Below are 144,179 nucleotides of genomic sequence, written 5' to 3' on the forward strand. Positions count from 1 at the left end.
TTCGCCTGTTTCATACATCTTGCTCACCAGATGGTAGAGTTTCGTCAGGACTGGCTCTCCCAAGGCTGTCAGTAGTTCTAATGGAATGTTGTCTACTCCCGGGGCTTGTTTCAACTCAGGTCTTTCAGTGCTCTGTCAGACTCTTCACGCAGTATTATATTTCCCATTTCATCTTCATCTACATCCTCTTCCATTTCCATAATATTGTCCTCAAGTATATCGCCCTTGTGTAGACCCTCTATATATTCATTCCACCTTTCTGCTTTCCCTTCTTTGCTTAGAACTGGGTTTCCATCCGAGCTTTTGATATTCATACAAGTGGTTCTCTTTTCTCCAAAGGTCTCTTTAATTTTACTGTAGGCTGTATCTATCTTACCCCTAGTGAGATAAGCCTCTACATCCTTACATCTGACCTCTAGCCATCCCTGCTTAGCCATTTTGCACTTCCTGTCAATCTCATTTTTCAGACGCTTGTATTCCTTTTTGCCTGCTTCATTTACTGCATTTTTATAGTTTCTCCTTCCATCAATTAAATTCACTATTTCTTCTGTCACCCAAGGATTTCTACTAGCCCTCGTCTTTTTACCTACTTGATCCTCTGCTGCCTTCACTACTTCATCTCCCAAAGCTACCCATTCTCCTCCTACTGTATTCCTTTCCCCCATTCCAGTCAATTGTTCCCTTATGCTCTCCCTGTAACTATGTACAACCTCTGGTTTAGTCAGTTTATCCAGGTCCCATCTCCTTAAAATCCCACCTTTTTGCAGTTTCTTCAATTTTAATCTACAGGTCATAACCAATAGATTGTGGTCAGAATCCACATCTGCCCCTGGAAATGTCTTACAGTTTAAAACCTGGTTCTAAATCTGTCTTACCATTATATAATCTATCTGAAACCTGTCAGTATCTCCAGGCTTCTTCCATGTATACAACCTTCTTTCATGATTCTTGAAGCAAGTGTTAGCTATGATCAAGTTGTGCTCTGTGCAAAATTCTACCAGGCGGCTTCCTCTTATTTCTTACCCCCAATCCATATTCACCTACTACGTTTCCTTCTCTCCCTTGTCCTACTGCCGAATTCCAGTCACCCACAACTATTAAATTTTCGTCTCCCTTCACAATCTGAATAATTTCTTTTATTTCATCATACATTTCTTCAATTTCTTAGTCATCTGCAGAGCTAGTTGGCATATAAACTTGTACTACTGTAGTAGGTGTGGGCTTCGTATCTATCTTGGCCACAATAATGCGTTCACTATGCTGTTTGTAGTAGCTTACCCGCCTTCCTATTCATTATTACACCTACTCCTGCATTACCCCTATTTGATTTTGTGTTTATAACCCTGCAGTCACCTGACCAGAAGACTTATTCCTCCTTCCACCGAACTTCACTAATTCCCTCTGTATCTAACTTTAACCTATCCATTTCCCTTTTTAAATTTTCTAACCTACCTGTCTGATTAAGGGATCTGACATTCCACGCTCCGATCCGTAGAACGCCAGTTTTCTTTCTCCTGATAGCGATATCCTCTTGAGTAGTCCCCGCCCAGAGATCCAAATAGGGGACTATTTTACCTCCGGAATATTTTACCCAAGAGGACACCATCATCATTTAACCATACAGTAAAGCTGCATGCCCTCGGGAAAAATTACGGCTGTAGTTTCCCCTTGCTTTCAGCCATTCGCAGTACCAGCACAGCAAGGCCGTTTTGGTTAGTGTTGGAAGGCCAGATCAGTCAGTCATCCAGACTGTTGCCCTTGCAACTACTGAAAAAGCTGCTGCCCCTCTTCAGGAACTACATGTTTGTCTGGCCTCTCAACAGATACCCCTCTGTTGTGGTTGCACCTATGGCAAGGTCCATGGTTCATGGGGGGGCTGTACTCCCTAGATACAAGTTATCCTTGCAACATATTCTTCATTCCAATAATCCTCCTCGTAACCCTTTGCACCCAGCCCTTCTACCCCACAGTATCCCCTTCATTTGTTGTGTCGTACACTCCTCTGGTGGTCGTCCTCATGTGCAGCACGACTTCACCAGATGCGATGCCTGCATGTCACATACCTGTCCGCACACCTGCTTCTTCTACCTCCCACTTTCTTATCTTTTACATCCGCTGCCTCCCCTCAAGCCATCAGCCACCCTTCCCCAGCTCTCTCCTCCCTTTACCTACTCCACTCTACTACCCTTCAACCCTGTCTACCTGCCAAACTGCAGTCGCAGCATTTTGTGGTCAGCTGGCACAATGTAGCTACCAAGGGGTGTGTGTGTGTGTGTGTGTGTGTGTGTGTGTGTGTGTGTGTGTGTGTGTGTTGGGGGGGGGGGGGGGGGGGTGTCACATTAGTTCTAATTTGTTCAAAAGCTTTCAGTCTTTTACTCAACACTTCTAACATCTCATGAGTTGTTACCTTTACTCCTAAATTATTTACAAAAGTAAAACATGGTTACTCCAGAATAATTTTTATTATTTATTTCACATTTACAATACTTATTTACAATATAACAAATATGCTAAGTCAAATTGCTAGAGAGTTTACTTTAGTAACAGTTTTTTTTAGACATAATAATGAACATTACCACTTGGAATCTTACTCTGAACAGAATATACAAGCATTTAGAACAATTATACACAGTAGTAGTTTTGTAGAGTATTCATCATTCATCTGGCGTCGAAAACAACTACTGTTCTTGTTAAGGAAATTACTCTTCTGTTTACCACATTAATTCAAGTAAATTAATTTTTCAAATTGTAATAAAATCATGCTATGTTACTCAAGCCATGTTTGCAGAAATTTTAACAAATTTTAATTAGTTACCTTTCCTGGTCTTACACTTTTACAGATTTATCAAGTAATTTTTTTCTTTGTCAGAATACTGATTTACAAACTGATGTTCTTGACAGCCTTTCAATGAAATATCCATTTATTAAGTGGTAATGATAAGGGGCAGTCAAATGAAAACCCAACAATGGCCACAATAGGACCATGGAAAGGTCCCATTTAAAAATCATCACCACACACATAAAGACAATTATCTTACTCAGAGATGAGCTGTTTTGTAGAACACTGTTGGCCGCTGATGGATTTATACCACACCCACTCTTATACTTACCCATCCGACAAACCAACATCCGCACACTAGTCGGCAAAGAGAACGGGAGAGGGAGAGTGCCCTTTGTAGATCCATGACCAACAGCACACAGTAACCTCAGTTTTCATGACAATGGCTATTATTTGTACTAAGAGAATCCAATTGTATGACAATCAGTATCTTATTAACATTCAATCACATAACCATATAAAACTAAAATTTGCTCATAGTATTATAAGAGTTCTTTTTAAAAATCAGGTTAACAATAATGCAATAAGAAGTCAGAAAAATGTGGATCAATGGTCACCGATCAGAAACTATGATTAAACATGAGTGAGCACACAATGAATTGTTAGTGTTTGAGTTTTAGGGCACAAAATCAATTAAGGTCATATCGCCCATGTAAGAACCTTAGAACACTGATATGAAAAAGGAGTTAAAAATGCCTACACGTTAAGCCTAATCAAAGGGAGGAGAAAGAGCTAGGAACAAGGACTTCCTCTTGGAGATAGGTCCGTAAAATATGCTGTAGAGACAACAGAGGTGCCGAACTGAAGATAAAATGTCCTTAGCCATATTGCTAAAACGAATAAAAAATAAAACATGGGTGATAGCCTGGGTGTCGTTCACTAAAACGGCAAACATACATTAGAATGTGAGTAGTTAAAAAAAGGGCATTGTGTCAGGAAACGGTGAACTGTCAAAGGTTAATGACAAGTGGTGGGGGATCGCCACTTAACAAATGGCAATGGCGAAAACCACAATGCCCAATACTCAGATGATCTCCTTGCGGCGAGAGGAGGTCGGCCAAGCTGCTGGGAGAGGTTTAATTCCCACGAGATTGTTCCCATGAAGGGAAGACCAGTGGTGATACAAAAATGACACCACCTGGTGACAAATGGCAACATTGGAAGGAATGGAAGAATTAGCACGCAGAGGTAAGACTAGTGCAGCCTTTGCAGCAGCACCATTAGCCTTGTTTCCTGTCAGATTGACATGATCAGTAACCCACATAAACATCACAATGGCTCCCTCAAGAATGAGCAAATGGAAGCTTTCTGAGAGCCACACAGAGGCTCTGAAGTGCACAGAGTCTAAGCAGATGACAACTGAAAAAACTCGTGTCACCGGATATCTGCATGGCCTAATACAGGGCGAAGACCTCTGCTGTAAATACTGAGCAGCATTCTGGAATCAGATACTGAAAATCGTCAGTGCCAATGATGAACACAAACCCAAGACCATGGTCAGCCTGAGAGCCATCAGTGTACACAAAGGTACTATCATTAAGTTCTGTGCAAAGGTCGTGAAACTGAAGGCGATAGATTGAGCCTGAAGTGGTGTTCTTATGAAGTGATTGAAGGACAAGGTGAACACGAGCCACCACATTAAGCCAAGGAGATGAAGCGTTCACACCCATCGGGAAAGTGGCAGGTAGAACTCCAGGAGGTAACAGGGAAGAGGGACAGGCCCCATACTGGAGATCAAAGGAGTCATCAAAGAAGGAGGCACAGGATGACTGGCCATGCATGGCAGACAAAAAACACACGTATCTGCTGAGGAGAAAGTCATGGTGGTAGGACAGTGGTAGTTTGGCAGCTCCTGCATACATACAGACTCTCAACTGGGCTAGTGTAACAGGTGCCAGCAGCCAAACGGATGCCACAATAATGGATAGTATTATGACAGCATAAAAGGGACAGACATGCAGATGCATAAATGAAACATCCACAGTATAGTGTCAAACAGGCAAGGGGCTGGTACAAACGGAGGAGAGTGGTTCGATCTGCTTCCCAGGAAGTACCACAGAGGACACACAGGCCAATGAGGGACTGTATACAGTGGGCTGCCACGTAGGACATGTGAGAGGATGAAGAAGGTTTCCTATTGAGCTTGAGATCCAGGAATTTTGTAGTTTCAACGAACAGAAGAGCAACTGGCCCAAGATGTGACGACTGGAAGAAACAAATTGCACCACCAGAAATTCAAACAAACAGTTTTGTTAGTGGAAAAAACGAAAGCCACTGTCAATGCTCAATGAGTAAAGGCGATCGAGACATCGCTGAAGACACCATTCAATGAGACAAGTCCATGGAGAACTGCAACAGATGGCAATATAGTCAACAAAAAGGGAGCTGCATATGCCCGGCAGAAGACAGACCATTATAGGGTTAATGACAATAGCAAAGAGGACAACACTCAGGATGGAACACTGAGGCATACCGTTTTCCGGGATAAAGGTGTCCGATGAGACAGAACTCTCATGTATCTTGAAACTCAATCTTTTAAAAATTCCTGAGGGAAATGGGGCATGCAGCCCACGTTTAGGGAGCACGGATGATACCAGTCCTCCAGCAGGTGTCTTAGGCTTTCTCCAAATCAAAAAACATGGCTGCAGTTTGGGATTTCCACAGAAAAAAGTTCATGACATGGTGGACAAAGTGACGACGTCATCAACTGCAGAACTACGTGCTCGAAATCCACACTGTACAGTGGTTAGTAAATTTGCGAGACTCTAGCCACCATACCACCTGGGCATGAATCATATATTCCAACACCTTGCAAACACAGCTGGTGAGAGAAATGGGGTAGTAGCTAGACGCAAACTGTTTCTCCTTACCGAGCTTAGGTATGGGTATTACAGTGGCTTCACACCAGCACCAGGGAAACTTGCCCTCTGCCCAGATGCAATTGTACATACGAAGCAGAAAGTGCTTGCCCGCAAGAGAAAGTTGCTGCAACATCTGAATGTGAACATTATCTGGCGCTGGGGCAAAGGATCGGGATGAGGTGAGGGCATGATCTAGCTCCCTCATAGTAAAGGCAACACTGTAGCACACTCAATTCTGAGAAGAGAAAGATATCGCCCGAGCTTCCAAGAGTGCATGCAACTGTTTATGATGAATGCAGTTTGTCACTGTAGGATGATGGTTGTAAACTGAGAGCATGGAGAGAACGGACCACACCACTCAAGAAGATGGGCAAGCTGGGTAGTACAGAAAAATAGGTCCAAATTGGAGTGTGAGAAGTGAGGAAAAAAAATGTGGACTGCAACAGCTTGCAGCTGGGTGTTCAGTGAGATGGTTTGACTATGAATGTAACGTCGGATGAGCAGAATGACTGCCCCACGAGGTGGAATACTGTCCTCAGGGGGAAGGTCAAAGCATACCAGAAAAAAATGTAGGAGGTCAAAGCGGTTGCAATGATGTAAATTTGCGGGTCGGCTGGGTGAGGGTATCACATGGCGACACTGTTGAAGAGGACTGCCGAGTCAGTGAAGGAGAACAACATGTGATTTTGTTTGATTCTTCGGAGCCTTTCTGGTTGGCAGAGGAAGACTAAGATGTTTGTTGACTGGAGGGACGTAAAAAGTATTCACAGGAGAATTTGTTCCATCCTTTCTGGCTTGCTGGTTGTGTAGCAGGTGATTTCGTCACCAGAGGCAAAGATGTGGTGGCTTGTTACACATCTGGAGGAGGAGACTGAGATGCTACTGTGACACTGGTGATTTTACAACCATGGTGCTGAATTTGAGGCTGCTGTAGCAAGAGCAGTACTGTAAGTGCCAGATGGTAAAACACAGGACTTTCAACTACCCTAAAACTTGCAAGCGAAAGGGTAAGGCACTTTTTCCTTCACCCAGATCTCCTGGACAGCTCACTCATCAATATACATGTCACACTCTCAGAATGACGCTACATGGTTGCCACTGCAACTGATACAGTGGGGAGAAGGATACGGGCAATTGCCCTCGTGAGCATCCCTACTACAAGCAACACATCTGGCCGTGTTCTGAAGGGGCATTCAAAGGTGGCTGTAACGTTGACAATGGTAGCAGTGCATCAGGTTTGGAATGTATGACTGGAGCATGACGACTTCATAGCTTGCTTTGATCATTGAAGGAAAAATCTATCCTATCAAATTTGAGAAAGACTGTACTTGTAGGTACTAAGATTGCATCAACCTTTTTCATTTCCCAATGGACTGCAGTGATGGCCTGATCAGAGAAGAAAGTTTGGATTTCTCCCTCGGTCAGACCATCGAGCAGACTAGTGTAAACAACACCTTGAAGAATTCAGTGTTCGATGGGCATGACCACAAACAGGATAACCATGGAGGAGAGAAGCTGCAAGCAGCTGTTGGGCTCGAAAATCACAATTCGTCTCTAAAAGCAAAGTGCCATTACGTAAACTAGAGCAGGATTTCACAGGGCAGGCAATTGCAGTGTCTTTGTGACTTATCAATGGGATAATTGTAGCAAAGGACTGACCATCTCCAGTACGTGATACCATGAGGAACTGAGGTGCAACTGGGAGAGTCTTAGAATCTTTAACCTCATTCTGTTTACATTTAGTAGATGTTGACTGAGATTGTGATTGGCTTATTGGAAGAAAATCCCCATGATTACCTGCATCTCTGGTTGTGTGATTCTTCAAATTAGAAACGTGGTCATTCAGTGTACCGGAAACCAACACACACTGATCGGTATTTGAACACCAATAGTTTCCACCACCCTGTACACAAGAAAGCTGTCCTGAACATGTTGGTTCATTGAGCCAAGATTATCTCTGACAACGACCACCTACAGTCTGAATTGCAGCACTTAAAACGTGTTTTCGGGGAAAATGGATACATCAAAAGAGACATTGCAAACGCTTTCGAGGGCCGCTGATGAAAGACACCTGGTGAATCAGTAGAAGAGGCCAAACGGACTGTATTCCTGCCATACTGTGGAGCAAATAGCATTAAGTTAGGATGTTTGCTGTAGAAACATGGGCCAAGACCAGTGTTACGGCCCGCCCCCAAGATACGAGATATGTTGCGCCCTGTTAAAGACTACATAGCTCTTCGTGTGTCCGGTGTACCCTGTAAATGTGGCAGCATGTATATTGGACAAACAATTCACACAGTTGCGGAGTGGTGTACTGAGCACAAGCGCTATATAAAACAAAGGGAGCTTGACAAGTCGGCCACAGCGGAGCATTACCTAGAAAACGGACATAAAATACAGTTCGAAAATACAAAGGTGTTGGTTCATGCATCTACATATTGCGACTCTGTTGTAAAGGCAGCAGCCGAGATTCATTTTGAATACTGTTAGGCGTACTCGTTGACAAGCTGCAGATCAGATAAGCCTATAGGATATGGTCCCATTCTCTATGATGCCCAAAAGGCCTCTGGTGGGACAGGACAACTGCAAACTGCTCATTCTACCATGGCTCATACATTCTCAAAGCAGATGAGATGTGTTGAATATGTAGGCCATTCCATACAATTGATTGCATGCTCCACTAGGAAGCCATTAATAAGATTGTGCCAATGGGGGTATGCATTAATGTCCATTAACATCAATCCCACTCCAATATTTTCACCAAGTGGATCAACAATTTGTGCAAGGATGTCAACCAGATTCTTCACACCAGTCATTCTCAATGTATTGACACAAATGTCCTATGGCAATAAATGATTCCACCCCAAAACATGACAACCGCCTTGATAAATATGGCTCAATACAAGAATATCAGTACTGTCAGTGTGGAAAGTGAAATGGGTCACATCAGGAAAATGTGTTTCGTCCCATTGTTGATTAGTCCACAAAGAGTGGTTTCGTGCCCAAGTGACACGAGCCCCTCTCTGATTCAGATTTACAGGAGCAGCCTTGAGAGGTTTCCTGGCACATAATCACTGTGCATGGAGTCTATTTTGTATTGTTTGTGTTGACACCTGCACTCCTGTAGCTGCTTGGAATTGCCACCACAGATCTGTAGTACTGAGTTGAAGGTTTCTGTTTGCTGTTATACACAGAAATCAGTCCTGCCATTTTTCTGCCACAGCCATTTCTGTGATGATCATCAACTGATCTCATTGCTAGAAACTTCTTTCATATTCTGGAGATATCACTTTGACTCACAGTGATATTCACTGTGATGGGCCACCTGTCTTGTTTTCTGCTCCATTATAGTGTAACTATGCGGATCCCGTGATTGTGCTTTATTGTTGTCTGAACCATCCTGAAGCAATGCAACTCATGTAATGAGACTGCATTATTTACAGGTGACACAGTTGACATAGACTGCAGATACTGTCCCTCACAGTAGAAACATGGACTGTTTCCACTAGAGTTACATAACAAACAAATCAATTAATTAAATTTCATAGATAAAATATCTGCACAAGCATAAAAGAAGGTTGTAATTAGGCAAATTTCCAGAGCCAGTGATTCCTCCTTCAGGAAGGTCTGAAGGGGAAGGATGAGGGGTGAAGGAGAAGGACTGAAGAGATCTAGCTAGGAAACGGGGTAGTATTTCGGGAAAGTCACCCAGAACGGCTGGGCTGGGGAGACTTACAGTACGGAATGTGAAGGGAGACTGATTTTTGGGGACTACATCAGATGAGATTTGAAAACCTGAGAGTTTAAAGGTAGAAGACAGGGTAGTATGCAGGACAGAGATTACTGTTTACACATCATGCACGAGTTAATAAGAGTGAAACACTAAGTGCATTGTACATAACAGAGGTGGGAGGGGGCAGTCAAAAATAGAAAAGTAAGACAACCAAAGAAGTAGAAAACTAAAACGGGGTGAAGAAAAGAGTAGTTAATGTGAAGAAATGCTGAGACGGAAGAAATTAACATAAATTAAGGCCAGGTGAGCTGCGAGAACCAAGGATATGTTGTAGTGCTAGTTCCTCGCTGTGAAGTTCTGACAAACTGGTGTCTGGGGGAAGAATCCAGATAATAATATGTGCAAACGTGTGATGAGTCACAAACAATTAACTGTCAGATTTCACATCATACATAGTATGCGTGAGAAAAACCATTATGAGTGATGGAATGGTAAGAAAGTGGGTGAGAGCATTTAAAGATGGCCGCACAAATGTGCATGATGAACAGCACAGTGGGCATCCTTCGGTCGTTAATGAAAGTTTGGTGCAGGAAGTAGACAATAAGGTGAGAGAAAACAGACGCTTTACGATTTCCTCCTTGCGGGATGACTTTCCTAATGTTTCTCGTAGCGTTTGGTATGGCATTGTGACCGAGCGCTTTCAGTCCATGGAAGTTAAGCAAGGGCATTGTTTTGCTGCAAGACAATGCCTGTCCGCATGTGGCGAATCAGACCAAAGATCTCATCACATCTTTTCGATGGGAAACTCTAAATCCTCCTCCGTACAGCCCCGATCTTGCGCCCAGTGACTACCATCTGTTCCTGCACTTGAAGAAACACTTGGGCGATCAGCGTCTTCAAGACAATGACAAAGTCAAAACAGTGGTGATGCAATGTTTAACAAGTCACGCGGCAGACTTCAATGAGGAAGGTATTCAAAAACTGGTGCAACGTTATGACATGTGCCTCAATATTGATGGAAATTGTGTAGAAAAAAAGATTAAGGTACAGGCTTTCATGTGAAAATAAAGATATCTTAGCACGACTTTTTTTTTTAATTTCAAAACGGCACTTACTTAAAAAACATTCCTCATTTTGAGCAAGAGAAAGCACTAGACTATTCCTAAATCTGTAATCGTGTAGCACATTCCTGATCAGACTGCAGCTACAAATGAAGTGAAAATGTCTACTTGTGATGTGAACGCAGCATTTCTATAAAGTGATCTGCATGAAGAGATCTACATTAATCAACCTGATGGATTGAACGAAGATACAAACAGTATGAGATAACAGAGTGTACATTATTAAGAAGTATGATGCATGCATGTCTCAAGAAACATTGCATAATACTTCTTACTAACAAAGGCACTGTTGAAACTTCTGGAAAGGCACTGTTATTTCATATTTATTCACCAATACCAGGGCCTCGACTCACTGAAAATGTCCTTCCGGGACAGGAATATAAGTAACGTGTTAGTGCAAGTGTTGACACATGGACTACAACATGTGGAAGTTTGAGTGTGGCTGTGATAAGTGCTCGGGTGACCAAAGCAGTTAGGGTGACCACTTGGGACAAGTGGGCAATCCGGGTTCAAGCTCCATTCTGCCACAAATCTTTACTGTCATTCCAATATACAGCCGAAGGTAGTTCATACTCACAATTGCGAATACATTTCCTGAAACAAATAGTTTTTATATGGCATAAAACAAGCTCCCCAATGAAATGGAATTAGAAATTCTCAAATTATCTGAAGAAATTAGTATTCGTTAACACTGACTATCACTGCATCTACTATAATGAAGGCACAACCATCATTACTGTATACCATTGTTGTTCATTATAGGCCTGTTTTTGGAAGGAGGACAAACAGCATTACCGAAGTTCTGAACAAGCTGAATCAAAAGTTTGAAATAACATTTGGCAGGATAGTTCAAAATCAAATGTCATATCTTGGGGTGGAAATTAGAACAAGTTCACAGGGAATATTTGTAAACCCATCTATGTGTACAAAGAAAATCTTAAGAACGATGAAAATCTTGTTAATGATGAACCAATGGAAAGGACTGAACCCTACTGAGATGTTATATGAGCCTATTACACCTTGCAACAATATCTGTTCCAGATATTGGTTTTGCTATTAACTACTTAAGCAGATTTAGTAGTAAACTAGAGGGGGGACATTTTTCAATACATAAAAGGAACTATGAAGTATGTTATTTTCATTGATGGAGGCTTAACACAACTTGCTTGTGCTGATCCAAATTACGGATGTGATATCTCAACTACATGCTCTATGGTGGCGTTCTTATCATGCAAGGAGGACCCATTGTCTGGTACACTCTAAAGCAAACACTTGTGGCAAATTCAAAGCAAGAAAGACAACATAGTGTATGATCGTAGTATAATATGAAATACCAAGGAGCCACCAGCACCAGCCACAGGGGCCCAAAAAAAAATCTGAGGATGACTTTAACATAAGCCAAAAATATAATAAAGAAATATTACTACAAACTCAACTGTTGTTTTTAAACAAAGAATACCAATCTGCTATGTCTTCGATCGCCAATGTATGTTGGCTATGAAACCCTGGACAAGAACTTGGAATTTCAGGTTTGAATCAACTGACAGAACTCTGTGTTGACAATCAAGATGCCATGTTCATGAAGGAAAAAAAGAGGCTTTTTACATACTGAAATTCCACAACAGTTCATTCTACATTGTACAGTTTATTGTAAAGATCTTTTCGAAGTTCTGGAATGCAATATTGACAGTCACAATTGTATAATCATGCGAAAATGTCAAGAGAGTCCAGGCAACATCGCAAGTTTACTAGAAAGCTGGAGTGAACAATGAAACCAACCTGTCAGCAATCTGACCACTGTCCTTTCAACTTTTGCTCTTACAGCAGCTTATTAATTTTGAGTTGTACACGCAAAGCATCAGCACTTAGTTACCAAAGATATCTGTGAAAACCAGATAAATATATCCTTTATCCAGAATGTCTATACATTCTCGAGCCCTCCTCCGTTAGTGTGAGAAATTCAAAACAATCCTTTGTCAACAGGAATGTGACCCAATGTTCAGTTCCATTCTTCCATAGTCACATTTTCTATGAACACAACATTTGCATAATTTGGAAAATTACGCTGAAGTTTAGGCTTGATTTTTGAAACATTGCTGACAGCCAACTGATGAAGTATAGTCGGTCACGGCATAATTACGAAAATACCATATCAACTTGAATTTTGTTTCCCCAAATCTTGTTGTGGTCACTAGTCCAAAGGCTGCTTTGACACAACTCTCCACGCTTGTTTATCCAGTGCAATATTCTCCACCTCTGCAGAACTACTACAAGCTATATCCATTTGAACCTGCTTACTGCAGTGAGGCCACTGAGTCTCCTAACAAATTTTACCTCCACTTTATGTTCAAACTGATGATACCATTATATCTCAATATGCGCCATATTAACAGAGTCTTTCTTTTACTCACATTGTGCTATTAATTTTTCTCCTCAATTTGATTCAGTATCAGCTCATTAGCTATCTGATCTACATTTCACTTCTGTACAAGCCTTCACTCTGACAAATAAGTTCAGAAAAGACCTTCTAACATTTAAATTTAGATCCATATTTAACATTAACAAATTTCTATCTTTCAGAATCACTTTTCTTGCTATACATAACTTTATCTTATATTCTTTCAACATTAGCCATTGTCAGTTACTTTACTGCCCAAATAACAAAAGTCTTCCACTATTTACATGTCCAATTTCCTAACCCAATTCCTTCAGTATAACCTGATTAAATTAGACTACATTCAATTTCCCTCATTTTGCTTCTGTAAACTCTCGTACAACTGACCGCTCTCTTTGCATTCCTTCTGTAGTAAAATGGCTTACCTTTACTCCAATTAAAATAACTTCAGCGAGTCGAGTGGCAGAGGCCATCCGTTCTTAGTTCTTTGTTTGTCGAGCGCCTGTATTGTGGATACAGGCAGATCCTTGTCCAGCATGACAAAGCAAACTGACTTTTAGTAAAGGGGATGATAATTTAAGCAAGTCTACAAAAAATATTAGATGTGTTTCTGCCAGTAAAACAGATCACCTACTGGTGCTAGAAAAAAAATGAAAAACAGAAGTCAACCGGTTCATAATTTTATGCTGTTCCATCAGAATGTTCATCTCTGGGCAATAAATCAATAGAATTGGAAATAATGCTTTCAAATAAATTCAATAATGCTTCTGCACTACATCTGTATGAGCACTGGTTAATAGATGATATATCACAAACAGTGAACATGAAATATGAATTGGCAGGTTACACTTGTAGAAAGCAACTTCAATGTGGTGTAAACTGCATCTTTGTCAGAAAAGAAATAGCTTAAAAAAATACGGAACAATTAAAGACACTAAATAGTGAAAAGGATTTTGAAACATCATCCTTAGAATTACCATCACACGAAACAACTGTAGATTGCCATTTACAAATCTCCTGATGGAGACAAACTTTCTTCGACACATGGAAAAAAAACATTAATTCAAACTGTAAAAAAATAAACAAATACTCCTCATATGCGATGATTTCAATATAGATTTTAGCAGATCCCATGAAATTAGAACAGAACTATTGAATCGCTTAGTTTCTTATAACTTTAAAATCACAATACATTCCACAATAGCAGAAACTTGCTCTAAAAATCCACACTAGACCAAATAATTATTAACTTTAATCAACAACTTTACAAAGCAGAAAAAAACTGGACTTGGAGACCGCTATGGACAAACCAGAAGCTACAACACCGTATGTGATAAGGGTCACAAACTGACAGCACATACGAGACCAATTCTTAACAATGATCAGAGTATAGAGAGAGAGAGAGAGAGAGAGAGAGAGAGAGAGAGAGAGAGAGAGAGAGAGAGAGAGAGAATCATGGAAGAAAATTTATGGGAAATACACCTGACAAATTCAATATCTTTATGGATACAATTAAATATCATTTTGATGTAGCACTTCCACTTAAAATTAAGAGGTCAAAACTCACTCACACAAATTGATCTCTACAGGTATCAAAAAATCATGCCCAGAGAAACAATTTCCTCTACAGAGTTACAAAAACATGTCACACAACACCAGAATTTGATAAGTGTTATAACTATAAAATAATTCTTAAGAAAGTAATAAAAATTGCCAGAATACTGGAAAATGACAGATACGTAAGAAATGCATCCAATAAAATTAAAGCTGTTTGGAATATTGTATATAAAGAAACAGAAAGTAACAAAACAAAAACTAATAATATTCAGTTGAATGAGAATCTGCACACTATCTGCAAACCAAAGGAGGTAGCTAATACATTTAACTGTAATTTTGTACATGTAGCAGAAAAGCTTATCAAACAAAAGGTCACCCATAAATGTCCCACACAAATAACATCAAAAGCAGAACATGCAGAAAACAATATTTCTCATACCAACTAATACACAAGAAACACAGCAAAAAATTTAAGCTTCTAAAATAAAAACATTCATCAGGATCTGTACATAGCTACGACACAAGACAAACAAATGAGTACATGAGCAACAGATAAACACAGCACTATTACAGAAAGCCATGCTCCAACCCTGGCATCAAATTGTGCAATGCACTACACCAATCCACGAAAATAATAATGGCCTTAAACAAGTTCAAATCAATTGTGAAGGATTACTTGGTCGAACACTGCTTCTATACCGTCAGGGAATACCCAGAAAAACAAAACTGCCTCACCGATTAGCCTAAGACTTTTTATAAAATGTGTAGAGTAAGAAAATATTATATAATTTTATCTTTTGTTGAAACGACGTCAGGAAAAAAACAAAGAATGTGTATTGTAATTAACGAATGGTCCAACATCTTTTGCACACTGTACAGTTCTAGATTCTCAGGGCCAATAAATAAAACTTTCTTAAAAAAAACTGAAGCCTTCTATACTGCCCGGCAACATTCCATTTCTTGTTTATCCGACGCGACATTTCCCGTAGTTCAGCATGAAATAACATTGACTGTTTTATACGTTCATAACACGTCAAATCAAATTCATTTTGTTTGGGACGACTGAGGCAATACATAGTATGGGAAAAATGTAGGTTCAAAAGGATACATCTTTTTGTTCTCTTCTTGTACATAATTCTGTAGCCACATTCTCGACATCGGATTGGGTCGCGTGCTCTTATTTCATTTTCATGATGACATTCTGCAATTACAAAAGTAACAGTTTCAATGGAATGTTCAAAAGCCGAACATCACTCAAATTTCATGACAGAAATCTTACCCCCACATGTGTATACCATCGGGATTTTAACTTGTTCCTTTGGCTGGTCCATGGCCACCTACACACAATAATGTCAGAAATATCGATCCCAATAACCCTACTCACTGACTTGCACAATGCACAGTGATACTCACACACAAACTTTCTCATGTGGTTTCAACACTACAAAATGTTCAGCTGTTCAGTACAACGGCCCGACTTCCTGCGTCTGGTACCAACAATCACAGAACATAGAACAACCGCGTTCTACAAGAACGGACTTTCACTAGTTACTGCTCAGTCACTTGAAAAATACCTTTATGGCCTTCGAAAAATTTAGCCACAATAAAATTAGATCAGCTGTTCACGTACTAAACATTATTAGTTATGCAGGTAAAATTAAGTATTGGCAGCCATGTACACTTGAGGCACATTCAAAGATTTTATAGAAAAACAATGTGATTGGCTGTTGGAATCGTTATCATAGGGCTGGAAATTCAAATCAAATCCTATACAAAAGCTTGCTTGTTCAGTGTGTTTTGTGTTGCTGTTGACCAGCTTTATCTTGACCCACACCGGATAAATGATAGAGTATTGCATTAGTGGGAATGGTAAGTACAACTAGAAACTATTCGCACTGAAAGTCTTTTCACAATTTTAATATTTATATAGTTGGCATGCGGGGGCGGATTGAGACATTTTTTAAACGTCGGAGGAAAATCACAATTTTCCGGGTGTTCGAAAACTTTTCGGATTTCTTAACTGATGTTAAATGCATCTTGATTATAATTTTATGTCTCAAGGACTTCCGATAACGCTATGTGAGCATTTTGCTCGCAGACTGTTTACCACTGTTTTGGAACCGTTTATTTCGCTTTATGATTTTTACTTTGTGAATATTATTGAAAAGACTAAGAATACTGACATGCATCCAAAATACATTTACCTGAGTGGAATTATGCAATAAGTTCTCGAGTGACAGTTGGGACCGTTGCCGTTAACTGTCAAACTTTGTGGGATCTTCGTTTAGAAACGGTTTTACGCAGTGTGTTTTGCCTGCAGTGTTTTACTGAGGGTATAATGAAAGGTTTTTAATGTACCGTTAAACATTTTTTTTACATATATTTGCTAATATTGCTTGCCATCAGCAGCATCTAAAATATAACGTGCCATATCATTTGCCAATGGCTCATACGTATGTTGATACATTTTGTGAGATGCAAGATATTTTTTGTTTGTATTCATTTCTTGGCAGATTTTATATCTGTAGTGATTACTTTATAGGTAGCATGTTTAACTGCTTGGGGGAAACTTTAAAAGTAAAGGACATTAAAAGGTGAAATGCGTAATTTGGACAATGTTGATACATGGCAATACATGAAATTGTGGATGACAAATGCTGCATCTTGTGTTCGAATATCTTGGGAATGTGTAAACTTTTACCTTCCAACCCACCCTTGACCAACAGACAAGTTAGGCACTAAAACCTTTATAAAAAATAATGTTGACACTAATAATATAAAGCTTCCATTACTCAGCAACACTTCAATGATCAGCTGACATTAAAGTGGACCTGTGAAAATAATTGGTGTTAATGAGTGCTTCGAAAGGAGCATAGAGGTTACTTAGTGCGGGTTTGTGTAAACTGGCGGGGGAGCGGGAGGGTGCCAGGAGGAGGTGGCTGTGGCTTGTTTGAGAGGGCATAGGAAGTGTGTCTGCATAGCTTTAGATGGAAAGAGGCACGTAAGAAAATCTGGAAACATTTTGCTATAAGAGTATTTTTTTCTGTTTGTTATAGGGAGAGGAGAATTCTGTCGAGTAACAAATGTTGTTGGTAGTGATGTGATTCAGAGAAGTGTTTGTCCTGCATTGTTCATATCTACCTATGAGAGAAAATACAACACATTGTGTAACTGTTACGTGTGAAGCACAGAAGATGGCTGAAGTCTACTATCACAGCTTTGTAAAACAGTTTCTAACTTTGCAGTGAAATAAACGGTGGCTTTATTTATGTTAATAAAATTACCACATCCAGTACAGTCTTGGTATTTGAGATATTGAGACAGGTATAGGGCATTTCTCCAGCACAGAAGGACTGTTTATAATATTGGAAAATATTTTACCTACAACAAATTTCTGAAAATATTAATGTGCAATGTATCCTCATATTGTTTAGTGGATTTGTGGAACAACTGTCTCTGCAAAATTAGATACTGGACAAAGTGGTACTGTGTTAGAGAAATTTGACCTTCAGAATTGGTGTTCAACTCCTTGTATAATCGCCCAGATTTAAGTTTTCCACGATTGCCTTAAATCACTTCAGGCTGTTGTTGTGGGTGTTTCTTGTAAATAGGCCACTGCCTACTTCCATCCAGCCAGGGATCAGCTTGCTGTGGTAAAGGATTTCACATTTGCATCTACATACATACTCCACAAATCAACAGTTTTGTGCGTGGCAGAGGGTGCCTTGTACCACTCCTAGTCATTTCCATTCCTAATCATCTTGTGGTGCAGTTTTTCTTTCCTGTTCCACTCGCAAATAGAGCAATGAAAATATGACTGACTATGTGCCGCCGAATGAGCCCCAATCTCTCTAATCTTATCTTCACAGTCCTTTTGTGAAACTGTACATTGGCAACAGTAGAATCATTACAGTCAGCCTCAAATGCCAGTTCTCTAAACTTTCTCAGCAATGTTCCTCGAAAAGAATTTCACTTTCCCTCTGGTGATTCCTATTAGAGTTCACAAAGTATCACCATAATACTTCTGTGTTGTCCAGACCTGATGGTAACAAAACTAGCAGCCTGCCTCTGCATTGCTTTGATGTCTTCCTTCAGTCAGACATAGTGCGGATCCCAAACACTCGAACAATACTCAATAATGGGTTGCACTAGTGCCCTATAAGCAGTCTCCTTTCAGATGAGCCACACATTCAAAAAAATTCTCCCAATAAATGGAAATCAATCATTCGCCTTCCCTACCATAACCCTTCCATGCTCATTCCATTCCACATTGCTTTGAAATGTTATGCCCATATATTTAAATGATGTGGCTGTGTCAAACTGCACACTTCTAATGCTGTACATTACAGGTTTGTTTCTCTTACTCGTTTGCATTGACTTAAATTTTTCTACATTTAGATATAGCTGCAATTTATCATACCAAAGAAATTTAGCCTAAGTCATCTTGTGTCCTACAATCACTCAACAATACCTTCCCATGCACCACAGCATCAGCATACATTGTAGACCGCTGCTTATCCTGTCTGCCAGATCGTTTATATAGCTAGTGAAAATAAACAGCTAAAATATATAGATGCACAGAATATATAAATATGCTTAATGTATGGTTAATGATGATGGCGTCCTCTTGGGTAAAATATTCCGGAGATATTTGGATCTCCGGGCAGGGACTACTCAAGAGGATATCATTATCAGGAGAAAGAAAACTGGCGTTCTATGGATCGGAGCGTGGAATGTCAGATCCCTTAATCAGACAGGTAGGTTAGAAAATTTAAAAAGAGAAATGGATAGGTTAAAGTTAGATATAGTGGGAATTAGTGAAGTTCGGTGGCAGGAGGAACAAGACTACTGGTGAGGCGAATACAGGATTATAAATACAAAGTCAAATAGGGGTAATGCAGGAGTAAGTGTAATAATGAATAGGAAAATAGGAAGGCGGGTAAGCTACTACAAACAGCATAGTGAACGCATTATTGTGGCCAAGATAGACACGAAGCCCACGCCTACTACAGTAGTACAAGTTTATATGCCAACTAGCTCTGCAGATGAAGAAACTGAAGAAATGTATGACGAAATAAAAGAAATTATCCAGATAGTGAAGGGAGACAGAAATTTAAAAGTCATGGGTGACTGGAATTCGGTAGTAGGACAAGGGAGAGAAGGAAACGTAGTAGGTGACTATAGATTGGGGCTAAGAAATGAAAGAGGAAGCCGCCTGGTAGAATTTTGCACAGAGCACAACTTAATCAAGAATCATAAAAGAAGGTTGTATACATGGAAGAAGCCTGGAGATACTGACAGATTTCAGATAGATTATATAATGGTAAGACAGAGATTTAGGAACCAGGTTTTAAATTGTAAGACATTTCCAGGGGCAGATGTGGATTCTGACCACAATCTATTGGTTACGACCTGTAGATTAAAATTGAAGAAACTGCAAACAGGTGGGAATTTAAGGAAATGGGACATGGATAAACTGACTAAACCAGAATTTGTATAGAGTTTCAGGGAGAGCATGAGGGAACAACTGTCACAAATAGGGGAAAGAAATACAGTAGAAGAAGAATGGGTAGCTTTGAGGGATGAAGTAGTGAAGGCAGCAGAGGATCAAGTAGGTAAAAAGACGAGGGCTAGTTGAAATCCTTGGGTAACAGAAGAAATATAGAATTTAATTGATGAAAGGAGAAAATATAAAAATGCAGTAAATGAAGCAGGCAAAAAGGAATACAAGCGTCTGAAAAATGAGGTTGACAGGAAGTGCAAAATGGCTAAGCAGGGATGGCTAGAGGACAAATGTAAGGATGTAGAGGCTTATCTCACTAGGAGTAAGATAGATGCTGCGTATTTAGACCTTTGGAGAAAAGAGCTCAGATGGAAACCCAGTTCTAAGCAAAGAAGGGAAAGCAGAAAGGAGGAAGGAGTATATAGAGGGTCTATACAAGGGTGATGTACTTGAGGACAATATTATGGAAATGGAAGAGGATGTAGATGAAGATGAAATGGGAAATACGATACTGCGTGAAGAGTTTGACAGAGAACTGAAAGACCTGAGCCAAAACAAGGCCCCGGGAGTAGACAACATTCCATTAGAACTACTGACGACCTTTGGAGAGCCAGTCCTGACGAGACTCTACCATCTGGTGAGCAAGATGTATGAGACAGGTGAAATACCCTCAGACATTCAAGAATAATGTAATAATTCCAATCCCAAAGAAAGCAGGTGTTGACAGATGTGAAAATTACCGAACTATCAGCTTAATAAGTCACAGCTGCAGAATACTAACACGAATTCTTTACAGACAAATGGAAAAACTAGTAGAAGCCGACCTTGGGAAGATCAGTTTGGATTCCGTAGAAATATTGGAACACGTGAGGCAATACTGACCCTACGACTTATCTTAGAAGCTAGATTTAGGAAAGGCAAACCTACCTTTCTAGCATTTGTAGACTTAGAGAAAGCTTTTGACAATGTTGACTGGAATACTCTCTTTCAAATTCTGAAGGTGGCGGGGGTAAAATATAGGGAGTGAAAGGCTATTTGCAATTTGTATAGAAACGAAATGGCAGTTATAAGAGTCGAGGGGCATGAAAGGGAAGCAGTGGTTGGGAAGGGAGGAGACAGGGTTGTAGTCTCTCCCCGATGTTATTCAATCTGTATATTGAGCGAGCAGTGAAGGAAACAAAAGAAAAATTCGGAGTAGGTATTAAAATCCATGAAGAAGAAATAAAAACGTTGAGGTTCGCCGATGACATTGTAATTCTGTCAGAGTCAGCAAAGGACTTGGAAGAGCAGTTGAACGGAATGGACAGTGTCTTAAAAGGAGGGTATAAGATGAACATCAACAAAAGCAAAACGAGGATAATGGAATGTAGTGGAATTAAGTCAGGTGATGCTGAGGGAATTAGATTAGGAAATGAGGCACTAAAAGAAGGTGTGTGTGTGTGTGTGTGTGTGTGTGTGTGTGTGTGTGTGTGTGTGTGTGTGTGTGAGAGAGAGAGAGAGAGAGAGAGAGAGAGAGAGAGAGATCGAATTGGAGGGGATATAAAATGTAGACTGCCAATGGAAAGGAAAGTGTTTCTTCTGAAGAAGAGAAATTTGTTAACCTCGAGCATAGATTTAAGTGTCAGGAAGTCATTTCTGAAAGTATTTGTATGGAGTGTAGCCATGTATGGAAGTGAAACATGGACGATAAATAGTTCAGACAAGAAGAGATTAGAAGCTTTCGAAATGTGGTGCTACAGAAGAATGCTGAAGATTAGATGGGTAGATCACATAACTAATGAGGAGGTGTTGAATAGGATTGGGGAGAAGAGTTTGTGGCACTACTTGAATAGGAGAAGGGATCGTTTGGTAGGACATGTTCTGAGGCATCAAGGGATCACCAATTTAGTATTGGAGGGCAGCATGGAGGGTAAATAGTAGAGGGAGACCAATAGATGAATACACCAAGCAGATTCAGAAGGATGTAGGTTGCAGTAGGTGCTGGGAGATGGAGAAGCTTGCACAGGATAGAGTAGCATGGAGAGCTGCATCAAACCAGTCTCAGGACTGAAGACGATGATAACAACAACAACAATAACAATGTGGAGAGCACAGATGATCAGCTTTGGTCTTGTTGAAGGAACTGTCCTTGAATTTGACTGAAGTAAACATAAACATCACTAATGGGGTAGATGCTAGGCCTGCTCGGACTGGCTGACTGCTGCCTGCAAGGCAGTAGGACTAAGTGATCTCTGATTGTGGAAAATGTTATGAACATGCTGCCAATCCCTCCAGCCATTATTGCCAGTAGATGAATTCTGATGACGCCACTGCTTCTTGATTCAATCAGCTCGTCCTTTGGCCTCACAAAGGTTGAGTGGACCCTGTACCAGACCTTCCTATTTCAGGGAAAAAAAAAAAAAAATCTGATGAGGTATCTGGCATTGAATCTGGGTCCTTCCACACCATAGGCAGTGACTAACAATTTGGGTAACGAGGCGGAAAACATAAATTTGGGTGGCCGGACAGAGCAGGCTTCACCTCCTGAATATGGAGTCTTTGTCTTAACAACTGCACTGATATATTCAGTGGGTCCTAATTGTGCACTGTTCTTTGGTATATGTGCAGTTTTACTCATTGCTGCACACATCAAGGACTCCTGCTGGTGACACCAGAACCATAAATTTGCTGCTTTATACCTTGCACTAACTCCAGTTCACATAGAAAACTGGCTCCAGTCCATTCTGAAAACAAACTCCTGGTGTTAAACTCGCCACTCTTCCTTCATGTCCTCCACTCAGTCCTCCTGAAAATCTGAGTCAACATTACCCCAAGATGGTGAGATGTTGAACTCTGGAGAATGAGAAGATACCACTTGTGAGAAGGTGTTGCTATTATCTTTCATTATTATCCAATATTCAGAATCCTTTAAGTAATCTTTGATGTGTGGAATGCACTGCTTATAAAGCAGGTTTTAACTGCCTTTTTAAACAGATGTGTTTTAATAATCTTGTTCACTTTCTGTGGCAGTTTAACATAAAATGTTATTCCAGATGGAAAATACTGTTTAGAGATTTGTTTTTCTACGATAAATTTAAGTCCAAACTTGCTATTGTTCCATGGTTGCATACACAAATATTAATGAAATACTAACAAGGGAAACTCCCCATCGCACACCCTCAGATTTAGTTATAAGTTGGCACGGTGGATAGGCCTTGAAAAACTGAACACAGATCAATCGAGAAAACAGGAAGAATTTGTGTGGATCTATGAAAAAAATAAGCAAAGTATACAAACTGAGTAGTCCATACGCAAGATACGCAACATCAAGGGCAGTACAAGCTTAAGAGCGCCATGGTTCAGTGGTTAGCGTGAGAAACTGCGGAATGTGAGGTCCTTGGTTCAATTCATACCTTGAGTGAAAACTTTAAAGTAATTCATTTAATTTATGATTATCACATCCACAAGAAAACCAAACTCGGGTAAGGTAGAAGAATCTTTTTACCCATTCGCTAAGTGTACAAGTTAGGTGGGTCGACAACATATTCCTGTCCTGTGACGCACATGCCGTCACCAGTGTCGTATAGAATATATCAGACGTGTTTTCCTGTGGAGGAATCGGTTGACCTATGACCTTGCGATCAAATGTTTTCGGTTCCCATTGGAGAGGCACGTCCTTCAGTCTACTAATCGCACGGTTTTGCGGTGCACTCGCAAATCACAGACACTAAACTTATTACAGGGAACAGAGACGTCAATGAATGAACGAACGGACAGATCATAACTTTGCGAAAATAAAGAAAGTAAATGAACGACCGGACAGATTGTAACTTTGCGCAAAATAAAGAAAGTAAAATTTTTAATCGAAGGAAGGCTTGAACCAAGGACCTCTCGTTCCGTAGCTGCTCGCGCTAACCACGGAACCACAGCGCTCCTGAGCTCACATTATCTTTGATGTTGCCTATCGTCGCATGGACTACTCAGTTTGTATATTTTGCTTATTTTTTTCATAGTTCCACACAACTTCTTCCTGTTTTCTCGATTGATCTGTGTTTAGTTTTTCAAGGCCTATCCACTGTGCCAACTTATAACTAAATCTGAGGGGGATACGATGGGGAGGTTCCGTTATTAGTAACAGGTCGGTTGGTGTGTACTCACTTGGTGCAGGAAGAATACCCAGTTTTTTAAAATAATTAACTACAATGCAATCTTGACTACTACTGGTATGTATTATTCTTGTGGTCTTTCACTGCAGTTCAAAAATTGTCTCCATGATTTGTGCCTTGATTCTCAGAAAAGAAGCCCGTAGCTAAGAAATTAGTGTACACGAGGGGGTGTTCTTTCACGTGTTACATTTAATTTACTACATACTGTCCAATAGTAAACATCAGAGAGTTTACTTTGCTTTCTTTAATAGATATTCTAACGTTTTATTAGTAACTACGGTGTTGATGTCACCAGCAAAGGGAACTTTTCGTCCATGTCTTACACTGTCTGGGAAATGATTGATATATAGGGTCTCTCCCCTAAGAGTTGTTGGTCACATTTGCTCTGGCGTTTTGGTAGATATTTCCGATTTTGTTTTTGCATTGTGTAGCTGGTGTCAGCCCAGATAAACAGTACTCATCATGTCTTTCATGCAATGGCCACTGTTGATGGAAAGTGTCAGTTCATCTCCCATTACAAATGCAATTATTTTTAAAGCAGGAATTTTACCTGCCCATTCAATAGTGGTTGCAGATTAGTTTAGTGTGATATTTGTTTTATCAATATGTATTAACAGGGACAGTAAAACTCTAAGAATAACAGTTATTCCAGCAATGACAGCAATGCTCTGCCCTGTGCTGACTGCTCCCGCTAAGCATGCAGCCCTGCTGAGTCGCTGCTGGATTTCTATTTATTCTTCTTGTTTTACTGTCACTGTTAATACATATCGATAAAACAAATATCAGAGTAGACTAATCTGGGCTTGCTCTATTAAATGGGCATGTAAAATTCTGATTTAAAAATACTTTCCTTTCTTTTTTCTTTCTTTATTAATGGGCAAGAGATGCTTTCTGTTCACACGTGGTGTCGAATGAAAGATCTTGCAAGCAGTAATTGTTTGGGCTGACTCCAGCTACAAAATGCAAAAAACAAAATTACAAATATCTGCTGAAACACCAGAGAAAATGCACCTGACGACTCTTGAGAGAGAGAGAGAGAGAGAGAGAGAGAGAGAGAGAGAGAGAGAGAGACAGCATAATAAAATCACTGGACCCAATGAACTATCATGAGAAACGCACATGTTTATGTGTTTCTTGTCTGACAGTTGTTTTGCTGAAAATTTGTCATTAGCAGATGTATGAACACTCACGCTGTTTCCCAGGTAAGATTGAAACTTCTTGTTCACTGTTCCTCCTACAACTAGGGCTCCTAGCTTGTTTGGTATTTCATGGTCAACATTGTCAAAAACCTTGGACAAGTCAGAGTATACCTGTTAGTCATCTTCGTCAAGAGTTGAAAGCACCACTTTCATGAACTCTGCAATGGGACATATTGTAATTTTCCCACATCAGAAAGAAATCTGTGCTTCGTTAAAAATGCTGTAATTATTGATGTAACTCATTAATCATCCTTAAAGATCGATTGTTATCTTTGGAAATGCAAACAGTAGTAAAACTGGCCTCTAGTGTCCACTATCTCTGCGCATTAACTTCATTTAGGGAGGCCACACGTAGAGTGTTGGTGAGTCACCTCCTTGATTCTATCTCTTGGTTTTCTTGATTCTCATTTACTGTCTGTTTCACCAGAATTTTTCTTCTGTGTACACTTCTCAGCTTGATACATGTAGGTTGAAGGGACTGATGACCTCTTAGTTTGAGCCCCTTAACCCATCAGTCCAATCCTAGTGCATGCTTTAGGTACTCTGAAAATGTACAGGGCTATTACAAATGATTGAAGCGATTTCATAAATTCACTGTAGCTCCATTCGTTGACATATGGTCACGACACACTACAGATACGTAGAAAAACTCATAAAGTTTTGTGCGGCTGAAGCCGCACTTCAGGTTTCTGCCGCCAGAGCGCTCGAGAGCGCAGTGAGACAAAATGGCGACAGGAGCCAAGAAAGCGTATGTCGTGCTTGAAATGCACTCGCATCAGTCAGTCATAACAGTGCAACGACACTTCAGGACGAAGTTCAACAAAGATCCACCAACTGCTAACTCCATTCGGCGATCGTATGCGCAGTTTAAAGCTTCTGGATGCCTTACGGTTTAAAGTTTACGGCCCCTTTTTCTTCTGTGAAAAAAAGTTACAGGACACGTGTATCTGGACATGCTGGAAAATTGGCGCATGCCACAACTGCAGACCGACAGCGCCGACTTCATCTTTCAACAGGATGGTGCTCCACCGCACTTCCATCATGATGTTCGGCATTTCTTAAACAGGAGATTGGAAAACCGATGGATCGCTCGTGGTGGAGATCACGATCAGCAATTCACGTCATGGCCTCCATGCTCTCCCGACTTAGCCCCATGCGATTTCTTTTTGTGGGGTTATGTGAAAGATTCAGTGTTTAAACCTCCTCTACCAACAAACGTGCCAGAACTGCGAGCTCGCATCAACGATGCTTTCGAACTCATTGATGGGGACACGCTGCGCCGAGTGTGGGAGGAACTTGATTATCGGCTTGATGTCTGCCGAATCACTAAAGGGGCACATATCGAACATTTGTGAATGCCTAAAAAGACTTTTTGAGTTTTTGTATGTGTGTGCAAAGCATTGTGAAAATATCTCAAATAATAAAGTTATTGTAGAGCTGTGAAATCGCTTCAATCATTTTTAATAACCCTGTACTTGAGCTAAAGGACTCATTTATTTAGTTAATGGGCTTGTATGCAAACCTTGCAGAGCAGGGACTCAGATCTGATCTACAGCTGTTGGCTTGCCATGTTTTAATTTCTGGTGCCTGGCTTTAAGCTCTGTTCTGGGGGAACATCATCATTGTTCTTGTTGCAAAAGTCATTGTGTGTGCTACATTAGTTTTATGAAAATTTTGTTGCAACTTCTCCACAATATCAGAGAAATAGTCATTTACGAAGTTTTCTGTTCCCTGAGGATTTTCTATTAATCTACCATTATCTTTGGTTTATATGTCTGTTCCAGATTATTTTATGACATTCCACACAGTTTGGGGTCAACTTAAGTTAGGAGTACCATCCTTCTGCTTTGACCCATGATGTAACTGTGTTGTGCAGCATCAGGGTGGTGTGGCATATTTGAAATGGATTGTATTTATAGATTGTATGTTGGAGTATGCAGTGGTGCTACCTATTGTGGACTGTTTGTTTCTGTTTTGAGTGATATTAATGATTCATTGGACTCCTTAAGTACTGTTAGTGAGTGTTGTTGAGGGATGACGTGTTACCCACAGTTAGTCTTACAACTACTTTTTAATTGCTGAGTATGTGAAGTGTTACGTTTGTGGGGAAGGTTATGGGACTGACCAGGCATTTTATCATTTCAATAAGTCTAGGCTGGTGTTGACTGACAATTCGCAATTTTCACAAACACAACTTTTATTGATGTTAGTTCACAAGGTTGATGACTGTACATACAAATGAAAGGTAACAATAACGAAAAAGTCTCCTAATTGATGCAAACAAAAGTTCTCTTCTAATTTTTCCACAAAGATTCGTGATAACAAACTCGCACACTAGTAACAGCCCAATTCCGAGAAGAAGAAATAATTTTCTGCGGTCGTAGTACACGAGGTTGGCATCCGGCCCGAACTGAACTTCGGGCCTGGTTCTAGCCCCTAAATAGCTGTCTCCAGCCAGTTGTGTTTCGGCGTAGTGATACTTCCTGTAGTCCGTGGCTCGAGCTCCCCCCTGCAGGAAGTAGTGCTCGGAATGTCTGTTTCCATTATCTTGTATGTAAAAAGCTGGTGTTTACCATGGTGCTTTTGGGTACGCCTTGGGCATAGACAACCCCCTCCTCAGTGATGTTATATGGGTTGCTGGCCCTCAGGGGCTACCTTGGCTCCGGTATAACACCCCTCCCCTCTTTGAAAAGCTGGTGCGGCACGGGTGACTGCGGGGGAGTGTGTGCCAATATAGCTTGGTGCTGTAGGCTGATCTGCAGCTAAGTCGTCCTCAAGGAGTCTGTGGAACCCGGCCGCCGGAGAGTAGGGTGCCGCTTTCCGTGCGAGGCAGCTGGAATGCCGCAGTGCTGGCTCTTGCGGGCTGGGCAAGCAGCATGGGGATGTCTGCGGCACCGAAGAGAGGCCGGGAAGTGGGCTCAGGGGAAGGTCCTGGAGCTGTCTCGGATCTGGAGTATGCGGCAGCACGGGACTATCAGCCGGGATTTGGTGGTTACCTCTGGGAAGATCATCCAGCAACTGAGAAGAGGGCATAAACATAGGCCCCAAGGAAGGGACTGGTGATTGGGAGGAGGGGTGGGGGGGAGAGAGAGGGGGGGTCGAGCCAGCGTTTGGGGCTGCAGCTGCTTGAGGGAACAAGGACACAGTTGGTTGCGGTGACGCGAAAGCACCCTGTCGTCCAGCTTACATCAAACAGTTGTCGGCCATGGGGCCGGGTAATGGCCCCTGGAAGCCAGCTGGGACAGGGCCCGAAACTGCGAGCCCACACCTTGGGAGCCAGATGAATATCGGGAAGCGCCTGGCAGGGTGCGGGGTCCGACCTGCGGCAGGAGGAGATGGAGCAGGGTCCGAGGGTGGCGAACATGGAGCAGTTCGGCTGGACTCGTGTCAACCACCGGCGTGGCCTTGTAGGTATTGAGAAGTAATGTAAGAGTTTCTACTGGGGAACCGTCCTCGGTGTACTTCGTCTTCTTCTTAGTTTGAAAAGTGTGAACAAGGTGCTACGCCTCTTCATTGGATTGGGGATGGAAAGGAGGGGTAGAGACGTGGTGGATACCGTTATCGTGACAGAATTTGGCGAACTCTTGACTGCGAAGTTGCGGGCCGTTGTCTGATACGAAGGTGACGGGAAGGCCTTCAAAGGAAAATATTTTCAACAGGGCCATGATGGTATTCTCTGTGGTAATAGAGGAGCATCGGATAATGAAAGCGAAGTGGGGGTAGGCATCCATGACGAATAACCAGTAAGCGCTGAGGAAAGGTCCTGCAAAATCCACATGGATGCATTTCCATGGGAGGGAAGCAGCCGGCCAGGATTGGAAGGACCGGCGCGATGTGGGAAGGGCCTGGGTACACTGCTGACAACCCTGAACCATGCACTCCACGTCCGCTGTCATGTCTACCCAGAAGACATGGTGACGTGCGAGGGTTTTCGTTCAGGCAATACCCCAGTGACCTTGATGTAAAACGTGGAGAATCCGGGACCGCAGGGAAGTTGGTACAATGACTTATGAAGTGGCGTCATTTTCCGCATGGAGGAGCATGCTGTTGATGGCCACCAGTTGATGGCAGATGGAGAAGAAGAATTGGAGGTCAGCCTGGGTGCGAAGTGGGGGAAGAACATAGCGGCACGCCAGTTGGAGGAGCTGATCGGCGGTTGTCATTGCGGCCACCCTCTCAGCTGTGACTGGGAATTCAGCTAACGCATCCTGTATGTTGTTGTCAACCTGAAAAATGAGGTGGTCTGACGAATCGACCACGAGGGGGCTTATGGTCAGTGATTAAGCGAAAAGACCTACCATAGAGGTACGGGAGGAATTTGATACAGGCAAACACGATGTCTAGGGCCTCCTCCTCAATTTTTGAATATTTGCATTGGGCCTCTGTAAGGGATTTAGATATGTACGCCTCCGGGTGTTCTGATCAATCGTGTAGACGGTGCGAAAGTACAGCTCCAACACTATAGTCGGCGGCGTCCATAGCCAAGAGGAGAGGAAGAGAGGGGTTATATGGTATGAGACACTACGCAGAGTGGAACCTCCACTTTAAACTTTGGAAAGCCGATTCATAAGCCGGGGACCAATGAAAAGGCACGTTCTTTCGGCATAAGTGATGGAGGTGTGTCGTAACGTGGGCAGCGGAGGGAATGAACTTTCGATAGTAAGAAGTTTTACCCAGGGAGGACCACAATTGGTGGACATCTTGCAGACGAGTAGGGCCGTTATAGTGACGATGTGGAAGGAGGTAGACGATATGCCATTGCGGGACATGATGTGACCTAGGTAGGAGATATCAGGTTGAAAAAAAAAAATCATTTAGCAAGGTTGCATTTTAGGCCTGCAGGTGCAGGAGCAATTGCCGCAGATGACTGAGATGTTCATCCGTGGTACGGCCGGTGACGATGTCATCGAGGTATTTGATACAACCTGACACATCCCTCAAGAGCTGTTCCAAGTAACGCTGAAAGATGGCCGGTGCACTAGCGATGTCATACATGAGGCGGTTCAACTGGAACAGCTCAAATGAGGTGTTGACGACGGCCAAGTGAGCAGAAGGCTAATCGAAAGGTATTTGGAGGTAGGCCTCGGCAAGATCGATCTTAAAAAAAAAAAAAATTGTCTCCCTGCGAGCTGGGGAACAGGTCCTTGGGACGCGGGTGGGGATAGTCTTCAACCTGTAGCTGATGGTTAAGCGTAGCCTGAAGTCACCACAAACTCTAAGACGTCCATCTGGTCTCTTGAGGACAACCAAGGGTGTCGCCCACGAACTGCAACGGACCGGAGCGACGACTCCCTCCATGGTGAGATGGTTCATTTCTTGATTGAGGCATGCTGGAGGGCATGGGGAACCTGCCGGGCCATGAAGTACTTCGGGCGGGCAGACGGTTTCAGCTGGAGCGACGCATGAAAATCTTGAGCACAGCCGACACCCAGCAAGAATAGGTCCTGGAATTCCGTGAACGAGGTATTGACTGCTGGGAACGGAACGTGGGAAGACACCAGATGAACATTGTCGTCGAGGGCAAAGCCAAAGGCCTGGAAGGCATCCAACCCGAAGAGATCTGCCATGACTGCATTGTTGTCCACAAGGAAGGTAACTTCCTGGTGAACCGACTTACACAAAACAGAAGCTATGAACTGACCCAAGAGGGCAATCGCTTGCTTATTATAAGTAAGGAGGTGCCAAGGTGGGTGTGCCAGGGGGGGGGGGGGGGGGTTGCTCCAGTCTCCGCATAAGAGGAATAGTTGATCAGTGAGACCACTGCTCCATTATCCACCTGCATCTGCAGCGACTGACCATTGACCTGAATGTTGATCATCAGCTTGGAAGATCCCGAAGACTGCACCTGGTTGACATCCATGGGTATAGGCCCCCGATTGTCATTTGCCGTAAGAGGAGGGGGCTGTCAAGATCAGCAGACTAAGCTGACATGTCCGTTACGGGTACACACTGCACAATACGCCCACCTGTCACGGCAGTCTTCCCATGCATGGTTCTTAAAGCATCCCGGGCATGACGGCAGCCGGAGGGGCTGGCGGCACTTGCGAGGGCACAAGGGCCTTTGTGCTCTGACGGTCTGCGCTGGACCAGTGGAGCCATCCAAGGGCGCAAATTCCTGGACAGGGCGGCTGCCCTGTTGACACTGTGCAGAACAAGATGGCCTGCGCTGGTCATTGGAATGGACGGCGGCAACGTCTTCGACCTCCGCTAGTCATGCGACAGGCTCCAAGGTGTCATGGTCGCGGAGGGCCGCCACTTCTGCCCAGGATTCCAAACGCTTGTCGGCTGCTGTAGAGAATACTTGAATGCTAGATCAATGATCCGGTCCAGAGTAGGATCGTCGGGTCTGAGGGAGTTGCGCCGGAAAGCCACGTCACGGGTGGCCTGGTTGAGGTGGTCGCGGACCATCTTGTCCGCGTAGGATTCTTTGGAAACTCACGTGTTAGTGGCATTTCCAGCTGAGACCTTGCAGTTCTGCTGCCCACTGGTGATAGGATTGGCCACCCTTCTTGCGACACTGGTAAAAAATAGACACGGGCAGCCAGCACCTGGCGCAGTCTTCGATAGTAAGCTGTGAGAACCTCACAAATCTGGGAGAAAGTCAAAGAATATGGAGGTTGAGGTTGGAGCTTAGTCAAGAGAACATACACTTGGACAACCTGTTGTATTTGAAAATGCTGCTGGAGCCGCTTCTCGTCTGTCCCAGTCTTCAGCATCCTCGTTCAAAGCGAGAAATGGCGGGGATGGCGGAACCGGGCAGTTTTGCAAGAGTTCCGTAAATAACCGTTCCTGTGTATGCTGAGAGTTCTTGCAAAACTGTTGAAAACCTTGTAGTAAGTGATGCACACTTTTGACCAGCTGCTGAAGGACAACTTCAGCCATGAGGAAGACACACACAGGCACCAACTTGTCGCCACTTGGGCGCAATTTTCACAAACACAACTTTTATTGATGTTAGTTCACAGGGTTGATGACTGAACATACAAACGAAAGGTAACAATAACAAAAAATGTCTCCTAATTGAGGCAAACAAAAGTTCTCTTCTAATTCTTTCAACAAAGGTTCGTGGTAACAAACTCACACACTAGTAACAGTCCAATTCCGAGACAGACATAATCTTCTGCGGTCGTAGTACACGAGGTTGGCATCCGGCGTGAACTGAACTTCTGACCTAGTTCAAGCCCCTAAATATCCGTCTCCAGTCAATCATGTTTCGGTTTAGCGATACTTCCTGCAGGAAGTAGTGCTCAAAATGTCTGTTTCTATTATCTTGTATGTAAATAGCTGGTGTTTACCATGATGGTTTTGGGTATGCCTTGGGCATAGACAACCCCCCTCCTCAGTGTTGTTATATGGATTGCCGGCCCTCAGGGGCTACAATGGCTCCGGTATAACAGCTGGCAATTAGAGAGATTGTGTTGATGACATATTAATTTTGCTGTTGTCAGATTTATTTGGTGGCTCACTTTGGTTGGTAAATATAATTATATGATTTTATATTTTATTATACTATATATAGTATTTGTGTTAGTACATAACTGTGTGTTTCTTGTATATCAGAATTGGTATTAATGTAATTTTTGTCAATTTTTGGTTTTTTGTTAAAAATTACGTTGGATAGTGATTGATAGCTATTGAGGTTTTTTTTTTTTTTTTTTTTTTTTTTACCTATAATGGTGAGTTGAGGTTTTCAGTATTAGTGAATTTTGGCTTTGTGGTATTGTAGACTTAGTTTTGGCTACATAGGTCAAATGAAGTGTTGGATTCCAGACTGATAGTTGTGTGTGGTTTTGTAATGTTGTGGATTTAGTTTGATCGTTGTAACTTGAGTGAAATTTCCAGTACTGGGTTTGGATGTGTGGCTGGGTGCATGGTATCATAGATTTTGTTTGAACTGTATAGGTCAAGTGCTATTTTTTATAACTGTGGTTTTATTGTTTTCCTGAGGATTTTGTTTGCTTGATTTTTACATTAATATTTGTTCTGTTGCATCTTCAGTGTTGGGACTGTCATATATATAATTTGTCCCCATCCAGAACCCCCAATTCTTGCGGTTGTCCTGCAAATTTCATGTCTGCAGTTAAATTTTTGTGTTTGTCTTTGTGTGTAATGTAGCCCACTCAACAAAGACCAATTAGGCTAAATAGGGGAATAAATCGTTTAGTTGTAAATTCTTAATAAGTTAATAGCTGTTTTCCATCTCCTGCAATGTGGAAGCCATTAGTATTAGAGTAGAAACTAATATTTTTTGTAAGAAACTTGATGTACTTTAATTTTGTATTGGAAAATGTTTTCATTAGAAGCTGTGGTTCTCAAGTTATGAAAGAAAAACATGGTGACCATCAGGTGCCAACCATCTATCCCCACATTCGTACCCCACTGGTAGGGATTTTTTAGTGGGTTGTTCATGATACTTTCTCCTAGTACTGTACAGAAATTTTCCTTCGTTTACTAGACTGATGAGTGATGTCCTAAGCTTGAATAGGTGGTGTCCATCTTGATGAATTCATGGGTAAAAGACGGGTGTAACACAGTCTTTGGTTTTTCCCCACTTTGCTTTAATTTTCTGCATTATATATTGTCTGGGAGTACTTTCTAATACACAGTTATCCATCTTTTTCCTCGAGTGGTTCATCCTTTTTTTTTTTTCTCAATCAGCCAGCCCATCTGCCATATTATTTTAATACCCTCCATCCTTTTTGCTTTTAGTGCACATATTCCCCTTTTGGTTTGCTTCTTTCATTCGGTCTTTCAATGTGGTTCCCAGTTAGTTTTACACCTTTTTACTTTTCCAAGCTCCTTTTGGGTGTGGTTTTAACTCAAGACGTGTTTGCATGAGGAAAAAGGGACTGATAACCCTGTAATTTTGTCCCTTTACTCTCCAAACCAACCACCGCCTGCGGGTCTGGGGGTTTGAATAGGCCCGATGTACCCCTGCCTGTCGTAAGAGGTGACTAAAAGGAGTCGCACACTTCTCAGCCCTGTAAGTTCAGGTCCCGTTTTACGGTTTGACCTGCCACTTTCGAAATTCTACAGAAGTGCTCGCCATATGGGTAAGGATGCCTTACGTGGTGCAAAAGTTTTACATAATTCCCTCAGATTCGATCTCCTGAACCTTTTGTCATGGCTTTGCATCTCCACCTGCAATTCAACTATTTGGACGAGGACACTTTCTGGAGTATGTCATCTTCTTCTGTTGTCTCCTGTCCTCTTTCGCCCCTATGACAATATTGGATTTCTCTGTGCCCAGCATCCAGCACGGTAGCCAATCTGTTGTGGTGGGGTAGTCATGTACCCAGTTGGTGGTAGTCCCCTGACAACATAGGGATCGCACTGCTGATGCCCGAGTTGTAAACTCCCCACATATGCCAAGGAGTAGATGACTCTCTTCCTGGGGCATCAGGACTCCCAGCAATGGCCACCATGCCAGGTGGCCTTTGCTGTGGCTGGGTGGCACCTGTGGGGAGAGTCCCTGATAGAAGTGGATGGCATCAGGGCAGATGACTCGCATTGAAGTGGCCTAAGTCATCTCTTGCTGGTGACTGTACGGTGCCAGCAGTCTCTAAGAAGGGCAAGATAGAATGCAATGCTGACAGATATGACTCTAAATCGTTTCCCTCCCTTGCTACACCATGGGATGAACGTAGGGTTACAGAAAGAAGAAAGACATATTCGCCTCGGTATTTAGTCTGTAGCCGAATGGACGGCAACTCCTTTCTACCTAGGAAGCCTCAGTTTGTTGTTGATCATCTTGAGGATAAGTTTGGGGTGCAGTCTTGATTCAGACAGCATCCCCAGCCCAATCCCGGGTGTTACTTGCTTATGACCGGCTGGGTGATATTCCTGTTTCCATCGCTCCCCATAAAAGCCTCAACATGTTCCAGGGGATTATTTTCCATCGCGACCTCCTCTGGCAGTCTGATGATGAGCTCTGCGCCCATCTAGAGTGACGGAGTGTTCATTTCATCTGGCGCGTTTACTGGGGACCCAAACACAAAAGGGTTGCTACCAGTGCCTTCATCTTGGCCTATTAGGGTGATTCATTGCCTGGAAAGGTCAAGATGGTTGCTTACCACTGTGACATTAAACCCTATGTCCCTCCCTCTATGCAGTGCTTTAAGTGTTGGAAATTCAGGCACATGTCTTCCCGCTGCACTTCCAGCGCCACATGTCGAGACTGCAGACATCCACTGCATCCAGATCCTCCATGTGCACCTCCTTCCGCTTGTATTGACTGTGGAGAGCAGCACTCCCCCTGCTCGCCAGACTGCACAGTACTCCAAAAGGAGCAGAAAATCGTGGAGTACAAGAGCCTGGACTGGGTGACTTACCGAGAGGCTAAATGTAAATTTGAAAGTTTACACGTTCTTTGGTCGGCGTCCACATATGCTGCAGCTACATTAAAAGTACCTGTCGTACCACACTCTGTGTCTGTGCCACCAATAGTGGGCCCTCCGGGAGTCCAGAATACATCTTTCCCCTTGGTGGTAAGGGGAAAATCTCCTTCCATTGCTCCCAAAGTACTTACTTCAGGAACAAGCCGCCCCCCCCCCGCTCCCTAGCCTCCTTTAGCTCCTATCATGCGGAAGGGGTGGGACCCTTTCTCCCAAGGTCTCCACTAATGCCACAGCAGACACTCGCCAGTGGCTAAAGCAGCCAAAAGCTGCTGGACGAGAGCTTCACGGTCTTCCTCTGTCTGAAGCTACTGCAGAGAATTCCTCCCAGCAAGCCCCTAAACAGAAGTGAGGGGGCAAGCAAACAAAGAAGTCTGCTAAGAAAAAGGACCCTCTGGTGGTTCCAACACCACCACTTCCTACTAATTCTGCACCTGCGGCTGAGGTGGCGATCTCAGCATCCCCTGAGGACTTGGATCTCACTGATGTCACCCGCAATAGGAATGGATACAAACACTCAGTCGGTGTCAGCAGGTGACCCTGAGGTGTAACCTGCCTCCTTGTGTGCTTCATGCCTTCCCAGCCTCATGATAATGTCATCCTAAAATGGAATTGCTGAGGGTTTTCCCCACCACCTGGCTCAGCTACGGCAACTGTTAAGCTTTACACATGCTTTCTGCATTGCCCTCCAGGAAACCTGGTTCCCAATACTGTGGACCCCTGCCCTCTGCGGCTGTCAGGATAAGGATGGCGCAGGAAACAACTGTCTCTGTACTGTATACCTTCCTCCAGATGGTGTGTCAACTTTCCTGTCTCAACTCGACCTGTGTCTCTTAAATACTGGTGCACCTACACAATTTCAGTGTTGCTCAAGGCACTTACTTGGCCATTGATTTATCCCTCTGCAGCCCAGGACTTCTCCCATCTGTCCACTGGACCGCCCATGATGACTTGTGTGGTAGTGACCACTTTCCCATCTTCCTGTCACTCCCCAGTGCCATTCCCCTAGATGTCTACCAAGATGGGCTTTAAACAGGACAGACTGGGAAGCTTTCACCTCTGCTGTCGCCACTGAATCTCCCCCCACATGGTACCGAACGGCTTTGTGCCTGTGTCCGCCAGCTAATAAAAACATGGAAACAGGAATATTGGGAGATGTACGTTTTGACCGTTCGGTAAGATATGTCACCTTCCCAAGTCTGGGCGATTATCAGACATGTTTGTGGGTACCAGACCCTGACAGATGTCACTGGCATTAACATCCATGGTGTGTTACCTACCGACGCAAATGCAATTGCTGAGCACTGTGCTCGAGCCTCTGCATCGGAGAATTATTCCCCAGCATTTCGTACCCTTAAATGGTGGATGGATAGGAAAGCCCTCTCACTCCCTGAACGTCACAGTGAACTCTATAGTGCTCCGTTTACAGGGTGGGAGCTCCTCAGAGTCCTTTCACATTGCCCCGACACAGTTCTTGGGCCAGATCAGATCCACAGTCAGATGATCAGACATCTCTTGTCTGACTACAAGCGACATCTCCTTGTCATCTTCAACCGGATCTGGCGCAAAGGTGTCTTTCCATTGCAATGGCGAGAGAGCACCATTATTCCAATGCTCAAATCTGGCAAATACCCACTTCATGTGGATAGCTATCGACCCATCAGCCTCACCAGTGTTCTTTATAAGCTGTTAGAACGTATGCTAAGTCGGTGGTTGTGTTGGGTCCTGGAGTGACGTGGTCTACTGGCTCCATGCCAGGGTGGTTTCTACGAGGTTCACTCTAACACTGACCATCTAATTTCCCTCAAGTCTGCCATCCAAACAGCCTTTCCCAGATGGCAACACCTGGTTTCCATCTTCTTTGATGTATGAGAAGCTAGAGACACGACCTGGCGACATCATATCCTTGCCACTTTATATGAGTGAGGTCTCCGGGGCCTGCTCGATTTTTATCCAAAATTTCCTCTCTCTCTCTACTTTCCGTGTCCAAGTTGGTGCCTCCCATAGTCCGCAGGAACCCCTGGACTGGAGGCCGCACAGTGGCTGAAGAAGCCAGGATATGATGATGATGATGATTATTATTATTATTATTATTATTATTATTATTATTATTATTATTATTATTATTATTATTATTATTATTATTATTATTATTATTATTCTTGCATAGCCCGCCAAATAACCCACAAGTCGAAACAACAATAAAAACTATCAACACAATCATACACAACAAAATAAATGAAAACACAACTATGGAAGAGTTACAACTACTGGTTTATATAGGAGCACTCACTACACTAAATATACACTCTAGGCAGAGATCAGAACCAACCAACACAAAGAAGAAACCCACAAAACCAGCATGGCAACACAGGCTACAGATCAGAATAGAAAAATTGAGAAAATACATCCGACAGCTAACACAATTTATAAGAAATGAAATGTCAGAAAAAAAAAACGAAAAAGGTTAGGTAAAATCTCACAAGAAGCGATAGAGCAATTAGATGAAAAGAAGCAGAAATTACAAGTGTTGGCCAAACGACTTAGAAGATACAAAAAAAGTGAAAATAGAAGGAAGCAAAACCAAACATTCAACACAAACCAAAAGAAATTTTGCCGGACAATAGATAACACACACATTAAAATAGACAATCCATGAAACATAACAGACATGAAACACTTCTGGAGCAACATATGGTCAAACCCGGTACAACATAACAGGCATGCACGGTGGATACAAGCAGAAACACACACATACAAGATGATACCACAAATGTGATAATTTTGCAACATGAAGTTACCCAAGCAATTAATTCTACTCACAATTGGAAAGCCCCTGGAAAAGATAAAATAGCAAATTTCTGGCTAAAGAAGTTGACCTCAACACATTCACATCTAACCAAGTTATTTAACAGTTACATTGCAGACCCATACACATTCCCTGATACACTTACACATGGAATAACTTACCTGAAACCTAAAGATCAAGCAGACACAGCAAACCCAGCTAAATATCGCCCCATAACATGCCTACCAACAATATACAAAATATTAACTTCAGTCATTACACAGAAATTAATGACACATACAACACAGAACAAAATTATAAATGAAGAACAAAAAGGCTGTTGCAAAGGAGCACGAGGATGTAAAGAGCAACTGATAATAGATGCAGAGGTGACATATCAAGCTAAAACAAAACAAAGGTCGCTACACTACGCATACATACTCTCTCTCGCGCGCGCGCACACACACACACACACACACACACACACACACACACACACACACACACACACACACACACACACACACACACATATCCATCCACACATATACAGACACAAGCAGACAATTAAATATGTCTGCTTGTGTCTGTATATGTGTGGATGGATATGTGTGTGTGTGTGTGTGTGTGTGTGTGTGTGTGTGTGTGCGCGTGCGCGAGTGTATACCCGTCCTTTTTTCCCCTTAAGGTAAGTCTTTCCGCTCCCGGGATTGGAATGACTCCTTACCCTCTCCCTTAAAACCCACATCCTTTCGTCTTTCCCTCTCCTTCCCTCTTTCCTGATGAGGCAACAGTTTGTTGCGAAAGCTTGAATTTTGTGTGTATGTTTGTGTTTGTTTGTGTGTCTGTCGACCTGCCAGCACTTTCAGTTGGTAAGTCACATCATCTTTGTTTTTAGATATATATTTCCTACGTGGAATGTTTCCCTCTATTATAACCAAATTATGGATACAATATTACTGGAACATACCCATACAAAATCACACATTTGCTATACATGAATGATCTAAAACTACTGGCAGCAACAAATCAGCAACTGAACCAATTACTAAAGATAACAGAAAAATTCAGCAATGATATAAATATGGCGTTTGGAACAGACAAATGTAAGAAAAATAGCATTGTCAAGGGATAACACACTAAACAAGAAGATTACATATTGGATAACCACAGCGACTGCATAGAAGCGATGGAAAAAACATATGCCTATAAATATCTAGGATACAGAAAAAAAATAGGAATAGATAATACAAATATTAAAGAAGAACTAAAAGAAAAATATAGACAAAGACTAACAAAAATACTGAAAACAGAATTGACAGCAAGAAACAAGACAAAAGCTATAAATACTTATGCTATACCGATATTGACCTACTCATTTGGAGTAGTGAAATGGAGTAACACAGACCTAGAAGCACTCTATACACTTACACGATCACAATGCCACAAATATAGAATACATCACATACATTCAGCAACAGAAAGACTCGCATAAAGCAGAAAGGAAGGAGGAAGGGGATTTATCGATATAAAAAAACCTACATTATGGACAGGTAGACAATTTAAGAAAATCCTTTCTAGAACGAGCAGAAACTAGCAAAATACACAAAGCAATCACTCATATAAATACATCGGCTACACCACTGCAATTTCATATCCACTTCTACAACCCTTTAGATCACATAACATCAACAGATACGAAGAAAGTAAATTGGAAAAAGAAAACACTACATGGCAAGCACCCGTATCATCTAACACAGCCACACATCGATCAAGACGCATCCAACGCATGGCTAAGAAAAGGCAATATATACAGTGTGACGGAAGGATTCATGATTGCAATACAGGATCAAACAATAAACACCAGATATTACAGCAAGCATATTATTAAAGATCCCAATACCACAACAGATAAATGCAGACTTTGCAAACAACAAATAGAAACAGTAGATCACATCACAAGTGGATGTACAATAGTAGCAAATACAGAATACCCCAGAAGACATGACAATGTAGCAAAAATAATACATCAACAGCTTGCCTTACAACATAAACTTATAAAACAACATGTTCCCACATACAAGTATGCACCACAAAATGTACTAGAAAACGATGAATACAAATTATACTGGAACAGTATAAACAGATAAAACACCACCACATAACAAACCTGACATCATACTCACCAATAAAAAGAAGAAATTAACACAACTAATCGAAATATCCATACCCAATACAGCAAATATACAGAAGAAAACAGGAGAAAAAATTGAAAAATACATCCAACTGGCTGAGGAAGTCAAGGACATGTGGCATCAGGATAAAGTTGACATTATACCAATTATCCTATCAACTACAGGAGTCATACCACACAATATCCACCAGTACATCAATGCAATACAGCTACATCCAAACTTACATATACAACTACAGAAATCTGTAATTATTGATACATGTTCAATTACCCGAAAGTTCCTAAATGCAATATAACATATACCGTACAGTTAAAAGGAAGTCATGCTTGATCAAGGTCCGCGTCACTTTCATTTCGAACCAGACCTAAGGTCTGAGAAAGGAAAGATGATGATGATGATGATGATGATTGGGGCAAAGCTTCTCTGGTGCTCCCAGATATTCTAGATCCCTCCATGCAGTCAGATTATGGGCCAGTGGATGTGGTTCCATGCCCACCGGTGACAGAAAGTGACTGGTTCTCCTGGTCACCAATCGGGTGATCATTAATTGGAACTGTAATTGGTACTTCATTCACCTGCTGGAACTAAAACACCTTATTTCCTCTCCTGTGGTTTGCATTTTCCTCCAAGAGACCCATTTCACGGATTGCCATGGTTAAAGTGTGTTCTGTCGAAACCGTGTTGTTCCTGACAGGGCATCTGGAGGGGTCTGTACTTTGGTTCGCACAGATATCAGTGAATGGATAGTGGTGCAGGTGCAAATTACCTCAGCAATTACCATTTGCAGTGTTTACCGATCTCCAAGTAGGTCACTTACGTATGAATTGACCGCATTAATCCAACATCTCCCCCCTCCACTTAGCATTTTCTGCTGCTTGTATGGAGTGCCACTTTGTCTGATAAAGGCCCCCAGGGCACTCAAGGTATTTGTTGGGTACACCTGTGGTGCACACGGGTCCCTGAGCTATTGCAGTCTTTATTCTTTTCCAGGTTGCTTTACCTTCCCCTTCCTTGTCATTATTCCTTTCCCTTTGCCCCCTTCCTTTCCCTCTATGGTGTTCTTTATGTTGACCTGGCTATCTTCCTGTCTTCTCTGCTTTGTCTTGTAATTTTGTTTGGTTTGTTTTTCTTTCTTCTTTCTGGCTTTTCTTTCTTTGGGACTCCTCAGGGGTTTGACCTCCATTTCTAAATTTGAAAGCTATAATGTGAGCCAGATGGAGAAGGATTCCCTCCGAAGCATCTTTGGCTTGGGTTCCTCTCCCCCCTCCTTTCCTCCCTCTCCCTTTCACCCCCTTCCCCTCTCTCCCCGCCATAGCCTTTTCACCTCCTTGTTAGGTCACTAGCTCGGTAATCAGTCCATGTGGTAGGGGCTGTTATCTACCCATCTGGTTGAGCCCTCTGACACCACAGGGTCCATACTGCTGGTACTTGCACTGTAAGCGCCTTGTGCCAGCCTCAGAGTGGTTGCCCATCTTGTTAGGAAATCGGATCTTCTGGCAAAGACTGTCCTGTCAGGCAGCCATTGCTGTGGCTGGGTGGCACCTATGAGGCAAGCCTCTGTTTGGAGCGGATAGTACTAGGGCAGACGTTTGGCACATGAAATGTGTTAAACTCTCTAGCCGCTGTTCTAAAGCTGTGTCTCTTCCTCGAAATAGTTTTGTCTTGGTTACTGTTCCTGCCTCGGCCCACCTTCTTGGATTGAAACCCTTTCCACAGTTCCTGGTCTGTACCAAGACTGACGGGGAGATTTTTGCCACCACCAGACCCCTTTTCTTTGTGGAACATATTGAGGACAAGTTGGGAGAAGTTGAGTCATTACACAAGATGAGATCCCGCTCCCTCATGCCGATCAGTCGGCGTCCTTTTGTGCCTGCGACCATGTAGAAAATTTCCTCATGGCTATTGCTCCTCAAGTCACTCAAAATGACACAGTGTAATTTTCCGTAGGGACCTTCTCCTCCAGTCCGATGGTTAACTTAGTTCTAATCTGGAACAAAGTGGCGTTCATTTTGTCTGGCATGTCCAGAGAGCCCCAAAGGACCATCATGCAGACACTTGCACTTTCATCCTGGCATCTGAGGCTGATACCCTGCCCAAGAAGACCAAAGTAATGGTCTGCTGATGTGACGTGAAACCATACTTTCCATCTCCTATGCGTTTCTTTCGTTGCCTCAAGTTCAGCCACATGTCCTTGTGCTGCAATGCCACTCCCATCTGTGGTGATGGACAGCCCTCTTCATGTGGGGAGCCCTTGCACTCCATCACCTAACTGTGCAAACTGCTCTGGTCTCCATTCTTGCTCACAGCTGGAGTGTCCAGTGTATCTGAAGGAAAAAAGAATTCAGGAACTAAAGATGATTGACAGTCTCGGCTACTTTGAGGCCCAGAAGAAGTTAGACTTCACCCTGTGAATCTCTCCTCTTCCTTTGCGTCCATTATGTGTCTCCCTCCTCCAGCCCCTCGTAACGCCCACCTTACCCGCCTTTCCTTCCCTTTCCTCAGTGGCTTCGATCCCTTTCTCTCAAGTACCCCCCCTCCTCCTCCTCCTCCTATTCGGCCAGGGAAGACATCCTCTTCTCTGGCTCCTGCTACAGATGGGGCTACCTGTCAGAACACCCCTCCCCAGCATTCTCAGGATAGGAAGCCTGCAACCTTGGGTCGGATGAGGGACCCACGCTCAGACGGCAGCAAAGCCACTTGCTGTCTGTCCGATCCTGACATTGTTGCCACCTATTTCGTTACTGATAATGCCTCCTCCCTCCCTCCCTCCAAACGAGAAGCAGCAGCAGCGCAAGTCAAAAGATGAGGCTTCCTCAGCTTCCCGGAGTGCTTTGCCGCCCCCTCCTCATCCCAAATTAGACCCAGTTTTTATGGATGTTACCCCATCCTTGTCGATGACAACCACTGACCTGGTTGCATGACCTCTCCTCAGCTTCTATATGTCTACCCTGGACTCTAGCCACAGAAGCCAGTGGAATTGCCTACTGGAAATTCAACACTTGTTTCCTCTTATTCTGCGCTCTGTCACATGGTACACAACAGGCAGGCCTGAAATGACAAGAAATACTCCCATGAAGACTTCCTACATTCCTCCATCGCAGCATCCTCTTGCACTCTGCCTGTAGGAAACAAAATTGCGTCCTCATGACCGCTTTGACCTCCCTCCGAGGACAGCGTTCTCTCTCAAGGGGGAGTCATGCTTCTCATGTGAGATAACGTTCATAGTCGACTATCTCCCTGATTACCTGGCTTGAAACTGTTGCAGTCAGCATTTTCCTTCCTCACTTGACCTTTTCCCTTCGTACAGTTTGCATCCCTCTGTCATTTGGTGTCACCAGGGCAGACTTCCTCAAGCTTATTGGCAACTCCCTCCCCCCTTTCTGTTGCTTGGTCCACAATCCCCTTTGAGGTTCACCCAGAACCTGTCAGAGAGGTGCCCTTTTGGCTGACCTTCACAAGCAATTGAATCCCATGTGCCTTAACACAGGAGCAGCCACGTTCTTGTCAGACTCCTCTCACCTATTCCCATTTGGGCCTCTCCTTCTGTACCGCCCAGCTTGCCCATCAGCTCGAGAGATTCGTTCTCCCTGACGTGTACTCATGTGATCATTTCCCATGTGCCATCAGATTACTGACTACTAACCCCCCCCCCCCCCCCCCCCCCCCCCCCACACACACACACACACACAGATAGCAGCTTTCTAAGGCCGACTGGAGGCTATACTCCTCACTAGCGACCTTCGATGAACAACATTTCCCCTTTTGCGATGACTAGTTAGGATATCTTACAAATGTTATCCTTAACACTGCAGAACGTTCCATTCCTCACACTTCCTCTTTGCCACACTTGCCCTTGGTGGACTGCGACATGCTGCGATGCCATTCGTACGCAGAGACTGGCTCTCTGCATTTTAACCGTCAACTGACAATGGCAAACTGCATTCGTCACAAACAGTTGCAGCACAGTGTCGTCGCATTCTCCAGGATATCAGAAAAGCTATCTGGATTTCCTTTACTAGTTCTTTTAACAGTTCCCCTCCCTCTTCTGTCGTGTGGGCCAACCTCCAGTGGCTGTCTGGAACCAAGGTCCATATCCAAATTTCTGGCCTGACAGTAGCTGATGATATCGTAGTGAACCCTACTGCTATCTCCAACATCTTGGGCCTCTATTTTGCAGAGATTTGTGGCTCTACCCACTATCACCCTGCCTTCCTCCATCGGAAACAAGTGGAGGAGGCTCGACGATACCTTTCTCGTATGAGGGAGCTAGATCATGCTCGTGAATCACCCGATTCTCCGCCCCAGGCATGGACGATGTTAACATTCAGATGTTGCAGAACTTTTCTCTTGTGGGCAAGCACTTTCTCCTTAACACACAAAATTGTATCTGGGCAGAGAGCAAGTTTCCCCAATGCTTGCATGAAGCCACTGTCATACCAGTACCCAAGCCTGCCAAGGGCAAACGCCTTCCTTCTCATTATCGCTCCATTTATCTCACAAGCTGTGTTTGCAAGGTGATGGAACTTAAGATTCATGCCTGGCTGGTATGGTGGCTCAAATCTTGCAATTTACTAACCACTGCACAGTGTGGGTTTAGAGCATGCCGTTCTGCAGTTGACCATCTTGTCACCTTGTCAACCCATGTCGTAAATGGTCTTCTGCAGAAACACCGGACTGTGGTCATGTTTTACGATTGGGAGATAGCTTACAATACCTGCTGGAGGACTGGCGTCCTTCATACTCTTTACACGTGAGGCTTCTAAGGCCGCATGCCCCGTTTCCTTCGGGAATTTTTAAGATGCTAGATGGCAACATACGTGTGGGTTCTGACTTGTCGGTCACTTTTGTTCAGGAAAATGGTATGCCTCAGGGTTCTGTCCTGAGCATCATTCCTCTTTGCTATCGTCATTAAACCTATAAAGGCCAATCTCCCCCTGGATGTCTCCAGCTCCCTTTTTGTTGATGATATTGCCATCTACTGCTGTTCTCCACAGACTTATCTCCTGAACGGTATCTTCAGCAATGTCTCGATCGTCTTTACTCGTGGAGCATCGACAATGGCTTTCACTTTTCCACTGACAAAACTGTCTGTATGAGTTTCTTGTGGTGCAGTTGGTTTCTTCCACTGTCTTCACATCTTGGGCCAGTTGCTCTACTGTTCATTGAAACTAAAAGATTCCTGGGGCTAATGCTGGAAGGGAAATTTTCTGTATCCTCCCTCGTGTCTTACTTGGCGGCCCGCTGTATGCAGTCCCCAAATGACTAAGGGCTAATCTTCACAGCATGTCATGTAAACTTCTAATTGTTGTTGTTTATAGGTCCCCTGACTCGTGACTTCAGAGAATTTCTGCTCAAGCTAAAGATGGTTCTTGATTCACTTTATAGGAAGTATCAGGCATTAGTTATATGTGGTGACTTCAATACAAATTTTGTAAATGATAGTGCAAGAAAAAGGATGTTGGTAGATCTCCTCTAAATTCATATGATCTGATGCAGCTGTGTTTTTTTTTTCCCACTAGGGTGCAGGGGAACAGTAGCACAGTCATAGACAATATTTCTATTCATTCTTCATTACTTGATGGGCATTCTGTTAGTAAAAGGGTGAATGGCCTTTCAGACCATGATGCACAAATTTTAACACTAAAAGGCTTTTGTACTCAAACAAATGTCACATATAATTACAAGCTATGTAGGAAAGATAATCCAACAGCATTAGGGAGTTTTTTAAAACTTGTCAAGGAACAAGAGTGGCAGGAAGTTTATAGTGCCGATAACATAGATGCCAAATATAATGCTTTCCTTAACACATTCTCATGCCCTTTGAGATTGCTTTCCATTAGAAAATTCTAAATGGGGCACTAGCAATAATAGGCAGCCCGGGTGGCTGACTAGTGGGGTAAGGATATCATGTAGAACAAAGTGGGAATTATATCAAAATATTAGAAATAGTCACACTCAAGCTAGTGTAGACCATTACAAGCAGTACTGTAAGGTGCTTAAAAATGTTATTAGGAAGGCAAAGAGTATGTGGTATGCAAATAGAATAGCTAATTCACAGGATAAAATGAAAACTATATGGTCAGTTGTGAAGGAAGTGTTTGGTCAGCAGCACAAGATCGATGATATGAAGTCAATTCGAAGTAAAAATATTTCTGTTACAGATAAATTGGGCATCCCAGGAAATAAACCTTTCTTGCTTCAGTTCTGCTGTGTCCATCATATCTCAGCATGTGACAGTGCCCTTACTGCAGTTGAGAGAGGTGTGCATCTCGACAATGATATAGTTACTCAGTTCCTGCGATTTCTTAAGAAGGTGTACATACTTTGACCTGTTAGTTTCGACGAACAATGAGCTATTACACAATCGTTGTATAGATTTTAATGTTCCAGCAAGGCCTTCCAAACCATTGTGGATATAAATGTGGGACACTTTTTCAAATGTCCACTCCTTCCTCTTTATCACCATAAACACATTGTTGTTCATGATTCCATGAGCTCTGTTACTGTAGTCCAAAGTATTCTTATTATCAGGACGACTAGCCTCCCTAATTTTCTTGGATGAATGGGTGTGAATACTCCCAGGTGGTACACCCTTCCCACTGGTAGGAGAAGATGATTTCGAAGGTTCCACCTCGGTTCCACAAGCAGCTATGGAGCCCCACATGCCTGAGTAGGTGTTATACAACTGAGGTGCGGCAGGTTCCCCAGAGGTTGCTTGCTAACGACTGTTTCACCTCGACAGTCATGCGTCCCATCATCATGCAGCTCACCTTGGGACTGAGGTTTTTTTATAGAGGTTTATCCCGTTCTCGCGATCTGGGTGGTCAAGGCAAGATCCCTGTTCCCTGAGACACACAATGTTCCACTGCCATGCGGTGGTCGCTGAAGCATGCCCAGGACTTAGTGCTGGGGCGGGCAGTGCTTACCAGTCCCCAGCTCAGGAACCCCAGGGTCCCCAAGCCCATACCCAGCAAGTCAATGGTTGGTTTTGGTTTAAAAGAGGTGAGGAGGGACCAAACTGCTAGGTCATTGATCCCTTGTTCGAATTAAAATAATTCCGCAAGGGTGGGAGTAAAATAATCAAGACATACAAAACACAGCAGGAAGAAAGGAGAAAAGCACAAGAATGACAGAAAGGAAACACACTAAAGTGGCCAAAATCAGACCAGAAAACCACAGAGATATGCAAGAAACATGTAGAAGAGATCAAAACAAGAGAGCAGATTACCATGGCTGGCTGACCATGAGAATAAAAAGGAGCAGCCAGAAACTCTGCAACACATTAAAACCTCCACCCTAAAAGAACTAGGGTGGAGGATACAGAGGGACAAAGGACATGTGCTGACACTTTAATCAAATGATAAAACCCATCCTCACGAATGAAATGTAAAACTAAAGTTGCTGTTGAGGCATTGTCACACAACACTGAAGGTAGGGTGCTGGGAAAGTTAAGTCTGCTGCAGAGGAGCTAAAAGTGGGCATCCAGCAAGAGGTGGACGACCGTCATTGGTGAGCCACAGCGACACTGAGGTGGGTAACCATGCTTTAGGCATGTATGGCAAATGCAGAGCCGGTAGAGGACAACTGATTCCGTACGAGAGGACTGCATGGAACACTTCCACACTGTCATAGTCTCCTTGATGACACACAGTTTGTTGTATGTACTGTTATGCCATTCTGCCTCCCAAAGCAAAAAACGCTGCAGCGTAAGACAGAACGCAAGTCAGTTTCAAAGATGTCCATCTCCAGAAGCGGTCTCAGCGTAGAGTGTTTGGCCAGCCTGTTGGTAAGTTCGTTGCCTGGGATTCTGACATGTCCTGGGGTCCACACAAACACCACTGAACAATGGGACCATTCCAAGGTGTAAGTGGACTCCTGAATGCGTGCTACCAAAGGATGGAGAGGGTAGCACTGGTCGATAGCTTGTAGGCTGCTCAAGGAGTCAGTACAGAGAAGAAACTGACTTGCCCGGGCATGAGCGGATGTGCTCAAGAGCACGAGATATGGCCGTCAGCCCTGCAGTGAAAACATTGCAGCCATCTGGCAAGGAGTGCTGTTCCATATGTCCTCCATGAACGTACGCAAAGTCTACGTGACCTTCAGCCATCGAGTCGTCGGTGTAAACCACTTCTCATGGCCTCAGTACATGTCGAGAATAGAGACGAAGCAATAGCGGAGAGCCTTAGGGCCATGCGAAAGGTCCAGAAGAATCTGTGGCCTAGGTGTACACCATGGAGGTGGACCAAGATGGAATACAAGGAGTAGCTCACAATTGGTTCACCTCTTACTTTTTGGCAACAGACAGAAGAGGTCATTATTCACAATGTTGAGATGGCTGTGACGTGGGATCTGAGTGGGGTACAGTCAAGTGGGAGGGGGGGGGGGGGTCAGTGTTGGGTCCACTCCTGTTCCTTATTTATATAAATGATATGCCCACTAGCATTATTGGTAACTCTAAAATATTTCTGTTTTGCTGATAACACTAGCTTGGTAGTAAAAGATGTTGTGTGTAACATTGGCCCAGTTTGAAATAGTGCAGTTCATGACATAAGTTAATGTCTTATAGAAAATAAACTATTGCTGAATCACAGTAAGACTGTTTTTACAGTTTCTAACACACAATTCAACAATACCTGATGTTTTAATTTCACAGAATGGGCATATGATTAGTGAAACTGAACAGTTCAAATTTCTAGCTGTTCAGATAGATAGTAAACTGTTGTGGAAAGCCCACACTCAGGATCTTATTCAAAAACTTAATGTTGCCATTTTTATTATTCGAATGGTTTCTGAAATGAGTTTACTTTGCTTATTTTAGTTCGCTTATGTTGTATACTATTGTATTTTGGGGTAACTCTTCCCATTCTAAAACGATATTTTTGGCTCAGAAACAGGCAATTCGGGCAATAAGTGGTGTAAGTTCATGAACCTCTTAACGACCCCTGTTCGCAAGCTGGGTATTTTGACATTGGCCTCTCAATATATATATTCCTTACTGTCATTTCCTGTTAACAATATTACCTTATTCCCAAGAATAAGCAGCTTTCACTCAGTTACGACTAATCAGAAATCAAACCTGCATTTGGATCGGACTTCCTTGAGTCTTGTACAGAAAGGTGTGCAGTATACTGCTGCATCTGTTTTCAATAATCTACCACTCGAATTCAAAAATCTTAGCAATAATCCATGTGCTTTCAAACTGAAACTGAAGAGTTTTCTCATGGGGTCAATCCTTCTATTCTGTTGATGTCTTATGTGTCCTCATTTGTATTTCGTGGTGGGGAGCAGATAGGACCTCCCTCATCTGTTTATATCGGTACCTTATCCATTCAAAAGTACACTGTTCAGTTTATGCAATTGCATGTCCGTCTCTCGGACACCATCTCAATAAATCTACCATCGAGCATCCATTCAGCCACTGGTGCCTTTTACACTAGCCAGTTGAGTCTGTATGCTGAAGCTGCCGAGCTACTGCTGTCGTATTGCTGTGATTTTGTCCCTAGCAGATACGTATGCCGCTTGTGTGCCATGCATGGCCACCATTCCTATGCCTTCTTCTTAAATGATTCTCGTGATCGCCAGTATGGGGTGTATCCCTCTTCTGTAACCTCCTGGAGCTTGCTTTCGGCTCTTCCTCCAGCAGCTTAACTTCATGCTACCTGCCACTTCCCCGATGGGTGTGAATAGTGGGTGCTCTTGACTGTAAAGGATCGGGGGTGGGAGAGCTGTGGGTGGGACATTTCCTGTTGTACGCAGAGCCTCGGGAGGCACCCACTTGCTAATTTCCTAATTTCCTTATTTCCTTCATCCTACTTTTATTATTGATTATGATACAAAAGACGTTTATGTTTTTAGCCTTGTTGCTTTTAGTGTTATGAATTTCCTGACTGATCAAAAAACTTCTGGCTGCAACACACTTGAATCAAGGGACTGATGACCTTGTTTGATCGCTAACACCTCCCCCCCTCTCTCCCCTCTCAATCAACCAATGTGATGGTCCTCCCCTAACTTGTCCTGTAATTGAGGGCCTACAGGTCTTCCATTCCCTTTTGTCAATGTTCATTTCCAGTGACTTTGAGATTTAACCTTCCTTTCTTACAAATGAAACATTTTCTGAGTGGAGGATGTAAGTGGATGGATAAAATGTTGCTGCTGGTTCTGGTAATTAAATTGAAAGGGTCCTTCAGTGTATTTAGACAAAAATTTCTTAATAATGGAAAGTGATGTTTGGGGTATTTAGAGATGAACTTTTAAAACTGCAGGTGCAGAGGCTATGAAGCCTCTGATGTGGAAGGAACTGCTACTACCTGTATGGAGGACTGTTATAAATGAATCCAATGTAAACAAGCATTATGGCACACACACACACACACACACACACACACACACACACACACACACACACACACACACACACACACATCTACAAAATAATCTTGGTGGTATGTGTGTCTGGATTGAATCTTACTCGGTCATTGGCTGCCAATGTCTTTTGATTTTCAGTTCAGTGACATCAATTTGAGTCCTGCTGCAGTAGGGATTAATAATTTGTTTAATATTGTCATATAGTGTTCTGGTGTGGTAGGGAATGATGGTGGGCATTGATAGGGGAAAGGTTTGTAACATTTGGACTTGTTGATAAAACTATAAACAAACTGTTGTTCAGTTTTTATGATGTTGTTGTGTAGCTAACTCCACCTTAACACCAAATTTTCCATAGTACTGAGAAAATGTGTCCTATACATTTTTTTTTTACTCTCACTGTGTAAACAATTTTGTTAATAAAAAGAAAACATTGTACCACAGATTTAGGTTCAGTCTCTATTTTGAGAAAAGTTTGTTGCAAGTTTCTAAATGCAATCTCAGGTTTCTGAGACTGAAACAGAGCTTCGATCGTATTGATTGTGATATTTACAAGATAATGTGAGAATTCAGAAGTCGTGCCAACAGCAGTGAGAATTGCTCCCCATATTAACAAATTGCAAAAGGTGAGAATGAAAAATTTGGATCGAAGTAAAAAAATTATATGGTCATAATTTTCCAACAATCTGTTGTATGCTAAACTAGCATTTTGCTTCATTGACATCTGATATGAGAACAGTCCTCCATTAGTACATCTACGCATTACACTAATGTGATTATGAGAATTTTAATGGCGTGATTTTTGAAGTTGGAAATGTTGAATTTTGTGTCTGTAATACTGGAAAAGTATTTAAAATAGTGGTGATAGCCAACTGCCCAGTTTGTTCCTCTGAAATTAGATACTGACAGAACTAGAAATTTACAAAAGAAGTGTGTAAGTGTCCCTTCAGAAATGTATATGCGACATATATCTCTGATAACAATGTTCTTATATTGACAAAAGTTGCAAGTAGACTTGATAGTAGCCTGGTTCAAGCTTATTTGTTTGAATTCTAAACAGTTGAATACATGTGTATAAATTGATTTATAGTTTATATCACTAAGAAAAATGACTGAAAAAGTCTTCTGAATTTCACGTACAGTATAGCTCTCTAAACTGTGTTTAACCATGTCAAAAACTTGCTCTCAATTTTAGACTCGGTTAAATGGATTAAGTCCTGTATGGGAAATCGGCTTCAAACTTGAGTTTTATCTCAAATGATTGAACTCATTGTAATACTGTGTTTAGTGTTCTAAACTACATTTCCATAGTTGTATATCGCATTGTATTTGTATTTGGTACAGATAAGATTCAGACTTAGAATATTTCACAGTGCCAGCCGCGCGTTATCCCGGACGGGAGCACTAGTCATACTAGGTGCTCCCGTCCGCTGTGCGCGAAGTCCGCGGCTGGCGCGCTGCCAAGATTGCGTAAGCCAGACTCGCGCGACGAGGTCAAAGGTCAAACTGATAAGAAATTTAACATGGAACATGCTGTTACGTCCTCTATGCCGACAGATTCTAGATGTACCCTTGTCCGGTTCTCAGCTACGCTACAAATCACTTTATTTATGAAAATACAATGTACCATCACCAACAAATTTTACATATTCACATACACCTTTGCCTTTAGTCCAGATATATACAGATTCATTTACAGATATTTTACGTCTACTACGGGTGTAAAGGGATAGTGGGGAAGGTGACACACAAACCCTTAGGCTTGTTATTGTAGTTCCTACCAACATTGCATTGTTGCTACTCCTTAAATTTAGTCCAGATACTAATTTTTGACATGTTGTTTACAAGTAATTAATACTTCACATCAAAATTTTTGAAATGCAGTATGTTGAATAGAATTTACGAAGAAATGTTTTTTATGCTACCTGTAAATAAAAAAAATTACATTCTGAATCCTGCATTTGTAAATTCAGTTTAAAGGCTGTGTTCAATTCCACATTTTCAAAGTCATTTCAGCAATTGTTGCAACATTTGAACAAAATCGTTTTAGGCATTGACCAGCTTTGTCCCCTATAACTAAAAAAGCTATAAAAACACTTCGATTGACTTGTCACATTTATCTTACAGGACACAAAATGGCAAATTTTTATATTTGTTTGTCCTTGACTTTCGCAGCTACACTGATAATCAAACAGTGAATGTATCCAATTTATTTTTTTCAGATGGACAGCTGCTCATCACCATGGAATGGCGAGGAAGTTGGTACCCCAAATACCAGTCAATATTTTCCAGATGATAGTGGTTACTTGAGTAACCCAGGGAGCTCAGGGTCAGAAAGTAACTGTGTCCGCTTGAGACGGTTTAGTTGCAGCAGTCCATATAACAGTAGGTCACCAGTTGGCTACTGCCATAACATAATACCATCAACATCAGCCTTCCAGCAGAACTGCTATACTAATGGACAGTTGGACAGTTTACAGAAGACTGAGGGAGCTCATTGTGATTCAGTTTTGCTCAATGATATTGGTTGCTGTAAAGAATCACTCTCTCTCCAAAACAAGCTGCTGGCAGCTTCTTGCAGAGAAGATAACTTGCCAAGATTGGCAGGAAGTAAAAGTTATTCTTTTTTAAAATCATCACAGTATTCTACGCCGACTTCTGATAGAAGTATTTCATTACAAACTGCTTCTGGCATTTCTGACTCCCAGACACCAGAAAAAATAGATTTAAATCCATGTGAACAGTCATTTCCAAAGTGCTTGTTTACACATTGTGGCAATGAAAACGAGTCACTATATGAGTCAAGTATAATAAGTAAGTCAACTGTACCATATTCATGGAGCAGTAAATTGGGCAAACCTCGTATAGATGTGTTAGCTGCACTGGCCAGTTATCGGCCAGTTGTGTCAAGGATTTTACAGTTCCTACGGCCTGAAGACCTTGTAGCAGTAGCTGCAGTTTCACACACATGGCGTAACATCTGTAAAAATGACAAGCAGGCAAATCGACGTCGCCAAATTTACCTTCGTGCAAAAATTCAGCTGAAAGAAAATAAAGAGGAGGTAAGCTAAGGTTTGCAATTACTTAATTGGGAAGGGGGGGTGTTCTATAATTATTCCTAAAAATATATTTAGTACCTGCTATTTCATTTCCTGACATATTTATTCATGCAATATAGTCTTCCATTCTTCCATGTTGGATTTACTTACTTTCTGCCTAATTTCCAAAGACTCGTGGGGATTGGACATAACATGCTGTCCACATTCTACATGCTGTCACAAAATATATATGAGGTCTGAGAGGAGAGAGTGGGGAGGGAAGGGAAATGGACTGAGGTTGGTTGGAGAGTGGGAAAGGAAGCACGGAACGGGTGGCGAGGATGCCAAGAGTTTAAAAAGAGGGATTGTGCTAAAATTATGGACTGTATAATTATGTAAAAACTCTGTTTGAAACATTACTGGTATAGAAAAATGGGTATGTAAAATGAAAACAGTTAAAGCAGTGAAATTATAAAACGAATTGTGGAAGGGGGAATTGAGTGGACAAAGAAGGCAGGAGGAAGGATAGTTGTGGGGATGTGATGGGTTTAACAAGAGAGGGTCTCCTATTAAAGTTGCAAAAAGTCAATTATGTAAAAAACTTTGTTAACTACCAAAATGGATGCATAAACTGTAAAAGGGGATTAAATAAAAGTGGAAATAAAATAATGAAAATTGAATTAGTTTCATAAGATGTTCAAAGAGTGAAACTGGAAGTACAAAGTCATAAGGTCTTGCTATCACTTTGAATAAGACCTTATGACTTTATACTTTCAGTGTTGCTGTGCACAAGTATTTAGTGATTTCAGAGTATGTGGTTTGGCAGGAACCTAAGAGGATAGTTTAAACTGCTGCAAGTGAAACAAGGAGAATTAACATTCATATACTTCCTTATCACAAATTCACTGAAGAGCCAAAGAAACTGATACTCCTGCCTAATTTTGTGCTGGGTGCCCATGAGCACGTTGAAACACTGCAACACAACGTCGCATGGACTTACCTAATCACCAAGAATCCTGCAGAAATGTGAGATGTCGTGCGTGTGGGGTGTCGCCTTGCCCTGCTGGTAATGCCCAAGTCCATTGGAATGCACAATAGACAAGAATGGATGCAGGTGATCAGGCACGACGCTTACATATGTGTCACCTGTCAGTCTACATCTACATCCATACTCTGCAAGCCACCTGATGGTGTGTGGCAGAGGGTACCTCGAGTACCTCTATCGGTTCTCCCTTCTATTCCGGTCTCGTATAGTTCGTGGAAAGAAAGGTTGTCGGTATGCCTCTGTGTGGGCTCTAATATCTCTGATTTTATCCTCATGGTCTCTTCGCGAGATATACGTAGGAGGGAGCAATATACTGCTTGACTCCTTGGTGAAGGTATGTTCTCAAAACTTCAACAAAAGGCCCTACTGAGCGTCTCTCTTGCAGAGCCTTCCACTGGGGTTTATCTATCATCTCTGTAACGCTTTCACTATTACTAAATGATCCTGTAACGAAGCGCGCTGCTGCCCATTGGATCTCTCTCTCTCTCTCTCTCTCTCTCTCTCTCTCTCTCTCTCTCTCTCTCTCCCCCCCCCTCCCTCCCTCCCTCCCTCCTTCCTATCAACCCTATCTGGTACGGATCCCACACCAGTGAGCAGTATTCAAGCAGTGGGCGAACAAGTGTACTGTAACCTATTTCCTTTGTTTTCAGACTGCATTTCCTTAGGATTCTTCCAATGAATCTCTCTAGCATCTGCTTTACCGACGATTAATTTTATATGGTCATTCCATTTTAAATCACTCCTAATGCCTACTCCCAGATAATTTATGGAATTAACTGCTTCCAGTTGCTGACCTGCTATATTGTAGCTAAATGATAAAGGATCTTTCTTTCTATGTATTTGCAGAACTTTACACTTGTCTACATTGAGATTCAGTTGCCATTCCCTGCACAATGCGTCAATTTGTTGCAGATCCTCCTGCATTTCAGTACAATTTTTCATTGTTACAACCTCTCGATATACTACAGCATCATCCGCAAAAGGCCTCAGTGAACTTCTGATGTTATCCACAAGGTCGTTTATATATATATTGTGAATAGCAACGGTCCTACGACACTCCCCTGCGGCATGCCTGAAATCGCTCTTACTTCAGAAGACTTCTCTCCATTGAGAATGACATGCTGTGTTCTGTTATCTAGAAACTCTTAAATCCAATCACACAATTGTTCGTCTGATAGTCCATATGCTCTTACTTTGTTCATTAAACGACTGGGGAACTGTATCAAATGCCTTGCGGAAGTCAAGAAACACGGCATCTATCTGGGAACCCGTGTCTTTGGCCCTCTGAGTCTTGTGGACGAATAGCGCGAGCTGGATTTCACACGATCGTCTCTTTCGAAACCCATGCTGATTCCTACAGAGTAGATTTCTAGTCTCCAGAAAAGTCATTATACTCGAACATAATACGTGTTCCAAAATTCTCCAACTGATCGACGTTAGAGATACAGGTCTATAGTTCTGCACATCTGTTCTACATCCCTTCTTGAAAACACGGATGACCTATGCCCTTTTCTAATCTTTTGGAACGCTATGCTCTTCTAGAGACCTACGGAACACTGCTGCAAGAAGGGGGGGCAATTTCCTTTGCGTAATCTGTTTAAACTGGAACTGGTATCCCATCAGGTCCAGCGGCCTTTCCTCTTTTGAGCGATTTTAATTGTTTTTCTATCCCTGTGTCATCTGTTTCGATATCTACCATTGTGTCATTTGTGACAATCTAGAGAAAGAACTACAGTGCAGTCTTCCTCTGTGAAACCGCTTTGGAAAAACATTTAGTATTTCGGCCTTTGGTCTGTCATCCTCTGTTCCAGTACTATTTTGGTCACAGAGTGTCTGGACATTTTGTTTTGATCCACCTACCGCTTTGACGTAAGACCAAAATTTCTTAGGATTTTCTGCCAAGTCAGTACATAGAACTTTACTTTAGAATTCATTGAACGCCTCTCGAATGCCCTCCTCACACTACATTTCGCTTCGTGTAATTTTTGTTTATCTACAAGGCTTTGGCTATATTTATGTTTGCTATGAAGTTCCCTTCGCTTCCGTAGCAGTTTTCAAACTCGGTTGTTGTGCGATGGTGGCTATTTTCTATCTTTTACGATCTTGCTTGGCACATACTCATCTAATGCATATTGTACGATGGTTTTGAACTTCGTCCACTGATCCTCAACCCTATCTGTACTTGAGATAAAACTTTTGTGTTGACCATCAAGTACTCTGAAATCTGTTTTTTGTCACTTTTGTTAAACAGAAAAATCTTCCTACCTCCTTCAATATTTCTATTTATGGCTGAAATCACCGATGCTGTAACCGCTTTATGATCGCTGATTCCCTGTTCTTCATTAACTGTTTCAAATAGTTTGGGTCTGTTTGTCACCAGAAGGTCAAATATGTTATCGTAACGAGTCGGTTCTCTGTTTAACTGCTCAAGGTATTTTTCAGATAATCCTTTTTAAAAAAAAAAATTTCACTTGATTCTTTGTCCCTGCCACCCGTTATAAACATATGAGTCTCCCAGTCTATATCTGGTAAATTAAAATCTCCACCCAAAACTATAACCTGGTCGAGAAATATACTTGAAATATTTTCCAAATTTTCGTTCAGGTCTTCTGCCACAACAGCTGCTGAGCAAGGGGGCCTATAGAGACATCCAATTACCATGTTTGAGCCTGCTTTAACCATGGCCTTCATCCAAATTTTCACATTTTGGATCTCCGTCAATTTTCTTCGCTACTATTGCAATTTTTGTCTTTATAAACATGCCCCCCGCCGCCACCACCACCACCACCACCTGTCTGTCTCTGCGGTATACATTCCAATCTGAGTTTAGAATTTCATTACTCTTTACATCTGGTTTCAGCCAACTTTCCGTCCCTAGTCGTATCTAGACATATTGGGGGCCCAGTATCACTTCAGCTGCACACATCCCACACCATTATAGAGCCTCCATGAGCTTGAACAGTCCCCTGCTGACATGGAGGGCCCATGGATTCATGATGGTGTCTCCATACCCGTACATGTACATCTGCTTGATACAATTTGAAATGATACTCATCCATACCAGGCAACATGTTGCCAGTCATCAACAGTCCAATGTCGGTGATGAATGGACCTTCGGCTCCAAAAGCACAAATCGATGTCTGGTTCAGTGGTTTGTGTGCTGATACTTGTTGATGGCCCAGCATTGAAATCTGCAAAAGGACTGCACTTATCACGTTGAATGATTCTCTTCAGTTATCATTACTCCCATGCTTGCAGGATCTTTCTCTGGCCACAGCGATGCCAGAAATTTGATGTTTTACCGGATTCCTGATATTCACAGTAAACTCGTGAAATGGTCATACAGGAAAATCCACACTTTATCTCTACCTTGGAGATGCAGAGTCCCATCACTCATGCGCCGACTATAACACCACGTTCAAATTCACTTAAATCCTATTTGAATACACATGCCTATACCAATTTCTTTGGTGCTTCAGTGTATTTTGCTCTTTATTTACGAATGTGTGGCGCTTTCCAAGGGTGCAGTTGTGCAGAATCCTAAGAGTACAGCTTTAATTGGTGGGAGTGAAACAAGCAGCAACAAAATTCATACTCTGCCTTTTCACTAATATTCGGCTCTTTATTTCTGAATATGTGGTGATTTCAGAGTGTGTGGATAGGTGGAACCCTAAGAGGAGAGCTTAAATTGCTGCAAGTGAATTGAGGAGCAATAACATTCATATTTTTTGTTGGCACAAAGCAATAACCGAACATCCAGTCACTCTGACATCATGTTAGTGGGAATTGTTGTGAAATGAGCATTACCTGAATCATATGTGCAAAAAAAGTATCCTAGCTCTAGTTATTCATTGGCAAAGAATAAAATAAAAATACCACTTACACATGCCATCCACATTCAGCTCTACAGGGAATTGGGAAATAAAAGCCATGTGTGTTCCTTGGAAAAATTGTTCCTAAAAATTTGTTGTTTACCTACAGGTCACATCTGTAAATTTCTTAATGTGTATGTTGTATTTTGCTCTTAAATGCCTTTTCAATGCAGAGAATTAAGATATCTTGGATGCATAAATGTGGTAATGAACCTTGTCCTGTTACTGTAAATTAAAAAGATGTCATTGAAATAAATAAAACATTCAAGCTATTATGAGACATTAACAATTTTGTATGTAAGTTCCGGTATGTATGGGGGAGGTGGGGCAGAATGATCATTAGGCACATTTGATGCACAAGTGTATTCCAAAACTGTTTCTTGGAACACAGCTACAGTACAATGGGATACTGGAAAGATAAGGCACGGGAGATTTGTTTTTGTACAAGGTTGGGAGGATAATGACAGTCTGTGAAGCCTTTAGTGACCCCCTTGGTATATTTTGAGGGCGACTGCTCATCACCACCTTCCAAAGTCCCACTGTTTGGCCACAGAGGAGCTTTCCCCTCGTAACTCAGTACCACCCAGGACTGGAGCAACTGAATTACATTCTCTGTCAGGGTTCTGACTACCTCTCATTGTGCCCTGTAATGCGAAATTTGCTGCCCACTATCCTCCCCACCCCTCCCACAGTGGTATTCCGCCGTCCATTGAACCTACACAAAATACTCGTCCGTCCTTACACAAACTCTACTACCAGCCTCTTACCTCATGGCTTCTACCCCTGTAATAGACCTTGATGCAAGACCTCTCCCATACATCCTCCCACCACTACCTACTCCAGTCTAGTCACAAACATCACCTATCCCATCAAAGGCAGGGCTAGCTGTGAAACTAGTCACGCGTTCTACAAGCTAAGCTGCAACCACTGTGCTTCGTTCTATGTTGCCATGACAACCAACAAGCTGTCTGTTGGCATGAGTGGCCACTGACACACTGTGGCCAAGAACGAAGTGGATCGCCCTGTTGCTGAGCACACTGCCAAACATGACATCCTTCATTTCAGTGACTGCTTCACAGCCTGTGCCCATCACATCCTATCTTTTTACTTCTATCATTTTCTGCTGCCCTCCGTCTAACCTTCAGTACTTCACTGTCCACCACCCGTACCATACTATCCCTCACCCTCTCTGTCCCAGTCTCCTCCTTACCCTCACCAAGTCGCCACTCCCATATCATGCTCTGATGCTGCTGCTCGCAGTGTGGTTTCAGCTGCCTGAGACTGCAGAGAGAGAGAGAGAGAGAGAGAGAGAGAGAGAGAGAGAGAGAGAGAGAGAATCAGAATTAATATCAAAATTCAAGAATAAGACAGAGGCATGCATCCCTGGGAGAAAACCAATATATTTTCATGCATTTTGTTAGTTTAAGGCAATTCCTGCATTAATTTAGACTGGGAATGTTTCACTTAACATGTATAAGATGTCTAAACAGAGGCAAGAAGTGCCACTTGGATGTTATACATATTTGTAGTCACTTTTTCAACAAACTACCACCATTAGAAATTTTTAGTGTCTTTAATTGATCCTGCAGCTCATAATGTATGGAAATGGGTACAGTTCAGATAAAGGCTTAAAATGTTTTCGCTCTGGATGGAAAGGGATAAATACAATGAAGTTTTCTGAAGACAGTACCTCTGGTTATGTGAATACTATATCAGAATTCTTGATACTCTGATACCTTGTATCATCCAAACAGTTGAGTGTACACACACTTTCTGGGGTGTGACTTAACTATTCAATGACAGATATCGCATTAAATACGTGATTGCTCTGTTAACACTGAGGGTTAGTGCTTACTATGATTTCTTTTTGTATAATACTTCCTGATGTTTTGTGAACTTCCAGAAACTTCACAGCAGTGAAATTCTAAATTAATTTAGGTTGGGAGCTCAACCAGTGTGTGACGGTATATAGTCTTGGCAATGCCTTGTTTAATGATAACTTCTCTTGCGAACATTTACCAGCATGGCATTTTACGTTGCTTTATTGCATCTAGTTCCCACTTTATTATTGAATAAATACATTTAAAGTTAAGCAGTAATGGAAATTCCTGGATGGAACAACATGTAACATAATGGAAACGCAGCCACTTGCCTACAGTGGACTGGTGGGTGTGGCATAGAAATGCATAGTAGAAAACAATTCACACTAGCTTCACATGCACATACAACAACTGACACCAAAACCTATACTCTTGTGGCTACAGTTACATCTTTCTATGCTCTGCAGTCCAAGTGGTTATATTTAACATTCTTCAAAAATTGCTGTTGACCACATTGTTGTACATATTTTATAATTAATGGTCCAAAATAATGTGATCATGGGTGGTTAGCATACAGTAACAAAACACCCTCTACAGAAATTCATTTAGGATACCATAGTTACTGATCCGTACATGTACTGCAGAAAATGTGGAATTGTGTGAATAATAGATGACTGTGGCACTATAAATGTCATTGAATCTCTTAAGAAAAACAGCATTATTCAGATAATGTTGGGCACTGACTGGATTGCAATATGATGTATAAACTGGTACACTGGGAGAAATTAGAGTGAAAATACACAAACAAGATTCAGGTCAGAAAACACCTATAAGCAATATTTGTCCCACAAGCTTATAATAAAACCTGACAGTAACATGAGAATGGGTAATTTTCAGGAACCGGGAGATTCACTGAGTAGGAAAAAATAAGATTAAACACAAGGAGAAGGGGTGTGTGCAATTTTCAATAATTGCTTGTTGATATGCTAACGACTAGAAAGATGTCACATATTACATTTGAAGGCATGAAATGAAATGGTAATGAAATATTGGAAAGATGGTAAACTCATGAGGTGGAAAAAACAAGTTGGCTGAATGTAGAACAACAGTTGAGTACGGGAGGTAGGTTTGTGCAGCAAGGACAAATTAAGAGAGATACTTTTTTGGGGGGGGGGGGGGGGTGAAAGCTGATGTTTTGCGTGGGAGGGGGGTGGCAGCAAGTGCATTCTTTGTGATATTGTTCCATTTGCACTACCAGAATGTCAAGGCTGGAGGGAAAACATGGAAAAAGGGGGATGGAGGGGAAGACGCCACATTTTGTGTTGTTCAACAATATTTAAATTTTAGTATCTCTAATGGGTATAGAGTCTTTTGAAGGATCATGCCAACTTTGTGCAGTCACTGTTGACACTGCCATGTTGCATAGTCTGATTTGTCAATAACTGAACATTTACTCCAACAGTGCATACGACTATTAAAAACTTTGGTGTGTGTTCCTCAGACGTCTCTCCAACAACAAAGCATGAGTGGAGATAACCAGGAAATGAAATCCCAGGCAATGCAGCTATGTCATTATTTCTTGGCATCACAAACTTATATAGTATCTTAATTGCAAATTTTTCCTTGTTCAGCATCTTTTGTGTTAAGTGTTGGTTTGAGCAATAAAATGTAGGGCATCAGACTCAGTTAACAGTAACAATAATGTGGAAATACGTAGAGGCATTGAGTTACAGGAAGGCACAATGACAAGGAGTCCGCAGCTCGTGGTCTGGTGGCTAGCGTTGCTACCTCTGAATCACAGGGTTCTGGGTTAGATTCCCAGCTGAGTTGAGATTTTTCTCTGCCCGGGGATCGGGTGTTTGTGTTGTCCTCCTCATTTCATTGTCACTTGTGAAAGTGACTATATTGGTCTGTGTAAAGATTGGGACTTTGTACAGATGCTGATGACCTCGCAATTGAGTGCCCCACAAAATCATCATCATCACCTGACAGTGGCAATGGTAGACACAGCTACTTTTTGAACAGTCTTTCTTTTGCAGTAGAAAAGACACATGCACGCAAGGGCGAGATTGGGGGGGGGGGGGGCTTTCGGGGGGTGCAAGAACCTAGACTAGACTAAAGCACTTGGAGACATGGCCATGTGTTGGAGTTGTCTACTGCAGGACGAGCACTTTGTCCAAAAGCTTTAATATTGTAACTGTATTTTTCATTGTGCTTGTCTACGACTCAGCATGTCTTTTATATGGTGAGTAGCAACCCTGTCTGTATTTTTGTTGCTCCATCCTACACTTCATTGTACACTTCTAAGTAAGGGTGTTGTACCTGAAACTCCTCTGTTGGAGTCTAGGTAGTGAACACACACAAGACCTCTTGGAACACCTTAAGGAAAGAATTAGATCGGATGTTAAAATAATGGAATTATATACTTGGCAAGGAACTGGAAAACATATAATCAAAATGACATTTCTTATTTGGAAGTTTATTTTCTAATGGCAAGTTTGATTTAGGGGAATATTGTGGTATTTTGAAATATTGTAGAGGATGGGTCCAATCAATTAGTATTTCCTTTGGACCTTGTAAAACATTAACTGCTGTCAGTTGCGCAGTTTGCTAAGTTAAAGCATTCTGTCAGTTTTATGCATTGTGTTAAAGGTGATGTTTACCATGTATGTTGCAAGCTTGGTCATTTACGATTTTTGATTGAATCTAATTCAGAGATTATATTAGATACCAACTCGGTGATTCTTTGTAGCTCATCGGTTTACTTCATTTTACTGTACAGTTGTTGATCAATAGCTGCAGTATTTCTTAGACATTTGTTTTTAAAGTGCCTGATTGCAAATATGTAATACATGGTAACACCTTTCTTTTTCTCTCCCTCCCTTCCTCGTCAGACATTTTAGCTACTGCAGATCATTAAATAACATAATGAATTACAAGGACCAGTCAGATTAAAATGAGACAGATGGAAAAAGTTAGTAAACTGATAGTTATTTGAAAAGTAACCAATCACCATAACTGTCCCACTGTGAGACAAGATGGTGAATGCCTTCATGGGAGAATGTTTGTTGTTGTCTACAGAACCACATTCATACCCAGGTTTGCACCTCCTTGTCTGAAGCAAACTGATGTGCACAAATGTCTTTGCTCCAAAAATACGGAAATCACGTGGGGAGAGATCAGGACTGTATGGACAATGTGTAAGGGTTTCCCATTGACACATCTGCAGTGTAGTCGAAACAGGCTCGCCAGCTCTGGGGAAACTCGTAGTGACATTTTTCTTTGACTACAAGGGTCTGCTGCTCATTGACTTTCTGGAACATGGTACCACAATTAATGCACAGTGGTATGTGGACAATTTGCCTAAATTGAAGTGTGCCCTAAACCCAAACACACAGGAAAGTTGGCAGATGGCATAATTCTGTCGCAGGGCAGGCCTGCTGCAGTTTTTCAGACTAAACTGCAGAAGTTGTGGTGGAAAGCCCTGACACACCCTCAATGCAACCTATTCTGTCCCCATATGGTTTCAATATTTTGGAGCCCTGAAGAAATGCACTCATTGCCATCAATTCGCAGAGGTGCACACATGGGTAAAATTGTGGTTCTGTAGGCAACTGCAAACATTTTTCCATGTGGCATTGATTGTTTTGTCCCACAGTAGGATAAATGTATTAACAATTATAGCAATTACTTTTGAAACAATAAAATTTTCTTTCTTTTCCATCTCTCTCATTTCCTTGTGATTGCCCCTTGTACATTTCTGGTTAGTTTGTTGAGTGTCTTAGTTGTTAATAACATTTGAAATTTGTTGGCAGAACTGTAATGTAATGTAGTGTGTTTATTCACCACAGTACAGTCCTTATGTAAAGGCACAGCAACACAGTAGAAGATACTTAAGGCGTGGAGCCTGCTCCGAGCTGCAGAATCTCTGTATGCCATCACCTCGTAAAAAAGAGCCAGTTAGTCCACCTGTCAGTCCGAGCAAAGTGCGTTTTCACCTTTTTTATAAGGTTAGTATTGTATTCATGCTGTAACATTCAGTGAGTGTATGTGTTTTTGATACCTATTTGGAACATGAAAATGTAATGTGGCTACATAATTCAAGTTTCTTGAAACAATATTGAAAAAGTTGCCTGTGATAACTAGGTCAACTGGTAATTAATAAAACTAAAAAAATGTTCTGCAGTATAATAAAATTTCTCTTTATTGTTTGCGGAAATGGGACAAACAATTTGAGGCAGAGGTGGGTGATGAATGTGTTGACTGTAAACCGTAGAAGTTGCAATATTCCTTCCTAGACTAGATTCATTCATGCTTCAACCCGAATGAGCAAACACAATTGGAATATCTGTCTTCCCAAACAGCAGTAACCATAAAGTTTAACAATAATCACCGTAGATTTATTTGTGATTAATTATAATTCCAGCCTTGCATTGAGTAATTACAAATGGGAAGAAATAATTACAAATTATAAAATATTTACTTGCCTTTTTTCCCTTTCATCTTGATGTCTACAGGGCAGATTTGTTTTTGTAATGATTGAAACACTTGCTGCCAGTCAATTTTTGTGACATTTCTCACAGCACTGTGCATTATGTCTACACATCAGAAAAATATTAGATAGATTCAACGCAACATATTACAAAACTGAGAGTGATATGTTGACATAGATAGATTTCAATTGAACAGAACTTGGAAGTTACTGAACATAAGACTGCAGATGGTGTCGAGACCTTCTCGAAAAATAAACTTTTTTTTTTTTACAATATTCTTATTGGGACATGAATCTTGACAAAAGTAAATAGGTTTGCAAGCTACTACAATGTATTTTAATTTTATAAAAAGAATTTTTGTTTTTAAATTATTTTCACATTTATAATGGATTGTTTCAGAAATTCGCGCTTTCTATTGCGCATAATTTTATAAACAAAATATCATTGGGGAAAAAACTGTCTTAACTCCAGTAAAAAAAGTTTCAAATTGGGTATATTAATTTTAATAAAATTATCCTGTATCTGTGTACAAATTTTATGCATTAATAGTCTTTACACAGCAAGTTCATAATTTCATTTTAAAGAAAATATTTTTAGCGAAACTTGATGCATTTTTACATTCAAAATATTTATGACTAAATACACAATAAGTTTCAATTCGAAAAAGTCTAACTAAAATTTTAATAACTTCTCAAATTTGTATATCACTCATTATGTATTAATAGACTGAATAAGAGAAAATAGTTTGAAAGAAAAACATTGAACCATGTATTTTTTAAAGTGCCTCCTCTATTACAAAATAAATAGGATGATGATCATTTATTGCTATACACTATCTGATCAAAAGTACCTGGACACCCGTATTTAAAGTGAAATTGATCACTGGAGGTCATGAGAAGCAGACCTGTCAGTGTAAAAGGAGGTGAGGAGAAGTATTGTGTTGTTAGCTGAGAAGCAATGACAGCAGGACAGGCCAGTCAAGAGAGCTCAGTGACTTCAAACATGGGCTAATTATTGGATATTACCTGAGTAACAAATTTAACAAGAACACTTAAACATTTCTAAAACTGCGAAAATTGACTGTTCACGTTATTGTGAAGGTAAAGGATCAACCACAGATAGATTAAGACCAGGCAGACCTTCTGTAAAGGGGGGGGGGGGGTTAAAATAGTGTATGACTTTGGTGGAAGGAATCACTCAGGAGTTCCAAAGTGCTACCACCAGTCCAGCACACACTGGATATGTGTAGGTAGTTAAAAAGAATGGGGCACAGTGGTTGAGCAACATCTCGTTGAGGTAAATGCTAAGCGATGCTTCAGGGGGTGTAAAGAATGATGGGTAGTGGATGTCTGAAAAAGAATGCTGTGGAGTAATGAATCGTACTATACCCTATTACAATCCTATGGAAAGGTGCAGGTTTTGTGAATGCCTAGAGAATGTACTCTGCTGTTGGTTTTGCAAATGATGACCATTAAAAGATGAGGTGGTTGTACAGTGTGAGGGCGTTTTGGATGAGTTACAATGTCTATTTTACTCCATACCTCAGTATCTTGCTTTATTATCTACTGTGCTTTTGGCTCAGAAAGAATGGAGTGCTATTCCTCCATACATTGACACCTCACTTTAAAGTATTCTTAGTAAATTTCTAGCCGTCACAAAGGTGGATGGTTGACACACCCCATAATAATTGTATTAATGTCACCTAATAGGTGTATGGATACTTCTGATAAAACAGTGCATGTTAAACATACAAAACATATTTAATACATTGTACTCAACAATAACTGAAAAGAAATGCTTCTGTTGATTGTAACAAGTGCTTAATGAAATAATTACTTCCATGTGAGTGTCTGTATCACATTGTGTATGTAAAAGTTTTTATTCTGAAATGTAACAAAAGTTTGGGCAACTACATCAGTATGTTTAAAGATATTCATGTGATCATGTAATTGTACAGCATTTGACCACAACGAAGAATTGTCTATAATGATTATATACTCTTGTAACATTTCAGTACTAAGCTGTAATGGTTCTTTTAAGTGGGAATTAATGGAGTTTAGTGGCAGCAGGAGCAGGACTTCTGGTCAGGTGAATTGAGGGTTATAAATACGAAATCAAATAACGGTAATGCAGGAATAGGTTTAATAATGAATAAGAAAATAGGAATGTGTGCAATCGGCTGTGAACAACATAGTGAATGGTTTATTGTAGCAAAGATAGATACAAAACCCACACCTACAGTCTGTCGGTAAACTGAAGAGCGAGCGAGCGAGTCCCCACTCTGCCAACCAAGCTACGTCACAAGGCGCTTCTACAGGCCGTTTCACAACGTTGTGCCGGCTCTGCCACGGCGCGCGCTTTAAATCTGTGGTGACGCTGTGTACAGATACGTCTCTGCTGCGTTTATTTTTAGACAAATGCATTAAGACCATAAAGAATACAAAAAACGATATGTTCTTCCGAAACACAACATTATAGAGTAAATAATATTAACATAAGAACGGAAATCAGGATTCTACTACAAACAGAACCGAATGCCTGTTCATGCAAATGTATGTTCCTCCATTGCTATTCGTAATACGAACACCATGTGATGCAATCAATCTGTAGAATTTAAGGCTTGTTCTTACTTTCTGTTTCTACTGAAAGGTAGAAGTTTTCTTTGAAGGACTGTATTGAAACTTAACAATTCTTGCAACACGGAGAGTGTTTAAAAATTAAGCAGAAATTTATAATTTTGTGTGTTGTAGTAGTCAGATTTGCTCTACTTTTTGTCACTGTCTTCGTAAACATGTCTCAAACGTATGTGTACAATGTTATGCATATTGGGTATTCACTCTGTTGTGAGCTGTCAAAAAGGTTACATGTGTTTTGCTAGCATCAACGATTATTTGTTTTCTATAAAAATAGATGAGAGAATCTGTATTAAATTTTGTTGTAAAGAATGGAATAAAGTGTGTGAAATTTTTAGAATTGTTAAATATTCCTTTTGGTGAGCCTGTTATGAAAAACAAAGAGCATACAAGTGGTATAAACATTTCAAAGCAGGTCTTAAAGGGCAGCGGTTCTACAAGGATGGATGAGATTAAAAATGCACAGTTAAAAGACCTGTAAACTATCCCGAAGAAACAGTTCCTAAAGTGTTTCGGGGACTGGGAAATGCACTGGCATAAGTGTATAGTATGTAATGTGGATTATTTTGAAAAGTGTAACATTGCTGTAGATTAACAAATAAAGTTCTTAACAAAAAATAAAAATTAATGTGTAAACGCACCTCGTATGTCAAGCTTTCTGCTTATAAGTCCAGAATCGGGTTACGTGTTTCGAAAGAAATTTCAGCAGTGTTTATAATAGCTATTGCGCACATGTTTTAAGCAGTATGTCATAGAATCAGGTGAATAGTGGCAGAGATAGAGATTTAGTGTCCCATAAGTATCAAAGGTTTTACGTGATCTTGAAACTGTCTATAACAATGGGTTTCCTTCCAAAATTATTAGATCTCCTTCGTGACGATACCAGTAAACCATGCGGCTTATTTTCACGTTCCTTCATTATGCGTCCTACTGGACAAGGCCGACGTTTTCATAAATTGCAACCTTTTGATTGGGATTGGTAATATTAGCCCACAGTTCTTTTTGTGTCGCCTCTTTAACATACACTGTAATAACCTTAGAGACGATCGAAAGCTCGTTGCTCCGCAAATACCTCCTCTTCTTCGTATTCTGCACATTTTCTTGCAATGCTAGATGATTATCCATCACTTCCAAATATCGAAGTATATCAGTAAGTATACAAAGTTAACTGACACTGGCAACTGATACCACGAACAGAAACGACGTATATCACTGCACTCGGATATACACCGCTAGACAGGTAACGGGCAACAGATTTAGGGTGCCCCTGTAGTCCGGTGGCAGCGTTCTTCCGGGAAAGGTTCCTTTCCCACCAAAAGCACTGCTTGCTCATGTGTTTACAGACTATACCACAATAGTAAATTTATATGCCAACTAGCTTTGCAGATGAAGAGACTGAAGAAATGTATGATGCGATAAAAGGAATTATTCACATAATTAATGGAGAAGAAAATTTAATAGTCAGGGGGAACTGCAATTCAATAGTAGGAAAAGGAAGAGAAGGAAAAGTAGTAGGTGAATATGGACTGGTGATAAGGAATGAAAGAGGAAGCCACTCAGAATTTTGCACAGAGCAGGGTTTAATCATGACTAACACTTGGTTTAACTCCTGAAAGAAAGTTGTGTATGTGGAAGTGACCTGGAGACAGTGGAAAGTTTCTGACTGATTATATAATGGTAAAACAGAGATTTCAGAATAAAATTTTAAATTGAAAGACATTTCCAGTGGCAGATTTTGATTCTGATTAAAAATACAGAAACTGCAAAAAGGGTAGGAAATTAAGGAGATGGGACTTGGATAAGTTGAAAGAACAAGAGTGGAAGACTCTTCAAGAGATTAAGTACGAAGGCAGCATAGGATCAAACAGGTAAAAAGACAAAGCCTAGTGAAATTCTTGGATAACACAGGTGATATTAAATTTATTTGATGAAAGGAGAAAAATAAAAATGTAGTAAATGAAGCAAGTGGAAAGGAAAATAAAGTCAAAAAAATTATATTGGCAGGAAGTGGAAAATGGCTAAGCAGGAATGGCTAGAGGACAAATCTAAGGATTTAGAGGACAGATAAATACTCCAGAATGAAATTTTCGTTTTGCAGTGGAATTTGCGCTGTTATGAAACTTCCTGGCACATTTAAAATTGTGTGCCAGATCAAGACACGAACTAGGATCCTTGCCTTTCACAGGCAAGGGCTCTACCAACTGAGCCACCCAAACATGTCTCACAACCCAATCCCAAACCTTTAATTCTGCTAGACTTCCCAGAAGCTCTCCTGCAAACTTTAATTAACACTGTGGGGACAGGTCATGAGTCATGCTTGGGAAGCTCAGTCAGTAGAGCACTTGCCTGCGGAAGGCAAAGCTCCCGATTTTGAGTCGGTCTGTCACTCAGTTTTAATCTGCCAGGAAGTTTCAGATTGATACTGCCTACAAGAAAATTAAATAAGCCTTTGGAGAAAAGAGAAGCAGCTATATGGATAGTAAGAGTTCATGTGGAAAATCAGTCATAAGCAAAGAAGGGAAAGCTGAAAAGCAGTGTGTCTACACAATGGATATGAACTTGCAGGCATGTTATAGAAATGGAAGAGGATGTAGATGAAGAGGAGATGGGAGATAAGATATTGTGAGAATAATTGGACAGCACACTGAAAGACCTAAGTCGAAACGAGGCCCTGGGAGTAGACAAAATTCTGCCAGACCTACTGATAGCCGTGGGAGAGCTAGCCATGACAAAACATCTTCCATTTGATATGCAATATGTGTGAGACAGGCTAAATACCCTCATATTTCATGAAGAATGTAAGAATTCCAATTCCAAAGAAAGCAGTTGCCAATAGGTTTGAATATTATTAAACTGTCAGTGTAATAAGTTGCAAAATACTAACACGAATTCCTTACAGAATGATGGAAAAAATGATTAGAAGTGGACCTGGGGTAAGATCAGTTCGGATTCCTGTGGAATGTGAGCTCACATGAGGCAGTACTTGATCCTATGACTTAGTGAGCGAAAGGCTATTTACAGTTTGTACAGAGACCAGAGAGCAGTTAATGAGTGGAGGGGTATAAAAGGGAAGAAGTGATAGAGCAGGGAGTGAGACAGGGTTGCGGCCTACCCCTGGTATTATTAAATCTGTACACTGAGTGAGCATTAAAGAAAACAAAAGGAAAAATTTGGAGATGGAAATAAAGTTCAGGGAAAAGAACTGAGGTCTGCCAATGACCTTGTAATTCTGTCAGAAAGAGCCAAGGGCTTGGAAGAGCAGCTGAAAAGAATGGACATTGTCTTGAAAGGTGGGTATAAAATGAACATCAACAAAAGCAAAACGAGGATAATGGAATGTAGTCAAATTAAATCAGGTGATGCTGTGGGAATCACTTTATGAAACAAAATACTAAAAGTAGTAAAAGTGTTTCACTGAGGGCCAAAGTAGAGAAGATATATAATGCAGACTGGCAATAGCAAGAAGTTTTTCTGAAGAATAGAAATTTAATGTTGAGTGTTAGGAAGTCTTTTCTGTAAGTATTTGTATGGAAGTGAAATATAGACGATACAAAGATTAGACAAGAAAAGAAAAGAAGCCTTTGAAATGTGGTGCTACAGAAGAATACTGGATATTAGATGGGTACTAATGCGGAGGTACTAAATAGAAATGAGGGGGGAAAAGAAATTTGTGGCACCACCTGACTAGACGAAGGGTTTGGTTGAGACATCAAAGGATAACCTATTTAGTATTGGAGGGAAGTGTGGGGAGTAAAAATTGTAGAGAGGAGATGAATACAGCAAGCACATTTAGAAGTATGTAAGTTGCAATAGTTATTCGGAGATTGAGGCTTGCACAGGAGAGCTGCATCAAACTAGTCTTCGGACGGAAGATCACAACAACAATAATCTTAATGTTACTCGTAAAGTGTCTATGAGAATGTACAAAAGAAATAGTGTTATTTGCATCAGTAGCAATTATTATTATTATCACCTTTCCTTTCTCAGACGTTATGTCTGGTTAAAAAAGGAAAATGACGCGGACCTTGATCAAGCGTGACTTCCTTTTAACTGTACGGTATATGTTATATTGCATTTAGGAACTTTCGGGTAATTGAACATGTATCAAAAATTATGGATTTCTGTAGTTGTATATATAAGTTTGGATGTAGCTGTATTGCATTGATGTACTGGTGGATATTGTGTGGTATGACTCCTGTAGTTGATAGTATAATTGGTATAATGTCATCTTTATCCTGATGCCACATGTCCTTGACTTCCTCAGCCAGTTGGATGTATTTTTCAATTTTTTCTCCTGTTTTCTTTTGTATATTTGTTGTATTGGGTATGGATATTTTGATTAGTTGTGTTAATTTCTTCTTTTTATTGGTGAGTATGATGTCAGGTTTGTTATGTGGTGTTGTTTTATCTGTTATAATGGTTCAGTTCCAGTATAATTTGTATTCATCGTTTTCTAGTACATTTTGTGGTGCATACTTGTATGTGGGAATGTGTTGGTTTATTAGTTTATGTTGTAAGGCAAGCTGTTGATGTATTATTTTTGCTACATTGTCATGTCTTCTGGGGTATTCTGTATTTGCTAGTATTGTACATCCGCTTGTGATGTGATCTACTGTTTCTATTTGTTGTTTGCAAAGTCTGCATTTATCTGTTGTGGTATTGGGATCTTTAATAATATGCTTGCTGTAATATCTGGTGTTTATTGTGTGATCCTGTATTGCAATCATGAATCCTTCCGTCACACTGTATATATTGCCTTTTCTTAGCCATGTGTTGGATGCGTCTTGATCGATGTGTGGCTGTGTTAGATGATACGGGTGCTTGCCATGTAGTGTTTTCTTTTTCCAATTTACTTTCTTCGTATCTGTTGATGTTATGTGATCTAAAGGGTTGTAGAAGTGGATATGAAATTGCAGTGGTGTAGCCGATGTATTTATATGAGTGATAGCTTTGTGTATTTTGCTAGTTTCTGCTCGTTCTAGAAAGGATTTTCTTAAATTGTCTACCTGTCCATAATGTAGGTTTTTTATATCGATAAATCCCCTTCCTCCTTCCTTTCTGCTTTATGTGAGTCTTTCTGTTGCTGAATGTATGTGATGTATTCTATATTTGTGGCATTGTGATCGTGTAAGTGTATAGAGTGCTTCTAGGTCTGTGTTACTCCATTTCACTACTCCAAATGAGTAGGTCAATATCGGTATAGCATAAGTATTTATAGCTTTTGTCTTGTTTCTTGCTGTCAATTGTTTTCAGTATTTTTTGTTAGTCTTTGTCTATATTTTTCTTTTAGTTCTTCTTTAATATTTGTATTATCTATTCCTATTTTTTTCTGTATCCTAGATATTTATAGGCATCTGTTTTTTCCATCGCTTCTATGCAGTCGCTGTGGTTATCCAATATGTAATCTTCTTGTTTAGTGTGTTTTCCCTTGACAATGCTATTTTTCTTACATTTGTCTGTTCCAAAAGCCGTATTTATATCATTGCTGAATACTTCTGTTATCTTTAGTAATTGGTTGAGTTGCTGATTTGTTGCTGCCAGTAGTTTTAGATCATCCATGTATAGCAAATGTGTGATTTTGTGTGGGTATGTTCCAGTAATATTGTATCCATAATTTTAATATAATAGAGGGAAACATTCCACGTGGGAAAAAATTATCAAAAAACAAAGATGATGTGACTTGCCAAACGAAAGCGCTGGCAGGTCGAAAGACACACAAACATACACACAAAATTCAAGCTTTTGTAACAAACTGTTGCCTCATCAGGAAAGAGGGAAGGAGAGGGAAAGACGAAAGGATGTGAGTTTTAAGGGAGAGAGTAAGGAGTCATTCCAATCCCGGGAGCGGAAAGACTTACCTTAGGGGGGGAAAAAGGACAGGTATACACTCTCTCTCTCTCGCTCGCTCTCGCGCGCGCTCGCGCGCGCGCGCTCGCGCGCGCGCGCGCACACACACACGCACACACACGCACACACACGCACACACACGCACACGCACGCACACGCACACACACGCACGCACACGCACGCACACGCACACGCACGCACACGCACACGCACACGCACACGCACGCACGCACACGCACACGCACACGCACGCACACGCACGCACACGCGCACACACACACGCGCACACACACGCGCACACACGCGCACGCACGCGCACACACGCGCACACACGCGCACGCACACGCACACGCACACGCACACGCACACGCACACGCACACGCACACACACACAGACACAAGCAGACATATTTAAAGACAAAGAGTTTGGGCAGAGATCTCTGCAAAATTATCACTTCAGGCATTTGTGGTATCATCTTGTATGTGTCTGTTTCTGCTTGTATCCACCGTGCATGCCTGTTATGTTGTACCGGGTTTGACCATATGTTGCTCCAGAAGTGTTCCATGTCTGTTATGTTTGGTGGATTGTCTATTTTAATGTGTGTGTTATCTATTGTCTGGTAAAATTTCTTTTGGTTTGTGTTGAATGTTTGGTTTTGTTTCCTTCTATTTTCACTTTTTTTGTATCTTCTAAGTCGTTTGGCCAATGCTTGTAATTTCTGCTTCTTTTCATCTAATTGCTCTATCGCTTCTTGTTGTGAGATTTTACCTACCTTTTTTTTTTTTTTTTTTTTTTTTTTTTTTCCCCCCCCCCCTCCCTCTCTCTCTCTCTCTCTCTCTCTCTCTCTCTCTCTCTCTCTCTCTCTCTCTGACCTTTCATTTCCTATAAATTGTGTTAGCTGTCAGATGTCTTTTCTCAGTTTTTCTATTCTGGTCTGTAGCCTGTGTTGCCATGCTGGTTTTGCGGGTTTCTCCTGTGTGTTGGTTGGTTCTGATCTCTGCCTAGTGTGTATATTTAGTGTAGTTAGTGCTCCTATATAAACCAGTAGTTGTAACTCTTCCATAGTTGTGTTTTCATTTATTTCGTTGTGTATGATTGTGTTGATAGTTTTTATTGTTGTTTCGACTTGTGGGTTATTTGGCGGTCTATGCAAGAATGTTCTAATGTCTGTATTTGTGTCTTTGTATTCTATATATGTCAGCTGAAATTTTTCTTCTATATCTAACATGTGTGTCACTTCGTGTTCTATTTGTGCTTGTTCTGGTGGCTGTCTTAAGATTTCGTTTTCCTCTGTTTAATTGATGCATGGTGTTCTTTGTTTGTTTGTGCTGGGATGTTTGAGTCCATTACTGTATTTTCTTCTTCTTCTGATTGCACATTATTTTGTTCCAGTATTTGTTGTACTTGTTGTTTGATGTTTTCTAATTCTGACTGGGGTATCCTGTTATTTTTTATTATTACACAGATCTGATCAGCTAGTCGTCGTTCTGTTAAAAATTTTAATTCTGGGTATCTGATAATAAATGTTGTGCATACTTGTGATCTGTATCAAGTTGTGTTGGTTACTAGGTTTGTTGCTTGGTAATAACAGAACATGAGGTGTCGATTAACTTCATCTGACCATCTCATCCTCTGTCTTTGTTTTCCCTCTAGGATGGTTGCAGGAAGCATATCCTGCAAAACACCTCTATTTGGATTTAAATCATTTTCCAGTTGGCTAGCAGTGTCGTTACCATTGTGGGCGGGCATAGGGTTCAAACGTCTCCCCAACCATGATGGTGCTTGTCCGAGGCTTCTTTAGTTCTGTCCTGAACCAACTAATCACACTAAAAGGGGGGTTAGCCCTATTAGTGGTTTGTTCTTTTCGTCGCCTTTTACGACTGGCAGAACATACCGGAGGCCTATTCTTTTCCCGGGCCTCCACGCGGATTATTATTATTATTATTATTATTATTATTATTATTATTACTGCTTGCAATTTCAAAATGAGATAATGTTTACATGTGAAACAATAGCCAACAGCAATGCTTATATTAAACATTACTAATTGTAACTATAGTCTTTACCCTGGGTAGCCAAATATGTATCACAGAATACTGATCCAGAAGCAGTATTGTATCGTACAATATTTGCTGAGTATTGTACACTTCATAATTGAAATTTAGCCTATCTCTGATGCTTTACAATGTGAAGTGGGCAGTTTAGTATTCCTCTCATGCTGTTAATAAAATGCACTTGCATTTTATAGCAGGTTTCAAATTTCATTTAGCAAACAAAATGTTGTTTTAAACTTGCATTGTTTAGTTTATACAATTTACGAAGTCGTTCTTCAATTCTGTTCTAGTACACCGTACTTCCAAGTTCTTTTATTTCTCTGGGTTCTGTTTTTATTTTGATGTTGAACTTGACAGGCCTTAATTACATAATGTGTAAGTCTCTAAAAGAATTTAATTTTGTTGTAACAGTGGCTGAATCGAATATTTCAGATATAATTAACTGTTCACAAAAGTGCAGTTCCAAGTTCATGTTCCAAAAAGATGGTTTACCTTTATAATCTGTTTCACCAGATACAGGGCGAGTAAAGAGGAAAGTTTCTTGGTTGCAGTGGTAATAGTATTAGTGATTCTAAATAAAAACCTCATATCCATAAGCCATACTCTGAATTGTTTCCAAGATAAAATAATTTAATGTAAATTATTTATTTCCTGTTGTCATTGTTTACAGTGTACATTGGTGGTGTAGGACCTCTTCTCTTTTCTCTCTCTCTCTCTCTCTCTCTCTCTCTCTCTCTCTCTCTCTCTCTCTCTCTCTCTCTCTCTCGTGTGTGTGTGTGTGTGTGTGTGTGTGTGTGTGTGGTGTAGGAAATTTAATGTAGTTAATTTTGTGCTGCTACAAGTTTTCACTAGAGGCTGCAGAAAGGGAAAAAGTGTACCAAAGGGATGTGTTCTATCTCAGAAACCATTCGGAATAGGGCATATATCCATATGAAGCTTTTTGTTTAGACTCATTATCACCCTCAAAGCATGTAACTTTCCTCCAGGCTCATCGTGTACAATTTATGAGATCTTGAAGAATATGTTTGGTTTATGAAAAAAACAATCCATTTTAGTTAATGTGATGGTTTCATATTTTTGCCAAACCAAGAATCAACCTTTGATTTTTGTTTGATGTCTAGCCTTACTGCTGGTCACCTACAGTTAGTATATGATGCATGTATAATACTGTGATCTCCTAGTTAATTCTAAAAAAACACTGTTTTCTCAGTAAGGGCACTGCAAAAAGAAGCTAAGAGGTTTTGTGATTGTGACTTAATTGAAGTGGTGATGTCGTGGAGCATCACCAACAGGAATGATAGATAAACCAAGTTTTCTAATTAAATGTAATGTGCAATAAAAAAGTTTACAAATAGTAGTTTGCTTATGCTAAGTTTATTTCCGGAACATTTGAGCTTTGTCTGGAGAGCTGGTTATGTTCAGAGCTAAGCTTTCTTCAACCCATTAACATTAATTTTTTCAAATTATGCTCCAAATTATTTTTTAATTATTGAATGACATTACATACAAATGTATAGAGATAGCTTTTAAAGCTCAAAACAATGAACTGCAAATTTTTGCATATTGGCTTTAATAAAATCCCTAGTATACTTGTGCGTATAGCTTGGTCTAAAATATCCTGAAACTTGAAGTCATCTTTTAGTATCTGTGCAGCTATGAAATCTGACCACATATTTCACAATGGCTTCTTGTGAACATAAATCTTAGAGCAGCTGCCTGGAGCACAGTGGATGTTTTTATCTCGTACCAGTAGTGAGCACTTGTCACACAATTGATCAACTGTTGTCACTTCATCATTAGTGAAGTAAAATCACATTCTTCTTCACTTTGAGTTGCTAATTTCAGTGTCAAACTCAGGATCACCACAGACAGCCTTGTCCATAAGGATAAACAACAAACAAGAAAGAAGCTGAAGATGTGTGTTTTGTTTTCAAGTATCCAAAGTTGCCCACAGTAAAGACGGTATCTAATGGCAACCACATCAACCAAAACACAACAGCCAGGCTACAAATGCAGGACCGAAAGCTCTCCACAGGCTGAAGACTTACTTATTCCTCCTGAGACATATATAAGCAAGGTTTTGTTTTTCCGAAGGTATATTCTTAAGTTGCCAGAGTATTTTCGGGATTTTAAGTTTCTATCAAAATATAAAATAGAAGATAACTCGGGGTTTAAAGGGGTTAATATAGATTGACAACATTCATTCCACTCTCTTGATCTCAGTACTTCTACTTCTCTAATTGTTGTTGGACTCAAGTGTGAATGTTCAATTTTCTTTATCTGCTCACTGTTTGATGTGACAAGCCCAACATTGAAGTTCTAGCTAAGCAATTGCAGATTAAAGTACCAAAACTTTTAACTTGAAACTGACAATACTGTGCTAACTTTGCACCAAATAGTAATAAATATACTAAATATGATAATGTGCCATGCAATAATTTGTATTAATCTAACATCAAAATATTTTGATTATAATTGTAGGAGGGTGGAAAGCTAAGTCAAGGAGAACACTTAATGCCCTGCCCTCGATGCTCGTTGCCATCTCACATAAGTAGCTCTGAGGGGTATGGACGCTGCTCAAGGCCTGGCTGCTTGTTTGAATTCTGCATACACTGTCACTCTGCTCCTCATATGGGTAAACCTTGTAGAGCAGTATTGCCAGTGTTGCAAAGCCACTGCAGAAGAATGAGAAACGGCATTGGTAGTGCCGCCAGTCGCAGGAATCTGCGGAAGCTGTTACTTTGAGAGTAAGTATGGAACTTATAGAGAATTAGAATATTACTTGTGGTCTTACTATAGTGATTTCAGACAGTTAAAAATGTTGTTTTGAGTTGGTCTTTGTGACATTTAAATTCACCATGCCCAGTTATTTTTAAGGAGGCTGTAGAAACTGTAATGTATCCAAATCTGTAAACACATTTTCTTCTGATGAATTTGGATTCCTAAAAGAAACAGTTGTGGAGAGCAAAATGTAAGGTAATAGGCTTGTCAGGGTTATTCAGTGCCCAGTCTCTTCTCATTAATAGTTAAGTTTTGATGTACATCACGTCATACGTGTTATTTTATATATGTTTGGTAAACATTCATACGGTCTCACTAACATTAAATAGTCCTTAGTTACTAATCCTGTGAGTAATTACTTAGTGATAGGATTACAGCCCTCACTTTTAACCATTGGAACAAAATGTTTTGACACACTTTATCTCTCTAATAAGTGCTGCTTCCCCTTGTGGAAGTAAGTCACCAATTTTTATTTGTGCTTCCTATTGATGGAAGATTAGGCTCTGAAAGGGCTTTGAAAAGTAAAATCTTCTGGATTAGGCTACCCTGGAAGTTTGCTGCTGCTGCTGCTGCTGCTACTACTACTACTACTACTACTACTACTACTACTACTACTACTACTACTACTACTTAAATTGAGTGTGTTTGGAGGGGGGGGGGGGGGGGGGCTGAAAGCAGTAAATGGGTTGTTATCCTTCTAGTCAAAGATTGCTTAAAGACACTAAGTGGAGTAATTTTATGCTGATCACACTCCAACATGGAAAAAGTGGCAATACATTATGAAGTACAAAGTAGTTTATTTTAACAGAGTTTACTGTGACACCATTTTTCGTATGTTTAAATGAAACTATCAAGCAGACTTTACAATGAAAATGATATTGCAGTTTTAACATAATTTTATATTGATCTTAGAGGCCTGGATACTGTTCATACTAGCTTAAATTTTGGAAAGGTGATTGTTTTTATGTGCGTATTTGCAGTTTTAGTTTTGCTTGAAAATGAACAATATTCAAAACTGCACTTGCACTATATAAACAATGTTGACAGTTGCATGTGATAATTGCCATGTTTAATGACTTCTAATTTTCATTGTATATTAAAAGCTTGCAATTCATTTTTCTAATACTTTCAGTGGATGTTTTAATCAGAATATTTTAATCAGAATCATTTTTCATTGAAAAAATATAACTGTTCTTGAAGGCGTTTCTTATTTGTTTCAGAGGGCTTCAAATACCTCAATCGTCTGTGATAAATGAACATTTAGTAACGGCGGAATGTAACTGCAATCTGGAATATCTTAAGTTTTTAACAGGAACGTTACAGTAAGACATAAGGTTTATTGTACTATAAATTTTATTCTGATACTTCTTCCTACTGTCTCTCTTCTGTGCTATTGCTTGTATATATTTTATGTTCTTCAGTAGCATCTGACTGTCTTGGAAAAACAATCTTGCATCACCTGTAATTTTCCTTATAGTGCTATCTCAATATGTACATATTTTTCCACATTTAGTTACTATTAAGATTAAACTAACTTGTAGTGCCAGAAATTGTTTTGTAACTATTGGAGATTGTAATAAATTAGTAGAATTATTCCTTTTAAGCATAACTCTGACTACAATGTTGTATAGTGAACCATTTCTGAAATAATAATGTACCCTGTTCATACAGTCTCATGTTAGTACAAATTTTTAATTTGTTTTGTGCTTCAGTTCTTGCCTTTTGGCTTAAATTCAGCAGTGATTTTTTACCATTGCAGTTTTATTTAATATAGTCCCTTGTTTGTGCCTCCTGCGGAGGAACTTTAAATGAGGTATGAAAATTTTATGGCACAGTTTTTATGTGGGAGGATGGACTTTGTTTTCAACATCAAAATAGCTTAGCTTCTATATGTACTATGTATCACTTGTGCTGAAAATGAAGTATTATTGTACAAAAAAATGTAAAGTTCCTTTAAAGTGAATTTTTTTTCATTGGGATATACTTCCACAACATTTTGCCTTACAAATGATCATTAGAAATTTTCAGTGTTGCTTTGGACTGTCTAAATTACAAAACTTCTAATTATGCATTAGTAAATTTCCTTAATAGTACAAACTCCTGGAAAAAATCCATCCAAGATTGTAATCTGCAGTGATACTTATGGAGTACTTCCTTTTTCCATATTTTTTTCAGTGAACCATATATGATCTCACATTCAATGTCAGTGCCTAATCTTTCATTTTGAATTTTTTTATATATTTTATTAATATTTGCTAAGAAGTATTATTTTTGAGTGTGCAAATGTGTTGACCACACCACACTGCTTAAGAAATGTGAACATTTGATGGTTAAAAATGTTCATTGTTATAATGGAAAAATGGTATTCAGAATTGCAAGTGTCGTGACTGTTAAAATTTGCTCAACTATAATGTACCTGATGTAACTTTGTTGCTGTTGCACAATTCCACATTGTAAAATAGCATTTATGTTTTTAACTAAACAAATAAAATTATGTATGAGTTACTTGATTGTCTGTATTAATAAATATTTCACTGGATGAACATTGTTCACTTTCTTGTAGTCTTTCTTTAGAGCTTGAGCACGCTGAACCAATTGGACCACATCTTCCTACTGTCAAACTGATAGTGCATTAGAATACAAAAATTTTGCTTTAAGATGCTACTCTTAATTACTGTTTTTTTTTCTGAACATAATAAGCTTGTGCAAATCCACTTTTTTCACTGCCATGTGTTGTTGATGCTGCTCCTTGCTCACTATTAGCTACCAAGCTGAGGTAACATTTTTAGCCTTAAATGTCAGCCCAATGTTCGGTACAGATTTGTTGCACAATTTTGATAATCATGGCAACAAGAGCTTTGGTTAGCTCAGTTTGAACATTTTCTGTGTCAGTCTAAGAATATGAGCCATTTTCCTGTTAAAGCTACAGAACCAATACATTCGGTACTAACAGAATTTACCAGAACAGGCTGTTGAAACCAAGTCCTGCACTATAGTTTTAACTTTTGATGATTATAACAGCTCAACTCTAGGTCAGGGGCAGTGCCAGCCAAAACATTTTTCTTCTTTGGCATACAGGTTGATAATGAATCAGTTTTGTGTAGCCAATGAAAGATGGTTTTAAGTAACCGGGGGGGGGGGGGGGGGGGGGGTGAAGACAAGCAGTGCTGTATGTCAAGGACTGAAACTGAAAAATCCCCTCTCAGGTTATTTGTGGGTTGGCATTTTGACTACTTGTCTGTAATGAAAATTGTGGTGACACACTGGTTTGTACCATAGACCAAGATCAAGGTTATGTTGAAGGGTAATAGTTAAATTGTAAGCTGACAAAGCCTACGAAACTGATATTACAGTGTTCAAGTAGCAACTGCAGTTTTCAACAAACGCAGATGTAACAGCTTGTAATTTGCACGGTCATTTTGGCTGTATATCACATGCCAAAAATATATTTTAATTATTGCAGATATTTCATAAATTTTTGTGGTTGTCTTCTCATCCCATCTGGTGTCTCCCCTGACCCGTGGTTCTGGGCAACTTTTCCTATATCTACCACTTTTCCTAGACCTACACTCCTCTTCCTTCCCCTTCAAACCTTCTGCCTGAAGGAGCCACTGGCTCCAAAAGCTTACCTAATTATAACTTTCTTTTACGTGTGTGTTCTGCTGCTGCTTGGTGAGTAGGTTTTTTATCTATCCAATTAAATTATTTATATGGATATAATAGAGGGAAACATTCCACGTGGGAAAAATATATCTAAAAACAAAGATGATGTGACTTACCAAATGAAAGCGCTGGCAGATCGATAGACACACAAACGTACACACAAAATTAAAGCTTTCAGGAAAGAGGGAAGGAGAGGGAAAGACGAAAGGATGTGGATTTTAAGGGAGAGGGTAAGGAGTCATTCCAATCCTGGGAGCGGAAAGACTTACCTCAAGGGGAAAAAAAGGACAGGTATACACTCGCGCGCGCACACACCCATATCCATCCGGAGTGTATACCTGTCCTTTTTTTCCCCTTGAGGTAAGTCTTTCCGCTCCCAGGATTGGAATGACTCCTTACCCTCTCCCTTAAAACCCACATCCTTTCGTCTTTCCCTCTCCTTCCCTCATTCCTGATGAAGCCACCGTTGGCTGCGAAAGCTTGAATTTTGTGTTTGTGTTTGTTTGTGTGTTTATCAACCTGCCAGCGCTTTTGTTTGGTAAGTCACATCATCTTTGTTTTTAATATAATGGAAGGAAACATTCCACGTGGGAAAAATTATATATAAATACAAAGATGAGGTGACTTACCGAACAAAAACGCTGGCAGGTCGATAGACCACAAACAAACACAAACATACACACAAAATTCAAGCTTTCGCAACAAATTGTTGCCTCATCAGGAAAGAGGGAAGGAGAGGGGAAGACGAAAGGAAGTGGGTTTTAAAGGAGAGGGTAAGGAGTCATTCCAATCCCGGGAGCGGAAAGACTTACCTTAGGGGGAAAAAAGGACAGGTATACACTCGCACACACGCACATATCCATCCACACATACAGACACAAGCAGACATATTTAAATATGTCTGCTTGTGTCTGTATGTGTGGATGGATATGTGCGTGTGTGCGAGTGTATACCTGTCCTTTTTTCCCCCTAAGGTAAGTCTTTCCGCTCCCGGGATTGGAATGACTCCTTACCCTCTCCTTTAAAACCCACTTCCTTTCGTCTTCCCCTCTCCTTCCCTCTTTCCTGATGAGGCAACAATTTGTTGCGAAAGCTTGAATTTTGTGTGTATGTTTGTGTTTGTTTGTGGTCTATCGACCTGCCAGCGTTTTTGTTCGGTAAGTCACCTCATCTTTGTATTTATATATCATCTTTGTTTTTAGATATACAATTAAATTATTTGATGATGATGATGATGATGATGATGATGATGATGATGATGATGATGATGATGATGATGATGATGATGATGATGGAGGATGTGGAGTAAAGCAGATATCTTTTGGTAACTTTTCTTGTGTGTGTTGTCTTCATGAATTAATGATCAAACAGATTATTCCCAGTGTAACATACTAGGGTGACACTAATGAATGTCAATTCTGGGACATAGGAAAATATACACTCGAACTGTAAGTACTGTTATTAAATTTGTTACTTTTTTAACTGACAAAATGTTACGGGTATAACCACTGAATTTGTGTGAAACGCTGTTTCCTGTGTTGCTACATACGTAATATTAACACAGTAGATGTTACAATCAGTGCTAGATTTGAGTTATGAGATCTGCAAGTATTGGAACAGCCCTGCATAACACTCAGTGATAGGGTCTAGGCTTTTTCATGCATCATGTGGTCTTCATGTTGATCTTATAGCTGAACACGACAGAGACTGGGGCATGCTTGGTCTATATGTGTTAGGCAGTGGGACAGAAAAGTGGCACTATAGAGCCTGATATGACTCACGTAGGGAAAGTTGTGTACTGCTTCGTCAGTTTGGCAGTATCCATTCATTCATTTGGGTGGGTAGTTCATTGGTCATGAGCACACAAAACACTGTGCAGAAGCTACAGCCAAGTTGGTATATGACATGGCTGATTTCACAGTTGGCTCTACCTCTGTGTATGACATTCCTGTAACAGGATGGTAATAGAATTTGTTGAGCAATTACAAAGGACTGGTCTTGCACACGAGTATTTCATACTGTATGACCAACATTGCAAAGGATTTATGACAGTCATGGCATGAGTATGAAGCAGATCATTTTGTAAGTTGAGTAGCCAGCAGAATATCACTTTGACAGAGAGTGGTAGGATTTATAGGGACAATTGTCCTCATTTCAGAGCACAATGAAATGTGGTCAAAACTGTGGCGGAGTATGTGGTAAAGTTCTAATAAAAGGTGGATTTGGATAGTAAGAACTTACAAACAGAAAAATGTGTCAAAGGCTTTGGGACAAAGGCTATGGAATACTTCGTTAACAATAAACTGCTGTCGCAACTGTTTACATTACCAGTAAGTTCGTTTAAGCAGTTGCCTGCAGGCTCACACGCATGCACATTTGAGTCGTGTATGGGCAGTACCTTCTCCCACTTCCGCATACTTGAAGTGTGGCTGTTAGCTGCATAAGAAGTAACAACAAGCAGCCAGATACTCCCTGGAAAAAATTTTCTGTAGCACCTTAGCTGGCAGATTCGCACATGCTCGTAGCAGTCTGGGTTGTATTGGGGAGGGTGTTAGCTTCCACTGAAGCTGTGTTTATAGTTAGGTTTTGCTGTTTCCTCTTCATTTACCCTTCTCACATGAAGTGAAAACAAAATGGATTTCTGTGGTTGGGAGCTATCAAGTGAATTAAAATACATTCACATAATTACGGAAGGCTAACATATGTTATTAGTTTCGGTTTTCTGATTTTATTTTTTCCCTCAGGTTTATGGCAGTCAGTCGCCTTGCAGAACAATGAATTTATTTTTGTTGGTTTGCTAAATAAATGTGGCTTTTATTGATCTTTTTCCTGGAGACAGTCAATTTATTAGAAATGAAGTGTTTCATTCTGCACTATTAGCTAGTTTCAACTGTTAACTGAATTTCAAGTGCACATTTTTATCTTCTGGCACTTATGGCATAATGTCATATTGAAGAACTAATCCGAGACAATGCAGTACTGGTACTCCAAGAAAATTCGCATCTCGAAAACTGCACTGAAACACTTAATATCAGGTTGGGGCATACTTAATTGTGAATCTGGACACATGAATGTGGTTTTAAGCCAAATTGAGCATCTTAGTATGGTTTACGAAATTTGGAGGCTCTTGGAGTACCCTATTTCTTTTATGACGCCATGTAAGATCATTTAACACTATGTATGTATGTATGTATGTATGTATGTATGTATGTATGGGCTTCCTACATCATTGTAGCTGCCCACGCCCAGTAACGCCTGTTTCCTGACGGTCTCTGGCAACTGCTGAAACGAAGCTATTTCCAACAGGTCGCAGGGAAATAATGCGAATGGCGCTTTGAAAAGCATTAGTTTTAAATTAAATTTCCTTTCACGCAAGATGAATTCTTACGCATGTGAATATGCAATGAATTTCTTAAATCGCAGCGAGTTTGACTCTTATTTAAAACTTAATGTACTGATAACTAGCCACTTACAAGAATTTTGAGCCCAGAAGACCAGACATTAGGGTCATTATTTAAAATTTTACCGGCGCATTTGTGTGATGTATGTTAAAAACACAAACACACACACACACACACACACACACACACACACACACACACACACACACACACACACACACAAGATTGTTCACAGAATAGGCAACATTTTAAAGAAACAGGAACTCCAAATAGGATACAGGATGGAGAACACAACACAGAAAAAGATCAGAACACAAGAAACACCCATGGGTAAATTTAACAGGTCAGGAATATATGAACTCCATGCAACACTTGCCAGTCAGTACACGTAGGACAAACATGCAGAAACTTCAAAACAAGATATTCGGAACATCTCAGAGCTTTAAAAAGCAACAGCACCCACAGCACATTTGCTGACCACCTTATAGCCAACAACCACCACCCAACCACAATAGAAACAGACTTAAGAATACTAAAACCCAGCGACAGCCTATATAGCAAACTGACCATTGAGGAAAACTTCCATATACAGAAGGCAATAGCAGAAAAAAACCAGGTCTTAAAAAAAATACGCTACACTCTGCAAGGGCACACTATTTAACACATTAAAGGAACTTTACAAATAAAAACAGCAGGTAAAAATGAATACTGACTGGGCTGGGACATGTAACAAATCACAATCACACTGTGTTCTGGTGTAGTGAAAAGCGCTTTACTACATTATTTGTGGAAAATACTTGTTATAGCTATGTATGCATCACAACATCTCAGCATGATGCGGAGAATAGAAGTGCTTGCCACACAAAAACGTAAGTAAATACGAAAATAGGCGTGAAAACAATGCGAAAAACTAAATTACACTCTAGAAGATAGGTTAACTCTCAGCAAAAAAACTTTACTACCACCACCACCACTTTGTTTCAGATGACAAGCTTCCTGTAATAATTAACACAAAAGTGGTCCAAAAAATCATGCTCACCAAACGTAATGGTATTTACAAAAAGAAACGATTTGTTGTTTGAACTAAAAATGCACATAATTTTATAATCATGTAACAAAAATGTTCACATTGCAGAATAAATAAAAACGAAAGCCCATTGATGATGGCACAGTGGTGCCGAAACATGTTTGGTTACTGAGAAAAACGGTGTTTTGTATAACTGCCGGACATCAAATCCAAAAAATGTATACATTAAGTTAATGGTTTAACTTTTCATATTTGTGTGTTCACACTACTTAAAAGTTAGTTGCTACTGGCTGACTGTCGTGTGTCCTATGCTCTGAATATGTGCCGTCATTGGCTAGCGATATTACTTGACATGAGCTATGATTGGCTTAACAAAAGCTCATTTCAATCTTGATTTCAGTGCTTCGGAAACTAACGCGCTGTCTCGAATCTATACTTTCATAATATGAATACAAAAATATGCAGTCTATCAAACTATGAAAATATGCAGCATAAATGTTGCTGCACACCAGGTGCCCACCCCCCATAGTTTTTTCGTTCTTGGATGTTCCATGCTGGTGTTTAAAACCTTTAGCATTCAGACTGATATTTTTACAGTTCCAAGGGAAAGTATGCTCTCACTTATCATGGAAAAAATGTGTTTTGCATGTTGGGAGAAGTGTATTTCCACATGGGAGAAAGTGCGTGTTTAACTGGAAAATCTGGGAATTTTTTTTCTTGTCCACGTATACACCCTGAATAACATCTGGATCATGTTTTAGGATAAACACAAGAACATTTACTAGCGGACATAAAATTAGTTCTTAGCTGCCATACAATGAAATCCCAGAAAATTTGCTGTATATTTAACAGTATACATGTGCTCAGTAACTCATATTGTAGAAGTAATGTTAATCCACATTGAAATATATGAAACTACTCTTACCTATTGATAACATCTGGTTGATGATTGCTGAACAACTGGCCCATGATACACCACCCACTGTTACACCAGATCAACTTTGGCAATATACCGAAGCATCATGGACTGCTGTACCTCAAGAACATATCTAAAGTCTCTGATTCAATGTCAAGGCTCGTAGCAGTATTTGGCACTGATTCCATCATCATCTTCACTTCACATGAAACTATTTTCAATCATGTGATCTTTGTACAATGTGTTATCTCCCAAATCCATTTGGCTGTGAAATCTCCACTCCTTCATGGTGTTGCATTTTGGATGCCCAGCAGTGTAGTTACAACAGACTGACTATGCTTGCTTCCTCAGTGGGAATTCTACATACAAGGTGTACAACTTTGCTTCCGCCGTTTTTTCCCCAACATTGGAGGCTTTAATGAAACAAATTGGTTACACATTTATCATTCAAAGTATTTTCCATCGCTGGCCACTACTTTCTCCCATCTTTCAGGCAGTGTACGAATCCCACATTGAAGAAATTTTTCATCTTTTGAAGCGATCCACGAATCGATCCAATTTGTGACTTCTTCATGAGATCAGAAGTGTTGGTCAACCAGGCCATGCGCCATTGATCTAAACAGGTGACAGTCAGAGGGAGCAATGTCTGGAGGATACGGTGGGTGGGATAGGACTTCCCATTTTAACATTTCCAATTATGTTTTGACCCATTTTGCAGCATGGGGTCGAGCGTTTTCACGCTGAAAAATCACTTTATAATGCCTCTCGCTGTATTGCGGCTGTTTGTGTTTTAACGCTCTGCTCAAACGCATTAATTGTGTTCAATAATGAGCACCTGTGACTGTTTCACTTGGTTTCAACACCTCACAGTACATGAAGCCGAGCTGGTCCCACCAAATGCAGAGCATGATCTTGGAGCTGTGAATATTCAGTTTGGCAGTCAACATCGAAGCATGGCCGGGATCTCCCCATGATTTTTTTGTGTTTAGGGTTATCGTAATTATCAGCTGCTATTTTCTTCTTATTGAAACAAAACAGTAACACCTCCCACAAATGACGAGAATTAGGCTCGTAAACTGACATTTTCAATCAAGAACAACTTTATGATGCAGACACAAATCAACTAATGTTTGAATGAGGTTATGTTGACCGAGGTCCAAGCTAACTGCCTAATGTCTACGATCTGTTTCTTTCAACCGCTACTTACCGTTGTCGCCACCTATTGGCAAATGGCAGAAGCAAAGTTGTACACCTCATAGTATCCACACTTATAAAATTCAAATTCACTCTCGCACAGTTAAATATCATCGGCTAAGTATGATTACACCGAGCGAGATGGCGCATTGGTTAGCACACTGGACTCGAATTCGGGAGGACGACGGTCCAATCCCGCGTCCGGCCATTCTGATTTAGGTTTTCCTTGATTTCCCTAAATCGCTCCAGGCAAATGCCGGAATGGTTCCTTTGAAAGGGCACAGCCGACTTCCTTCCCCGTTCTTCCCTAATCTGATGAGACTGATGACCTCGCAGTTTGGTCTCTTCCCCCAGAACAACCCAACCCCAAGTACGATTACCATGTGATAAATTTATTCTGAGTTTTCAGAATATATTTCTCGCAATGCAGCACTGTTTTGAAACTTCTTGGAAGGTAACTGTGTGCAAGACTGACATTTGAACTTAGAACTTTGCTTTGCTAATCAGTGCTCTGACTGACTGCTCTACCCAAGCACGATTAAGACTTGCCCTCCCAGCTTCCCTTTGGCTAATACTTCGCTCCTCCTTTCCAACTGCCCCGGGAACTCATCGCTTACTGTACTGGACTAACACTCCTGGACGGAAAAATTATCACAGAGAAATGGCTTAGCTGCAATGTAGAGTATTATTTCCAGATTGAATATTTCACACTGTAGAAGTGTGTGCACTATTTTGAACATTTCTGACAGTCTGAATTTCTCAGTGTTAATTCAATCTAAACTTGTAGTCAATAGAATTCAGTCCTTGATTTCAAATTGAGGACTTAAAATTACACTAAAGAATTAGTCACAGCTTTTCAGTTGATATTCTGTTACCCTTTGAGTAGAGTCTGTTGTGACATCCCATGCACCTCTAAGTTTAACAGCTGAACTTTCAAAACTGAAGATCCTCTGGTGAGCATTGCTCAACTTGTAACTATACAAATACAAAACTTTGGCTTTCTTTAAGCTTCAGCAAAGATTAGAGTTTAGTCAAATGTGACAACTTGTAATCATTTGGGATAAGCAAGCCACACACACAAATGTGGTAATAATTTGAGCCAGACACTGTGCCATTACATGTTAAGCATGACAGTATTGCCAGACCTGGTTTGTGTCTGCTTTCTGGAATTTATTTTGATAGCTTGTAGGCTCATCTGGGTGATGCTAAATGGTGATTAGTCATAGATGCCTGAACACAGTTTTGACAAATCTGGAACTTTTGACATGACTGTGTGTGCTAATGGATAACGGGCAATCTATTGTATTGGTTTTATCTGTTTTCCACATATCACTGTTCCGGAAGAACAGTGACACATTTGCAAAATGCACCAAATCGAGACTATTGCGCCAGTCATCTCAGAAAAAGGAAACGCAGGCAGTGAAAGATTGTCAGAACTGTAGTTATAAATGGTGCCGCTAGAGGGTAGTTGCGTCTTTGTGGAAATATCAATTGTTGTGACTTGGGTTGGGAAGAACATTGTCGTAATTGTCAGTTGCATGTTTCAGTTTGGTGAATGTAGTAATGTATCCAGTGAAATAACGACATGAGTTATGAATACTGTGGACTGAAAATCATTTCTACTAAAATCTTTGGTGCAATAACGATGTAAGTGTACATTGTGTCATTCTTTTCCCGATGTTTGAATAACTTGTGCATCATAATTGTTCATAGTGTCATTGTTTCCTCAACTTTTAAATAACGTTTTTTTCGTAACTGTTCCTCACGTCATTGTTGATGTGAACAAAATTGCTTTTTAATACATTTAGGTCAATTTCATTTCCATTTTATAGGGGTAAAAATGAGCGACCGAACAAAGAAGATTATGCGACTTGCTCTTCAAGGGCTAGTGGAGGATAACAAAGGGACAAGGGAAACAAACTGTTCCATGATAAGTGAACTACAAGCACGGGTGAGCAGTATAGAGCAACATCTATCAAGCCCACACTGTGAAATAAGAGACAAGCATGTGAGCAATCCATCAAGCAGCAATGAAGCATCTAATTCAAGTGAAAAATCAGTCATCCATAAGGAAAACTCTCCCATTAAAAAACCTAAAAAAAGAATTCGAAATTTTTAAAACTGGGACAGAGTAAAAGTCAAAACGTTGAGAAACAGTGAGAAAAGTTACACATCACATACGGCTAAAATTGTCAAGGCTCGAAAAATGAGTGCTGTGTGTACTGATAAATGTATCCTCTCTTTACAAAGAAAGTAACAGAAGACTATAGATGTCAGCTGTTCACGAATTATTGGGCACTGGGATTGTTACAAAGACAACAGGATTTTCTAAATACATGCATTGAAATGCTCATTCTCAAATATCATCACATTACTGCCCAAGAACCTAGAAAGCTGAATTGAGTTTTCTACTTGGTGAAAGATGAGCAGAAGATTCGTGTGTGCAAAACATTTCTGATAAACACTTTGGGAATAACCGAAAGGCAATCTGTACTGTTATCGAAGCGAAAAGGACTGGGATGGCACCTGTGGACAAAAGGAGACAACATGGAAAACACCGGAAGACTGATCCAGAAATCTTGGAGTCAGTTAGGAATCACGTAAGCTCAGTTCCCCATATTGAGAGTCACTATGTAAGAAGGGACGCAACAAGAGTATTCATTGATGGTGGCTTATCCACTGCAGAAATGCACAGAAATTACTCTTCAGAGCAATCTTCTGCTAACCTGCCAGCTGCAAATTATGACTCCTACGCGCATATATTCAATACCGAATTTAATATCGGATTTTTTGTTCCAAAGGAGGATCAGTGCGATCAATGTGAAGCTTACAAAAATACTACAGATGAAGACAAATCAAAGCTCCAAAAGCATTTCAAGAACTTCAGGAAGAAAAAGAATTGAGTCACTTAGAAAAAAACTTGGAGAAGGAGTTGGCTCAAAATAAGAAGATACAACTAGCTGTTTATGATTTACAGGCTGTCTTAGCAGTGCCAATGGGACGAACATCTGCCTTTTTCTGCAAGTCGAGGCTCAACTGTTACATACATACCGTTTTTTCACTTTGTGGTAGAAATAAAACTCAGACTGTGATTCGCAGAAATCATGTAACAAAATGTTTCTATTGTAAAAATCACATTGATTAAATTGTTCATTCTCTTCTATTTCAGATACATGATTGCAACATATTTGTATGCAGTACAAAGGCTGGATATTCAGTCCATTGTGCACAAGTATTTGATTCGTGGTCACACCCAGAATGAGGGAGATACAGTTCACAGCATCAATGAGAGAGCAGTTAAGAGTGCTAAGAGTTCAGGGCCAATTTATGTACCCGATCAGTACGTATCAGTCATCCGAAATACAAAAAAGAAGGGAAATCTGCTACATCTTAGAGAAATGGGTTTTTCAGATTTCAATGACATTAAAACTTTGCATGATCAGATGGCTCTTTACATGGCCAAGGACGTTGAAGGGAGTATTTTCAAAGTCTCTGAAATTAAATTATTTCAATGTGAAAAGGGAAGTGATGTGTTTCAGTATAAGAGCAGCCACAAACAGTCTGAGTGGGGACAAGTTCAGTTCAAAGGGAGGAAGAGGCATTCAATAGGGAATGTCGATGGGAGTAATTTGAATCTGAAACCTGCTTATATTACAAAAATGACCCTCTAAGGAAACAAAATTCAAGATTTAAACAATTTGGTTAACAGCAACATCATTCCTAAATATTACAAAGCCTTCTATGATTCTCTTTCCACATAAATGTAATTTGTTGCTTTTATGTCATTTGGAAGTGCTTTATTTCAGTTAGTATATTATTTTATATCCGTTATAAGATGCAAATATATAAGATGATGTAACTTACCAAACGAAAGCGTTGGTATGTTGATAAAGACACAAACAAACACACACACACACACACACACACACACACACACACACACACACACACACACACACAAGATTCAAGCTTTCGCAACCTGCGGTTGCTTCATCAGGAAAGAGGAAAGGAGAGGGAAAGACGAAAGGATGTGGGTTTTAAGGGAAAGGGTAAGGAGTCATTCCAATCTCGGGAGCGGAAAGACTTACCTTAGGGGGAAAAAAGGACAGGTATACACTCACACACACACTCATATCCATCTACACATATACAGACACAAGCAGACATATGTAAAGGCAAACCTAGATTTTCGACGATTGTGCCATGATTTTACAATGAGACCAGTGTGGGAAACATGAAAGGATGAGTGCCTAGTTTATTCATTATTACATGAGATGACTTTATTAACTGTGCTCTAATGACACCTGCCACATAATAACTTTGTTGTTGCCCGAAAATGCAGTATTCAGCAGCATGAGCAACACCACAGTCATTATTAAATTTTTGACCTTTGTTGTGATAGGGTTGTTAGAATGTGGGAAACTCTTTGCCTTATATATATATTTTTCCCACACTCCTTCTTTAGTTGTATTTGTTAAATTTCGATAACAATGTCGGAAGAACAATGACACATTTACTTAAAGGGTTGCAAGGGGGTGAATAGGGTGCTGTTTGAAGGAAATAATTTTTGTATTTTGTAGAGAATACTTAGCGTCACAGTTAGGCCAACTTTAAATTCCATAGATAATTTTACTGTTCTTTTGTTGAGTTTTTAAAAAATGTCGTTTGGTTTTCTGCCTGTAAACAATTGATTTTGATAGTTACGTCATTGTTCTTCTAGAATGGCGGTATGTAGTAGTGTCTGTGTTGACTTCTGTTTGTGGTAATTAAATATAAGCTACTGATTACCCTTTCATCTCTACCATTGGCTTGTATGTACAGAGAAGAAGTATTAACTCATAAACTGGGGGATCCATGGGTTAGAACCTCCTGATAGCCTTTAAAGGGTTGGAGGGAAAAGGAAGTACCTGAGCAGTGGTGTAGAGAATGGAACACTTCTAATTATGGTTACAGCACTGTAGTAAGCAATGTCTTCCAATTGTGCAATAATGTAAATATTTTGTGCCTGGAATATTGTGGAATTTGACTTGAAAACCTACAAGAAGAATGGACTGACACAGCAATCAGCTGTAAAGAATTTGATAAATAGATATGATGCATTAGAGAAATTTCTTTTGTCAATGTTCTTCAAATTTTTACTAGCAGACTGCATAAAGGCTTGACATATACCCTGCGCCTCTCCTAAGAGTCATCAGATGTGTTTGCTTTGGTGTTTCAATAAATGTTTCCAGTTTTGCTTTTGCAGTGTGTAGATGGAGACAGCCAAACAAGTTTATTTCCCGTTAAAAATAATTTTGCTCCCCTCACCCAATGTGGCATTTGATGTGCCCATGAGATACAGCAATTCCAAATAACTTTAGTGCACTATTCAGTTTACGATATATATTAATAGTGACGTCAGACCACAAAAAATACCCAATTCCGAATATTCCTGTTGTATAATGGTTGAAGACAAACACTACAACAGGTATTTGCATATCTGATGGATCAAGCTGGGCAACAAAATGTGGCAAACAAATTTTTACATATATTCTCAAAGCTAGAGGACAATGGAGCTGGCAATGGATGCACTTCAGTCGTCTTTCTGCTATAGTGTACTGAATAACACATATACACACCTTTAGATGTTACGGATACACTTTTGATTAAGGGTGAGTGCTGCCAGGTCTGCCTTGTACCAGCTTGTAATTTAAAGCATTCCATAGACGGTCCATAATTCTGTGCAATATTCCCAGAATGATATTTTCACTCTGCAGCGGAGTGTGCGCTGATATGAAACTTCCTGGCAGATTAAAACTGTGTGCCCGACCGAGACTCGAACTCGGGACCTTTGCCTTTCGCGGGCAAGTACTCTACCATCTGAGCTACCGAAGCACGACTCACGCCCGGTACTCACAGCTTTACTTCTGCCAGTATCTTGTCTCCTACCTTCCAAACTTTACAGAAGCTCTCCTGCGAACCTTGCAGAAGTAGCACTCCTGAAAGAAAGGATACCGCGGACACATGGCTTAGCCACAGCCTGGCCTGCCAGATACAATATGTCAGCTGTTTTTATATTGTAGATGATAGTGCCTTAAACTGCTCAGCTTTTGGCTTCGGTTTGATACTTACTACCATCCCATATCCAATTTCTATATAAGTCATCAGTTCAATTTTAGGAAACCAAACGCAGAACATGTTTGATGACACAGGCTCTGGGGACTGCTTGAATCTGTGTGTGTAACAGCCTGATCGGCTAATTTCAATGCTAATTAACTTGGAAATGTTGCAGTGTATGAAGTTTCTTTCTTAACAGTTATTTTTCAGCACAACCTATCCTGCAAAATTCTTACAAGTTTTTCAGACTGTTTCTGACTACCCTGTATAGTATACAGTAAATAGGGGTGACTACCATCAGTCATCACTTGTGCTTCCACTGAACTATCATAGCTTCCCGACTGTTTTAATTAACACCATGTGTTTTTCATCCAAATAGAAAACCTGCGAACTTTTTTTGCGGAACATTCAGTTTACTTGATGGTTTTTATACAGGTAACTATATTATTTAACTTTTAAAAACTTAAATATATTTTTTCATTTGAAAGTTATACAACCGGCCGTTGTGGACGAGCGGTTCTAGGCGCTACAGTCTGGAACCGCGCGACCATTACGGTCGCAGGTTCGAATCCTGCCTCGGGCATGGATGTGTGTGATGTCCTTAGGTTGGTTAGGTTTTAGTAGTTCTAAATTCTAGGGGACTGATGACCTCAGCTGTTAAGTCCCATAGTGCTCAGAGCCAAAGTTATACAGACATAACCAACATTTCAAAGGTTGGTGTTATGACTACATGACAGTTGCAGATTGTCACACAGTCACCTCACAATTTTTTTCTAATATTTTACATTATTTATTTATTTAAGTTTATCATCAGTCGAGCCAACTATATTGGTACAATAAGATTGTCTGCTGTGCCCAGAACATATTAAAGAAGGACTGGAAATCATTCTTACTGCAACTTCACAGAAGAAACTCTCGCAGAATTTGTCAAACATGTTTTGGACAAACAGCTATCACTGAGGGAAGCACTGACATGTCAGTAACACACACATAGGTGGAATTATTACAAATGCATATTGTTAAACTGCACAATCTTGTTTTATCTTTTCTTCTTAGGTACAATATCCATAAGTATACCCTATGGCTGAAGACAGGAGGCCCAGAGTGTGCCAGTTGCAGTACCAGTATCGGTACCAATGAGAACAATGGGCAGTCAGTGAGGTTTTCCAGACGCTGAGGAAATCGGATTTGCAGTACATGTTGTTTCCATGGTTGCATATGGCTTTCCAATTACTTGTTTTGGAATTTGTTGTATTGCCAACAGTTAACTGGATAGCACAGGGGGAAAAGTACCTGGTTCTCAAGATAGTTTTCCTGGAGGTGAGCAACATTTCTTATGAAATGCAACAAAGATTTCATTTCACAAAGAAGAGCCAACTGATGAAATAATAATTAATGGTTTCCTTCCAATCCTTGAGGTCCAGTTGGACCCAGAATGGAACAAATGAGTCTAAATATAACAGAATGAAATCTGGGTCGTTTGATCACCAGTGTTTCGAAGATTGGTTCATTTCTCTTGTGTTGACTATTTTTAAGAAACAAAATGGTGTCAAAGCATTAATAGGAGGTACTTAGAGCTCTCACATTAACCTGGAAGTGCTACGTCAGTGTGAGGAAAATGAAATCAAATTTGTAGCCCTCCCATCACATACAACCCACCTGCTCCAACCTCTTGATGTGGCATTTTTCTGGCCTTTGGAATAGAAGGAAATACTTTCTTCATAGAGGATGATAGCTTTGGGAAGCAGATGTTCATCTATTTCCAAGGATGAATTTCTTGGTTTATTATAGAAGTTTATTGTAACCATTGAACCAAACACAGAATAAAATCTGAAGTCTGGTTTCCATAAAACAAGAATTTTCCACTAAACAAACAGGTTTTGTCGAGGTTTCCTAAAGCTAGCCTAAACAACAATTCAGGTGATATACAAGTTCCAGCAGGAATCATCATTGGAACATCAAGTGTTTTAAATGCAGAAAATAATAAAATTGAGAGAGACTTGACAACTTTCACAAGCAAACAAGGAACGGCAAGTAAGCAGCTGGCAATAAAGAAGAGACAGTCAGATGATGTAACTGATGTCAGCGACTCGTTTTCTCTGTGGGATTCCAATGAAGCTGATATGGACTTTTTAAATGAACAGTTGTCCAAGATGACTGTTTAGAAAGAACAGAAATGCAAATCAATTAACATATGCAGCTGAAGAACGCAATAACACAAACTTTGTAGTTGGAAATAATGTTGTTGTCAATTTTTAACATAAGTTGCGCCCAGTAAGGTAATCAAGAAAAATGTTGGTTGTTACATTGTATCTGTTATGGAGTAATCAAAGAAGAGTCAGAAATGATCATAAAAGTCTCATGTCATTTTTATGATGCAGAAGCGTTGTTGTACAGCATAAATCCAACCAAGCAAAGGAGCACCGGTGGTTTTCTTCGAGTGATTGGTGTAGACTAATCAAGTTAGGTTAATTGTTAAGGTGGTGAACTGCAGTATCTGAAACAGTAGTATCAAAGCCTGGCATTTAAAATTATTTTTGCAATTTCTGTATGTCTTCCTGACATTAAAATAAAGTTTTCTGGAGTTACATTGTTACTGTATTCTTTCCCAATTAGTTTTAGCAGAAAAACCAAACTGTCTCAAATCACCCCCCAATGCAGGGTAAGATTCTTCACCTAGAATTACATAGTGGATTTTACACCTACAGTTACTGTGAAGTGCATAGCAGAGGGTATATCCCATTGTACCAGTTATTGGGGTTTCTTCCCTTTCCATTCACATACCGAGCACAGGAAGAATTATTGTTTGAATGCCTCTATGTGTGCTGTAATTTTTCTAATCTTGTCCTCACAATCATTTAAAGCTAGTTCTTGAATCTTTGGTAGTAGACATTCTCAGGATAGCTTACGCGTATCTTCAAGTGTCTGCCAGTACAGTTTCTTCAATATCTCTGTGACATTTTCCCATAAATCAAACAAACCTGTGACCATCTGTGCTGCCCTTCTCGGTATGTGTTTAATATCCCTGTTAGTGTTATTTGGCACAGGCCCCACACACTTGAGCAACATTCTAGAACCAGTTGCTTGAGTGATTTGTAACCAATCTCCCTTGTAAACTTCTGATGGTTTCAGCAACAAGAAAAGCGGTGCAAAACTGGATTGTGAACTTCTCACTTCTCTTACTATAGTTGACTTACTTGAAATGTTTAGCCGATCCTCTTCTCTGAATACGCAGCTGCGTCAATCTCCACAACTTCTTCTCCAAAGAAATAATGAGGCACTAAAAATGCTTTCTCTATCTCCCTCTCTCTCGCTAGAAATAACTCAGTACCCTCATACTTTCAGTTCAGTTCAGGTATATTTTCATTTCCACAAGTTTCATATAAGCACACAAACTCTTGCAGGTCAATTACATCGATAACTATCAGATACTATTAACTATAAGTACAATGTAATGGGTTTAATAACCACCAGAAATTCAAAAACAGGTCTTGCTTCTAGCAGGCCTAACACCAAGATTAAGTATGAGTCTCTAGACACATCATGTTTCAATTGTCTATAACAATTATAATTATTTGATCACCAAGGAATAATACGTAGTTACTCCTTGCACCCTCCATGCAGGTTCTATAGTGCAAGCAGCAAACACTTGTCAGTGTCGCTTGTCTGATGCAACTCCTGTCTTCCTATGACCAACGTCCATCCTGCACACACAGACATGTGTTGCGCAGTAAATATGCTCTCTCTCTCTCTCTCTCTCTCTCTCTCTCTCTCTCTCTCTCTCTCTCTCTCTCTCTCTTTCTCACACACCTTCACACTTGAGGTCCCCGAAGAAAAATCTTAGCAACACCTATGGAACGGCAAATGGTGAAGAATCAGTCACACTTGTCTCAGAGGGATGTCTGGAAGGTGTGATGTGTGTTTAGTGTTAGTCATGATTTATCTGTTGGTGTAAATCATGCTATTACTTACACTATCCACCCCTTTCAAATTTGATACAAACCCTCCCACTTACATCACATTTTATAAAAGGGTAAAAAACATTATGCATTAAGTATAAAATTATGTATCATATTATCACAACTATGGAATTATTCATACAATATTGTATCTTCTATTATTCTAATATCCTCCACAGTTTATTAAGACTTTTGCACCCAGGTTTGCATAGACAAACTGGGTAAGAGATTACTTTCAAAGAATAGCTAAGGAAAAAATAAGACTTAACTATACGTGGATGGTGGGAGAGAGTGGCTGGCTAGACAAAATAAGACCTAACTATACGTGGATGGCAGGAGAGACTGGCTGGCTATGGAAAAATAAGACCTAACTAAACGTGGAGACCACGTCGGCTGCTGTCGGCATTACAGTCGAGACTAGAGCAGAGCATGAAGACGACTAAAATACTTAGCAGGCACAATTCTTTAACAACCAAGGACAACTTCTTCCAAATACTTAGTGGACACACTCCTCCAACAGAGGATGACTTCTTCCAAATACGTAGCAGGCACACTCCTCCAGAGGTCGTGTTGGCTGCTGTCGACATTACAATCGAGACCACCGCTGGCAGTTTTGGGTGCTGTTATCACACTTCCACACTGGTGTGTTTCTCTAATGGTGGATAATAGGATGGTATAAGAAGTAGGGGGATAGTGTAAGAAGTTGGGGGAATTCGGTGCAGAAAAATTTTATTGCAGAAGAAACACCGAAAACAACTAGGGATCTGACGGTCGTCACTCTGCCCATTAACACAGAACTTTAACATCCCTGGGAGATATACATCTTTAGGTCTTTTACATTGTATTTTCCTTTTTCTGATCCTGCTATAGGATCTGCTAAAACTAAGGTTTTGGGGTGTATCACCCCTTGTCCTCAGTAACGTCCTTCATACTTAAGGAAAAGTTTGTGTGTGTCCCTCTTCAGGGTGGAGCTCTGAAGATTAGATCAGATTAGATTAATTATTCATTCCATAGACCCATAAAAGAGGGAATTCTCCTTGGTGTGGAACATGTCCGATAAACACCTTACAAAAATGTAATTAGAAAAACTTGAGTTTCATTAGTTTTAATGATCCTCAGTCAATAAACAGTAAAATTATGTACATGAATTAAATTTAAACTTCTAATATTTACAGGTTTAATACTTACATCTGCTTTCATTAAATCCATCATTCAGACATTTGCTAGTTTCTTGGCTATTACAACCAAGTATTGTCAAAAATTTAAGTAAATTATTCATTTCAGTGATCCTCAGTTAAGAACAGTCAGATTATGTACAAGATTTAAACTTAAACTTCCACTATTTACAGACTTAAGACTTACATCTGCTTTCCATACACCCATCATTCACACAGTAGGTAGTTACTTGGCTGTTACAACCAACTTTTGTCAAAAATTAAAGTTAATAAATTTTCATTAAAATGGTCTACTGTACTTGTTGAGAAACTCATGGATGGAATAGAAGGAGTTGGCCACCAAAAATTCTTTTAAATTATGTTTAAATTGTGCCTTGTCTTAAACTAAACTCTTAATGGTTGCTGGTAACTTAGATGCTGTTTTATTAGAACCAAGTCATCGACTTTGTATTGAAGTTTGGTAGCTTTCTCATTATGTCTACTTACTCGCTGTTGTGCCCTTTCAACCAAGTTCTTAGAAACTAATGTCTGATTAAGTTTGTAATCCACAATAGGTTGTTCCAGCCAAGTAAAATATTTAATGAGGATTCTCCCACAAAGGGTTTGTCTATTACTTCCAAAGGTTTTAATCCAGTTGATAAATGTGGTAATTCATTTAAAATAAGCTCAAAGTATTTAACTTTTGATGCCCATGACGTATGTTTTTCATGGCAATACGTGCAGCATAATATGCCAATTTCTTTCATAACCCTTTCACATGGATTGGAAGATAGATTATAGTTGGAGATTAATACTTGCTGAACATCTTCCCACGCTAAAAATTCTTTCACAAACTGTGGTCCATTGTCTGTAATAAATCATTTTTGTTTGCCTACCTCAAGAAAGTATTGTTGCAGACAGTGAATCACGGTTGGTGTATTTGCTTTCTTAATAGGATACAACCTAACATACTTCTACCAACACTCTATGAAGACAAAAATGTACGATACTCCTCCCTTCCCTTTCAGAATTGGTCCGAAGAGTTCCACTGCTGTAAGATCGTGTAATGCCTTAGGAATGATTGGATACATTTTGTTTTTAACATGAGTGTTACTCTCTTTTACCTTCTGACACTTTTCACAAGCTACAATTAAAGATGCTGCTTTATGTCCTAGTTTCTTAAAATAATAAAATTTATTCATACACACGATACATTTCTTTATTCTGAAGTGTCCATATGCAGTATGAACATACCACACAATCTCATCCTCCATTAATTTCGGGATGCATAAACGCCACCGTCGAGATGCTATACTGTCTCTCCAAGTTATGTCCTATAATTTTACACCTCCCTACTTGCTTAAGAGGTAAGGAATTCTTGTTACACCTAGTATATATTTCTGTAAAGTAGATATCATGACGGACGTTTTCTGTTATTCTTCAAGCCATTTCTTTTACCCTGTTATGTGGATATTCTACTGCCAAAAATTTAATCGCAAAAATTACGCTGGGCCTTTCCACACGTTTTAACTCTTTCATGCCTACAGGTAACCTAGACAAAACGTCAGGTACAGTATTTTCAGTTGTTGTTGTTGTGGCCTTCAGTCCTGAGACTGGTTTGATGCAGCACTCCATGATACTCTATCCTGTGCAAGCTTCTTCATCTCCCAGTACCTACTGCAACCTACATCCTTCTGAATCTGCTTAGTGTATTCATCTCTTGGTCTCCCTCTACAATTTTTACCCTCCACGCTGCCCTCCAATACTAAATTGGTGATCCCTTGATGCCTCAGAACATGTCCTACCAACCGATCCCTTCTTCTAGTCAAGTTGTGCCACAAACTTCTCTTCTCCCCAATCCTATTCAATGCCTCCTCATTAGTTATGTGATCTACCCATCTAATCTTCAGCATTCTTCTGTAGCACCACATTTCAAAAGCTTCTATTCTCTTCTTGTCCAAATTATTTATCGTCCATGTTTCACTTCCATACATGGCTACACTCCATACAAATACTTTCAGAAATGACTTCCTGACACTTAAATCTATACTCGATGTTAACAAATTTCTCTTCTTCAGAAACACTTTCCTTGCCATTGCCAGTCTACATTTTATATCCTCTCTACTTCGAACATCATCAGTTATTTTGCTCTCCAAATAGCAAAACTCCTTTACTACTTTAAGTGTCTCATTTCTTAATCTAATTCCCTCAGCATCACCCGACTTAATTCGACTACATTCCATTATCCTCATTTTGCTTTTGTTGATGTTCATCTTATATCCTCCTTTCAAGACACTATCCATTCCGTTCAACTGCTCTTCCAAGTCCCTTGCTGTCTCTGACAGAATTACAATGTCATCGGCGAACCTGAAAGTTTTTATTTCTTCTCCATGGATTTTAATACCTACTCCGAATTTTTCTTTTGTTTCCTTCAGTGCTTCCTCAATATACAGATTGAATAACATTGGAGATAGGCTACAGCCTTGTCTCACTCCCTTCCCAACCACTGCTTCCCTTTCATGCCCTTCGATTCTTATAACTGCCATCTGGTTTCTGTACAAATTGTAAATAGCCTTTCGCTCCCTATATTTTACCCCTGCCACCTTCAGAATCTGAAAGAGAGTATTCCAGTCAACATTGTCAAAAGCTTTCTCTCAGTCTACAAATGCTAGAAACGTAGGTTTGCCCTTCCTTAATCTAGCTTCTAAGATGAGTCGTAGGGTCAGTATTGTCTCACGTGTTCCAACATTTCTACGGAATCCAAACTGATCTTCCCTGAGGTCGGCTTCTACTAGTTTTTCCATTTTTCTGTAAAGAATTCGAGTTAGTATTTTGCAGCTGTGACTTATTAAACTGATAGTTCGGTAATTTTCACATCTGTCAACACCTGCATTCTCTGGGATGGTAATTATTATATTCTTCTTGAAGTCTGAGGGTATTTCGCCTGTTTCATACATCTTGCTCACCAGTTGGTAGAGTTTTGTCAGGACTGGCTCTCCCAAGGCCGTCAGTAGTTCTACAGGAATGTTGTCTACTCCGGGGGCCTTGTTTCGACTCAGGTCTTTCAGTGCTCTGTCAAACTCTTCACGCAGTATCATATCCTCCATTTCATATTCATCTACATCCTCTTCCATTTCCATAATATTGTCCTCAAGTACATCGCCCTTGTATAGACCTTCTATATATTCCTTCCACCTTTCTGCTTTCCCTTCTTTGCTTAGAACTGGATTTCCATCTGAGCTCTTGATTTTCATGCAAGTGGTTCTCTTATCTCCAAAGGTCTCTTTAATTTTCCTGTAGGCAGTATCTATTTTACCCCCTAGTGAGATAAGCCTTAACATCCTTACATTTGTCCTCTAGCCATCCCTGCTTAGCAATTTTGCACTTCCTGTCGATCTTATTTTTGAGACATTTGTATTCCTTTTTGCCTGCTTCGTTTACTGCATTTTTATATTTTCTCCTTTCATCAATTAAATTCAATATTTCTTCTGTTACCCAAGGATTTCTACTAGCCCTCGTCTTTTTAGCTACTTGATCCTCTGCTGCCTTCACTACTTCATCCCTCAAAGCTACCCATTCATCTTCTACTGTATTTCTTTCCCCCATTCCTGTCAATTGTTCCCTTATGCTCTTCCTGACACTCTGTACCATTTCTGGTTCTTTCAGTTTATCCAGGTCCCATCTCCTTAAATTCCCACATTTTTGCAGTTTCTTCAGTTTTAATCTACAAGTCATAACCAATAGATTGTGGTCAGAGCCCACATCTGCCCCTGGAAATGTCTTACAATTTAAAACCTGGTTCCTAAATCTCTGTCTTACCATTATATAATCTATCTGAAATCTGTCAGTATCTCCAGGCTTCTTCCATGTATACAGCCTTCCCCCCTGCGGGTTCGGGGGTAAGAATTGGCCCGCTGTATTCCTGCCTGTCGTAAGAGGCGACTAAAAGGAGTCTCAAACGTTTCGGCCTTATGTGATGGTCCCCTGTCGGGTTTGACCTCCATATCTCAAAATTTTTCCGAAGAGCGAGCCAATTGGGGAAGGGCGCCTTACTTGGTGCATTGTGTCCATGTTGTGTTGAGAACTTTCGCCATCTTATTCGTCGTAGCTTTGCAGTCCTGCCCGCTCTCCATCGCTTGGGCATGGATACGCTCCTGCGTACACTTTCTGCCAAACTCTGTGCAGGGCCTTTTTCTGCACTGACAGCGACCATGGACCACATGTCACCTAACATCCAGCACGGTAGCCAGTCCGTTGTAGTGGGGCCGCCATGTACCCTCTTGGTTGTAGCCCCCTGACAATACAGGGATCGCTCTACTGATGCCTGCACCGTTAACTCCCCACGTATACCAAGGAGTAGATGCCCATCTCCCTGGGGCATCGGGACTCCCGGCAATGGCCATCCTGCCAGGTGGCCTTTGCTGAGGCTGGGTGGCGCCCGTGGGGAGGGCCCTTGGTCGGAGTAGGTGGCATCAGGGTGGATGACACGCAATGAAGCGTGGCACATCTTCTCTTGCTGGTGGCCAGCCACCAGCAGTCTCTAAGCGTTCGAGGGCCCATTTTAAAGGTAACGTTTATGACCCCAAATTGTTCCCCTCCCTCGCCACACCATGGGAGGATCGAAAGGCATTGCATCACAGTGAGACGTATTCGCCTAGATATCTTTGTACCAGAGCTGATGGGGAATCTTTTATATCCGTGAAGCCTCAGTTCTTTGTAGAGCATTTAGAGGACAAGTTTGGGGAGGTTGAGGGCTTGTCCAAGATGCGGTCCGGATCGGTGTTGATAAAAACGGCATCCTCCGCCCAGTCGCGGGCCTTACTCGCTTGTACTAAGCTGGGGGATGTCTCCGTCACTTTCACGCCCCATAAAAGTCTGAATATGGTCCAGGGCATTATCTTACACAGGGATCTCCTTTTACAGTCCGATGACGAGCTGCGCGCCAACTTGGAGTGCTGAGGTGTCCATTTCGTCCGGCGCATCCACCGGGGTCCGAGGGATCGTCAAGTTGCCACCGGTGCCTTCATCTTGGCCTTCGAGGGTGACACGTTACCTGAGAAGGTCAAGGTGATGGTGTACCATTGTGATGTCAAGCCATATATCCCTCCCTCGATTCGGTGCTTCAAGTGTTGGAAGTTCAGCCATATGTCTTCACGCTGTGCTTCCGACCTCATCTGTCGCGATTGCGGTCGACCATCCCATCCTGATCATCCCTGTGCCCCGCCTCCAATCTGTGTGAACTGTGGTGCGCACCATCCGCCTTACTCGCCAGACTGTCCGATTCTGCAGAAGCAGCGGAAGATCATGGAAATCAAGACTCTCGACCGCCTGACGTACACTGAAGCGAAGCAGAAATATGATCGGCTTCATCCAGTGCGCATGACAGCTTCTTATGCCGCAACTGTCACTCCTGCTACAGTTCCATCCGCTCCAGTCAGCTCTCAGAGTCGAAGTCCCACACCTGCCCCCTTGATGGTGGGGGGCTCTAAACCCACTGTTGCTCCTGCTCCATCTACTTCAGGAGCAACACACCCCCAACCATCGGGGACATCAGTTCCCCCTTCCCAGCCGGAGAAGCGTAAGACTTCTTCGGCTACTCTTGTAAGGAAGGGGTCCCTTGGAGACCTCCCTTCCCAAGTTCCGATCGGTACCAAAGCCGACAGCCGCAAGTGGCTTAAACAACCGCCGGTCCCTGGTCGTCGGGACACACGGTCGTCGTCTGTCCCTGAGACTGACCCAGTGACGCCCTCCCAGCCTGAACCACCAAAGGCACAGCGCGAGAAGCAGAAGAAGAAGAAACTCCCAAAGGCTACCGACATTGCGGTGGCACCCATTCCACCGCTTCCTACAAGCTCTGCGTCTGAGGATGAGGTGGAGATTCTGGCGTCCACTGAGGACATGGATCTCGCCAGTCCCTCGGACGCAATTGATGGCTGTTGTACAGGTGGTGACTCAGTAGCAGCAGGGGCCCCGGAGGCGTAATCTGCCTCCCCAGTCCCTTCACGCCTTTCCCATCCATGGCAAATACCATCCTCCAGTGGAACTGCAGCGGTTTCTTCCACCATCTAGCTGAGCTCCGCCAACTTATCAGCCTTCATCCTTTCCTTTGCATTGTTCTGCAGGAAACTTGGTTTCCAGCAATGCGAACCCCCGCCCTCTGTGGCTATCGGGGTTATTTTAAGAACCAGGCAGCTTATGAAAGGGTGTCTGGTGGCGTCTGCATATATGTCCTTAACTCTCTTCACAGCGAGTTTGTACCTCTACAAACAGCTTTAGAGGCTGTCGCTGTTCGGGTGTGGACGCCACAGGCTATTACCGTCTGCAGTATTTACCTTCCACTGGATGGTGCTGTCGCGCAGCATGTCCTGGCTGCTCTGATAGCCCAACTGCCGCCACCTTTCTTGTTGCTGGGCGATTTCAATGCCCACAACCCTCTATGGGGTGGGACTGTCTCCGATGACCGCGGTCGTGCCGTGGAGCATTTGTTGGCTCAGCTCGACCTTAGCCTCTTGAACACCAGTGCTCCCACGCATTTCAGTGTGGCCCATGGCTCATTCTCGGCCATCGATCTCTCTCTTTGCAGCCCCGGACTTGTCCCATCCCTCCACTGGAGAGTGCATCCTGACCTGTGTGGTAGTGACCATTTTCCCATCTATTTGTCACTGCCCCAGTGTCATTCTTCTGGGCGCCTGCCCCGTTGGGCTCTCCACAGGGCTGACTGGCCGGGTTTTACTTCCGCGGCAACCATTGAGTCTCCCCCACAGGGTGACATTGACGAGGTGGTCCGTGTCTTAACCACGTCAATCATTTCGGTGGCCGAGGCTGCCATCCCCCGCTCTTCTGGACTCCCTCGGAGGAAGGCTGTACCCTGGTGGTCGCCGGAGATTGCTGAGGCTATTCGCGACCGTAGACGGGCCCTCCAGCGTCATAGGCGGCACCCATCTCTCGAGACCCTCATCGCCTTTAAGAGGCTCCGTGCCTTCGCCCGTCGTCTTATTACATGGCGTAAGCAGGAGTGCTGGGAGCGGTATGTCTCATCCTTGGGCTCCTGTGACTCCCCCTCGCTCGTGTGGTCCCGGATACGGCGGATTTATGGACACCAGACCCCTATGGGTGTCCCTGGGATCTCCTTAAACGGCGCTGTCTGCACGGACGCTGCCGCCATTGCTGAACACCTTGCGACACACTTTGCTAAGAGCTCTGCGACTGCAACTTATCCCTCCGCCTTTCGCTCTCTCAAGGAGCGAGCCGAGCAGACGCCGTTATCGTTCCGCACGCATCGTTCTGAAAAATACAATGCTCCTTTCAGCGAGAGGGAATTCCTCGCTGCCCTCGCCGATTGCTCTGATACAGCACCAGGACCGGACTGCATCCACGCACAGATGCTGAAGCATCTCTCCAGGGACTGCCAGCGACACATCCCCACCATCTTTAACCGCATTTGGAGCGAGGGCGTGTTCCCGTCGCAATGGCGAGAGGGTCTTATTGTCCCCATCTTGAAGCCCGGTGCGGACCCACTGGCGGTGGACAGCTATCGTCCCATTACCCTCACCAACGTTTTGTGCAAATTGCTCGAATGTATGGTGGGGCGGCGTTTGTGTTGGGTCCTTGAGTCGCGCGGTCTCCTCGCTCCATCCCAGGGTGGCTTCCGTCGGGGCCGGTCTGCCACGGAAAATTTGGTGCGGCTGGAATCTGCTATTCGTACGGCCTTTGCCTGACGTCAGCATCTCGTTGCTGTATTTTTCGATCTGCGGAAGGCGTATGACACCACATGGAGGCATCACATCCTCGCCACGTTGCATGAGTGGGGTCTTCGTGGTCGGCTCCCGGCTTTTCTTCAAACCTTTTTATTGCGCCGCTCTTTCCGGGTGCAAGTCGGTGCCGCCTCTAGTTCATCTTATATACAGGAAAATGGGGTCCCGCAGGGCTCGGTGTTGAGCGTCTCCTTATTTCTGGTGGCCATTAATGGTCTGGCTGCAGCCGTGGGGTCGTCGGTGTCTCCTTCTTTGTATGCCGACGACTTCTGCATCTCATTTAGCTCCACGACTACGGGAGTCACCGAACACAGGCTGCAAGTCACCGTTCGCAAGGCAGCATCATGGGCTCTGACTCATGGTTTTCAGTTCTTTGCAGCCAAGACTCGAGTTATGCACTTCTGCAGGCATCGGACGGTCCACCCTCATCCTGAACTTTACCTCGACGGCCACCTGCTTGGATTGGTGGACACTTGCCGCTTCTTGGGACTCGTGTTTGATGCCCGGCTCACATGGGTTCCTCATATTACTCAGCTGAAGCAAAAATGCTGGCAGCACCTCAACGCCCTCCGCTGCCTTAGCCACACGTCTTGGGGTGCAGATCACTGCACGCTGCTGCGATTGTACAGAGCCCTTGTGCAGTCCCGGCTTGATTATGGGAGCCTGGCCTATGGGTCTGCATCACCCTCAGTGTTGAAGTTGTTAGACCCCATACACCACTGTGGGGTTCGGCTTGCAACTGGCGCTTTTCGCACCAGCCCCGTGGATAGTCTACTGGTGGAGGCCGGGGTTCCCCCGCTGCGGATTCGCCGCCATTGACTGCTCGCTGACTATGCTGTCCATGTGCATTGCTCGCCAGGCCATCCCAATCGTCGCCTGCTTTTCCCTGCCTTGGTCCTCCATCTGCCCGAACGGCGACCTAGGTCTGGGCTTTCCGTGGCTGTCCGCATCCAGTCCCTGCTGTCGGAACTGGGGTCATTCCCTCTTCTGCCTCCCTTCCGGGTCTGTGCACCTACACCTCCCTGGTGTTTGTCCCGGCCGTCCATCCATCTGGACTTGGCACAGGGACCCAAGGATTCGGTTCCACCTGTGGCCCTCCGTCGCTGTTTTCTTGCGCTCCTCGCCTCATTTTTGGACTGTGAGACTGTCTACACTGATGGTTCCCTGGTTGATGGTCGCACTGCCTACGCTTTTGCTCACGCTGCCCATGTTGAGCAGCGCTCCTTGCCGGCTGGCTGCAGTATTTTTACTGCAGAGCTGGTGGCCATATTGCGCGCTCTTGAGCATATGCGTTTCTGCTCAGGTAGGTCCATCGTCATCTGCAGTAACTCCCTGAGCAGCCTTCAGGCCATCGACCGCTGCTATCCCTCTTCTCCTCTGGTGTCCTCTATTCAGGAGTCTGTTTCCGCCATTGCCCGTTCTGGTCGTTCAGTGGTCTTGGTTTGGACGCCAGGTCATGTTGGCATCCCGAGGAACGAACGTGTTGACAGGCTGGCCAAAGGGGCGATCGACGCCCCAGCTTTGGAGATCGGCCTCACAGCTCGCAATCAGCAGCTGGTGTTGCACCGTAAGGTGCTTGGGGTGTGGTCTGCTGAGTGGCGAGGCATGACAGCGCCTACTAAACTGCGGGCTGTCAAGGAGACGACCGATGTGTGGCGCTCCTCCCTGCGGTCTTCTCGCAGGGACTCTGTTATCCTGTGTCGGCTCCGCATCGGCCATACATACCTGACGCACGGCCATATTTTGCGTCAGGAGGATCCCCCCCTGTGTCAGTGTGGGTCCCGGCTGACGGTCGCCCACATTTTATTGGAGTGTCCCCGACTGCGCACCCTCCGGCAGTCTTTTAATCTCCCGGGCACTTTGCCTTTGGTTTTAAGCGACAATGCCTCCGTGGCTGATGACGTTTTAAATTTTATCCGTGGTAGTCCTTTTTATGGTTCCATTTAGGGAGGTCCTGCTCCTTTCCCTTTGTGTGTCTCTTGTCCTCGAGTCTCTCGTATTTGGTTGCAGATTTTAGTGTGTAGTCGGTTGGTTGACTCTTTCCCTTTTTTGTTGTCGTGGTCAGTCACCCAGTCTCCGGCCATCTTCTTTTCTTCTGTTTCTTTTTGTCTGGTGTTCATTTGTACTCTTCGTGTCTGTCGTATTCGTTACTGCATTTGTGTTCCTTTAGGGCCTGGGGGGGAGTATCCTTCCCCTTGGGGTTTTACCTGCTTCGTGCATTATTGTATCGCCTGTTCGTGGAATGGGGGACTGATGACCTTAGCTGTTTAGTCCCCCTTAAACATCCCAACAACCACCACTATACAGCCTTCTTTTATGATTCTTGAACCAAGTGTTAGCTATGATTAAGTTGTGCTCTGTGCAAAATTCTACCAGGCGGGTTCCTCTTTCACTTCTTAGCCCCAATCCATATACACCTACTATGTTTCCTTCTCTCCCTTTTCCTACTACCGAATTCCAGTCACCCAAGACTATTAAATTTTGGTCTCCCTTCACCATCTGAATAATTTCTTTTATTTCATCATACATTTCTTCAATTTCTTTGTCATCTGCACAGCTAGTTGGCATATAAAGTTGTACTACTGTAGTAGGCGTGGGCTTCATATCTATCTTGGCCACAATAATGCATTCACTATGCTGTTTGTAGTAGCTTACCCGCATTCCTATTTTCCTATTCATTATCAAACCTACTCCTGCATTACCCCTATTTGATTTTGTGTTTATAACCCTGTATTCACCTGACCAGAAGTCTTGTTCCTCCTGCCACTGAACTTCACTAATTCCCACCATATCTAACTTTAACCTATCCATTTCCCTTTTTAAATTTTCTAACCTACCTGCCCGATTAAGGGATCTGACATTCCACGCTCTGATCCGTAGAACGCCAGTTTTCTTTCTCCTGATAACGACGTCCTCCTGGGTAGTCCCCACCCGGAGATCCAAATGGGGGACTATTTTACCTCCAGAATATTTTACCCAAGAGGACACCATCATCATTTAATCATACAGTAAAGCTGCATGCCCTCGGGAAAATTACGGCCGTAGTTTCCCCTTGCTTTCAGCCGTTTGCAGTACCAGCACAGCAAGGCCGTTTTCGTTAGTGTTACAAGGCCAGATCAGTCAATCATCCAGACTGTTGCCCTTGCAACTACTGAAAGGTTGCTGCCCCTCTTCAGGAACCACACATTTGTCTGGCCTCTCAACAGATACCTCTCCTTTGTGGTTGCACCTACGGTACGGCTATCTGTATCGCCGAGGCACGCAAGCCTCCCCACCAACGGCAAGGTTCATGGTTCATGGGGGGGGGAATATTTTCAGAATCTTTTATATACTGTATTTTAATGTCATATTCCTGTAGGAACATCATCCAATGCGTTAACCTACTATGCAATAACCGACTACTCATTAAAAAGCCTTTCAGCTTTTATTCCCCTGTGTACGTGTGTGTGTGATTATATCTGTAGTTTTTTGGTGCCTGTGAAATGTGATGATTGTTCTGTTTGTGTCTGGTACTTGCCTGAGGTTGGCGAGATGATTGGTGTTGTATGGGAAGGAGCAGGATTAGGGATGGGATATTGGCATTTTCTCTTCGACTTAATCGTCGAAGATCATCATGCGGCGCTTGTGCTTGTTGCGGGATATGCCATACCGACCTATGGAGTGGATGAGGGCGTTTCCTGATCTGGAAGAACCCTCATAGAAGGCCCTTGCCAGATCTTGGAAACGCTCTCTCAGGAGTGGGGTTTCAGCTGCTGCATGCAGATCAGCTATGGGGAATCCAAGAGGTAAATGCAATGCCCTCCTGAGGGCGCAGTTCTACAGCCTCTGGAGTTTGTCCAGGTGCTGCTTCGCCGCGTATCCCCAGACAGGGCACGCATATTCCATTACTGGCCGGATCAGGGGCTGGTACACATTTACTCCTACTGGGCAGCGAAGGGAGAAGGGAGCTGGTTGAGTTCAGGGTTGGATATAGGTTTTTTTTTACTACCATGGGCTAATTCATGACGCTAGAGCTACGTTCTATTACGTCATTGTCAATCATATTGTCAATTTCTTCCTTAACTGCTTCTTTTAAACTTACCGGTATTGAATAAGGCTTACTGAAACATGGAGTACTATCTTTGATTTTAAATTTACATACATAATCGCCAATACTACCGGGACGATCGGAAAATACTTCTTCATATTGCATCAGAATTTTATATAAATCTAGGTTTTGTTCACTGGTTAATATTGGCGATTCATTTATTTTGCCCTGTATGTCAACATGAAGTGACACGTAACTTGCCTTTTCAGTCTCTGGTGACAATTGACTTGAGTCTACAGAGCGACAAGCAACTACGGCACTGGAGCCGAGCGACCTTTCTCGGAAAGAACCGAAGATGCACTGGGTAGCAGATGACATCATGACACGCTACTGCGGCTGACAAGCGAGCCACTTTGTGAAAAGGAGACCTTTTACTTACTGTATTATAAATTTTTACTGTTTTCATCACGAATGTAGCAGAAAATAAAACTATTAAACAAGAAAGCCAAACATACAGCACTGATTTAAATTAATTTCTTCATATTTAATAAGAGATGATAGTCATTTTTACGCCACTGACTGAAGTTTAATAGCAACAGCATAATTACGATGTGAACTGCAAAATACTAAGAAACGTCACAAAAAAAATGAATTAGGAAAGGTAAATTTTCACTGTATAAACGTCAATATGTATTGACTGTTTTGTAATAGAGAAACAGTAATGTCTTGTGCCAAAGCTGTACTTGGTTTCTCGAAATGTTGCACTATTTTCCTCCTCTTCTTTGTAGAGAACAACCGTCTCTGAGGCTTTATATTTTGTTCCCTTCTTGATGAAGCAGTGCAGGGGCCAATTCCTTTATGATCTTTATTAGAGTCAACAGCAGCTAATGTAGCTTTCAAGCTTGACAGCTGGCGTTTTAAAACTTCCAGTTGCCCTGGAGAAGATATTGTGTCAATCACTTCAGAAAATTTTCTCTTCATGTTCTCCTACTCCTGAGTTAAATCTGAAGATTCAATATTTCTTCTGCTGAGTTCCACCAATATACTTTCTTTTTCACTTACTACTGATTCCCATTCTTCATAAATATGTAATATATCCTCGTCAACATTAACATCACGAAAATTACTGATGTTCACTGAAATGGATGACTGTCTTGTTTTGTATAGGCAGACAGAGTGAATATGTTTGCACACGTTCCATCTGATACTCGAATCTACGCACGAGCATGTATGCTGATGTATGCAGGCCTGACAGTCAATACAAATCAATTTACAGCTGCAGTCTTGCACATTTGGCTGTACAAAATAAGTGACACCCACCTCAGAAGTAGATGATGGTACAAGCCAGCCTTTTCCTTCTTCAACTATGCGTTCCTGAACCACCTCAGAACTTAAGTCATGCTTTGAGCGAATATCCTTGAGTTTGCTTGTCAGTTTTCCCTTGGTCAGAATAATGAGCCTGTCATGTAATTTGTCCCTGACGAAGCTCATTAATGCATGAATGGATTTGTCAAGTCGTTTTACGTGTTTACCACGCAAATATATGTATTTTATTGTTCGATGCATCCTTTCAATATGCATGTTTGTATTGATACCACTGTTGGCTCTGTAACAATATGTCCAGCACCTGGTGCTTTTAGCATAATGTTCTTGGAGGTAGAACCCAAACTCAGCTGTTACAGGATCTGAAACCACGCGCTCCAGAGCTAAAGGAAATACATGCTCAAATGTTATGACGTCTCTTTCCTGCATTAAACTCCTCACTAGCTTATAAGTTTCAACTTGTCTTTCCTTTGATTTAATTTTAATACATACAGTTTTCCTCCATGCCCTGTCTGTATGCCACGAGCAATAAAGTCTTCACACAGGTTCTTCCATCTGTGAAAGCCAAGCATTGTAAAAAGACTCAGCTAAATCTGACATGAACACTTGAGGACGTACTTTTTCTACTTTAGTCTTTATTTCATTAAAAAAATAATGACAGCACATCTTGATCAGACCTGTTTGAGATAAGAAAAGCACAAGGAAAACCTTGTCTCATGTCGTCAAGCACAAGAATTGTAATTAACTCGAAACGATAACCGTTAGTTCCATGAGTTCCATCGATGCAAGTACAGTCACTGCCGTACTTCTTCAGAATTTCACATTGAGCATTGTTCATAATGATGAGGACAAAGTCTTCACTTCTCAGTAGAATATGACTTTGGCTGCTTGTATCTTGTGGTTTGTAGAATAAGACACAGGGATCATCGCTAGCGCCGGCCGGGATGGCCAAGCGGTTCTAGGCTCTACAGTCTGGAACCGCGCGACCGCTACGGTCGCAGGTGCGAATCCTGCATCGGGCATGGATGTGTGTGATGTCCTAAGGTTAGTTAGGTTTAAGTAGCTCTAAATTCTGGGGGACTGATGACCTCAGAAGTTAAGTCCCATAGTGCTCAGAGCCATTCGAACCATTATCGCTAGCACTGATTTCGTTTACCCACGCTTCTACGCTGATGCCATCGTTTTTATGTCTAATGACTTCGGAACGTAAATTATTACACTGCTCAATGTTGTATAAATCTTTTTTTGTCAGTAGATAGATACGCTCTAGCATGGAATCAGATAAAGTGTCTCTTACTTTGTCGAGTATCGCTTGCAATGGTACCTTGTTTGCGATGTTAACGGCTAACGTGTTTCTTTCTTCTTCTTCTGTCAAATCTAAATGTCTAACATCATTTTGATGATCGACATGAGTAACCACGTATTTTACTTTGCAGCTACCATCTCCAGCTTCGGTTACTTCAATGCTGGAAGGACATACACCTCCTATTTTGTTAGTGCCTTGGATTTTCATGCGGCGAATACCTTTACTGTTAGATACATATTGTCCCGAACGATGGCATACTAAGGAATGCCGATTGACATTGTCCGAAGCACGATACGACCCACACTTTTTGACGTAAAGTGACAACGTTTTTCTCTCAGTCTGCTTCTTCCACTCACTGAATTCCTGGAAAGATGCAAATTCAGTCTCTTCAGATGCTATCGACACAGCATGTTTCATTGACAAGTGATCATAATCGTTTTTCTTCGAAAGAACTGAAATATCGCACAATGGGCATTTCACTTTCATAAAACTATTTTCCAATCCACGTTCCTTTCTTTCGTGGCACATTACATTGTGCTCATGGTTGAACTGTTTGCCACATGAACTACACAAATATTTATAAAACTTTTGCACTCTTAATTGTGGAGCGATATCATTAAACTTTCCTGGATGTACCTGTGATACATGTTTCCGTAGAGTCTTGTTATAGTTATAGCTTTTTCCACACTCTGGTTCAAATGGCTCTGAGCACTATGGGACTTAACATCTTAGGTCATCAGTCCCCTAGAACTTAGAACTACTTAAACCTAACTAACCTAAGGACATCACACACATCCATGCCCGAGGCAGGATTCGAACCTGCGACCGTAGCAGTCCCGCGGTTCCGGACTACAGCGCCTAGAACCGCACGGCCACCGCGGCCGGCTTCCACACTCTGAACATGTGTATCTCTTTTCTGGATTCATCATATTTCTGATGGTGTTGTCCTAGTTCAAGAAGGAGAGAACCTTCACACTTTCACAATACCTCGAAGATTTCACACGACGACAACGAAACCTACACATGCGGCACATACACAATAGACCACATGGGCTACTAGCATCAGACCGCTATTCGCCGAACATGCCATTTTCCGTGTCGTCTGCTGTATCAGCTCTTTTCGCTGACGCTCGGCTCCGGTGCCGCAGTTATGCGTCGTTCAGCATCGGCTCTTTTCGCGAACGCTCGGCTCCGGTGCCGCAGTTGCTTGTTACCCTGTGGACACAAGTGACAGTTGTGCTGTCGCTGTTAACCACAAACACTGATTCTCAATTGTTTGTTTACCAATATAGATGTCCGTCACAAACTTTCCACAATATTTGTAGTCACCTTTTCCAAAATAAATAAATATTCTCCTCAAAATTCAATATGACGTTAAATTCGAATAGCCAGTCTAGGCCAATTAACGCATCCCTATTGATATTTTCTACTACTTATAGTGTCTAACGAAATGGGATATTCCCAATGTTGCAGTTCACCTGGGTCTCGTGTTTTACAGCTTTGCTTTTTGTTCCAGTAATGCCGACTTTGTACTTTCCCGTTACTGGTAGTATCGGTAAGTGATATTTCGTTCGTAATGTGTTAAAGAAAACTCTAGAAATAAGTGACACTTCACTCCCGGAATCTATAAATATGTTATCTTCAAAATCCTCTACCTTTCTTATTATTGTTGGTTGTGGATTTTGGTAGTTAAGCTCGGTTCTTCCAGTAACAACCATTCTTTGGTTGGTATTTTATGCGTGAAATTAACATACTTATTATGGACTAGGCCTCCTAATGTATTCCTACGACCTGGGCCCCGGCCCTGTATCAAGATCGCACCACGTTTTCTTCATTATCGGTAATCACTGGTTGGTTACCGAATTGGGGTATTACGTTACCACTTTGTACTCTATTACTGCTTGCTACAAACTCTTGCGACGTCACTGGGCCTATTTTCGAAGTTGGATGCTTCTTTTGGTAATTATCGTTACCATTACTCCTATTATATTGGTGTACTCTAGCAAAATTACCCTCATGTTTTCTAAAATAATTATTTCTATTACTTTTATAAGTCTGATTTTAATTTTGGTGTACGCTCTCGTTACGGTCCTTGTTCGAGGCATTGAGTGCATCCACAAAAGACAACAGTTCTTCTTTGGTTTTCCACCCACCACACAATATATCTTTCCTGGCATGAATGCGTAGACATCTTATTAGAATTCGAACGAACCCATCTTCCCCCATGGGCTTATCTAAGTACTTCGCCCGTGTTAAATGCCAGTCAAAATACTTCTCATTGTACCCCACGTACTGTTGTAATACTTCGGGTCCCACAAATCAGATATTAATTTCTCTTGGGCACTAGCTGACCACCTGCCTCACTCTGAAGCTTCTCCTAAAAGGTTCCCCGCTGAAAATTCGAATTTATTTGGATCTTCCCAGTTTTCCGGCAAGGCTTGGTTAAATGATTTCAGAAAACGAGAAGGATGTATTTCCCCCTCTGGTTTAAACTTTGGAAACTGGATAGTCCAGAATTTGCCCCCCACTGTAGGTCAGCCATTACCTCACTGGTTAACACCATGTTAGAGGATGTCACTTTCTTGTCTACCTTATCCTGGATAAGTTTGAATTCTTTCCATAAATTATCTATACCTCTCTCAGTATCATTAAGTTCTGAACCTAAATTTGAAGAAACATTGTCGGGGGTTACCCTCTCAGCAACTTTTAGGTCGATTAATTTCTCTACCTGTTCCTCCAGATTACTTATATTTACTATGTCTGAAGTGGTTTAACATTCCGTTCCACGTCATCTACTCGAATGATCACGCCTACAATTTGCGATTGGACCATAGATATTAATTTATCCTGTTTGTCCAAACTCTCTTTTAAGGTGTGCAACCTATGCTTTACAGCATCGAATGTAACATTGCACACGCTTTGGAATGATCCTAACTTTTCGCCAAGTTCAGTTTCTACATTTTTACATTTATCTTCAATATCAAATTCTAGTTTTTTAGCTAAGTCCTGAAATTGGTTACTCTACGTCCGACCAAAGTCAGTGAACAGTTGGTTTACATGGATACTCAGGGAATTACTTAATTCATTCTTTAAACTAATTGCAAACTCTCCACTTTATCATTTAAGACATTTAACTTAGCATTTAAAACCTCACCCTGTGCTTCTAGTTTTTCACTTAAAGTAGCACTTAGTTCCTTTCTTATAGCAGCTGAATCCGCCTTCTGTTCATCTAATCTAGCATTTAGTTGAGTATTCACTGAGTCTAGTGCTTTAATTAAATTTGCTACCTCTGTCCAATCTGGCATTTCCTTCCTCAATGTCATGGCCATAGCTAGTTCTCATGTGTCCCCAGAGTTTTGAGTATTTTCCATATTCCCCTTACTTTTAGCTCTAGTGATCGTTAAAATAAATTCACCTCTGAGTATAATAACTATACTAACAGTCTACTATTGAACCATGTCCTTAACTTCACACTCAAATAATTATTGTCTTTCGCTCACCCGGCGTAGAGTTTCAGGCCGCATCGGTGAGCTGGTGTGGAATCAGCGCCGGTGAATAGCACGGGCACCGGCAGCGTCGAAGGTTGGTTTCAGTGTCGGCGCCGTTGAACAGATTTGTAGTCAGCACTGGTGAGCAGCAGCCGGCCGAAGTGGCCGTGCGGTTCTAGGCACTGCAGTCTGGAACCGCGAGACCGCTCCGGTCGCAAGTTCGAATCCTGCCTCGGGCATGGATGTGTGTGATGTCCTTAGGTTAGTTAGGTTTAAGTAGTTCTAAGTTCTAGGGGACTAATGACCTCAGAAGTTGAGTCCCATAGTGCTCAGAGCCATTTGAACCATTTGGTGAGCATCAGCTGGCGCTATTGGCGTCGGTTGCTGGTTACGGAGTCCATGCCCCAGCGTTGTTTGTGAGGGCTTCTTACACTCAACACTGTATCTTCGTCATCAAATAGATCTCGTCCTAACTCTTATTAGTCTAAACTGTTGAGATTTTCCTTGCATCTTTTCTTGTATGGTATTTAATAATTTTCACCCCCTTTTTACTGTTTATGCAGAATCCAACTCTGTGAAACAATTTCCCTGCCTTGTTACTATTGGTTGCTGTGACAACTTATAATACCTTTTTATCTTGATTTCGTTTCAAAATTCCTCTTTTTTCAAGTCCTGATCACGTCGGTCACCATGTTCTGACGGTTTCGGTGACTAGAGAAGCGGTGCAACTGGATTGCGATCTTCACACTTCTCTTACTACAGTTGACTTAAATGGCTCTGTGCACTATGAGACTTAACTTCTGAGGTCATCAGTCCCCTAGAACTTAGAAATACTTAAACCTAACTAACCTAAGGACATCACACACATCCACGCCCGAGGCAGGATTCGAACCTGTGACCGTAGTGGTCGCACGGTTCCAGACTGTAGCGCCTAGAACCACTCGGCCACTCCAGACGGCCAGTTGACTTACTTGAAACGTTTAGCCGATACTCTTCTCTGGATATGCAGCTGCATCAATCTCCACAACTTCTTCTCCAAAGGAATAATGATGGTTAGAGGAACTACAAAACGCGCTCTCTCTCTCTGTCTACCTCTCACTCACTCACTAGAAATAACTCTGTACCCTCATACTTTCAGTTCAGTTCAGGTATATTTTCATTTCTACAAGTTTCATATAAGCACACAAACTCTTGCAAGTCAACTACGTCGATAACCATCAGATACTATTATAGTGGGAATTAGCGAAGTTCGGTGGCGGGAGGAACAAGACTTTTGGTCAGGTGAATACAGGGCTATAAATACAAAATCAAATAGGGGTAATGCAGGAGTTGGTTTAATATAACACAAAAAATAGGAGTGCGGGTAAGCTACTACAAACAGCATAATGAATGCATTATTGTGGCCAAGATAGATACGAAGCTCACGCCTACTACAGTAGTACAAGTTTATATGCAAACTAGCTCTGCCGATGACGAAGAAATTGAAGAAATGTATGATGCAATAAAAGAAATTATTCAGATTGTGAAGGGAGACGAAAATTTAATAGTCATGGGCGACTGGAATTCGGTAGTAGGACAAGGGAGAGAAGGAAACGTAGTAGGTGACTATAGATTGGGGCTAAGAAATGAAAGAGGAAGCCGCCTGGTAGACTTTTGCACAGAGCACAACTTAATCATAGCTAACACTTGGTTCAAGAATCATAAAAGAAGGCTGTATACATGGAAGATGCCTGGAGATACTGACAGGTTTCAGATAGGTTATATAATGGTAAAACAGAGATTTAGGAACCAGGTTTTAAAATGTAAGACATTTCCAGGGGCAGATGTGGACTCTGACCACAATATATAAGTTATGAACTGTAGATTAAAACTGAAGTAACTGCAAAAATGTGGGAATTTAAGGAGATGGGACCTGGATAAACTGACTAAACCAGAAGTTGTACAGAGTTTCAGGGAGAGCATAAGGGAACAATTGACAGGAATGGGGGAAAGAAATACAGTAGGAGAAGAATGGGTAGATCTGAGGGATGAAGTAGTGAAGGCAGTAGTGGATCAAGTAGGTAAAAAGACGAGGGCTAGTAGAAATCCTTGGGTAACAGAAGAAATATTGAATTTAATTGATGAAAGGAGAAAAATATAAAAATGCAGTAAATGAAGCAGGCAAAAAAGAATACAAACGTCTCAAAAATGAGATCGACAGCAAGTGCAAAATGGCTATGCAGGGATGGCTAGAGGACAAATGTAAGGATGTAGAGGCTTATCTTGCTAGGGTTAAGATAGATACTGCCTACAGGAAAATTAAAGAGACCTTTGGAGAAAAGAGAGCCACTTGTGTGAATATCTAGAGCTCAGATGGAAACCCAGTTCTAAGCAAAGAAGGGAAAGCAGAAAGGCGGAAAGTGTATATAGAGGGTCTATACAAGGGCGATGTACTTGAGGACAATATTATGGAAATGGAAGAGGATTGAGATGAAGATGAAATGGGAGATTCGATACTGCGTGAAGAGTTTGACAGAGCACTGAAAGACCTGAGTCAAAACAAGGCCCCGGGAGTAGACAACATTCCTGTAGAACTACTGACAGCCTTGGGAGAGCCAGTCCTGACAAAACTCTACCATCTGGTGAGAAAGATGTATGAGACAGGTGAAATACCCTCAGACTTCAAGAAGAATGTAATAATTCCAATCCTAAAGAAAGTAGGTGTTGACAGATGTGAAAATTACTGAACTATCAGTTTAATAAGCCACAGCTGCAAATTACTAACACGAATTCTTTACAGACGAATGGAAAAACTAGCGGAAGCCGACCTCGGGGAAGATCAGTTTGGATTCCGTAAAAATATTGGAACACGTGAGGCAATACCGACCCTACGACTTATCTTAGAAGCTAGATTAAGGAAAGGCAAACCTTCGTTTCTAGCATTTGTAGACTTAGAGAAAGCTTTTGGCAATGTTGACTGGAATACTCTCTTTCAAATTCTGAAGGTGGCAGGGGTAAAATACAGGGAGCGAAAGGCTATTTACAATTTGTACAGAAACCAGATGGCAGTTATAAGAGTCGACGGACATGAAAGGGAAGCAGTGGTTGGGATGGAAGTGAGACAGGGTTGTAGCGTCTCTCTGATGTTATTCAATCTGTATATTGAGCAAGCAGTGAAGGAAACAAAAGAAAAATTCGGAGTAGGAATTAAAATCCATGGAGAAGAAATAAAAACTTTGAGGGCGCAACCAACTTACACAAATTGCATACTGGGATTATATGTCGATATGGGTGCGGCTTGCAAACCTTAAAACGTGCGACGGAGTAGATGCTTTACTTCTGAACACTTCAGCTATACCGCACCTCACCAAAGAGCAGTATGGTGGTGTAGACAAGAGACAAATCAACAACTGTTGCAAGGCAACCTCTGCAAAGGTAGAAAGAAAATATTTGGGGCTTTAAACTCTTGGGAGGGCCACGCCAAACCACAGAATGACGTCCCAAGCTAAATTATGAAAATACTATCAGCGATTTCGCCACGACTAGTAGAATGGTACAATACCATAAAAAGTGAACTGCAATTAACACGATTCATAAGTGTCCTACTGGAAAGCTCCATAGTCAATCTTTCCATTACTACGAACAATGAACAGTACCTCTGAAGTTCAATCGTCGACATTACCAAAGTGTCAAATTACTCGTTATAGCTGTAGATAACAGAATTTAACACATTGGGGGCCGACGTTGGTTTCTTAACAAGACAAGCAATGACTCAGTCCCTCACTAAATAGATGACAATGGCGATATCAACACTCTCCTCCCAAGCAGCGCTTTAACTGGAAACTGCAATAGCAAAGCACAGCTTATACCACTCACAAGTCTGATATACGCGCAATCATGCACCTTTTTAGAATTCTTATGTTAACCTCACACATCAAACGTGCCGAAATTCTTCGTCGGAATCCAAGGGCAGAACCAAGAAACTACTCCTCAGCCCTTGAGTGACCACACAAAGACCGCCGTCGGGACAACACTGACATTCCACACTAGGATCTTTGAGCCCATGGCGTTCCGTCCCCAAACGGCTTCTTCCACGGGGTCCACCGACTAAGTGGCCTAGCCCTCCGACACCGATGTCGCTCTGCACACACAGTCCAGAGCTAATTACTCGCAATTCCCTTCTTCCTCGTTCTGTCGCCTCTTGGTGCAGGAAGCCAACTCACCAAAGATATGCAGCTTCAAAAACAAAAAAAAAAATAAATAAATAAATAGCGAGCCATACCGGTTCAACAGCACTGCTGCGCTAATATTAGTCTTAGCCGTAGGAAAGAGGAAAGTTTATCAAAAGTCAATGAACGCGCGGCTGGACGATGAAATCTAGGGCCGCTGGCAGTGTGTTGAAACAGTCACAGCTAGTAGACCAGGAAATGCAAACATGCCACTTGTGAGCACAGTGCTGGGACAGCGCTATTGCGCACAAGAAATTGCTTTGTGTGAAGCAACAACGAGGCAGCAAACTGCAACATTGCTTGAAGTTATTGTGATACGACGCGAGGAACTAGGCCAAAGCGAAGTTAAGAGTTGTAGATGGCTGACGTTTGGTAATTTATCCCTGCCATAGTTTCTGTCTCTCTCTGACACTGCATCAGAAACGAGGGGAAAGGCAGTTCAAATAGTGAGGTACGTTTACCTTGGGACAGAGTGTGTCAGGTCAGTCGAGCGTCGGACCGGATCTATGCTGATCTATGCCTATTGGGGCCAGTGTGGCAGCGATGTTGTAAATATTCTATGTAAATCTTAACTTTATTTCTATGTACTTGTTCAGGCTGTATTCCGACTCCAGGGACGCAACACCAGGGTGGGACGGAAAGGCAGCCGGATACTTGGAGACTGCATGGTCAGCCTGAAGGAGGGCAGTGACAGCAGTCTGCAGTGGATCCAGGACGGGCCACGTTCACTTCCCACCTGGCATACCGGGGGTCCAGGCGAGGCGTATGCTGCGGGAGGCGCAGCAGCGCTGGAGCAGCACCGAAGACGGCAGAGGACGTTGCCAACTGGCAAGCACCACTAGCAGCAAGTTGTTGCACAGCGTTCAGGAAGGCGCAGGTTCGAGTCCATCCAGGAGGGTGCAGGTTAGAGCCCAGTCCTGTCCTGGGAGCAGCAGCGGCCGAGGGCCACCGGTGACCAATACAACCACCTTTGTCCCATGGTCGGACAGAAGGGAATGGAGGGCGGCAAGGATCAGGGACTGTAGCAGTCTCCGAAATAGCGGCGCCAGCCGCTACGCCTCAGCTCGGCAGGTGGCGACCGGGAGAGTGGCTACCGACTTACAGCAGCAAGCAGCCTTGTTGACGCCAGCAGTTGCGTCGGCATAGCGTTGACATACCAAGTGTTACTGAGCCAGCTGGACTTGTGGGACAGCGCACAGGTGGCACACCAACGCTCTGCTGCACTCTCCAAAGCACTGTAAATTATGAGAATAAAGTAATGCCACCAAACACCACTGTGTCACTCTGGACTGCTCTTGAACTTGCTCGGCCTCCTGACCAAAGACAGCGGTGGGTCCCAGTTTCAGCTCGGCCATCTGGAGTCCTGGTTTCGACCATACCCACAACCCCACAACAATACACACAGAGGCATTCAAACAATTATTCTTCCCTTCCTCCATATGTGAATGGAACGTGTAGAAACCCTAATAACTGGTATAGTGGTAAGTACCCTCTGCCGTTCAATTCACAGTGGTTTGCAGATTGTAAATGTAGATGTAAAAGCAGAAAGTTACAAAAACGGAAACATGAAGAATCAGTAGAGTGATGTTTGCTGATGAAATACAGAGAAAGATATCACACAATTACAAAGACAGATGAGGTAAAAATTTTAATTCGTTAGGGAAAAATCCTCAGAAACAGGAGAAAACAATAAAAGATTCCAGGAAAAGTGGTCCTGACTCGGCTGAAGTATTAGAATACAATTAAAAAGCTTTAACTTTGCTAATGAATGAAAAGATTTTGAAGTCACCAGAGGTATGGGGATGCTGGAGTGGAGGCTGTGTGGCGGGGCACAGGGCACCTCATGGCTGTAGAGAAACGCTATGGAATTTGTAAAGATTTTATTTTCCTTTGCCTCAGGCACTACAACTGTCTGGCGTCCCGCACGTCGAATTACGCTCACTCGTGTTTCTGGTCGCTCTGTTTTGCTGAGAACGCAGCCCTGCTGCCTGTGGCCCACTTGTCACAGCAGCCAAGTCTTCAATGACTGCCATGTGCTGGCCTCCAGTGTCAGGCGCCACTTGTGACACGATGACTCGCATCCCGTGATGGTGGAAGGCAAATGCTGATGCATGGATGTTCTGCAGAAGCTGGGATGCGACCCCGCTGCCTCTAGGCAGGAGTCGACCATTGTGCTGGAAGACCTGGTCTGGCGCACTGCTGGTTGGCTCCAAGTCCATTGCGAACTCAGAGTTTCGAACTGTAGCTCTGTTACAGACTGCAGCTGCAGTCCACGTCGGAAGCTTCATGAGGACACTTGCATAGCACAGCACCCTCATCCAAGAGATCGTTGGCACTAATGGTACTGATAATACTTGATTGCCCCTATTTATACTCAGCAGCATGCACATGTTTTGTGAATGCTCTTCTTCAAGTCACATACTGACACACATTGGGTTAGCACCAGTGCAATGGTTTCGTTAGCAGTTTGTGGCCCAATCCCGCTGAGCACTCCCTTTTCTAAGAAGTTGCAATCTCTGGTGTGAAGGCAGCAAAAGGCTGGGAGATAACTGAAGTACTCTCCAGAAACGTTTAACTATCTGAAGTTTATTCAAAATACACAGAATGAATTCCTAATTGGTCTGGCTGAGACGATTCCAATGAGCGGCTAAATCTGATACAGAGACAGCATAAGACGTCTGGCATTCTGTCTACTCTTCGAATGCGACCCTCATGACTAACTCAGAGTCCCACAGCTACTGCCTATCTGGTCATCAGCTCCAGATGATAATTCCGCAACGAGCCCTGGCTCTCCCTGCAGCGCCTCGCGTCAGACCTCCGTCTGCTCGTTTACTGCATACTCTCCCAGACTGCCTTGGAGACTCCAGCCTCTCACTCGGAGCGTCTTTCTGCCGAGTTTTGTATTCTTTTACCCTTCTACCCCGCTGCGTATTGCCATGACGTCATGTTGAGGGCTGCTTGCCTCCTAATTGGATGCCATTGTGCATTATTCTTCAGTGGTTCTTCAGAGGCTGGGTGGAGGGTTAGAGACGCCTCCCTTAATATGGTCACACACTACGTCCTAAGCCCTGTATTGGCTGAGAATCATATAGTGCTGTCCCCACCAGAAGGCTATCTCTCTTTCTCCCTCTCGTCCCACACACTCTCTCTCTAATCAGGAGTGCTGACTGCTTATTAAGTTTAATTTCAAGCCGTATTACAGACCACATTGTCAAAAACATAGAGCCCTCTTTGTGTCTTTATAGCTTACAGTTCTTAGTTCATTATCAAGCACAGCTGCCCATCTGCCTGGCGTCAGCCACCCATCCCACTTCCGGGTCAGTGGCTTCTCTCACCACACCTAAATACATTACTATTACCTCTTTTACAGTTTCCTCTTTCTGTTATGAAAATGCCTTAACATTTCCCTGCTTGTTACGAATAATGCAATTTAAACTTTGCTTTACTCATGGATATAACACCATGTCGGCCCAACAGACTTTGATACTTCAAATTGCATAAAGTTATCATCAAGTCCACGTCTGACTTATAAATATGGCTGCAGTCCACTGCTGCAAATTCATACTAAAACTACCTTATGCATTGACGGCGCCACAATGCAAATAAAAGTATATATATATATATATATATTTTACTGTATGACATGTTTCCATAACTATGTGTCTCATAATTTGAAGTGAAACTGCACTAAATTTCAGGTCTTCAAATGAACTGACAGCAGCAATGGGATCATAGCAATGAAACTGTCTCTCTCACTGGAGGATTTTAATTTTTTGATCATCGGGCCAACCATTTCAAGTAAAGCGTGATATGTTGGTCCATCGACACGTAAAAAATTATAATAATCTTGTTTTTCGTTCGACCTCATTTCGCTCAACAAATTTTCGTGAGTAAGTCTTTCATGCTCCAATGTATGATTTACCAATTTTTCATCCATCTGCCTTTCTTTTTCGGATTGCAACAAGGTAGAGCAATTATAACATCAGCAGAACATCTATTGTCCATTGTTCTGAACACTCCAAGACTCTGTAGTATTGTACAATATTATCGTTCAACTTTATTTCGCAACCTTACGGAGAACTTCAATAATATTACACAGTGATATCGTACAATGTTGTTGCCTGTTTAGGAGCTGCTTAAATAGTTGTTACAGAGATATCTTGGGTGGACATTGGAAAGACAGGGGAGGCATCCTTGTGTAGATACATTTCTGCGTGTAGTATGAGTTCGATAGATTGGTGATTTCTTCCAGTGAAACAAACCTTTTCTAAATTGGAACAATGCTATTTACAACAGTACAGCTGGTTTTTGATGACTCTGCTTACTAAACTGGCTGAGCTTGGAACAATAACTTTAATCAATGCATAGCCCACATTAATTCCTCTGATTTGTAATGTAAGGCAACAGTTTTTCTGTCTGCAAGTTTGTTTTCTGTAGAAAGCAGAGACAGGCTTATTCCTTTCAATATGCTGTATGGCTCATCTAGAAGACTATGTTTACTGTTAGAAGTGCATTTTGATAATTTTTCAAAGTTCATCTTTATGCCTTTTGAGCAACTCATGAATATTCGTTTTCTCTCTGAACTGCTTAATGTTTTACTTAAGCAAGTGTGCCACATAGTATAGTATCATTCAGCATACAGAATTACTTTCTTTTTGTTGCATGTATTATCAATGCAGAGAAAAAAACTCTTAATGCAATATAATATATCATTGTCTCAGATACAGATAATATACATACTATACCACAATGAATGTGAAAAATAAACATGACTAAAAATTGGAAGTACATCTGGCACATGGCTGAAATTGGAAAGCTATCACATGATGTCCCTCACTCACCACTTTTGAGCTGCCATATTGGACTTATCATATTTCTGTGGTTTCCATATTATAACTTGTGTGCTATGACAGAATGCAGTTAAAAAAAGGCGCAATGTACCACTTTAGGTGCGATTTATTATAATGGCACTACAGATCTACGCTGCATATTGTTTTGAAGCTGACACCACCATGTTTGATGCCCCAAAACGTTAGCAGTTTATTGCTTGCATGGGGATTTTTTACTATTTCGTTTTTGTTCATACTTTCTGTCATGGGAATGCAACAGTCGTTTTAAATAGTAAATATTACAGTGCTTACGCTAATAACATAGTGACTTAAATGCGTATTTGATCCAGTAATACCACGCATTTTCCATCATAAATTTAGTTTTCTTTTTGTTGATAAATTTCAAAAAATTAGGAAAAGAAGTATGTGATCTGAAATGGATGCTTTTGTAATCCGTTTAAATCCTCTTTTAAAGTATTTACATCTTTAGTTACTGGAACTCGAATTCCAGAAGCAGTATTTGTTTGCTCCCTTGTACCATAAAGTGTGGTTACTTTTGCTCCACTTAATATAATTATTTTAATACAGGATAATAGCTTCAGGCAATGCTACCCTCTTTACAATTCATTATGCTACCTTACACACTGTAGTAACCCATCGTTTATGACTTTCTGGGACAAAAATAATAAAAATTCAGGGCACTGCAGCCTTATTTCTTTGAGGTGTAAGGAAAGTAACAAACGAGAACAAAATTTACTGTTGTTTTGCTATCAAAGAAAAGGCCAGTGTTTCATAATGTATGTTGGTGTGTCAAAATGTCAATTACTATACTAGGAAAATATTTTGCACAAATTCTTCACTATCGACCAATTCTGGCACTGAGAAAATGTCTCTTTCATTTAACTATATTGAGGGGTTTACACCTCAACCAATATCGTCCCATTTGCAAAGAAGTACGTTTTTATTTCAAGCTATTTCCAGTTACCTTGAGATGGCATCATGCTTTTCATGGGTGCACCATCTTTGGTAAAACTAACAGTAATGCAGGGGTAACGTTTATTTTCATACAGTGTAACAACAAACACACCACTCTCCTTCTTGGTTCGTTTCAATTTTTCCTGTTCGTTTTGATAGGATCTCTTCATTCTACATAGTTGCTGTTAATATTTCCATTTGATTTCTTCTATGTGATTCCCGATCTTTGTCTCAACATTCATCAAGAATTTTTTCTTCTAATAGGTCTTCATCATTGGAATAATCAAGTACTGTCTGGATTTTTTCTCTTCTTGAGTTAATACTAGCACCTGGCACTGGTGTAGAAGCATTTTGTGACATTTCAAGCAAGTGTTCCATTGTTATGGATTCCAGGCATAATTTCAGTTTACAATGGTCTAAACTGCATATTGGCAAGGTCCTAGCTCCCATTATACTCATATCATACTATAACAACTTTAATCTCTTAGTAATACTTATATTCAATGTAATAAGATTCATCCCAAACTGAATCAACTTTAAAACAAAGATTTGAGAGTACTGTGGAGCTACTTTGATCCACTTTATCAGTGGTGCAAGGTTATCCCATTTTCCCCAGAAAAGGACATTCGTGGATTCTTTCGATCATACAGTGGTAAGTAACATGTTGAGTACAAGTTTGTGGGTATGATTTAGACACTAACTTATTTCTACACACAAATGAATGTTCACTACATTCCCTTCAAGTAGTTTTGTGGTAGCAATATACCGCTTTTTCTGGACAAAAACTTCCTCAGAAATACAGCAGCACAGATTTTGTTGGCAGAAAACGTCCAGGTCAGCGAGTGGCACAATAACTGAAATATATGACCTAGCAGATACTGTCAGCAGTTGAAGACAATCAGAACTGTTTCAAATTGTTTATTAGAAAGGGTTCTTGGTATGATTGAATCTTTTTTTTGAGTTGGAGCAAAGTTACTCCCCTAGGGGGAAAGTAGCCCCACTATATGGTATTGATATTTACTCATTATGTTTTCAACTTTCAAATCATATGCACCACATGTTTAATGTTCATGTCTGCAAAAATCTTACATGTTTCCTTTTTTAGCTCAAAGATGTGTGCAATGTGGAAAGAAGTAAGCAAGGCATGCTATCATGGCTTGTTGTTGTCAACAAAGTGAAAAATTCCTGAAATTTAGGAGGAACAGCACTTCTTAGTCCCAAAAAAACCATTCGCTATTACAGGGAAAGCACATGTTGGGACCAGAAGAAAACATAACACTGGACCAAACAAAGGAGAAACAGCATCTAAAGTGCATCAATGTATACAGTCACTGAGAGATCGCAAATTACATTACAGTATTCATGATAGCAAACGGTTATATTTACGAGAAGAACTTAATTCGAGAGTTACAACTGATATGTTCAGAGAAAAAATCCCCCAAACACTGTGTCAAACGAATAACGACGACTGATGTTTGTGACAAACTGCAATATAAGTTTAGAGCTGACTATTCTAAACAATGAGAAAGATACAACTCAGATACAAATTTTGAATAAGCAGAAACAACATACAACAATTTAAAATGAGGAACATTAGAGGAAAGCAGACAAGTCTTATGAGATTAAATGTTCTGGACATTTGAAGTCCATGATTAATCTGTGATTAAGAAAGAAGTATGTATCGATTAGTAGAAGCATATTCATTCAATATTCATTTACTTTCTTCTAAGCAATCTGTATTTTATACATATGGCGAAACACTTTCCAACAAAGGTCTTTAGACGACGATCAGAACGAGTAGGATATACTTAAATGATGCACACAGCATTTTTGATAAAATAACTTCCATGACTTGAAACAATCAAAACACCTGAGGCTAATGCTTTGGGTCAACATCAAGTTTTTGTTGTCATGAAAATTCTCGTGCTTTTGATCACCATGTATAACATGCTATACCACGTAATGTCAGCATGTGTGTGTGAACTTCATCAAGTCTAAACAAGAGCTGAAGTATTTCAATATGATATAATATAGTTATTCATTTTTTAAATCTTTTACAGTGAAATACTCGTATACAATACAGTTTGAGGTCTACAACACTGAACAGCAGGATGACTGTCAAATGTAGTGAAGACTATGTGGTCCAAATGTAGGACTGCTTGTGCACTCGATATGAAATAGAAAAACGAAGACATTAATGTATTATATGTTAGTTTCATGTTCTGTGGATCACTTGTATACTTAATTCTAACGATATGGAACGAGGCATTTCACATTTATATGTAAATATGAATGTGAATGTAAATATGAATGTCTCCCACACACTGTTGCCAACATAATACAAAACAAAACACTACAAAAGTTCTAAATCACCCCACTGTACCATGTCACACTAAGTCATGAAATTTGTTATCAACAATCCAACTGTGTTTGAGAGTAAAAGAGATATTCTCAAATACAGGACTAGAAGGAAACATGATCTGCATTACCCTTTAATGAATCCACCTTTGGCACAGAAATGGGTGAAATTAGCAGCTATAAAACTGAAAATAAAATGACTGTCAGATAGCAGAAGTGTTTCAAAATATAAATTAAAACTGATTCTTCTTGTCAACTGTTTCTGTACCATAGAGGAATTCTCAACTAAAGCTAACTAATCAGATTTAAAATTAAAATTTGTAAATGGGCACCATGTAGACATATAATTTTATACATTCACACACACAACACACACACACACACACACACACACACACACACACACACACACACACAAATATATATACAGGGTGTCTCACCTAATTCTGCCACCTCAAATATCTCTGGAACAACAATAGCTATTTAAATGGTTTTCACCAGCATGAACGTACAGCAGGAGCTTAGGAAAGCAAATACTACGTGAAATTTTAAAATGTAAACAAATACTGTTTTTAACACAAACTTGTGTATTTTTAAATGGACACCGACTATTATTTCGTATGCAACCATTTGCATGAAAAATCACAAAAATAATGGCGTTTGTTCTGCATCTACATCTACATTTACACTCCGCAAGCCACCCAACGGTGTGTGGCGGAGGGCACTTTACATGGCACTGTCATTACCTCCCTTTCCTGTTCCAGTCGCGTATGGTTCGCAGGAAGAACGACTGCCAGAAAGCCTCCGTGTGGGCTCGAATCTCTCTAATTTTACATTCGTGATCTCCTCGGGAGGTATAAGTAGGGGGAAGCAATATATTCGATACCTCATCCAGTACGCACTCTCCGAAACCTGGACAGCAAACTACACCGCGATGCACAGCGCCTCTCTTGCAGAGTCTGCCACTTGAGTTTGCTAAACATCTCCGTAACGCTATCACGCTTACCAAATAACCCTGTGACGAAATGCAGCGCTCTTCTTTAAATCTACCCTATCTCCTCTGTCAACCCGACCTGGTACAATACTCAAGTAAAGGTCGAATGAGTGTTTTTTAAGCCATCTCCTTTGTTGATGGACTACATTTTCTAAGGACTCTCCCAATGAATCTCAACCTGGCACCCGCCTTACCAACAATTAATTTTATATGATCATTCCACTTGAAATCATTCCGTACACATACTCCCAGATATTTTACAGAAGTAACTGCTACCAGTGTTTGTTCCGCTATCATATAATCGTACAATAAATGATCCTTCTTTCAATGTATTCGCAATACATCACATTTGTCTATGTTAAGGGTCAGTTGCCACTCCCTGCTCAAAGTGCCTATCCGCTGCAGATCTTCCTGCAGTTCACTGCAATTTTCTAATGCTGCAACTTCTCTGTATACTACAGCATAATCCGAGAAAAGCCGCATGGAACTTTCGACACTATCTACTAGGTCATTTATATATATTGTGAAAAGCAATGGTCCTATAACACTCCCCTGTATCACACGAGAGGTTACTTTAACGTCTGGTCTGATATTCCGTAGGCTGTTACTTTGTTTATCAGGTGACAGTGCGGAACTGTATCGAACGCCTTCCGGAAGTCAAGGAAACTGGCATCTACCTGGGAGCCTGTATCTAATATTTTCTGGGTCTCATGAACAAATAAAACGAGTTGGGTCTCACACGATCGCTGTTTCTGGAATCCATGTTGATTCCTACAGAGTAGATTCTGGGTTTCCAGAAATGACATGATACGTGAGCAAAAAACACGTTCTAAAATTCTACAACATATCGAGAGATATAGGCCTATAGTTTTGTGCATCTGCTCGACGACCCTTGTTGAAAACTGGGACTACCTGTGCTCTTTTCCAATCATTTGGAACCTTCCGTTCCTCTGGAGCATGGATCCTCAAACTATTTTGGACAAGTGACCCCTTTTCCAAAATGAACTGTTACCTCAGACCCCCATGGCCAAATTACCTACTTTTAAGATCAACCCTCTTATTCATAATGGTCCACTAACTTAAAACGGCTGCTACAGAGTGTTATTTTTCATTCTGACTTAGGTCAATAGAAGAAGACAGAGTGAGAATTAGCAATGCTTTAAGTTAGCAGACTATTATGAATAAGGGGGCCTATCTTTAGTTTTTTCCTATTGATACAAAATATCTAGGTACTAAGGTACCAATTGGAAAACTTTGCACTTGGTTAAGTGAGTAAAGTTGACTTCATTTTCTCATCAAAATTTAACAAAATAAAAAGACATATAATTCAGTAAATATCAAGTTTAATTTATAATGATTATTACAAATTAAGTACTTAAAGAATTTTAAGTAGGTAGGAAATTATATTTAAAAAAGTATTAATTCGCAAAGAGAAAATAAAGCATTCAGTGTGATGGATGAACCTGGTAACTATCTACCAATATAGCTACATCCGGTTCAATATTGGTGAGTTGCAGCCTTAAATCTCCACGTTCGTTGATTTTCAAATCGTTTCTTTGTTTCGTCAAAATGTTTGTTACCACACTGAAGCTTTTTTCAACTAGGTATGATGATGGAAAAGCGATAAGGTATTTTTCAGCAATGTTCCACAATGTAGGATACTGTGTTTCAATGTTGCGTTGCAACCAGAACTTCTGATAGCCTTGGTTGAACTTCTGCTTAAGCTCTTCGTCTGTGCTGATGGTAATCAACTCTTCTTGCATTATCACATTTGCTTCTTCTATGGCTGTGGTATTGTACGGATTTATTATCCATTGAGGAATTTGTAAATTTAAAAGATCCTCAAACCTCTCCGTAAAATCCTTGTGTAATGCGTCCAAGTGAGTGACATATAATAAAATGTTGTCATCTTGAAGCATTTCTGGTAATTTTGACAAATGCAGAAACTGCGAATATTCTCTTCTGTCTAAATTTTGTTTGTAAAGGATTAGTTTACCCATGAAGGCCGATATTATTGATTTTCTTTTAATCAAGTTAAGATCGTCACCCTGCAGTTCCAAATTAACTTTGTTGAACATTACGAAGATATCAGTCAAGTAATAAATATCTGTTTTACAATTGTTCAGATTTTCTTTCAAATTCGGATCTTTTTCTTGTAAAAACTCCAACACAGATTCAAAAATGGCTGAAAATCTTTCTAAGCAAGAGCCTCTTGATAGCCAGCGAACTTCAGTGTGCAGAAGTAATCGAGTAAAGACTTCGTCGTTTTCCTCACATAGCTGAGCAAATAACCGAGAGTTCAAAGAATTGCTTCGAATCTTGTTGATAGCATTTATTACATATTGTAAAGACTTATGCAATCTAGGACTCAGCTTTTTTGCTACTAAATGCTGCCTGTGAATCACGCAGTGAATGACCAGTACATCAGGCAGTTGTCGCTTTAAGTGAGCTATAAAACCACGATGACGACCAACCATAGACGGTGCACCATCAATCGGAACAGAAACAATGTTCTTCCATGGAATAGCTTTGTCAGTAAAAATATGTTCCACGGCCTGAAAAATCGAATCTCCTCTGGTATCAGTCTCTAAATATATAAACCATCATCGTCTTTAATAGATGATGACAGAAACATCGATCTTATGGATGGCCTTTTCTCTAGTTTTTCTTTAAGTGCTTGAAAAAATGACAAGGGCTTACTTTTTTGTCAGCATGTACTCTTGATAAGTGGTCATCCATTTTTGAAGGTTTCATGGCATCGTTACTGAATACTTTTTCACTTATGAGACACATTGGCAAGTGTTGATTTGATGGAGATGCTATAAATTCGAAATTCAAGTAGTCCAAACTGTATTGTCTGCATTTTTTTGTGTCCGCCATCATAAAACGCTCAGTAATCCTGCAAATAAAAAAATACCTTAATAAAAACAATAATCTGTTAAATTTGCACACTATCTTATTTTTATCACACCCAGGTAATGGATTCTTCTTAGGTATTACTGACTTACTCATTGATAAACTTGGATACCTATATTAGATAAGTAACCTTAGTAGGTAATTAGGTATAGAAAATTCGTATTAGGTAAGTAGGTACCTATCAGCATAAGAACGAAAACCAAAGCAAACTGAACACTTCAAAGTTTAGGTACCTACCTACTTAACAACTTAAGTATAAGTAATTTTTACAAATACTTTTATACGTACCTATTTAAAATATGTTGTATGTTGTGTTTACCACTTTTTCAGTCACTTTACTTCACTTAATTTAGCTGTTTAATAACTTTGTAATCTCTTGAAATAAATGAGTACTTATATGAGTTATTATCGTTCAAGCTCCAACGAATTTCAAAACGCAAATGAACTTTCAACATAAGTGCAAGCTCGTTAAATAGTAAAATATCGGGAACATGTTTGGACTTGATCATGAATTCGTTCGTGTTAAATCGCGTAAGCGTCAAATAGAGAGCAATTCAAAACACGACTGAAAGACGTACGCTCGAACTCATTATCTTGCACAAACTTGTCCACACAGACTTGCCGAGTTTTTCATCTTGTACGAACTTGAGACTTTACATTACTACAACAATGCTATTTTCTACAAAAATATTAATTATTCTTAGTACACGCAACACAACATAAACAATAGAGTACCTACCTATCTTGAAAGTTTTAAATAAGATCTTGTGTTAATTTAATAGGGGTCGATTTTTAGACCTCGTCTGTTCTAAGGGGGGCAAGTTCTTTCACGTACTCTGTGTAGAATCAAATTGGTATATGTTGCATCGCTATACGTCAATTACATCACGAGAAATAGCAAAGCGAAGTTGACACTTGAAATAAATGAAGCGCACAGCTAGCACACGTCCTGAGATTCAAGCATGCACCTCACGCTGCCTGTGTCAGGGGCTCACACATTGGGAAGGTATGCACAATCCACAAAAATAAAAAAGTAACAAGTCTAACGCAAAGTTACGTTTTTCAAATTGTAAATGTATGTTTATTCTAGCGAAATGACAACTAGAGCTACAATTAGAGATAACACGCTTAAATTCACTTCGTTAAACACATTTACTAGTGCCCTGTCACCCACAGAAACTGTATTATTGTGCGTTACAACCAGCATAGAAACCACACCCACAGCTTGATCAATGAAACTGTGTCACGTCAACATATGTTCGAAGTGCCCTCCGTTTGCATCAATACATGTTTGCAGATGGGTAACGAGAGAGTGTTGTAAAGATTGTAGAGTTTCTACAGATATTGCTGCACACGCTGCAGTAATATGATGTTGCATATCCTCTATTGTCGTTGGGAGTTCTTGATACACACTGTCTCTCACTGCGCCCCTGAGAAAGAAGTCTAATGGTGTCAAGTCGGGGGACCGTGCTGGCCATCGCACAGTACCTCCCCGCTACATCCACCTATTTGAAAATGTCGCATCTAGAACGTCTCTGGCAACTTTTGCATTGTGTGTGGGACATCCATCATGTTGGAACCACATTGATAGACAAGTTTCCAGTCCTAGATCTTCCATGAGGAGCGCTAGTGTGTGTTGAAGAAATGATGCATATCGATGTCCATTCAATGTTCCTACAATACAGTTAGCAATGATACCGCAGCAAACACTGACACTCCACCGTCGTTGATGAGCAACTTGGCGAATCCAGTGGGGATTTCGCACGGACCAGTAGTGTATGTTCCGCAGATTCACATTAATATGATTTGTAAATGAAGCCTCGTCCATAAACATCGAATTCATAGGAATGCTGGATTACCTTGCAATTTCTGAAGTGCAAAACGACAGAATGCAATGTGGGATTCAAAGTCATTCCCATATAGTTCTTGATGCAATGAGATATGGAACGAATGAAACCGATGCTGATGCAAGATTATGCACACACTACTGTGGCTCTGTGGCTTTTTCCTACACCTCATGCAGTTTCTCATACGCTCACCAGAGGATTGTGCGCTGCAGCAACCAGAACAGCAATTTTTTTATATGTGTGTGTGTGTGTGTGTGTGTGTGTTTGTGTGTGCCTGTCTGTCTGTGTGTTCAGTTGACATGTTCCACATCATAAGTTTATCTGAATATGACTAATGAACAACTGACTAACACAGGAGCATATTGGGTTACTCAACACTGGGTTGTTGGCTATCACATATTTTTTTGTTCTGATCCAAGATCTTGCTGCTAACAAGCGAGCCTGAGAATCACATCTAAAGAAACAGCATTGACTGATCTTGGACATTAATTTGTAGAGACATTCAAAATTCACAACTTATCGTTCCTAAAAAAAGATAGAAGGCAACACTTTTCTAATGTTGTGTTTGAGGTGCATTATAGATGCACTTGAGCAATAAGGCCTTAATATTCGTAATTAAATAATATATACAAAACAGCCACTGTTCACTGTTTTTTGTAGGATTTAAATCCCTGTTATTCAAATAGCTTAGACTGTTTTCTCAGTGGTTCCGATAATGGTCATCAGACGCCATTGCCAGAGGTCGCTCAATAACTTCTAGTGACATCTTGTGTCCAATCTCCTCCATCAATTTTTAGCAAGGATCAAGGAAATTAGGTTAGATTACAACCTACTTTATGTATGAAGCAGGTTAGATTTTATCCTCCTGTGGTTGAATGGATACCACGCTGCCTCTGTGCTGCATGAATTCTTTTGCACTTAAAAGGATGTCAAATGCATGTGAATGAGCTATATCCGCCTTGCAAAGCATGTGGCGAGTATTGTACACTCAGTCCTCAGTTATCGGAGTAACTAAACAACTCTTTGATGGCCCAAACTTGTCAGTTTCTCACCATCCATATTTTATGTGTGAGAACGGTGGTTGACACGGCTGAAGAGCAAAAACTGATTTGAATTTCATCGATTGTTGTCTGAAGTCTGTACGTGCAGGCATTGAGATTGGCTTCAATGTGACCAACATAGTCGCATACTGATTTGAGAAGATGGGCTATCTATTGGTCGTTACTGAAATCCACTGTGACTGCAGCCTTACAGTAGATTCATTACTGATGGAATGGAACGTCAAAGCATTGCATAATACATTTCAAATGGTGCCATCCTTACAGGCTGTCAAGTGTCAATGTTTCTCGGAAAGAATGTCTTATTGTCGACGTTGGTGGTGAAACAGGGGTCGTTTAAGGCTGCAGTTACAGTGCACCGGAATCAGTGGATATCGACAACAACTGACTTCGGTTCATTTTTTGAAATCAGGATACCACTATGAGCATGGTCACATTGTAGCCGATCTCATCGTCTAAATGTATAGACTTCGGATGACAGTAGGTGAAATTCAGATCAGTTTGTTTTCTTTGGACAAATCGACAGACATTTTCACATTTGGAGTGTGAGAAACTGATACAATTTATCAAAGATGGAATGAATATGTGGCATCCTGAGGATACCATATCATTATCAGGATATAGTTTGAAATCTATTGACTGAAATAGCAGGTTTCTTGGAAACCACAAGTAGGCAAATCTTTTATCAGAAGTTTTAGGTGTAAACTATAACCTCAAAAACTGATATGTGCTACCAAGAAGGATGTGCATCTTTTTGTGCTTACTGTAGTGGATCTTTTTTGGGTTGTGGTATACGGGCATTAGCTGTGTACAAATTGTTTTTACTGCTTGTTGGCATTTTTATGCCAGTAGGTTGGTGATTTTGTTATACGAAATGGCTTGCAAATTTGGTGTTACTTGTGTCCACTTTTCAGTGGTATGCATGTTCAGAGTATGTTACTCAAAACACTGTTTATCTTTCACACATATGCTAAATGAGAATCGTTGGAGGTTAATTAATATACACCGGCACTACTTCAAATAAATTCAGCAAAACATAGTTTCTGTAAACTTGCTTTTCAGGGTCACCAATAATAATCTTGAGTCTGTAAAGCCAAAAACCATAAGTAAAACACTTTCAGATAATGAAAGGTAATTTCGAGAACTTGTAGAGGTGTGATTCGAGCTCTGACAACAAAAACTAATACTCTCATTAAAGATGCACTTCTGACTCAACTAAAACTGGACATGGCACTTCGGTATTTGACATCTGGTGATTACGTCTTTCCAATATTGAGGCCTATACCACATTATACAATACACAATTTCCAAGTTTATGTGTGATGCATTGGATATTATTTACAATGACCTATGGACTAATTTAAAAGCTAATGTCTTCATTCTTACACCCCAAATACACATTTATTCTATACCGAATGTCGCAACTATGCTTTGTGCAAGTGCACTAAAAAGATACTATGATGAAGATGATTTCTTTTGTTAAAAGCTACACACAATCTGAAATAATAGTGCCACCAGAAACCTTGTTCTTTCCTTTCACAAATGCCCTGAGCAAGTGTTTAAAGAGTACTCAAGTTTTTAGTACTAGAATCCGATTATCTGAATATTCTACCACTATTGCATTAATTTTCACCATTTTTAGAATTATGTGAGCTGCCTTGAAACTACTGATGTATCTTTCATTATTTAAGTAATTCTTGCTTATTCACAAACAAATCTCATCTGCGCATCATATAATAGAAACAGCATCTACTTTCACCTATAGCTTAACCATTATGTGCTCGTAACATCATTGGCAAAACCATTATAACTGAAATCGCACTTCCAGCCACTATAGCGTAATAAACTGTACTCAGAACAACCGGTTTGGGAGAGATCCTTAATGTGATGTGTCACTGCGACTACACAATTTCGAAGCATAAATATATAAATACGAAAAACATCTGACCAGTATGTTAGATTTAAAGATAGTGGCTCATTCTGACTCTAATTGGTGGTGGGAGAAGGAAAGTGGTGTCATAAAGTTAAAGAAATTTTAACTTTTGTGATGTGCCTTTTTCCGCTTCATCTCATATATTCGTAAAACTTGTCTGGTAATTCGAATAACTGATGACAGAGTGTAATGGATAACACCTGCCCGCAGCACAGTTCTCCAAGCACAGAGGAGTCATGATATCCAAACACCACGGAGGTTAAAATCTAATCTACTTCACACATACAACAAACTCTAATCGAACCTAACTTCCTTGACCCTGTCACAAACTGATGAAGAAGATTGGACCCACCGTGATCAAGCTGTCGGCCGATATCTGGTGACGGCGTGCGATGATCGTTGTAAGTGTAACTGTGAACGCAGCCGAAAGGACGGTACAAAGGCACAAACGGCGCGACCAACAAATTCACGTGTATAGGTGGTTACCCCCCCCCCCCCATACCACAGCAAGTGTCAACCAGGTACTACCTCAAAACACTGCTTGTACATCACAGGTGAAGTTCAGATGTAGTCCACGAAAAACATTTGGACCTCCAATCAATTGCAATCAAGCATATTATGGTGGCCTTGAAGCATTTCCAGATGCTAACATTTTGGCTTGGAAGACATGGAGTATAGCTGAGACTACAGGACTCATGGCTAAACAGCCTTATGGTACTCTTGTTCCAAGTATGCCATTTGTTTTGACTATGAGAAGGAAGAAGAAGTTAAATGCTGATGAGTACCTGTTTTTATGGGCGAAAGTCGGCAATGGCAATTGTAAAATAAAGATCAATGGTGATTGTATGATTTATTATGGACAATAAAGTCAAAACAAATGGCATACTTGGAACAAGAGTATCATAAGGCTGTTTAGCTAAGAGTCCGGTAGTCTCAGCTATACTCCATGTCTTTCAAGCCAAAATGTTAGCATCTGGAAATGCTTCAAGGCCACCATAATCTGCTTGATTGCTCCATACAACAGCAAGTGTCAACCAGGTACCTGCGACTGTGTATAGCAGTTTGAAGGCGATTGATATTGACTTGGCTGGGCAGTTTAATAAGCAGCAATTGATTGGAGGTCCAAATGTTTTTCGTGGACTCCATCTGAACTTCACCTGTGATGTACAAGCAGTGTTTGGAGGTAGTACCTGGTTGACACTTGCTGTGGTATGGGGCAATCAAGCAGATTATGGTGGTCTAGAAGCATTTCCAGATGTTAATATTTTGGCATGGAAGACATGTAGTATAGCTGAGACTACAGAACTCTTGGCTAAACAGTCCTATGGTACTCTTGTTCCAAGTATGCCATTTGTTTTGACTACGAGAAGGAAGAAGAAGTTAAATGCTGATGAGTACCTGTTTTTATGGGCGAAAGTCAGCAATGGCAATTGTAAAATAAAGATCAATGGTGATTGTATGATTTATTATGGACAATAAAGTCAATACTAATGGTATACTTGGAACAAGAGTACCATAAGGCTGTTTAGCCAAGAGTCCTGTAGTCTCAGCTATACTCCATGTCTTCGAAGCCAAAATGTTAGCATCTGGAAATGCTTCAAGGCCACCATAATCTGCTTGATTGCCACATACAACAGCAAGTGCCAACCAGGTACTACCTCCAAACACTGCCTGTACATCACAGGTGAAGTTCAGATGGAGTCCACGAAAAACATTTGGACCTCCAATCAATTGCAATCAAGCATATTATGGTGGCCTTGAAGCATTTCCAGATGCTAACATTTTGGCTTGGAAGACATGGAGTATAGCTGAGACTACAGGACTCTTGGCTAAACAGCCTTATGGTACTCTTGTTCCAAGTATGCCATTTGTTTTGACTACGAGAAGAATGAAGAGGTTAAATGCTGATGAGTACCTGTTTTTATGGGCGAAAGTCGGCAATTGCAATTGTAAAATAAAGATCAATGGTGATTGTATGATTTATTATAGACAATAAAGTCAAAACAAATGGCATACCTGGAACAAGAGTTCCATAAGGCTGTTTAGCCAAGAGTCCTGTAGTCTCAGCTATACTCCATGTCTTCGAAGCCAAAATGTTAGCATCTGGAAATGCTTTAAGGCCACCATAATCTGCATGTTTGCCCCATACAAGATCAAGTGTTAACCAGGTACTACCTCCTAACACTGCTTGTACATCACAGGTGAAGTTCAGATGGAGTCCACGAAAAACATTTGGACCTCCAATCAATTGCTGCTTATTAAACTACCCAGCCAAGTCAATATCAATCGCCTTCAAACTGCGATACACAGGTACGCTGTGCCGCCAGCGACGACGGTAACCACGTCGCAGAGGCATTGCTGTGGCACGTTAACACAAGTGAATGTACCAAGCCAACGCCCAGCGAGACACCCAGAGCTTAGAACAAAGCGAATTCAATCATAACGCCTATTTTAGCATTTATGACGACCTACTAAGGTGACAACTGTTGCGTACGGAGATCCAGGCCGAGGGATGAGAGATGGTGCACGGTGGAGAAGCCGGAAGACGCGTGCAATGCCTGGCGTCGTTGACGGGGCCCTCCTGTGCGGCCCTCTTGCCCGCGGCGATGGACAGCAGACGACTGAGCGGACCGCGGCACAACACCAAAGTGGGGGGAACCACGGAAGCAGACCGTAGAAGAAAACAAGTTCACACCAGCACCATAGATATATAAATCGCTCTATGCCTTTTAGATCGTATAAAAATGATAATTTTACTGTTTTTTAATCCTGACAAGTACAGATTTTAGCTTTGACATCTACATATTTTAATTAAATATTTTTAATATAAAAAAGATCTACTGAATACAGTATGTGCAAATGGAATGTAACAAATGTACCAGACGCCACCTGTCGGTAATAGTGTTATAATTAATATAAATGACGTGCACTCTGCCAACCAATTTTATGTGACATAGCATGTGAAAGTTGCTGGATTTGGACGGGTTACTCCTGTAACTGAAATATCAGGTACGTTCTGGTACATTTGATGTTGATTAGATAGGATGAAAAAGATTTGCTTTCGTGAAATAGTAAATTAGTGTAATTATTTCTGCAGATCTGAAGATGGTTCTGAATGAACCGAAGCCGGTCATATGAATAATAAAAACTTTGCAATCAAGACGGATTTTAAGTAACATTATAAAATAACTGATTGCTGTTATCCCATAAGACATTATGTCTGCTTTTGCAAAATAGGGGTAATGCAGGAGTAGGTTTGATAATTAATAAAAAATAGGAGTATGGGTAAGCTACTTCAAACAGCATAGTGAATGCATTATTGTGGCCAAGATAGACACGAAGCCCATGCCTACTACAGTAGTACAAGTTTATAAGCCAACTAGCTCTGCAGATGACGAAGTAATTGATGAAATGTATGAGGAGATAAAAGAAATTATTCAGGTAGTGAAGGGAGACGAAAATTTAATAGTTGTGGGTGACTGGAATTCGGCAGTAGGAAAAGGGAGAGAAGGAAACGTAGTAGGTGAATATGGATTGGGGCTAAGAAATGAAAGAGGAAGCCGCCTGGTAGAATTTTGCACAGAGCATAACCTAATCATAGCTAACACTTGGTTCAAGAATCATGAAAGAAGGTTGTATACATGGAAGAACCCTGGAGATACTAAAAGGTATCAATAGATTATATAATGGTAAGACACAGATTTAGGAACCAGGTTTTAAATTGTAAGATATTTCCAGGGGCAGATGTGGAATCTGACCACAGTCTATTGGTTATGAACTGTAGATTAAAACTGAAGAAACTGCAAAAAGGTGGGAATTTAAGGAGATGGGACCTGGATAAACTGAAAGAACCAGAGGTTGTTCAGAGTTTCAGGGAGAGCATAAGGGAACAATTGACAGGAATGGGGGAAAGGAGTACAGTAGAAGAAGAATGGGTAGCTCTGAGGGATGAAATAGTGAAGGCAGCAGAGGATCAAATAGGTAAAAAGATGAGGGCTGGTAGAAACCCTTGGGTAACAGAAGAGATGCTGAATTTAATTGATGAAAGGAGAAAATACAGAAATGCAGTAAATGAAGCAGGCAAAAAAGAATACAAACGTCTCAAAAATGATATCGACAGGAAGTGCAAAATGGCTAAGTAGGGATGGCTAGAGGACAAATGTAAGGATGTAGAGGCTTATCTCACTAGGGGTAAGATAGATACCGCCTACAAGAAAATTAAAGATACCTTTGGAGAAAGGAGAACAACTTGCATAAATATAAAGAGCTTTGATGGAAACCCAGTTCTAAGCAAAGAAGGGAAAGCAGAAAGGTGGAAGGAGTACATAGAGGGTCTATACAAGGGCGATGTACTTGAGGACAATATTATGGAAATGGAAGAGGATGTAGATGAAGATGAAATGGGAGATATGATACTGCATGAAGAGTTTGACAGAGCACCGAAAGACCTGACTCGAAACAAGGCCCCCAGAGTAGACAACATTCCATTAGAACTACCGACAGCCTTGGGAGAGCCAGTCCTGACAAAACTCAACCATCTGGTGAGCAAGATGTATGAGACATTCGAAATACCCTCAGACTTCAAGAAGAATATAATAATTCCAATACCAAAGAAAGCAGGTGTTGACAGATGTGAAAATTACCGAACTATCAGTTTAATAAGTCACAGCTGCAAAATACTAACGCGAATTCTTTAGAGACGAATGGAAAAACTGATAGAAGCCGACTTCGGGGAAGATTAGTTTGGATTCCGCAGAAATATTGGAACACGTGAGGCAATACTGACCCTACGACTTATCTTAGAAGAAAGATTGAGGAAAGGCAAACCTACATTCTAGCATTTGTAGACTTAGAGAAAGCTTTTGACAATGTTGATTGGAATACTCTCTTTCAAATTCTGAAGGTGGCAGAGATAAAATACAGGGAGCGAAAGGCTATTTACAATTTGTACAGAAAGCAGATGGCAGTTATAAGAGTCGAGGCGTATGAAAGGGAAGCAGTGGTTGGGAAGGGAGTGAGACAGGCTTATAGCCTATCCCCGATGTTATTCAATCTGTATATTGAGCAAGCAATAAAG

The 144,179-nt window shown here is 41.1% G+C and overlaps 1 protein-coding gene across 2 annotated transcripts; it reads left to right on the plus strand.

The window, feature by feature from the left end:
* Positions 1-16,238: 16,238 nt before the first annotated feature.
* Positions 16,239-81,154, plus strand: LOC124791229. 2 transcript variants are annotated; one of them, XM_047257844.1, is made up of 5 exons: positions 16,239-16,375; positions 53,315-54,154; positions 64,719-64,877; positions 78,377-78,642; positions 79,877-81,154. In XM_047257844.1, the coding sequence occupies exons 1-4, from the start codon at positions 16,373-16,375 to the stop codon at positions 78,638-78,640; spliced, it is 1,266 nt and encodes a 421-aa protein (XP_047113800.1). In that variant the 5' UTR covers positions 16,239-16,372; the 3' UTR covers positions 78,641-78,642; positions 79,877-81,154. The 2 variants fall into 2 exon arrangements, with proteins under 2 accessions (XP_047113800.1, XP_047113799.1); XM_047257843.1 differs by having other exon boundaries at positions 79,897-81,149.
* The last annotated feature ends 63,025 nt before the right edge of the window (positions 81,155-144,179 follow it).

The sequence above is a fragment of the Schistocerca piceifrons genome, chromosome 1 (assembly GCF_021461385.2).
Source record: "Schistocerca piceifrons isolate TAMUIC-IGC-003096 chromosome 1, iqSchPice1.1, whole genome shotgun sequence".
In the NCBI taxonomy this organism is placed as follows: domain Eukaryota; kingdom Metazoa; phylum Arthropoda; class Insecta; order Orthoptera; family Acrididae; genus Schistocerca; species Schistocerca piceifrons.

What these genes read in the sequence shown, in the direction of transcription:
- LOC124791229 (XM_047257844.1), top strand. An exon ending in TGAAAGAAAATAAAGAGGAG is followed by an intron (nt 54,155 to 64,718) that starts GTAAGCTAAGGT and finishes TATTCACCACAG; the next exon opens with TACAGTCCTTATGTAAAGGC. An exon ending in GTTTTCACCTTTTTTATAAG is followed by an intron (nt 64,878 to 78,376) that starts GTTAGTATTGTA and finishes TTATAATTGTAG; the next exon opens with GAGGGTGGAAAGCTAAGTCA.